Source organism: Xiphophorus maculatus, chromosome 23 (assembly GCF_002775205.1).
Source record: "Xiphophorus maculatus strain JP 163 A chromosome 23, X_maculatus-5.0-male, whole genome shotgun sequence".
NCBI lineage: Eukaryota > Metazoa > Chordata > Actinopteri > Cyprinodontiformes > Poeciliidae > Xiphophorus > Xiphophorus maculatus.
Genome location: NC_036465.1, coordinates 7999521 through 8121416, shown reverse-complemented (window position 1 = coordinate 8121416; position 121896 = coordinate 7999521). Strand labels below are relative to the sequence as shown.

At 36.1% G+C, this 121896-nt stretch overlaps 6 protein-coding genes across 10 annotated transcripts; 3 read left to right on the top strand and 3 right to left on the bottom strand.

The window, feature by feature from the left end:
* Nucleotides 1-1422: 1422 nt before the first annotated feature.
* taf7l (TATA-box binding protein associated factor 7 like) lies at nucleotides 1423-15672 on the bottom strand. Its single transcript, XM_005799511.3, has 12 exons — nucleotides 15475-15672; nucleotides 14969-15045; nucleotides 14805-14883; nucleotides 12964-13097; nucleotides 12529-12649; nucleotides 12362-12420; nucleotides 11833-11905; nucleotides 8074-8187; nucleotides 6940-7134; nucleotides 3144-3256; nucleotides 1964-2023; nucleotides 1423-1736 (listed from the first exon to the last, which is right to left on the bottom strand). Exons 1-12 carry the CDS (start codon nucleotides 15491-15493, stop codon nucleotides 1692-1694), a joined length of 1089 nt encoding a protein of 362 aa, XP_005799568.1. The 5' UTR covers nucleotides 15494-15672; the 3' UTR covers nucleotides 1423-1691.
* A 388-nt stretch (nucleotides 15673-16060) lies between these two features.
* On the top strand, nucleotides 16061-32263 carry LOC102225613 (sodium/hydrogen exchanger 6). 2 transcript variants are annotated; one of them, XM_005799566.3, is made up of 16 exons: nucleotides 16061-16723; nucleotides 17706-17902; nucleotides 18803-18880; nucleotides 18978-19054; nucleotides 19170-19282; nucleotides 20389-20494; nucleotides 22741-22882; nucleotides 23701-23806; nucleotides 23918-24006; nucleotides 24715-24828; nucleotides 24986-25097; nucleotides 25194-25347; nucleotides 26282-26312; nucleotides 26397-26482; nucleotides 27355-27460; nucleotides 28347-32263. In XM_005799566.3, exons 1-16 carry the CDS (start codon nucleotides 16444-16446, stop codon nucleotides 28590-28592), a joined length of 2037 nt encoding a protein of 678 aa, XP_005799623.1. In that variant the 5' UTR covers nucleotides 16061-16443; the 3' UTR covers nucleotides 28593-32263. The 2 variants fall into 2 exon arrangements, with proteins under 2 accessions (XP_005799623.1, XP_023184304.1); XM_023328536.1 differs by having other exon boundaries at nucleotides 16652-16736.
* A 3000-nt stretch (nucleotides 32264-35263) lies between these two features.
* Nucleotides 35264-52265, top strand: fhl1 (four and a half LIM domains 1). 2 transcript variants are annotated; one of them, XM_014468936.2, is made up of 6 exons: nucleotides 35264-35368; nucleotides 47074-47255; nucleotides 48380-48557; nucleotides 49844-50013; nucleotides 50099-50285; nucleotides 50659-52265. In XM_014468936.2, exons 2-6 carry the CDS (start codon nucleotides 47100-47102, stop codon nucleotides 50811-50813), a joined length of 846 nt encoding a protein of 281 aa, XP_014324422.1. In that variant the 5' UTR covers nucleotides 35264-35368; nucleotides 47074-47099; the 3' UTR covers nucleotides 50814-52265. The 2 variants fall into 2 exon arrangements, with proteins under 2 accessions (XP_014324422.1, XP_023184863.1); XM_023329095.1 differs by lacking the exon at nucleotides 35264-35368 and adding an exon at nucleotides 43205-43334.
* A 46-nt stretch (nucleotides 52266-52311) lies between these two features.
* LOC102225351 (ensconsin) lies at nucleotides 52312-87910 on the bottom strand. The gene is given in 21 exon segments (XM_014468949.2): nucleotides 52312-54426; nucleotides 54514-54806; nucleotides 56138-56282; nucleotides 56377-56446; nucleotides 56541-56594; nucleotides 57698-57983; nucleotides 58101-58227; nucleotides 61092-61312; nucleotides 61387-61517; nucleotides 63760-63899; nucleotides 66497-66622; nucleotides 68540-68638; nucleotides 69049-69150; nucleotides 69786-69893; nucleotides 72049-72132; nucleotides 73366-73477; nucleotides 74272-74435; nucleotides 74647-74727; nucleotides 75026-75127; nucleotides 87762-87843; nucleotides 87845-87910. Coding segments are annotated over 21 exon segments (2601 nt in total). The 3' UTR covers nucleotides 52312-54418.
* A 1552-nt stretch (nucleotides 87911-89462) lies between these two features.
* LOC111607132 (tumor necrosis factor receptor superfamily member EDAR-like) lies at nucleotides 89463-93141 on the bottom strand. Its single transcript, XM_023329045.1, has 9 exons — nucleotides 93115-93141; nucleotides 92830-93008; nucleotides 92624-92739; nucleotides 92473-92523; nucleotides 91367-91477; nucleotides 91143-91284; nucleotides 90914-91052; nucleotides 89837-89876; nucleotides 89463-89731 (listed from the first exon to the last, which is right to left on the bottom strand). Exons 1-9 carry the CDS (start codon nucleotides 93139-93141, stop codon nucleotides 89463-89465), a joined length of 1074 nt encoding a protein of 357 aa, XP_023184813.1.
* Nucleotides 93142-95274: 2133 nt separating this feature from the next.
* On the top strand, nucleotides 95275-111887 carry LOC102225088 (adhesion G-protein coupled receptor G4). 3 transcript variants are annotated; one of them, XM_023328300.1, is made up of 29 exons: nucleotides 95275-95380; nucleotides 95495-95627; nucleotides 96118-96741; nucleotides 97645-97742; nucleotides 98793-98851; nucleotides 99148-99175; nucleotides 99299-99336; nucleotides 99457-99605; nucleotides 101259-101345; nucleotides 101424-101507; nucleotides 102134-102219; nucleotides 102294-102364; nucleotides 102457-102484; nucleotides 102595-102617; nucleotides 102727-102869; nucleotides 103114-103243; nucleotides 103858-103964; nucleotides 104052-104268; nucleotides 104355-104517; nucleotides 105801-105953; nucleotides 106822-106959; nucleotides 107047-107080; nucleotides 107259-107362; nucleotides 108270-108391; nucleotides 109151-109419; nucleotides 110357-110462; nucleotides 110568-110848; nucleotides 110933-111034; nucleotides 111121-111887. In XM_023328300.1, exons 2-29 carry the CDS (start codon nucleotides 95552-95554, stop codon nucleotides 111267-111269), a joined length of 3669 nt encoding a protein of 1222 aa, XP_023184068.1. In that variant the 5' UTR covers nucleotides 95275-95380; nucleotides 95495-95551; the 3' UTR covers nucleotides 111270-111887. The 3 variants fall into 3 exon arrangements, with proteins under 3 accessions (XP_023184068.1, XP_023184066.1, XP_023184067.1); XM_023328298.1 differs by having other exon boundaries at nucleotides 96115-96741; XM_023328299.1 differs by having other exon boundaries at nucleotides 95278-95366; nucleotides 96115-96741.
* The last annotated feature ends 10009 nt before the right edge of the window (nucleotides 111888-121896 follow it).

The window sequence follows — 121896 nt, the reverse complement described above, 5'->3', positions numbered from 1 at the left end:
CCAATTAATGTTTTTATAAATGTATTCCATTCAAATGTGCATTTTAATTGATGCTTTCCTTTTTAATTGTTTTTAAAAGTATTGCCAGTCATTTATATAATATAGTTTTAGTTTATTTCTGTTGTTGTGCTTATTTATTTTGTTTTTGCTTTGTTGCTTTATTATGCACTGTACTTCTGATTTTAAGGTGTTATATATATAATTTGGAGTAGATTAGTGAGACGAGACATGATACAATGACATATTTTCTGTTGGGAGACAATAATCAATTAGTAAGTGATCAGAATTGGCCAGATTTTCTTTGAACAGCGACGAACAGGTCAAAAACAACTTTTTTCTCCTTTTCATTAAAAGTAAAGCTCTGAAAATGACCTCCATTTGGGTCTACTAAAGCATGAATCAACTCTTACTCTTTGATGCTCTTCATTTTAAATGAAGTGAAGTTCAGATAAGGACAAGAGAATAGACACATAAAAGAAAAATAACACCCTTACACATATTCAGCCTTTTTAAAATATATCTCTGTAAAAGAAGATGGGTCAGAAAAAAACCAACCAATTCTAAATGTCAAATATTCACACTATTATTTAATTCAACTAAGCAATTTCACAGAAGCAATTTCTTGAGTTTCTCACCTAACACCTAAACTATTATTCTTTAATCTGTTTCTATCAAAAATGAGGATGGATTTGTTTTGAGGTTATCTGGCCACAGATGAGGATCACTTCCTGTAACAGAACCATCCGCGCTGCCTGGAGGATTCTTACAGCTTCAGCCTTGAACATTTCTGTTTTATTTTTCTTTTAACATTTAGTATGAGGCGCACAAAAACAGAGACCAGTAAAATAAGGAGAATTATTTAGGACACCTGAGAGACTTGCTGATGGCAACCTTTTGGTTTTGTTCAATTTCCATCGTTTCCCATTTGTTTCATGAGCAAAAATAAAGATCTTTTACATGTTTGGCTGCTAAGCAAAGACAGTGGGTATGAATAATGGAAGAACTTCACTTACCCTCTGTGTGAAACAACTAAATAAAGTGTGAGTGTATCAACACTACCTTAAACAGTCACTTAATCTGACCCACTTGTTTTAAATTTAGTTCATCCTTAAAATTAATATTATTTTTTATTAACTGGAAATCCCCCCACTTCTTCTGGCACAATTGTTTAAACCATTGCTTAATGAAAAAAAACTCACTTTCTGCCATTTTCATCGTGACTGTTATTAATTTTGAAGTTAAAAAAGGCAGAAACATATAATTTTTTTTAAAGCAATGGTTTAAAAAAATGTGCAATTAATAATAATAAAGAAAAAAGTTTATTTATTTGCACTAAATGGATGAAGCAAATGCTTAAAAAACATGAATATGTTGGTACATGTCTTTCTCATTCTTACACAGAAAAGACAGAAGCAAAACTTGTCCGAGACTCATATTTTATTTTAGAATGACAAAATACTTCCTCCTAAAGCCCAAAATGCACATGCATAATGTGGCAACTTGAAAAAAAAACCTTCTAGACTATTCACAAATCAAAATGCTGCAGATGTGATACATAAAAACGACCAAATTGGAATGACGAGGCAAGTTTCGTTGATAAAAGACGCCTCCTTCCTGAATGAGGACACAGTCCTCCTCCCTTTCTCCTGATGATGAGAGGCTGAAGACGATAAGAGACTGCCCCCTGCTGGTCACTTCTCTATCAGGGAGTCCAGCTGCTCCTGAAGCGAGGCCAGCTGTTGGGGGGGGGGACAAAATATATATGATTGAGGCTCAGTAAATACCAAATTAAACTGCAGAGAAAGAAGATGATAATTAACTCTTCACATCACAATAAATTTCACAGTAGGGAGTGTCAGAAGAAATTAAACTTTACCTTCTAACTTTTCTGTAAAGGCTGGTATTTAGAGCCGAGAGCTTTAAAAAGCTCACAGCGTGAAGTTATTACCAAACAATTACTCACCTGCTCCATCTCCTGCTCCTCCTGCTGAACGATCTCATCCAGCAAGGCTTGGAAGCGATTCTGCGAGGAGAGAGAGAGACACAAACAGGATTAGTAGGAGTCGACATGCTGAGCCTCATTAAAGTGTGATGGCTTTAAATGTGTGTCTGCTCATGTCAGTATCTTCTCTGTGACAGAAAGGCCACTTGGAATGCCAGTCAGAGACGGCTGACCTTTTCCACGCGACTGTGATAATAACGACTGGTGATGAGCCTGAGACGGTCCCAAAACACCAGGAAATGAGAGCTCTAAATGGCAACATGAAAAAAGCCCCATGTCTGCTCATGCTCCACTCATTGTAAAGTTTTCAATAAAGAGCGCAGGGTTGAAGAGGGAGATTTTTTTGTTTTTCTATGCTAAATAGCAATCCATAGAAATGCTCCTTAAACACATAGAACATTTTTTACAACCAAAATATAAAACGTGTGGCATAAATTTTTATCCATCCCCTTTAAATTTGATTTAAAAAACAGGGTTTCTGCAGGATTCACCAACTCAATCATGAATGAAATTAAATACCTGCTCAGTGAAGACATATTTCTGCATAAACTAACCCTGCACTGCAAAAACACTAATTATTACAAGTATTTTTGGTCTGGTTTTAATGCAAATATCTTAGTAAACTTGAAATAAAACAAAACTCACAAATGACTTTTCAGCAAAATATAGGAGTTTGTTACATCAAAAAAATTCTTAATATTGATTAAAAAGTACTATATTATTTCACTTATAACAAGACATTTATCCAATGTTATTCGGAACTAATGATTTTTCTTCAATATTTAGGAGTTATTTACTGAAACAAAGCACCAGTATCTTGTTGATAAGTTAATTAGTTTTGTCTTATTTCAAGTAAAATATTTGCACTAGAAATTAGGGGTGCACTGACTGCATCTGCAGTCGATTGCCCGGTCGATCAGTCAAACCTCTCCAACGGGAGAACAAAAGAGGACAGCGGTTGATTTTTAGACGTTTGCCAAGGTAGATAAGATTGGGTTCAAAAATCAGCTCATCACCCATCTCCCAAAATGAAGAAAATCGGCTGGCTAAATCGGTGCACCCCTACTAGAAACTAGACCAAAACTACTTGGTGATATTTTGTGTTTCTGTGGTGTAATCCTAAATTGGATTCGCTGTTCACCTTCAGGGCCTGGTTTTCCACTTTCATGATGAGCTCCTCCTGCTGTTTCTTTCTGGCACGCGTGTCCTGAAGCTTGGCCTTTATGTTGTTAATCTGCACCTGATAGTCCATAACTGCAGAAAACAGCAGGTGGTTCGTATGTTAGAAATATAAAAAACATAAAGAAAACATCAAAGTGTTTGCTTTCCTGTGCAGCAAAGCTGAAAAATTACAGGAGCATCTTCACAAGCAGCACTCCAGGGACAAGACATACACCTTTAGCACAAGAAGAGGAGTCTAATAAATTGGATCTAAAGGAAACAATTGTTCAATTTAAGGAATTGAGAGAACTAAATCAGACCACTGTAGGCTTAACTTCCATATTAAATTGAATCGGACTGTGTCACGCTAAGCTTTTGCCTCATCAGCATCCTAATTAATCAAATTAATTGTACCCACTCTCTGCTTGTAACGACTGGTGCTTAATATTCTGGTGCAGCTGCTGTGTTTTGTTAAATTACTGAAGAAGCAGCCACTGCGGCGTCGCTGATCACAACCATGAACTGCTGCAGGAAGTATTGTGAGCCAGCTTGAAACACACTGGGAATAAAGTGTGTTTGGAGCTGACCAGTGGTGCTGACTGACAGCTTCATGTATGCAGATAAGGAGGCAGAGCGCTGCCAGAGCGGGCAGCTGCCTGAGCTGCATGCTGAGATATAACACCTGTCAGGCTGGTTAGCTGAGAGCTGTCAGTGTGTGAGGGGCACAGCGTGTGTGTTTAAGTGAAAGAGGGGCTATTTATTTAACTCTGAGCGTGTGATGTCTGACCTAAAAAACTCAGCTCTTATTAAAAGTTCAGATTATTTATTTATTTTTTCACATCTGTTTTGACAAGTACCTGAGGGTGATCTGATTTAATTTAACGTCAAACTTTCGTCCAAAGTCCAACCTTGTCGCTGTGACAACTAGGACTGAAAAATTAACATCTGCGTTGGCTAAGAGGCGGAACATTTACCCTGAGGTGGGACTTGCAAGCCCAGCGTGAAACATTGCATGATCTAAGGCGCCTATTGCTTCATACAGCCTAGGTAAGGAGGTTATTTGAATGTGAATACGTTTAAATTAAAGAGTCTGCACTTGGCACTCATGTCCATATTTTACATTTAACAAATACGAGCCTTGATCTGGGATCATCCTTTGGCCTTTGTACATGAATATTTTAACTATGGTAATAAACTTCATAGAGAAAACTGCACTCTCCAAAAGGGGGTTATAGACTAATATAATAACTAAATAGCTTAACTTGAATCAGTTTTAAACTAATTTATACAAATTCTTTAGTTATTGGCACCTTTGGTAAAGATGCTTAAAACTCTGTAGAAGAAATTCCCCTTTTCTTACAGCAACAACAAAATGTGATTCAAAAAATCCAACATTTAATTTCAGTTAATAAGGTAGTGTTAAGGAAATATGATTATTTTTAATGCTTAATACAGTTAATCTTAAAAGGTATATGGAACACTCTTATTTTGAACAGGTTTGTGTTGAGCATTTAAAATTAAACCAGATGGGTAAGCATTCAGAGACACAGGAACCAAATGTTGATTAAGGGAGATCTCTCAATGGGACCCCCACTGTGAGGCCAGGCCACAGGCGAAGCCATAAAATTTGCATTTTCCTTGGGAGACAGAGACTTTAGATTTCTCAGGTATCTGTGAGGTCTTATCTCAGGTCGTTCTGTACTCAGAATGACCGAGGGAGCCACGGGGGGTCAGGGCCAGCTATCCGCTCTTTTGTTTCGGTAGAAGGCAGATGGTCCTTTTGATCTTTGCGTAGATTGAGGGGAGTTCCAAGTTTCTCTGGGAGCTTCCAGTTGGTCAACAAGGGGAACGCCTAGAATGCATAAATTAAATAGAGAAACACCTCTTTACTATATGATTTCGTGTTAGGAGAGAAAATCCAGAGAGTTGCCACTTTTTTGCTTTTTGCATTGGCTCTCTCTCCAAAGACGTCTTTGCTTGTTGTTTGTCTTTGTTTTGTGTCTGTCTGTCTTCCTCCTTGTGTGTCTTTATTTTTATGAGAAAAATGCATATCTCTGTTCCTCTGCAGCTTTGTTGTTGATTGCTTTGTATGAGATTAAACTCTGTGATCTGTGACGTCAACACGCTTTGTTGTTGTTTCGTTTTAGCAGTACGCGGTCGCTGCACGTCGCCCACGGAGAACGTCACTCGCCGATCCCGGGCAAAATTAAAAGAGGAAGAAGGAGCCAAACGTTTTGTCCAAAGCTAGCACTAAATTACCTCTTTTTTTACAGTAGTTAAAGAAAGTTTCAGAAGCATAAATTCAGTTTGAGTTTGTTGAGATCTTCAGGATAAATTAAGTTAATTCTTATGATGATTTATGTTTATTTGGATAAAAGTGACTATTTACAGGTTCAAATATGGACAGGACGATATTTTACGGGTTAGAACCTCTCATGCATAAGGATTTGTAATATAAGAAACTAAACTAGCAAATATAATTGCTTATTAGACAGTTAAAGAGGTTTGTGTGTGTGTGTGTGTGTGTGTGTGTGTGTGCGTGTGTGTGTGTGCGTGTGTGTGTGTGTGTGTGCGTGTGTGTGTGTGTGCGTGTGTGTGTGTATGCAGCTGGACCGGAACCACACAGGTTTTTGATCTCATTCTTATTATTCTTTAATTTTTTATCATTTTTGAGGATAATTTTCATCTGTATTGTTTTTATTTTTGAAGTAAACAGTTGAACCCTGCCCAGAGGATCCAGTCAGGGTCTTTTTGTCATCAAGTGGATTGTAGGGAAAATAAGAAGAGCACATGGCTTCATTAATTATGAGAATTTAATATAAAAAAAGCTATAACAGCTTTTTTTAAAGTTGTAACATATGGGGTTTCATTTCTTTTAGCTGTTCTTTAAAATAGGAAAGACAAGAGAACATACCATTTATACAAAAGAGGATTAATGCAACTGAAAAAAGTCAAAATTCTGACTCTAGTCTCAGATTTCTGGCTTTTTATTCTGAGAAAAAACTCAAGATGTTTACTTTTTTGGGGGGGAAATAGTCAGAATCTGAGACAAAAAAGTCACAATTTTGAGAGAAAAGTCAAAATTCAGAAAGAAAACTTAATTCTCAGAAAAAATGTCAGAATTTGTATCACACTAAGCTTTAGCCTTATCAGCAAAAGCTAAGAGTGAGGGGAAAAAAGTCAGAAAGAAAGAAAAAAGGTTGTAAATCTAAAAACAAAAATATATATTTTATCTAAAATTGTTTGGGGAAAAAGATAGAACTTTGAGAAAAAGTAAACATTCGGAAATAAATCTGAATTTTGAGAAAAAAAGTGATATTTTGAGAAAAAAGTAAAAATGTATAAACACATTCTGAATGTTTTGAGGAAAAAATAGTCTGAGTTTTGAGGGAAAAAAGGGTAAGAAACTTAGATTATGACTTTTTGGAAAAAGTCAGAACTTTGACAAAAAGTAAAAATTTTGGAAAAAAAACTGAATTCTGGGAAAAAAGTGAGAATTTTGAGAAAAAGTAAAAATTCTGAAAAACATTCTGAATTCTGAGAAAAAAATCAGTCAGGGTTGTTCTTACTCTTTCTTTAGTGGGGCTAATCCTTTATGATGACCTCTAAGTATTTGGATCTAAGTCCTGTGTGCAAGAGAAAACAGCATGCTAGATAATAAACAGAGAATGTGTAAAGAGTAATGGGGTCAAAGTTCACTTTCTATTCACCTGGCAGTCCTCACTGAAATGAATTCAACCAGCAGAGAGCTCATGATGCTAACGTTTGTTCCTCACCTATCTGGTTGTTTCTGTCGCTTTCATTCTGAGCCGAGTCCGACTCGTTCAGCTTGTCTTGCAGCTGCCGCACCAGATCGTCCTCAGTGTCCATGATGTTCAGGTCTTCGTCGTCGTGCCGGTCCCCTTCATCCTCCTCATCCTCACTAGAGCTGCTGATGTCGTTGAAGATCTCCCTCAGTTCGTCGTGTGGGACTTTAGAGAATGAGACAAATCAGAAAAATGCTGAAACCTAAAATTGATCACCTAAAGGAAAAATGGTTCACATTACATACAGCTTAGTTCCTATTAAGCTAAAATGAAAATAAGAATTAATGGTGATCACAAACAAACAATGTTTGGCAGGAAATGTGAGATTTCACCTTTTCACCAACCATAGCTATATTTTATTCCTACTTACCTTTTGTTTTCTTGGAAAGACCAGTTCATTTCAATGGACCTTTTTCAAATGACTTTCAATTTATTTCTCTTTGTAATAATTAATTATGAATATGACATATCTCATTTATAATTTGTTTAGGTTGTTTGACTTCTTCAAACTACAATCCCACAACAGGACCCAAAACCACATTTTTGTAGCCAAGACATCAGAGCACAACATTTCCAAAATTGCAAAAGTACAATATAACCTGGAAAAACGAAACAAAACAAAATGTCTGGCACCAAACAACCAAAACTGTTAAACCACAAGAAGGTAACATAGGAATATGGCTGGGAGCCATCTTGCTTTTAATATGAATACCTAAAAATATTTTGACATTTATGATGAGAAAATTAAAATATAATGATTGTGATTGAAAGTGATTTATCATCTTAACCCGCAAAGCAATTATTTCATCAACAGCTGAACATCCACAATTTTTTTTGTTAGTGTGTTGGTAAAATCAAATTGATTCATTTTCCTTTCATTGTATAACTAACACACAGCAAACAGAAACACTGGTTTATTTTTATTTTTAACAAATTAAAGTGAGAAACTCAAAGCAAACTAAATCTTTCACAATGTATCCACGGCGACCCAAAGGATGGGAATTATTTTTTGCCTGAAACTCTTCATTATTAAGCAGACCTACAAAATCAGCAAATCATTTTTTCTCCACACTTCATACAATGAATAAGTTGCGGTGTTTTTACCTGAGGCTCCATGACCCATCTTGTGCCCCGAGGTGCCGGGAGAAGAGTCCAGATTGGCCAGAGAGCCGTGCTGGTCGGCTTCTTTGGACTCATCCTCTGCTATGATCTCCCACCCTGGACATCTGGAGTTAAGGTCAAACAACTTCCAGAAACTTCACTTATCCACAGTGTTGCAAAGAAATCAACACCAAATGAACAGCACGTCTGGTAAAAACGGGGTTAAAAACCTTGAAGATAAATTAATATTCTATTGTAATAGGATGTTTATTTAATAGGAAAAACATCCATGTTAAGATAGTATTATGATAACTTGCTAATAATTACAAAGTTGTATTTAATTTATCCTATATATACAGTGAGCAGGACAGCAAGGGAAAAATTTTAAGGAGTGGCTTCTTAGGGTCTGCCAGTATCCATAGCAACCATTTGACGATGTCGTCATGCCAACCAGTTCCTTGTGAGGTTTGCCAGAGAAGAACCTTTCCTGTCGTAAATAAAAAATGCAAATATGTGGAGTTTTTTAAATAATTTTCTGTAAGAAAGAAAGTAAATAAATAAAATTATTAGATTAAAGTCAGAATATAAGAATAAAGTTACCAGAATAAAGTTCTAATATTTATTTATTCAGGAAAATAATCTAAAATACGTGTCAAACTTGAGGCCAAAAAAAAAAAAAAAAAAAAAAAAGAGTACAAAAACTAAAATCAAGCAAATAAAGTAGTAAAACAAATTTATTACGGTAGTAGAAAGGGAGGTTATTCATTGTAGATCCTAAATATAAAAATGATTCTGTAGGTGTGCTATATTTAAAGAAAGGCATCTTGTTTTCAAATTATTTTGGGCACAGTATAACAAATTTATTCTCAGCTACAAGAACATAATTTAGGTCACTTTCTGTTAAAATACTTGCTATAATTAGCCAAGTTCAGTAGATTAAATAAAAGTTGATTTTGGTTCAGCAAAGTCAGTAAAAATCTCTGAATAAATGTTTTTATACTAATAATATAAGCTTGGCTATAAAAAGACTTTGTGTTGTACCTAACTTTTTCCATTATGAGAAAATAATGTTGGTAATAACTTCATCCTGATTTAAAAATAAAAAGTCCTAATTTCTATCATTCTCAAAAGCTTTTGAGGGTCACACACACTCAGTCCAAGGGCCACAAATGGTCCCCAGGCCGCACTTTGGACACCCCTGCCATAGAGGGCCATAAAAATCAATCAGTTTCTTGCATAGTGTCAAATTACAATGTGAAAATAGGTTATTTTTATGACATACTCATCATATGTTGAGAAAGATATAACTAACAATTTGTTAATCGGTAGTTTTATCAACACATTTCACCCTTTGAGGATGTTTAAGATCTTAAAGTGGCCCAAAAATGAGTTTGACACCCCTCATCTAACACATGTGGCCAAATCAACTCAGAAATGCTCCAAAATCAGACTTCTTCCATGGTTTTTGTGGGGCGATCTTAAGAGAAAAAAGCAAAAGGAAAGGTTGTGCAAAGAGGAATGCTGAAGGATTCTCCTCTCTGTAAGCACCAAACTTGAGAAATGCTCTAAGACAAGTCTTGTTCTATTGTCAAAAAAGGTTATGCAGAGTATGCAGAGGAGGAGCTTTAATAATGTTCCTACTGTTGGTTGTATTAAAAACTATTTTAATTTTTCCCCACTGTAGAAACAGATCTTTTTCCAGCTTTGTCCACATCTCTACCTGCATATGTTGTGTGTATGTCTAAAGCTGCATGCAAACAATGGATCTATAAATAATCTAGGTTTACAGTGCTCAACTAAGCAGTGATAATGAACAGTCCGTCTCAATTAACTCACAGCGAGTAGCCTCACAAAGCAGCCTTCCTGTGCTCTTATTCTGTCAGGCAGGCTCAGAGCTTCATCAGAGACCTTAAAAGCTTCTTTTCACACCGCATCTTCACCCACAAACGCTTTACACAGAGGCAAGTAAGGTGAGCTGGGAAGGAGGCTGAGTGTTGGATAAATCCAGCTGGGAAAATAAAAGTCAGGGGAGCAAATATGGCTGTCACACCAGAGAGAAGAAAGACGCTCCACCTAAACATCTAATCGTATAAAAACTGTGGGCATTTCCACTGTCTGACCAATCACAGCCCAGCAAAAATTAATTATAATAAAAACATTAGAAAGACAATGTGTGGAGGTTAAATGAAATTGACACAATAAAATAGATTATTATCGAAACCTGATTCCATCTACATTAGTAACTCAGCTGAGATATGTCATAATGTATAATGCACTGCAAAAAGACCAAATTTAAACAAGTTTCAAATATCGTTGTACCCTGGAAATAAGATAAAACTAACACTTCAGTTATAACATGGGGAAAATGTCTCATTAGTTAACTAATATGACAGTGGACCTAGTACCATCAACACTAAGGAATTATTTACTTAAAACAAACTCCTACATATTTCTGTAAAGTTACTTGTAACAAAACTTGTTGTTTTTTTCAAATATTTATTTCTGCTAATCTTTTTGGATATGTCTTAATGTTAAAGAAAACAGCGTAAGGTCCTGTTTCTCAGAAGAGCAAAATTTTAAATAAACCCATCCTATTTTTGTTTTTCATGCAGAAATGTTATAATACAGTCTTGTTCTGGATTGCATAATAATGGAGAAGCTACTGGCTAAGTTGTCTAGCAGTCACTGACAATCACCCACAAAGAAAGTAAGACATAAATAGATCAATGGAAAGTTGAGTGGAAGGAAAAAGTGTGGTAGAAAATTTTGCGAATGCAGCAAAGATAATGGCAGCCATGAGATTGGAAAGCAAAATCAAGAGTTTTAGGGAGATAGTTGATTTACTAACAGCACCTGACCTAAACCAATAAGTTTTAGATCAAGAAGAAGAGAAACGATTCAAGACCAACAATACAGACGAGCTCAAAGTCACGATTAAAGTAACCAGGGCTTCCTAATCACTTCAGCAGAGCCCAAGGCTGATCACTTCCATGGCAGATTTAATGCAAAAAGAGAATAAATTGTACAAAATCAGAAGAAATAAACACCGGCACTATGTAGAAAATTTATATGAGAATCTCTTTTTGAATAAAATTGGGATTTTTATGTCCCTTAAAACTTCAAATTACATAAATTAGTCCCTCCAGTTTTTCACAAATCTGCAAAATCCACACAAATATCAACAGATACCCAATTTTTTTCTGATTTTTACTGCAAATTTTTCTTAAAATTGGCCAAAAATGTTGGGTTTAAGTGATTGCTGCCTCAACCTTACCTGATATCAAGTTATAGTGCATGATCGATACAGCGATTGATAAAAAGTCACACTTAAGATCAGACATTAACGCAAATATAATAAAAATTCCTTACAAATATTTCTAAATTAGAACCACAAACTGTGACAATCACAAAATCCTGGATGGACTGACCAGTGTAAAAAGATGTTCAATATTATTTAATTTTAAGAAACAATTATTGAATACTGAAACAAGCAGCTATTTATTGGTATTTTAACAGTTTAGTGGGTTTTATTAATACATTCTGAAATAAAATGCCCTTTAAGAGCATCGAGACTTTTGATACAGCCCAAAATAAAAGTGAGTCTGACAGCCCTGCTCTAATATACTGAGATGAACCTGAATGTGTGATCTTCTACTTTCTTCAACATGTAGGAGATTTATTTTGCTTGGTAAAGCACAACAACACGCGCAGTTTTCCAGTGGACGCACTGAATATTTTTACCGCAGGTGTCTAAAAGGATACGAACACTGACAGCCTCTGCGTCTGTGCTCAGCAGCCTCTTCACTTCCTTTTCCACATCAGGAGATTCAATGTACTGCAGCGGGGGGAAAAGCAGAGAAAGATCAGGATACTTGTAAACCAACATGCACATACACACAAACACAAACACGTGAAGGTAGCAGCTGGCTGCCGGCCAGGAAGGGCATTAGCGACTGAAACAGAGGAGGCCTAATCAATATGGCTTTGCTCCACACCTTTAGGAAAATCCATTCACAAGACAAAGTAGAAGTGTAGAGCTTCGGCTCGCTCACGTTCACTTTGATCAAAGCTATTGTGAAATGGTTTTTTTTTTGTATGCCTTTGGGGAAAACTAAGACAAAATGCTTTATTTATATGTAAATCTTAGTTTTCACTTTCACCACTGTTTCATGAAATGTAAATGTCTTGTTGGAGGAGAGCTCAGAAAAGAGACAGGTCATCAAACAGTATGCTAAGCAGACGGGTGAGGAATGCTGGAGGGGAATAAAAAATAAAAAAACTATGTTGAAACCTTCTTTTTCGCCGTCTTCCGAAATCTTCGCTTGCGCGTGTTTTTCAGAGGGCAGGTGACTGTGGACGTGAAACGACAGAGTTAGCAAGAAGACAATCTGCTAATATAAGACATTTTTAGCTAAAATTTTAAAAAATAAAGACCTGTGAGGATATTTATCAACTTACTGCCATGATTCCAGATGAATTTCTTGTCCTTGTCTTTGTCTTTCTTTTTAGTCTTTGGGTCAGTGCCGGTTGGCTCCTCCAAAGGAGGGTAGAGGTCTCCATCTAGTGTACACACCAGCATCTAACCACAGATACAGAAAACATTGAATTATTAAACAATTTTTAATACTTTGTCATATTAAAAATTGCGAAATTGAATAATTTCTTTGGGCATGAGGTAGTACATAATTGTGAAATGGAAGGAAAATTGTGGATGGTTTTCAAAATTTTCTGATCCTGATTTGTACAAATAAATTGGAAAACATTTATTGTTTAACTTCCCCTTCACAATGATCAACTGGATTATCCCACATAAATAAAAATAAGAAATGTAATCAAATTTAAGGTTGCTCTAAAAAAACAGAAGAAAAAGTTTAAGTTGAGATTAAGGTTTACCTGACAGACATCAGCTGTCTTGTAAAATGTTTTCTTGTCTACTGTTTTCAGGGACTCAATCATGCATGGCAGCTCCACCAGTTTGCAGGCCAGAGGAACACGATCGACTCTCACGATCCCATGACGACCGTCCGCTGTAAACCGGAGCAAAATGAGAAATAAAAGCATTTTGGTTTTTACTGCGTTCTGATCAGATGGAAAAAAGAACTACCTTTTAACATTCTTAACTAAAAAACTAAACACATAGGACTTCCAGATGTATCCCAACATTTTTCAGGGCTTTTATGGATTCATATCCAAATTCTGTGTCCATACAATTCAGGAAAGTTAAAATATATTTGTTATTATTTTTACTACATTTTTTTTTTTATCGCAATAATGATCAGAAGAAGTAAAATTGTTGAATCCACCAAATTTAATTTAACCATAAGCAAGTATATAATTGATTTGCTAATCAGCAGTGCTTTCACTGAAAACTAACCTTGCAGTATTTAAAATGTTACAAAAATCTAATACATATGAAACCAACAGAACGTAAAAATAAAACTCATTCAAGACAGAAGTTCACATGAAGTAATTTTATGCTTTTGAGAGATGTATTTGTACTACTTTTTTCTTGGTGAAAACATGAATCAACTTTGATTAATATTAAGCACATAATAAATATAATCAGAATCTTCTTCTATACGCTCAAAGTCAAAAACATCAATACAAACTTAAATATGTAACAGAATTTTATTTTCAACATAATTACACATTGTCAAAATTGGTTTATTTAGACTTCAAATTTGTTTTTTTAGTCAAAAAGTTACATTTGAGTAGTTGGTGGTTACCATAGCAACCAGTAACAGACAGCTTATCTCCTTTTTCTGTTGCCGTCTGTAACTGTGGTATGTATTATCATCAGCTCTATGTTTTCTTTATCAGTTTTATATTTTAACACAGATTTTTGACCAATTTAATTATATAAAAGGTTTCATGAGTAATTTTTCCAGGTTTTGTAAATGTTTTTGACTGTTATCATAGTTAATGTTGTGCATTTCACTCAATAAGCCTGATTGTATCTGTTGTGACGTCAACCTACTGGACTTAAGATGAACAAAGAAGGGCTACAAATGCAACCCCGCTAATATTTAGCTAAATATTCTTCTGTTTTCAAAGTCATGATTGAAGTTTAGGCATAATTCTGAATTTACTGTCGATCATTCTTCTTATCAGCATTGATAGAATTAACTTAAACTGGTTGATTTCCTGCCATCAACTTAGTGTTAAAGTATAGTTCAGATATGTTCAGTGGGAATGATGTAAGGGATTATTTTAGATGTGTAATGATGCTCGGATTTGTTCATTTTTTCAGTTTTGATGTGTGTTTGAATCATTTTCCTGTTGAAATACCTTGTTGAATCTTGATGACCCCAACTTCAACCCAACTAAAAATTTACAGGCTTTGCTTAAAAACTGTGCCAGTGCCAGAAAAGTAGCAACTTTTTATTAACTTTAGGAAGAGTTGCCAAACATCCAGTCAGAATTATACCAGGAGTTTATGGGAGCAGATATTCATATTTGAGTCCTTATGCATTATTTAGGCTCTGTATGCATTAGAGGAAATTCTCAATAAATTCAAACTCCTGCACACAGTTTCAGTTTTAAAGACCAATATAAAACAATGGTTGAAATCAAAATTATATTCCTTTACATAATAAGTGCATGATAACCTCCCATCAGCAATGCAGATGTTGTGAGATTAATTTCAAGATCAAATGAAGTGAAATTAGTAGTTTAACAAACAGGTCAAGCGTATGGCACAGAACAGTGGCAGCAATACTGATAAAGTAACTTACGGTGCAGCTCGATTGTAAGTCTGTCTTTCATGTTCATACTGCTGGACTGTGCTATCCTTCTGACTGTTGAGGCATACTCCTGAAAAAGATAGAAAGTGAATTCACATCACTTTAAACACACAGTGTACCATGCTGACTTTTATTAAAGGAGTAAACTTCCTCACCGAAGGAAGCCTCAAGACAAACTGGCTCTCCAGCTCATAAGGAGCATCTTCTTTGTTCTTGGAGCCGACCTTTCCCACTAGAATCAAAACATAAACAGGGATCTGGTATAATTTTTGAGTTTACTAAGAGCTTGTGGCTTATTTTATCATGAATATGGTATTTTAAAAAATTAAACCTTCTAGTTAAACACGGAGTTGGATAGGAAGACAATCAAATTAAACAAAATGAACTTATTTACCAAAAGCTTACTGCAGTTGTCACGCTTTATTTATAATGCAAAACAGAACAGGTAAACATAGTTACTTAAGACGTTTACCATAGACTGTAACGTTTACATTGCTATTGTTATCATTCATATAATGCAGTAAACTTAACTTATCACACTGTATTACACTTGTTTGCGTTCATTCCTCCAATGCAGATGTGGTTAATGCAACATAAATAATAAAAAACCAAGGTAAGTAAATGCTAATGTTAGCAAAGAAAGCTAAATGATAGCGCTGACCTTTAATTTTAGACGTCATTTCCAGCTTCGTGATTTACGAAGCCTGCAGTAGAAATGAAATGCAGATCCGCAAAGAATAATACTAACAAAAAAAACCTCGAAATGAACGACTTAGATGTAATCAAGGTATCGTCTGACCACAGAGATTAGCCATATGCTAAACTAACTGTAGAGTGATGTGCTGTGCTGCGTTCATGTCCTCCTCGGATTTGTTGAATGTTTACGCCTTCTCGTCTGTATACTTCCGCTGACGCCTATCAACAAAAGAATTGTGAAATTAAAAATGTGCATGATCATCCGAAAAGTACAAGACTCATCTCTGCATCCAAGAGTTGTTTGAGTTATTTAAGTTACGGGTGAGTTATTTAAATCTGAACTAATTAAAACGAAAGCGTCTATATGAAATACGGTGCGTTTTCAATTTGATTTATCTAAGTTTACAAATACCGATATATGCAAACGTTGCATTTGGGTTGTATCGCGAGACTTGCCGCTTGGAGTAGCAAAAGAGTCACAAATATATTCAGAAAGTTTTAATTGATTTTATCGCAAAAGTTATATTTCGCAGCGTCAATTCAAAATGAATTAAATGCCTGTTTGGATTCACTTCCTGTTGAAATGACATAAAATGCAGATTTCAAAATAAAAAAGTACAGGTCAGAGTGAAATGGGTAATTTCCGTTAAAAGCTCAAAATCTCCAATAAGCTTGAGATTTCGGTATTAAAATTATTGTTGTAAACAAATATGTTTTTTTCAAGCATTGGCTAATTTAAAACAACCCCGGAGAAGGCTTTTAGCGTGAAATGCATTTATACGCTTTCTGGAGAAAAATAATTTTAACTTCCGGGTTGACTCTTGCTGCCGACTTGGCTGTCTTCTCTTCTCTCAGTCCGTGACTCATTCTCTTCTCTCTCTCTCTCTCTTTCTTTTAACTCCGACGACATTGACCCTATCAGAAAATAGCCATAATGTTGACAAAAACGAGCGTGGACGTCTCGCTGCGGGCTTTGAGGACGCTGCGGCTGCTGGTTCTGGTGAGCCTGTGTGTGTTCATCAGCGTCTCAGCAGCATCATCTCCAGCCCAGGAAGGGGATGATACGGAGAAGAAGGCTGAGGAGAGCCACAGGCAGGACAGCGCAGACCTGCTCATCTTCATCCTGCTCCTCACCCTCACCATCCTAACCATCTGGCTCTTCAAGCACCGGCGCTTCAGGTTTCTGCACGAAACCGGGCTGGCCATGATTTATGGTGAGAGTGACAGGTGGGAGACGCCATCAGACCCGCAGATATCGACCAGATGTGAACGCAGATATCGATCAGATGTGAAATGTCAACATCGTGATTTTTAGTTTAAGCTGTAGTTTATTTTTGAAAATGGGCAGCTAGCTCCTCTTCTGTTCCCTTTTTAACATCAAAAACATTTCACTTCCCCTCCAAGCAGGTTAAACTGGTAACATTGAATTGAGACAAGACAGTAATTGATCTGCTTATGCTGTGCTCCACTGACTACTTCCTCCTATTTAACCTGACATGTTGGTTTTTTATATCACCCAAAAACTCATCCACATCAGTTTTAATTCTGTAAATATTAATCTGCAGACTTAAAAGGAAATCAATGAATTTCTGCACTTTGTTTATAAAATCCACTAGACCAGGGGAGTCCAAAGTGTGGCTCTGGGGCCATTTGTGGCCCTTGAAATTAATTTGATCAGCCTCCCCAACACAAGTCAGGGGGGCCAAAAAAACAAAACAAAAAACAGAAATCATCTGGCCCTAGAAGTTTTGAAATTGTTGGTTTTTCTTTTAATAAGGCAACATGATTTATCAGGTAAAAAGAAAAATTAAAATAAACTAATTTTTGTGTTATTAATTTAATGAATTTTGTGACCTGCCAGTAGTTTAAATTTAACAGTTTTGGCCTGTGAGGCAAAAAGTTTACACACAACTGCAAGTTAAGATTTACTAGCAAAACAGAAAATGACTAACCAGCAGCTTGTTGATGGCATGAAAAAGTGTGTGATCAAGATGAGACTAGAGCTACATTTATCAGGGGTGAATGAATTTATTTTATTTCTGCCTGTGGATGAGAAAGTAGCAAACCCAAGCACCAGATTCTTATTTTTAAATGTGTTTGAGAGAAAATTTAAAATGCAATAAAAATAAATGGAGCTTTGTTGTCTTAAATTCTAACCTCCTCTGTTCTATTTTTGCTCTCTGCCTCTTTTCTCAGGCCTTATTGTCGGGGTGATCTTGCGCTACGTCGTTCAGGTCCCTCGGTCCAACGTTGCCCCGATGGACTGCTTTGTCAACGCCAGCCCCGCCACCCTGCTGGTAAATGTCAGTGGCAAACTTTACGAATACACCTTGAAGGGGGAGATCAGTTCCAACGAGGTGAATGACTTGAAAGACAACGAGATGCTGCGCAAGGTACTGGCTGTCTACTCACGTTTGTGGTAGTTACTGCTGATGACTGAGTGAGCTTTTTGGTGTTTTACTTTACTTTTCAGCTTTGAAGTTGGAGCCATGATTCTGGTTATTTTAAATAAATAAATGCACAGTTACCAAGAAAGAAATTGCAGTTGAAACAACACAAATCACTTGAGTTATTTCTGGTTAAATAGAGAAGTGTGTCATGCTTTGGCATCTGATTGCAAAAATGTTAATACCATTTGAACTTTTTCTTCTTACATTTTGTCAAATTTCAACTGCAAAGTTCTAAATTCTTTAGGGAAACAAGTAATTTACCTCCTCTGAGATAATACTTTGTAAAATGACCTATCACTGAGTTGTTTTCCCATTGTTCTTTAAAAGATACTTTAACCTGTCAGCTTTACTCATGTTAGTTATTTATAGTTGTAAAAAAGAAAATCTTGCATTACTTTCCAGTTCGCAGCTGTGCTATTTTCTGTTGCATTGTCGCATAAAAATCCTTAATTAATTGAGGAATTACTTTTCCAAGGACTTTATTTCTCTGGAATCCCAAATTCAACACAAACAATAAGTGAAAAAATCCACTTTAATTCAGTGTACTGTAGTGCTGTAAGAGGCTGTTCCCTGTGTGATCCAGTGTAAAACAAAAACGTCCTAACGTCTCTCTACTCTGACAAATTTGGCACTGATCTGGATTCAGACCTAAAATAAGAATAATCTCAGCCTTAATTGATGCTTGATTCAGTCGCTGCCCTCTTTTAACATGTTATTTTACTCAATGTCCCAGTTGTGTCATTCTTGATTAAATAAATAATTAAACATAACATTAATTAGCATCAAAACATTTGATTATTTTGCTGTTTTATTGATACATATCTTTGTTTTTGTGGCCTTCAGGTTACCTTTGACCCTGAGGTTTTCTTCAATATTCTTCTCCCACCCATCATCTTTCATGCAGGCTACAGCTTGAAAAGGGTACAACATCCTCAGATCTTTAAATAAATTGTTTTAATTTATGATTAAATACTGTAACTTCAGTAAAGTTAGCTGCATGTTTGCTTTTATTTTTCAGAGACATTTTTTCCGGAACATGGGATCCATCCTGGCTTATGCCTTTGTGGGGACAGTGATTTCCTGTTTTATTATTGGGTAAGATGATTGTGCTCTGAAACAGCACTGAGAAAAACACAGCTCTAACTACTGCGATGAATTTTAAAGTGTCGATAATCCATTTAGTAAGATAATTAAAGAAGTCCTCCAACAGGTTGTTGATGTACGGCTGTGTCACGCTGATGAAGCACCTGGGCCAACTGGGTGGAGACTTCTTCTTCACCGACTGTCTATTCTTTGGAGCCATTGTCTCAGCAACAGACCCGGGTATATATTCAAATGAACTTCTGATTATGTTTTCTATTCAAGGATTATATTTTAACCCTCTGAACTGGAACTTTCGCTATATAGCAGTTATTTTCACAATTTACTGTCTATTAAAAAAGTGTCTCATCAAATTAAACCGAAGAAAAACATGCTCCATGTTCTGGCAGGAGTGAAATTACCTTAATAACCCGATGTTGGCTGGAAAGCGCAACGTTCCTCTTTCAGAAACCGTTGGAATTTTTCAGATAGCGCAAATGTTTATGGTACTGCAAATCTGGCTGTGTTGTCCCCGACACGTTCGGTCTAAAAGGGTTAAATTAATCAAATAAATGACATTATTATGCACATTTATAGTAACACAAAACACACTGTGAATGTGGATACAGATATAATTTATTTTATGCATTTTCTTAAGCAACTTGTAATTATTCATATAAATTTACATTTGAACCTGCATGAGGTGATCAAACTCCAGGAAAGTCATTAATATACAATCTAATAAATGGGACTCAATATACAACCCTGAGGTACTCCAGCATTATTATCAGTCTTTTCAAAAGTAGGTGTTATGACTCATATTTTATATACTTGATTGCAGTTGCTGCAAACTAAATTTTGATCATTTGAAAAATTATTTAGTCATAAAACGTTTTTAGAAATGTTTATCTAAAACCCAACATTAGTTTCTGCTAGCAGTAGTGAGAAGTACTGATAATGTTTTAATTGCTGACATCGTCTGCACCACATTTTTGTTTTCCATGCACTCAGAAATTGTTGCTCTTTTATTTCTGAGACTGCCTAAACTCAGTAAAGATGCACAGGTTTGCACTGAGTTTAAGTTGAAATACATTGACTCTAATAAAGTGAAGACCTAAACCCTAAATAGATCAATTAATCATTTCTGTAAAAGCTTCCAAGATAATCCTCAGGATGCAAAAATTAGAGGCAAAGTTGAATGAGATTTCTGAAAGTGTTAGAGGGTAAAAGTAACCACTTTTGAGATTTTCTTTTTTGTACTCTTTTAAATGGTAGCATTTTTCTGAGGAAACTGCATAAATGTCTTTCCAGTATATGTCAGTTTTTATGTGTTTCTGTTGGTCTCACAGTGACGGTCCTGGCTATCTTCCATGAGCTGCAGGTTGACGTGGATTTGTATGCATTACTGTTTGGAGAGAGCGTCCTCAATGATGCCGTAGCGGTCGTTTTGTCCTCGTAAGTTTTTAAAATCAAATTATGTCTAATCGTGATGCCTGAATGTTTGAGACATGAACAAACATATATGAAACTGTGTTTTTCATGTTTGATCAGTGAACCAACCAGGTGTGAGATTCACATTTGACCAAGCTGGAATCGGTTCCCCTGGTGTTTCTTCCTTTTTCCTCCTTCCCTTCATCGTTCTGTTGTAATTTCCACTGAATAATGCATTAAAATAGCATGCAGCTAGGAGGAAGCGGGCCATGCAGAGAGACCCTCACCAACTCATTGACTGTGCGTTAAGTAGAGCATGTCGTTGTGTGCCTTTGCAGTGGCTGGGGACTAGCATGACGAATCAGAAGCTTTTGTTGTTTTTACCCTGACTTATCCAGCCAGAGTTTTAGAATATTGCGATATTTGCTTTTTTTGTCTTTTTAGTAAATTATGTTTGATGAAAAAAATTTCCACACCCTTTAGTTATCTTTGAGGAGGAGACGAGAAGCTTAACGACAAAATGCCTTGTGATTTATGTGTCATGTTGAACAAATCTAATTATAGAAACAACTTTGGTTGGAAAAACAGATAAAAGTTCCTGTTTGGTGTTTTTCAGTACATTTTATTCTAAAACTACGTACATTGGTAAAGAGTAATTGAGACTGTAGGAAAATATACAGACTAGGGTTTTTCATATGTATTGGTTTTTACATATTAATATTGAGTAAAAATAACAACAACCTGCAAATAAATTAATATTTTATTACAGTAGCATAGTAGAGCATCATAAAGAAATATTTAATAATGTCTGAGCTTTTCAGCACTAAACTCCTCTGGTGTGTTTTTTGTGAAACATTGTTACCTAGGGAGCAATAAGTAAGCAATATATTTTTTAAAAATTAAAAAAAAAATCCTGTTTGCCAGACTTTTTTTTTCATCTCAGACTTTAAATTATTTTTCAGTACATATTTGATTAAAGTTTGATAACATTGTTTTATCCTTTTGACTATATCTGTCCTTCAACATGAATTTAAAAATAATTTTCCATATTCTCAGGTCTTTTTTCTGTTTTTAGTTGGTCGTCTTCCCGGCAATGGATAATTTTTGAAGTATTTCCATGTTCCTGCTGCAGGACTGTTTTCAGTAGAGAAAAACATTCAGCCCGAGTTCTTTCTGGTTCTGATTAAACACTGGAATGTGAAGTCATGCCCTGAAATATCTGCCTGATAAGGATACCGTTTAAAGACATGCTATTTGGTCAAATTGAGTAAGAGAACATTTCTGAAAATAAAATATCTACTCTTTGGTTTGCAGTTTGGCTATTTTTTACATGCACAACTAAAAGCATAAAGAGACACAAACCTTATTTTCTCTTACTGCCTGACATTAAATCGGACTAAAGTTCTCTAAATTACCATCTGCTAAAAGACAAAAAATGAACCATTTCCTCGATAAAAAAGATCTTTATGGGTTAATATTCATTTTTGCTTTACTTTATTTGAAAGAAACTGTGTTATTTGGTTAAAACACAATATATTGATCACGTTCTTTGGCTTTGCTTTTTTATAATTGAAAGAATTTGTGTTTTGGGTATAGTGTTGTACTTTTATTGGGTTTTCAAACAAATGGTTACATTTCTAGAAAAAAGTGGGAAGCTTATAAACCTGAGAATACTTTTAGTTTCAATCCTAACAGACCTAAAACAGGATAAGTTCAGTCTGAGTTAGTAAGAAAACTAAGGTTTTGTCTCTTTAATACAGTGCATGTGTAACAGGGTTTTGTTTTGGCGATACTGTGGATGTGAAGTTTGTCAAAATTTGTTTCTTTATTCCTTGAATTTATTTAATTTAAAGGTAAGGTAATTTTATTTATATAGCACATTTTCAGCAACAAGGCAATACAAAGTGCTTTGTCAACTTCTTGACAAATGTAGTCAAGCAGTTGCTTCTCCGGACATTTATTGGCGTTTTAAATTCTGTTGCGCTGCTCTTGGCAGTTGGTGGTTACCATAGCAACCAGTAACTGACAGCTCCTCCCGCCCCCCTTTTTTTTCTGTTGCCGTCGGTAACTGAGACAGAAAGTACTGGACTGATGTTAACTACCAACTTGATTTCCTCCTTTGTTAGAATAAATACAGAGAACCTGAATGTGTCTGTCGTGAAGTCAACCTACTGGACATGAGACAAACATAGAAGGGTTTCATGTGCAAATATCTGGTGTCCATTGTGTATACTTGCCTTTAAGTGTTTTTCTTTGTGTTTTATTATCAGGTCTATTGTTGCATATCAGCCACAAGGAGACAACAGCCACACGTTTGAGGCCATGGCCTTGCTGAAGTCTTTAGGGATGTTCCTTGGCGTTTTCAGCGGCTCCTTCTCTCTGGGCGTTGCCACGGGAATCGTTACAGCTCTCATATCTTTTCTGGTTTTGTCGTCTATCCAGTCTGCTGCGTAAGCTATGAATAAACAAGGTTATGCCTTAGGTTACTAATAATATCCTGCTGTCAGTGATTGGCAGATAGGTGTATGTAAAGTACTGAAAACAACACGAGCATACCGATTGTTCTTTGTAACGTGGCACAGATAGGCAGGTTTTTTGACACCTGGTAGTTCAGTATAGTTGGTTTGATTGGGGATCAAAATTGCAACATTTGTTAAATTTTCAGCTGGTGAGGTTCACTTTCACATCACATTGTGTCAAAGGAACCAAACCCTTTGGAAAATCAGTTTCCCTCCTCGCCTGTGGTGGTGCTGCAGCAAGAAGCACTGAAGTAAACAACACAAAAACCTCTAAAGAAGGCAATGAGCGCAACTTCCTTCCTCATGAAATGTAAACTAAAATGGAGTAGCGTCAGATTTTAGTGGTTGTAGGATTTCTCCTTTGTCTTTGATAAGAGACCAGAAGCAATTTGTTTTGTTTGTATTTACCCAGAATCCCATGTGCTACAGTTCGCTTCCTGCTTTTGTAGCGGCCTCTGGCCCTCTTCGCATTTTCATATGAATCAAACCGTACCAGAGTTCACGTCAACTGAACAGAGAATGAGGTTTTTAGGCGGATTTTTAGTTTTTGGTCCTTGCAGAGTTTGATTGTGCGTTCACATCTCCCCAAACGAACCGGACCTTCTAGACAAACAAACTACAGTTTGATTAAAGTGGACTAAACGGGGTTGGTGTGAATGCACCCTTAAAATCAGTTAAATTAATTTCAATAAAATCCTTGACTGGGACTACGTGACGAAGTTCACCAAACTGAGGGACTTTCAGCTGCTGGAGACGGCTCTGTTCTTCCTCATGTCCTGGAGCACCTTCCTGCTGGCTGAAGCTTGTGGCTTCACAGGTAGCAAACACACAAATTTAAAGTGAATCTGTAGTACATGTAATTTCATACATTCCAGCCTCGTTGAAAAGATTTAAATGTGGTTTGCTTGTCTTTCGTTGTGTTCTGCAGGTGTTGTGGCTGTGCTCTTCTGTGGCATCACTCAGGCCCACTACACCTTCAACAATCTGTCTCCAGAGTCTCAGGACCGGACAAAGCAGGTCAGAACCAGACTAATGCTACAAAACTGTTTAGTATTTACTAAAGTATTAGAGTGTCCTTGTAAAAATAATACACCAGGATTCACTGTTGTAATAAATAATAACCTACCTTAAATCATATGTGTGAATAGGCCTGTTGCAATAAGCAGTAAAACAATTACTTGAATGATAAATAACAATTTCTACTTGCATGATTGTTTTTTTCTTTTCTCTCTTTCTACCAAAAACTGGATTACAAAAGTCTTCAGTCTGGTGCTTTCCTTTTTTGTAGGTTCATTTTGTTTACAGAGACTTTATTTTATTTGTTGTTTCTATTGTTTATTTATTTGGGATATTTAAAATGTCTTCCTGTTCCAGTGTTAAATATTCATATAAAGATTTAAATTCATCACAACTTCTATCAGTGTTTCTATCTGAAACTCATACCAAAGGTTTTGCTAATAATCTGGAGTTTTGAATACTTGACCTGACTTTAAAAAAGGAAAGGTTTGGGAAAGTGAAGTGTGATTTAAAAGGAAAAGTCTTCTAGGTCCATCAGTTTCTCCACAATCACATGAAGCAATTTAAACTCATCAGAAAGTACGATAAATATTGGATGTACTTTTACGATATGGTGAATAAAAGCCGTTAATTTCACGAACAAACCATTAATGAGACTCAAATACAAAATGTTAACATTTTTTAATGTTTCTTTTCTTTCTATTTCAGCTGTTTGAGCTGTTAAATTTCCTGGCAGAGAACTTCATCTTCTCCTACATGGGTCTGACCCTGTTCACCTTCCAGAACCACGTCTTTAATCCCATGTTCATCGTTGGAGCTTTTGTATCTTTTCAACCTGGAAAACAGAAACATTTCATGAGTGTTTACATTCATAAAAGGATATTTGTTTATTAATTCAGGATTGATTTAGTGAGGAGTTTTGTGGGTGATGTGTGAGGACGTTCCTCTGGTTTTCCTCCTTGACGTTCCTCCCATCCAGCTGGCGGTGTTTGTGGGTAGAGCTGCTAACATCTACCCTCTGTCACTCCTCCTTAATCTGGGTCGATTTAACAAGATTAGATCCAACTTCCAGCACATGATGATGTTTGCAGGCCAGTAGAGCAGACTGCAGGATTGTTAAAAGCAGACAGTTTGCCTTATGATCACATGTTTGTGACCTTGTTTTCCTGTTTTTGTTTGGTTTTCAGGGCTGCGCGGTGCGATGACCTTCGCCCTGTCCATCAGGGACACGGCCACGTACGCCCGCCAGATGATGTTCTCCACCAATCTTCTTGTGGTTTTCTTCACTGTTTGGGTTTGTGGTGGCGGCACCACTCAGATGCTGTCCTGTCAGCGGATACGGTAAGCAGTTTTAGACATAAACTTAGACAGATTTCCCACTGTTTTCTTTATTCCTTAAAAACAAACGCCAAACTTGATACGCACAGTTCTGGGAAACTTCTAGTAATTTAAATCATGCTGTATCAAACTGCTCATAATGTCTGAGGAAAATAACATGTTCTTCCCTAACTAGTCCTAATGCTACAATGACATAGTAGGGCCATTGAAGAAAAAAAAAAAAAGAGTACCTTTTCGCAAAAAAAATCTCAGAAATTTTGTAGACAAAAACTTGTACATTTCTGACATACAACTGTCAAAAATTTGCCAAAAATAAATTAGATGTTTTGAGTTTATTCTTAGAAATTTATGAGTTTCAAAAGTTGAAAAAGTTTCAAAAAAAAAAAATCGGAAATTTCTGAGATCTTTTGTGGAAAACTTCTAAGATTAATCTCAAAATTTTGAGATTTTTGACTTTTCAATCTCAAAAATATCCTTTTTTTTCTATAAAATTTCTGAAATTAATCTCAAAATGTAAGTTTTTTAAATTTACTCTCCCTTTTTTCTATTTACAATGGCCCAATAGCACCATTGTACGGTGCAGAATCTAAGAATATTATAATGGAAAAACTTTAATGTATATGCCTGATTATTTTCGTTTGAAACGAAAAGGCTCAAATTTAGACTATTTAACTTTTTTTATTTGGCTTGTCAACCCGAGTAGAGAGAAATTACAGTTTTCAAAAAAATTATTTTATCTATTAAAGGAGAAAGGCTATCCAAACCTACCTGTGAAAAGTAATTGCTGGTTGCTCTTTAACCCCAGTTTGTGACAGTGACTATGATCAAACATTTCCAGTAACTGGCAGAGTCTTCTACATCTGGGCATTGTAGGCATTTAGAGAAATTTCTCTAAAAATGTCCAACTGCGACTGATTTACTGTTTTTCTTCTAACAGAGTCGGAGTTGACTCTGATCAGGAAAACTCTGTAAGTTAGCAACGTAAAGGTAAAACTTAGAGCTAATGTTTTTTGAACTGGTTTTACAGAATAATGCCCTTTTTGTTGGTTCAGATGAGTTTTGCTGACGGATCAGAGAGGAGGAGCACCAAACAAGAAAGTGCCTGGCTTTTCAGAATTTGGTACAACTTTGACCACAAGTATCCTTTTATAGAAACGACTCGTCGTGTTTTCGTGATTCCTCTGGTTCTGTTTCAGTTCCATGGGTGAGTGGTGAAGTTCATATTTTCAGCCAACAGGGGGAGCACAGGTTATAGATTTAGAAACAAATGATCTCAAGAACTACAATTGAAACCAGATCTTTACATACTCTACAAATAAATGTAACGTTTTTTTTAACTGTCTGACTTTAAATGAGAAAAAATATTTATTTTTTTAGGTCAGTCAGGGTTACCAAAATGATGTGTATTTGATGAATGCCATAATAATAACTATCCTTTATTTTGACATTCAGCAAACTTTAGTTAATTTTTTTAATCCTCCCTGACCTAAAACGATCAAGATTTCATGTAATTTAATGTAGCCTAGTAAGAAAATACAATGTATGTAACATTACAATAAAATATTGATTATTTAATTTTTTTCCAACATTTTTTAAGTTCAATTATTTTATTGTCCCTGCTCATTTTGCAACAGGAGAGGGTCAATAGTGCAAAGTGGCATTGTGCCTATGTATTCCAGCTTTATGAGCTGCATTTTCTGTCAAAGATTTTAGGTTTGCTCTTTTTTTTTTTGAAAAAAAATCCACCAAAGGACAAATTTTCTGTGAATAATTTGGAGAAAAGACAGAAAAACTTGCAAATACTGAACCATGAATAGGCAGAGGTTTATTCACTGTGTGCAAAAAATATGAAAAGACAGTCAACTGGAATAAAATCACTTATGTATAAAAACAATGGTGTTTTTGTTCCTGATGCTGATGCCAGGCATTAATCACGTAATCGGCTGTTTCCTGTTGCTCTCCCTCGGAGTTCATTGTGTAAGTTTTTCCTTGACTCCAGCCTCTCTCCAGCTACCTGAAGCCCATCCTGACACACAGCGGCCCTCCTCTCACTACCACGCTTCCTCCCTGCTGCGGCCCCCTCGCCCGCTTCCTCACCAGCCCCCAGGCCTATGAGGTCAGACTGCAGGTCACACGGGACAAGCAAGTTATCGATTAATGAGTTAATCTAAAGTTGATTCCTCGACTAATAATTAGTTAAGCGGCCATTTTCTTACAAACTTGAGTTTTCATTTGTATCAAGAGGGCAGATTGTCTTTCCTTAGCATGAAGGGATACATTGTTCATGTGGTGAATATAAAAAAGTATCACATCATTATATTTTAACTTTTATGCATGTCAGATGTGTTAAATACTGACTGAATAAACCACAATGGCATATTGGGGTCATTGTAGAAAAAAAGGAGTAAATCTTCACCAAAAGAATATCTCAGAAAGTTTCTATAAAAACAAGAAAATTTCTGTGCTTGAAAGGTCAAAGATTTTCTAGAAAAAATCTTTTGAAACATTTTTAGATTGACTTAAGAAATCTGTTTCAAAAGCCAAAACAATTTGACTATTCAAACTCAGAGATTTAATCTCAAAGTTTTTTCAAGCAAATGTTTGATGTTTCAAGCTCAGAATTTTCCTTGTCTTTCCAGAAAATTTCAGAATTTTTGTTTTATTTTTTTTATTCTCCCACGGCCCTAATACGCCATCTTACCAAACAGAACCGCATAAAATGGATCTTTCATTTCCCACCGTACTCTATTTGGACCATTTCTCTTTCCTGTTCTGGTATGTTTCCGCCATCCTTGCTTTTGTATTTATTGGCCCCACACTGCCCTCTGCTGGATGGCAGCCAAATTACAACACTAAAGAAAGGTCTAAGTGGAAGTTACTATTTAATCGATTTGAGCTCATTTTAATCAAGTTAACTGTTAATCAATAACATCCCTATGCGGACCCGTTTTAGTTTAGATGAGTGTAATAAACCCGACTTGTTCCTTGTTTTCCTCTCCCAGAATGAGTGTCAGCTGAAGGACGACGACTCCGACCTCATCCTGACGGACGGTGACATCAGCCTGACTTATGGCGACATCACGGTCAGCACTGACGCCACAGGCGCCCGCACCAGCGGCGGCCTGGCCACGGACGACCTGGACCGGGAGCTGGCGTACGGCGATCATGAGCTGGTGATGAGGGGCACGCGCCTTGTTCTGCCCATGGACGACTCGGAGCCGCCGTTCACGGATCACCTGCGGATGTGAAAACCAGGTTTCAGCGCAAACGTCCAGTACAAACTGAAATGAGCCACTGAGCAAAAGACGAGTACCTGACTCTCCTCTTTTCACACTCCCATTTTTATTTTATTTTTCTGCACTTTGCCTTTTTTCCTTTTTGCTCTCTTCCTCTTTAGGAAAACGCTGTCTCTACCTCATTCTCTTTCTGCTCATTTCATACCTCTTACTTCAATCATTCCTGGTTTTCTTCACATTTTTTCTCTTGTCATTCAGCTTATTGTAGCATCGCAGCATGAGTTGGTGAGTAAATGCAAACGCCAACCTTTACCTAATTTGTCAGTGTACAGTATATCTCAAGAGAAACTATAACGTTGTTATGCATGTGGAGGTTGCTTGTGTTTTCTTTGTATTTTAGGATATAGAGCTTTTTTTTTTTCGGTCGGCGTTTTGGGTCTGACTTTGAATGTTGCTGCCTTTTTTCTGAGCATCTCCCAGCAAGCTGACCCAGTGGAAAAACGTTACTGTACATTTGGTTACAATCAAGTGCCTGGGAATTGTAGTTTTTAAGCATGGCAACTCTATACTAGATTATCTCTGAGAGGGAAAGTGACTTTGGGATGGTACAGGAGAAAATATAGAAATATTTATTAAACCCAAGAGAAGCCTCCGTCCCTAAAGGTAGCAATATACCGCACAGGTTTGTCGGGAGGGTTTGTGCGGTTTGCTTGTAAATATTGTGTGAAGCAGTAGGAGCCAGTTACGGATCTCTGTGGGTGACCTTAGACTGTGACATTAGAGAGAGGCTTAACGCCTTCCTCTGGACTCTGAGCGCGGTCACAGCAGATTGAAGGTTTGCTGCTGTGAAAATGAGACCTAAGTGAGGTGAAGTGAGTCAGCTTTGTGCCATTCCCGTCACGCATTTTGACGCTTTGTGTAAACCGAATCTATTCGACCTTAAAGTGTTTTCTACGCTTTTTGCAGAGGAACATTTGCCATACACATCCAGCTTTGTTCACATATTTCTATTCAGATATTTTTTCAGGAAGGTAATAAAAAATAAAACCTTTTTGGTACCTAAACGTGACGCTAAAACATCTGTTGTATTTTTAATATAATTAGAAATTAGAGAGATTATCTACTTGCAGAAGGGTGAAGTACGTTTAGTTTCTTCATTAATCTAGTTTCATATTGCTGAACAATGAATGTATTGGCTGACTTAAACTAGGCATCTTTCAGTGCTTTGCTAGTTTTATCTCTGAAATCTATTTTCTGTTACACAACTTTACTACCACAGTTATTTATGCAGCTAAATCTCAGTAGGTGTGAATATCATCACATTAATTTATTTCAGTATTTCAGTTCATAAATTGTATTACTGTGGATTTATTAGACACAGAGTGAAAAATTCAGGTTATTTCTGTTGATTCTGATTACCAGCTAATGAAAACCCAAATTTCAGTTTCTCGGTAAGTGAGAATATTACATCAGACCAAGAACAAATGATCCTCTAGCAACTTGGATTGTGTGCCTTTCCACTCATCTTCCTCACCTTTCAACCTTGAAAACTAAATGAGGAACTAACTTTACCTTATATTTAAAAAGAGAACAATAAACCCCAACAATGGTGTCCTTTTTCTCTTTAGCTTCTTCACGTATGCTACTAGCTGTTTTCCTTCCACTCAACTTTCGAGTAAGCTCTCTTCTTTAGCTCTGAGCTCTTGCAGCCTACCTCTTCATGTGGATGTCATTGACTGTATTCTGGATAACTATACAGTCAACAGTCATACACATGATTGTGTACCATAACGTAACAATGTTAAATAATAAATTACATATATTAATCTTATACGATGTTCTGATTTTACTTTTATGAGAAATTGAAATTTGAGTTTTCATAATCAGATGAATTTGCAGCAAATATCTCAATCTGTGTGCAATTAATCTCAATAATATGCAACTTTCCCTTTTTTTATTTAAATTACTGAAATAAAATAAGTTTTTAATGATGTTCTCATGTAGTGAGAGATAAATACATGTTTTCTCCGTTTGACTACTCAGTTCAATATTGCAGTGCTGGATTTTATACATTGCCATGTTTTTGTCTCTCCTTATAATTCATAATATTAGGGCTGTGCAGTATTTGGAAAATATGGCATTACATTACCGCTTTCTGGGACAATTAAAGACCATCCAATTAATCAGTTATCTTATTAAGTTGCATCATTTTAAAAGATGCCTCCTAAAATGTTACAGCCTACTAAATATTTCATCTTGACAGATTAATATTTCATATTTCATATACCCTGGGAGGAGTAGATATTTGCACTGGGACTGTTCCAGGTCTTTATTTGGAAAGCTGCCGGTGTTGGGCTAGTTTACTTGCTGGATTTGTTGCCCCTATTTCGTACTGAACTGTTTACTCACGAATCATTTGAAGGTAAAACAGAAGTTTACTTGCACATTTGCTTTATTTTTGTTCATGTTAAAGAAGAACGGAAAGCTTTCTGAACTCGTTTAGGGCTGCAGAGTTTCACATCTGCTGATGCTGACTGAACAGGAAGCCATGGTCGGGTTGTCGCCGTGGCGACGCTGTGTTTATTTGAACCGGAGCCAGAATACATTTGGTGACTAAGCTGAACACAACCATCTTTTTTTGTGTTTTGGCCTTGGTGTGAGCCAAAGAACAATAAGTGAGTTCATGCAGAATAAATGCAGGACGATGGGAATTAAAAAAATAGAGAAAGAAAGAATAAAGGAGTGAAGAGGAGAGAAGTAGAGCAGGCTTGTACATATCGCTCTTCCTTCCTTGGTTATCTTCTGCTGTGCAGGAACCTCTAATTTAGCTTTTTATCTCTTGTTTGCTTGTTTATTTGCTTTAATCAGGCATTCTTCATGACTCCACATGATCTATTATTACGTTGAATTATCATTTCACTTGTTTGTATGATGAATTTTTTAAAGAGAGGAAATAAAGTGAAAGAAGCCTGTAATTCACACTTTATTTGTTTTCAGTAATGTTTTTGTTTTATCCGACAGCTGGTTTTATATTATTTACCGTTTTATTTTGAGTGATGTTTAAAGAAACATTTCTGTAAAGAACCATTTCAGTGACTTGCATGGAAAATATGATTTCATGCATATTTTCCATCTTATCTGGCACTTTTGTATCTTGTATGTTTCCAACAAGATGCTCTTTCAATGATGTCTTCAGAGCATAAATTATCTTTCGCTGATTGTGCATCTTTGAAAAAAAAAGAAAAGAAAAAAGAAATTAAATAAATCTGAGCAGAACTGTGTGCCATTATTATCTACATGCCACAATGTGAACTCTTCAAAAGGTGATCTTGGTGTTTCTCTGCTCTGCTTCTGCTTTCTGATCGGTAACTTGAGCTTTGATCAGTGGAAATCTTGTCTGAAGTAGCTGACCAAAGAGGCCTGCTGTGCTCCGTGTTTTCAGACACTCTGCTCTCTTTCTCTCTCTCTTCATTCTGCATTTTCTCTCTGTGTGAATGTGTCCAAATGCCTGAAAGTGTTAATGGATGTGTGTCTGGCCAAAAAAAAAACAAAAAAAAACATGATACTGTGTCCTCTCTTTTTTTTTGGTTGCCGATACTGACTGTTTACATCTGTGTAAATATACTCACCTGTTCTGTGTGCGTGCAACGGTCAATAAACTAGAGCCTTTGCATTTGATTAAAGCTCTCTGTCTGATGGCCTCATTATTTACCTATTTCAGTATTGGTTTACAGATGTCTGACTACTGATCCTCTCATTCATACCTGATTCGTCTGATATGTCACTTGAAAGTATTGGTGTGTGAAAATGATCAGTTTCATCCAGTTTTACAGGCTGTAACATACTAGCCATTAAAAATGTCCATGAAATTTTGTCAATATTCCACTGATGTATTAAAAACACAATTTTGCAATTGTGGTGTTTCCAAAAATAATAAACGCGATTAAAACCACACATAAATAAGTTTGTTCACGCAATAAGTCATTAAAAAACATGCCGCACCGACATCCTCATGCTACTTCCTGCCGTCTTTAACATCCGGGCGTTGACCACATGACTCGTGTACAGCTGAAAAACATTTTAGCAAAAAACATGATTTTTTTTTTTTATTGGTTTCTATAAAACAAATAAAGTTTTGTAATTCCAATTTGACTAATTTTATAGTCAATAGAAACTAATGTTTCAAAAATTAGATCTATGGTGAGTAGTTTGATCCGTAACTCTCTTTTGTTGCCATTTTAAAAGAGCAAACAAATTATTGGTCTTGCTGCAAAAACACAAAGTCTTATCAAATGTTTCTAGTCTAGAAACCAGTTTCTAGTTTCTGCCATAAGAACTAGTACTTTCTCATCAATACTAAGGAATTATTTACTTAAAACAAGTATGTCTATCTTGCTTGAAAGTTGCTATTAAGTTTGTCTTATTCCAAATGTACTTAGATATTTGCACTAGGAAAAAGACCAAAATACTTTGCAAGACTTTGTGTTTTTGCAGATTCCATCAAAGTAATGAAGCAAAATTTAGGATTATATTCATTCACTGTATATAAGCTGATGAAAGATGCAACTTTTACAAGACGTTCACCTCGTCTCTGTTTAAATAAAGGACTCATGTTATAATTTCACATTTGAGTCTCAAGTGCTTCTAAAAGCAGTTAATGTTTTCATCTGGTGTCTGAAAAATGAGCTGCCCCAAAACCCTAACAATTTCTAAGTCACGTTCAACGGGCACTGCACCGTTTCCTAGCAACCCCAGCCGAGCTGAACCCCGTTACCTAGCAACCTAAGTGGAGCTCCAACACGATTGGTTTGCTGGTTTTACCGCAGAAAGCGCTACAGACTAGCTGAAATAAACAGAGCTTAATTGTTAGGATTCTCTGCCAGTTTTATCATGGTAATTAAAAATAGCCACACTTGGCAGACTTGAAGGCAGATCTGCTAAGTCTGTGTCAGAGTAATTTATTGAAAAACTCAAAACAAAGTAATGTATCAGTGTTTAAAAAAGACATGTTGTCCTGCTATGAGAGACAGCATTTAATTCTTCTTTCCCAACATATCAGGTAATGCTCCTAATATGGACACCGAGTCCATGGCGTTTGCTCAAGAATGTCTGTTTAGAGAAGGAAGTAGTGAGCACTTAGCTCAAGTTTCCCCAAGCATTTTGTGATTATTCAATCAAGGGATTTATTGTGCAGACTTAAAACGCACTTTAAATGAAGAATGAGACTTAATAGTTTTTTGTTTTTTTGTTTCCTCCTCTGACTGGACCTAAATACCAACTTAAAAACATTTGGATATTTTTGTCTATTTAAGGAAAATAGCACTTGATAAAAAACAGAACTTGCCTTGTCGGTGATGTTTTCATACTTTTATAATCTTACTAATAAGTTTGTGGTAAAGGCAATAAATGTAGAATACATTGTTTTACAAAAGTGTTTACACCTTTTGAGCTTTTTCAATGTTTTATCATGTTACAACCTAAAATTTAAATGTGTTTAATCTGGATTTTGTTAACTTAAAAGTGTGAAAAATTTAAAATAAAAACAAAGAGATACACGTTTCCTTTTCTAAATAAAAATTTGAAGAGATTTGTATTCAGACCCAAAGAGTTAATACTTTGCACACTGCAAAAACACAAAATCTTACCAAGTATTTTTGGTCAAGTTTCTAGTGCAAATATCTTAATAGTTGAAATGAGACTAAACTAACTTAACTTTTCAGCTAGATATAAGAGCTTGTTTTAAGTTAATAATTTATTAATATTGATTAAAAAGTATTAGCTCCATTGGCAGATTATTTCACTCATTACATGGAAAATTGCTTTGGTATAAGTGAAATAATTTTTCATTAATTTTAAGAAATTACTTAAAACAAGCTCATATATTTTGCTGACAAGTTACTTGTAAGTTAGTTTTGTTTTATTTCAAGTGTTAAGATATTTGCTGTAGAAACTAGACAAAAATACTTGGTAAGATTTTATGTTTTTGCAGTGTAGGACTACATTTCACTGTTACAATGTGACAAAAGTTAAAAATTTCAAGGGGTAGGAGTGTTGTTGCAGGGCACAGAAAAGTTTATAAAGCCTTTTTATCGTTTAACTTGATCTGAGGTAACTCTGGCAGCTTTTACGACAACAGACGTAACCTCCTGATCTCTGAAATTTCACCCTGAAGCATCACAAACTGTCTCGTAAAGCTTGTTGTTTGTGTTAAGGGAGGATACAAACATCTGTTAAAGCCCTTTGGGAGCTTTAAATCATATTTCTAAAGCGCAATATTCAGAATTGTGGGTTACTGCAGGGTGCATGTGTTTGCTTTGGGTCAGGACTGAGTCATCTTGGTTTCTTTACCAAAGAAGGAGATGAGTGAGGCTGGAAGTGTCAAGTTAACAAATCCCCTACATTTTTTAAATAGCTGTAAACAGCTAAAGTGCTGCCAAGATCAATTATGTAATAGCTGAATATTTCTGCAGAGCAGAGCTGTAACTATGTTGAGTCTCTGCTCCCATCGACGCAGAAAAATTATGACTACTTTCCACCGATTTCCGTTTCTGCAGAGCCAATGAGTACTAAAGTAAGTGCTTGTAGATTCCTGGTTGAGGTCATTGTTTATTGGGATTTGTAGGGGTTTGGCTCGCCTATTTTTTTTTTCTTTTCCTCGCCTTTTTTTTTTTTTTTTTAGCTGCGCGCTTTAAAGCTGCGCAGTCTGCGCTCATTTGAACCCTTTCCGTCGAACCCAACGGACCGGACGCATCGCAGCTGGCGCAAAGTGACAGACGCTTTCTGCAGAGGTGAGTAAAAACTGCTGCCGTGCTTTTATCCCAGATCACCAATTAGACCCTCAGTCCGGTTTTAATGATATTCAAGTTTATTAACATGGATGAATTTCATCATGATGACATTGTTTGGTTTACTTAGGGACACGTTTTCTTACTAGAGGGACATTTCCAACATGATTTCCTCGAGAGAGAATCAGCTTGGTCTTAGCAAAGTTGTGTAGTTACTAGTTGCATTTACTCATTTACATTTACTTGAGTAACTTTTTTTTGTTGAAAAAATTTACTTTTAGGAGTATTTTTGTATTTGACTCAATTTATTATGAAGTGTTGCTACTTTTACTTCAGTAAAATGTCGGATTCTCTTCCCACTGCCAGTAACTAAAAATTCACCAGACACACCTGCAGTTTTTATTAAAGTTTCATATTTTTTTATTGAAAGAAACTGATTTGGAGACCATTTTTTTGTCTGATTTTGTTATATTTTGATGCTTATATGAATTACTGTCATTTTGGTAATTAAAATACTAAAATTTCCGCTTAACTTTATATTTTGGTCCATCTGATTATGTTATTTTAAATATTAAACAACTGATAATTTGATCAATAATCAGTACTTGAGTAGACTTTTTTCCAAATACTTCTTATTGAGTAATTTCTTGGATGGATATTTTTTACTTTTACCTGAGAAAAAATATGTTGAAGTACTGCTGCTCTTACTGGAGTACAAGTTTCGAGTACTCTGTCTACCTCTGGTAAGCTATAGTGGTTAATTTCTTTAAATATAATTATTTATGGGGGATTAGCGTTACAAGCAACAAGTGATGCACCAAACAACATATCTGCTTATTTAAAGTTGAATTTTAGCATTATGTGAAGCAGTTTAATTCAACAATCCATCAGGTGCCACTTCCTCTCAGGACACATTTTACTAAATATTATGATTTAAGCATATTCAGTATAAAGCCTCCAGAACGTTTTTCAGTGATGACCAGAAGATAATCTGGGGTTGGCACACCACAAAAATGCAGAATTTTTTTTTTCTTTATTTTTATTTGTTTATTTTTTGATATGTTGGATATGGCTACATTTAAGCTGTAGAAAGAAATATCTGCTATTGGATTACTTTAACCAATCTAAATTCTTGCCTGCTTATCTTTTTTAAAAAGATGCACAAAACAAGAACGCGTATTATAGTCAAATAAATAAACTCATTCTGCAACTCATTAAAGTTTGTCCTATTATCCCTTAAGTTCTTGATTTCAATTCAATTCAATAAAGAAATACTTTAATAATTGTTGTTCTTTGTAGTGTTTAACCACTCCACGCCACTAGGTGGAGCCGCTGACAAGAAGTACATAAAAAACGGTAGGAGGAGTAAGAATAATAGACCCTTTTCACAGTGACGTCAGACAATGGCCGCCATAACTCAAAACTGGGTATCTTTACTTCCGGTGTGATTTTGCCTTGGGAACCAAGCTGAAAACTTCCCGCATTCTCATAATCTTAAGGATATAATAAAAGGTAAGTTTAATAATAACAGCATTTAAGTGTTAGATAGCTGTTACTAATCATTGTAAATTCACCATTCTCTATCTGTGTATAAAATAAACAGCCTCCGATCGGAGAGTAAACCACCTAGCAGCAGCTTTAGCCACATTTAGGAAAAATATACTCTCTGTCAGCGCTGTAACGTTTAGAGGTTCACTCTCTGTATTTTATAAAACGGTGTTTACGTGTTAGATAACCGTTATCAGTCATTGTCAATTTACCATTCTCCAACTGTATTCAAAGGAACCAGCTTCCGATCATGAGTAAACCAGCTAGCAGCAGCTTTAGCCACAGTTAGGAAACATATACACCGCCGCCTGTCAGTGATGTAACGTTTAGAGGTTCATTTTCTGTATTAATGGAAAATAAAGGGCAGCTTCCAACAACGTTGTTTAGAATAGTATTTTAAATATTGACTTAAAAGATTTACATGCATCATTCACATATTCTGATGTGATTCATAATTTCTCTTTTTGTTTTTGGCCGGAAAATAAATACACAAGAAAATATTAATGTGCAATGATTTGGATAAATAACTTTAATCTGATTACTGGATTTGAAATACGAACTCGTTAGATTATTCGTTACCGAAAAAGTGGTCCGATTAAAGGCATTACAAAGCAGCGGCGGCACCGGACATCTCTGCTTATAACAAACAAATCCCTATTTTATGGGATGAGTGGCAACTCCAGTCTATAATTTAATAATCTGATCAAGATTAGAGCCTAAAACGTTATAGTTCAAAAACAGTAAAAAGTTCTGGTTAAGGAACAGTTATGTCACGTAGTTAGCTAGCTAACAAAATTCACTAATGCTAAGCTAACGGTTACGCAAAACAAAAATACCTACCTTCATAGTCAAACAGGTATTGTTCGGTGAAGAATTTGTAGCCTTTGTCTAATTTAGATTTTTTTGTCAGAGAGAACTGGTTTGCAAATCGTGATATATCTTCAAATCTTATTTTAGGCAAATGTTTTAGAGACTGTGTAAACTCCATGCTCCGGTGATCTGTCTGATCAACATATGCTGTCAGATTTATACATCTCTCTCTCTCTCTCTCTTTCTCTCTCTCTCTCTCTCTCTATATATATATATATATATATATATGACATATATATATATATGAAATAGACAACTTTATCATTACTTACTATGTACACCGGAACTAAGGATACACAGCTTCGAGCCAAAACGGAAGTTGTGTGACGTCATGTGAAAAGGGTCTATTACGGTGACCGTCCTGCGGTTCTTCGTTTAGCTAGTCTCTGATGTACTATGTTAAATATATGCACTGAATTAGTCAAAACGTGTCTTATTTTTCCACACCTTCACAATAATCCCAGAGAAAAATTGAATAAAATATTTTATATATAGTTCAAAATATGTGAACTGGTAACAAGCAATCAAATCAAGTTTATCTAAGTTAATTTATTACGTTTATTAAGTTATCAAGATAAACAAACATATATAAAGAAGTTTGATAAACTTAGTTAAATTACTTGTGACCAACTAGCCCATTTTTTGGGTTGGAGTTGCATTCTCCTTTGTAATGCACGATAAATATGTTGACAGCGTCTCTTATCTTTCTGACTGAGAACAAAATAAATAAAAAACACAATAAAGTTTATTGTTGGCAGTTTCCTTTACTTTCAAAGTCCATTTTTTGCTTATAGGTGAAGTATTGCTCTGTGTAACTGTAAGGAAAATGATAAAAATGTGAATTTGTGTTGCGATGTTATCACAGTGGTATGAGTTTAGATTCAGTGTAAACAGCTGCCTGGGTTGTAGTAATGAAATGTCCGCTATCTGGTGTTCTGAGCACCTCTTCCTCACAAACACCATATCTTAATGGAGCTTAATGTACTCAGGATCAAACAGGAAACAATAGCTGCAGGCTTGTTGTGTAACATCACATGAGTGGTGGAAAATTCTTGAGTCATCCCTCATTTTGTTACATTTTGCTTCCAAACACTTTCTCATTTAATGTGGCCTTGGTCAGTAAGTCCTCAGGCTTTCTAAATTTGATTTCCTTTTAACTTCTCCTGATTTTTTACTCATTTTCAAGCCTTAAAATATTAGTCTTTAGACTAATATTTTATACTAGTGTTTATAAAGTTGCATAGCAATTATTTAGGCAGGAAAAAGGTTCTAAACTCAGAAGAACCAAGAAATATAAGGCAGTATTTTAGCACCAAAAAGGAAGTTTCCGGAGTCATACATGGCATATAAAGATAGTAAAGATGATGCATCCAACAGGAACGCATTAAAACAAGAAACATTAAAACCTGCTACAATTTAAAACTGGACAAAATGGCTTAAAAACTTATCACTATATAAACGATTCATATCAGTTAATATTGATAATTGTCAATTTTGCTAATTATTGATTAGTTTTTGGTTTTAAGTTTGTGCCAAACTGGTGGCTTGACCTTTTCTGTTTTATCCACAGTTTTCACTCCCTGAGAACTGTTGCTGCTTATTTATTTTTAAGCAGTTATGAGGTGCAGTGGTTAAACCTTAAACTGCTCCTGTGTCAGTTACTCAACAAGTTGTTGCTAGGTAACCAAAGAATGAATGAGTTGCTAGGTAACGAAAAAGTGAGAGAGTTAGTTGATTCCATGAACCTTGCTTGAGTGGCTAATGTCTTTCCTCTGCCTACATCTCCCATAATTCTGTGCTGTTCAGTGAGTATTCAATATATTGAATATTCTATCAAATATCAATATGTCAAATATTGATATTTGATATTGATATTTGAGCCTTCTTCCTGCAAGCCAACAGTGCTAATTCCTGCACCACTTTAATATTTAATATTTAATATATATTTAATATACACTTTAATATTTTTCAAACAAATTCTGCATAATATGCTGCTGCATGCTTCTTTTTTTTTGGAGGTGTGCAAAAGGTCAACATTTGAAAAATTGAACAAAGACAAGACAAACTCAAATGTTTCCAAAGCAAAAGTGGACAAAGACCTGGAATAAAGTTCTTTGGACAGATTACTTTAAAACAACAGAGGACACATTTAACATAAACTAAAAAATCCATGATGAAATCTGCTGTATCAGAGGGTGTTTGAGGAAAATGTGAGATCATTTGTGGAAAAAGGAAGGCTGAAGATGAACTTTATTCTGCAACATGACTGTAGCTCAGAAGATTCACCATATTATGAGATGGAAAGTCTTGTGAAGAGCCAAAGTCCAGATCTTTATCACTTGAAACATGATAGAAATTTTTAAAACATCTCACTACTGCAGTCAAAGAGTGTGGTAAATGTTCCTCAGACACATTTCAGAGCCTGGTAGAGTTGTGTCACTGTAATTATTTCAACAGAAGGGGTAACACTGCGTAGCATATCCAAACATTTTCCTCAGCTAGAAAATGCCTTTCTGTAAAAATCAATTTTTAATAAGTGAAACAAGGTGAATTGTTGTTGTTTAAACACATTAATCACATTATTTTCCAGAGATTAGACTCAGATATGTGAACATTTCTTGCTAAAATTCACTGGTGTGTCCTAATGTTTGCCCAGACTGTATGCGCCCTGATCTTAATACCCTTTAAGTGTGTTTATGTGTGTAACCTGCTGAGCCCAAAGGTACTACTTGTGGCTTTAAGCCGTTAAAACATACGTCCCCTCCCTGTTTTTACATGGGATGCTGCCAAACCAACTACATGATGTCATTTAGGCGAGTGGGAGATTACAGCTCTTTCTCCAGTATGACCTCACCAGCCTTTAAAAACCAAAACGTCTTTGTAGTGACTGAGTAAAGAATTAACCAAACTTTAATGGCAGAGAAGAAGTCCTTAGCTGTCGTCATTTCATAAACCACTTAAAGCAAATGAAACCTTGGAGATGCAGCAGACTGAGGCAGCGCTGTGCCAGCTGTTACTCAGGCAGACAGACACTTTTGTTGAGGAGACAGTCCCATCACTCTTTCTTTTATTGCAAATGGAGCGGAGAGGAAGAAAGAGGGAGTGGCTCGGTGACGTCCACATTGATAAATGGAGAGCAGCAGCGGCCCGGCGCTGCCTAAAATAGGCAACGCTGCTTATTTCTGTGAATGCTGAGCAAACTGAGTGCAAGATAAACTGCTGTTCCCTTCACAAGCAGAAACTTAAACTCAATTTGAATGTTTGGTGAATTATAGAGCAACAGGAGAGCAGAAACAGCAGCTAGAATAAAATGGTTGGAATAATATTTCTGTCAATAGTTTTGAAGTAATACTGAAACAGTGAAGGCGGCATGAGTCGGATTTGTTAGAAGCAGCAAGTGGCTTTTAATACTTAGAAATGAGGCGTTACCAGATTATATTATTATATACAGCTCTGAAAAACATTAAGAGCCCACTGCACTGAAACCCACTGAAAACTTCCTGGTTATTCCACTAAATACTGATTTCTGAGTTAAAACATTAGTATTGTTGTTTCTAAATGAATATAAGCTTTTTTGTTGCATTATTTGAGGTCTGAAAGCACTGCATCTTTTTCCTTATTTTGACCATTTCTCATTTTCTGGTAAGTAAATACTAAATTTTTGCTTAGAATTTCAGAGACATGTTGTCAGTAGTTCATAGAACAAAAGAACAATGTTCATTTTAATCAAACATTACCTATAAAGAATAAAATCACAAAAAGTTAAAGTGTTCTCTTTTTTTCCAGAGCTGTAGCTCATATAGCTTCATTTGTTGAATATTAAAGAGCAGCTATTATGCACATTGCATTTGTTTGGGTTTCTACTGCTTCTAAAAAGAAGAATTTCAAAGAAACAATAGTGCCTGGAAAATAAGGCATTTCAAAAATCTCCAGAATTTAATTAGAAGCAACTGTGCCGTTACCTAGCAACCCCAGTAAAGCCCAGCCTGTTACCTAGCAACTCAAGTAGAACATTAGGGCGTTTTCTGATAAGAAATCATAAAGTTCAGTCAGTCAAACTTACATCTGTAAGATGTAATTAAAAATGAAGTTTTAGGTCAGGGATCAATAAGGATATATCCACACAATTCCAGTTTAAATGGCTAAAATTACGCACACATTAGATTATCATTCCCAGCCTTTTAAAGATCTGTTCGCTGTCTTCATATGTGGAATAGAGAGAGGAAAAAGGTGAATATTTTCTTTTTTTTTTCATTTACCTAAAGAAAAAACTTCCAATGTGTCATTAATCAACAAGAACCATTTATTTTACATGAAGCTAAAAGGTGTACCTCCCATATCAGCAGAAGGAACTGCCTCTTTCCTGTTTTGACTCCTGTGAGCCCAGTTGGAACCACTGAAAAGTCCAACCTGCACTAATCTTATCTGAATTTGTCTGAGTGTCTCTGAGCGCCAGCCCCTTTGGTTTGGGAGTATTTGTGTGTTGATAGAGCTCCCCTCATGGCCTTTTGTCCACACATATTTTAGATCTCGGCATGTCTGGCTCTGCTAGCCAAACCCTGACCTTATGTCTGCACGCTAACACGGCTCTGTGTGCGAGGAAGCATGCGGTGAGTCACTGCTCCTCCTGACGGACACAATTTGGCTCAGGTCATCTGCCTGCTAACCAGATTTGGAAGGTGATAGAGGCTCATAAAAGTCCAGGGCAAAAGGTCACATGTGGAAACAGGCCTGCCGCCATGTAAACAGGACTTTTGTTGCTGCGGGTTACAGCCTGATGAGGCTAAGCTTCATTAGATCCAATCTAAGTTAACTCAGGAAGTACAAGCAAGATGTGCTGTTTCTCATCTTTAAAGCCAACAATGGAAACATTTTTATGCATTTGTTCTGCTGTCTCACATTTACAAAATAACAAATATGTCAGATTCAATCCCAACTCCTTTACTTCAGATACGATAACTGTTCTGTTAGTTTTTACGAAAAATTTTGAATTATTTATGTTCATTTGAAGACAGCAGATTAACTAAATATCATCTCAGTAGTCATAAATTAAACTAAACTAACTAAAAATCAACTTTTTTTTGCAGATAAACTGAAAATAAATCAGTCCTTAAGGGTGCTGTGGTCATGTTTGTGGGTAAATGTTCCCCATCCAACCTGACTCTTCCTATGATTCATCTTTTAAGAAAGCAGTCGATTCATCATGTCATTTGTTCGTGATCTAAACACTCCAGCTAACCATCTCATGTTGGGGCAGCGGGAGTATCTTTATTTAACTCCTGATGTCACTGTTCTGGAATCCAAAATATATCCCCTAATCTGTCCTCTGTCCATATTCTCTGATCCATATCCTAAAAAGGCCTGGAGAGGTGAAGGTTGGATTTGGATGAGGGGTCAGCGGTGGTCTGGGTTGCAGAGGGGTATAAACAGGCCTCCATAACACACTGATGCTCAGGGTTGCTGGGTTTGATGCTCTGTGGATCATAAAACTTAAAATTTTCCTCCCTTCGTACCTGATTGGAACCAAACATGACTTTCTACAGGCATTCAGGTAAAAAGTTTTTAAACAAAAAAATGGGAACTTTATATGTTTTGGTATGTTCTTTTTTTATGTGTGTTTCCCTACAAGAGGAGCATATTTAGCTAAACCCCAATCAACATAATTTATTTACTTTTCTGGAACATCCCAGTTGTTTCTGTGTGTTTCTACTTTATTTTTAGATTTGAAATGTTCGTATGTATTATTTTATTCTGTTATTTGCCTTGCCTTCCACAGTTGCTATTTTTCAAATTTTATCCCGCTTTCTTTTGTGCAAAAAATGAATTCTGATACTGATATTTAAAAAAAATCAGACAAAAAATCAGAAAGAATGTGTTTTCTATGTTTATTCTCATTCAGATCAACATTATTATGCGTAATTAAAGTTTTCTTTCCAGCATAGCTTCATTTTTAGATTAGATTTTTTTCCCCAGCTACTTATAAGAGCTCATCGTTGAATTTACCCTCGGAAACTTTTACATAAAAACCTCTGGGTCTGATTCTAATGAAAACGTGAGAAAAAAAAGTTTTACATTTACATAAACAAAATAATCTGAATTTAAAGATAATCTTAGTTTGGTTGATGTTTAGAAAACATATAAATGTCACAGAAATTACATGTGGCAAAACTTTAAAGTCAAAATATAACTGTTTCTCTTTACTGGAGGGAAATTGTTTTATTTTTCACACTACTGCAGGATTTTGCATGTTGAATCTGTTGTTTACTTATTTTTATGATGTGGTTTAAACTATTTCTGCCACACAAGCGTCACTGATACATACAATTATACAAAACCATTTTCTAGTCAGCAGGTTAATGCAGTTGACCATAAAACTGGAACATCATTCTTATTAAATGACTGACATCAATTTATTCCTGACAGGAACAAAGTTTTTAATACCTGGAGTTTAGATTAATTTGAATATATTTAAAATACTCTAATGCAGTAAATAGTTAGTCGCAAATATATTACTCTGAAAATATTTGAATTTAAGGAAGTAAAGCCTTTCAGGTTGTGGCCCTGAGATACTGATCTGGAAAAATTATCTTTTGCCTGATTTTGTTATTTTTTTTGTTGCTTGTAAGAATTATCGTCATTTTAGTTCTAAAAATACCAAAATTTGACTTTATGTTTTGGTCTATCTGATGATGTAATTTTTAAATATTAAATGATTGATAATTTGATCAGTTATTCAGTACTTGAGTAAACTTTTTACCAAATACCTTTTACTCTTACTTGAGTAATTTCTTGAACGGCCCTTTCAACTTTTACTTGAGTAAAAATATGTTGAAGTAGTGCTGCTCTTATTTTAATACAAGTTCTGGATACTCTCTGGTTATAAGGGATGAATCTGCCAGAACTGGAACAATATTGAGGAATTAATGACTTACAGGAAGCTCTTATATATTCTGAAAGGTTACTTGTAAATCAAGTGTATCAAGATATTTGGACTAGAAACTGAACCAAAAATACTTGGTAAGATTTGGTGATTTGCAGTGTACGTGCAAAAATCAACAACAAAAACACCCACGTAATAAATCAAGATGCGGCTTTGGTTGGTGGTCGGTCTGGCTCCGGTCTCTGGTCCCTCTGTGACCTTTTCCACTGCAGAGGTCGTCTGTCCACAGGGACACAGTTTTGATAATCCTCTCCCTCTACAGCTGAGGGTGAGTGCATACCATCTCACCCGTTTGTTTGACAGACGGCAGCTGCCACTCTGTTTGCAACAAAGATTAAAGCTGCGCCAACAATAGCTGCTTATCCCCCTGTGGGCCTTTCAACATTCTCCCCACTTTGGGAGGTTCTTTAAATAGATCCGCTGAGCGGCTCGCCTCGCCAGAAGCTTGAGTCGGTTGGACAGGTTGGGTTATTTCTGGGTTCCCTCTCCACTTGTTATCCCGGCAGCACAGCTGCACATTGCTACACCAAAACTTCTCCCATCCATCCATCCATTCATCCATCCATCCACACACAACAGGGGGGCATACCATGCTCCAGGAGGGGGCTATTTACCACATCCCATTAAAATAGGCAAATATTTCTCTCGTTCCTATGGTTACTAGGACAAAATGTCATTCCACCCATTGTTTCCTGCTTGGTTCCTGTTATCGCTATCAGATCGAAACATCTGCGGCTGTAGGTAGCGATCAGCTGTTGGAGAAAATGATGCAGCTGCTGGAAATCAGAATGAAGAATAAGCCGAGTTGTTTACAGAGTTCAGAGGAGGTCCGGGGAGAACGAGCCAACAGATAAAGCTCTGCAGGGGAAGTCAGATTAACGCAGAACAAGAAGCCGTCTGTGTGAGCTGGTTTACCTCATTCGCACCTCTGTCATCAGTTTGGTATGCCTCCGTAACAGAACACACGGTCCTCGTTTAGCCTCAACTCCTGGTTTCACTTCAGGAAATTATTCTGAGAACTTAGAGACTTGGTCAGAGTTCAGTAGTAACTAGTTACATCTACTCAATTACATTTACTTGAGTAACTTTTTAGGAATATCTTTACTACGTCGTAGTTTTTACTTTTACTTAATTGAGTAACATTTCTGTATCCTCTACCCACTGAATGAAAAACAAACATGTTTTAACCAGAAATTCACCAGACACAGACCTGCAGTTTTTGTTAAAGTTGAAACAATTTTGTATTAGAAGAAACTGATTTGGAAAATAATATTTTGCCAGATTTTACTTATATGAATTATTAGTCCTTAAAATACAAAAATTTCCACTTAGCTTTATATTTTGGTCTATTTGATTATGTAATTTTTACTAAATACTTTTCTACTCTTACTTGAGTAATTTTATTATGAAGTAATTAAGTAAAATTTCTGGATTTTCTACCCACTGAATGAAAAACAATTATGTTTTAACCAAAAACCCACCAGACACACACCTGCAGTTTTTGTTAAAGTTTCACTGCAGGTGAAATAAACTAATTTCAATAAAAATTAGTTTATTTTTTATTGAAATAAACTAATTTGTAAACATTTTATTTTGCTTTATTTTGTTACTTATATGAATTATTGTCATTTTCATCCTAAAAATACCAAAATTTCCATTTAACTTCATATTTTGGTCCATCTGGTGATGTAATTTTTAGATATTAAATGATTAATGTTTTGATCAGCTACTTTTTAACACTTAAGTAATTTATTGGACGGCTACATTTTACTTTTACTTGAGTGAAAATATGTTGAAGAGATGTAACTCTTACTTGAATAAGGTTTTTGGGTCTTGGTAAAGTATTAATACCCTTTAAATGCTGCAGCTACAAACCTTAATGTATTTAATTAGGATTATATCAGACAGACCAACACAAATAAATACATAATTATGAAACAGAATGAAAGAAATGGAAGAATGGCTTCTATTGTGACTTTTTTACACTTATTTGGTAAGTATAATTTGCATGATAAGTGACTTATTTACAATTGTATGTTGAGCATAATGTACATGATGATGATTATTAACTGAATTACAAAAGATGAAGTGAAACATATCTAACTAGCGCGAGGCATTTGGATAGTGGAAGTATTTTATTTTGAAGGACCCGGTTCTGTCTTTTGGCACTGTCTTGCTTCCGTTGGTTTTGGTTGCTAGGTAACGAACAGCCGTTGCCGTTATCAGCTGTCGCCGTTTTCTCCTCAATAAAAACTGAACAGAAATGTTCATTAAAAGACATCCGAGCTTCTTTTTGGACATAATTTCACCCCCTCCATTTTGATTTAACCCTTCACTGTCTCTGTTTCAGGTCCCAGGAGTTACCTCACCTCCACCATGACTGATCGCTTCGACTGCTACTACTGTCGCGACAACCTGCACGGTAAGAAGTACGTGAAGAAGGACGAGAAGCACGTTTGCACCAAGTGCTTCGACAAACTCTGCGCCAACACCTGTGCAGAGTGCCGACGTCCAATCGGAGCCGACTCAAAGGTAAAAAAAACAAAAGAAAACGAAGGTGGACAAACAGGAGCAATAAACCTGTTTTTGGTTGAGATATATTAAATAGAACAGACTGATATGAATACAGTTTATTTTAAGAGATTTTTCATGATGTGTTAAAATAAAATAGAGCAAAAAAAAAAAAAAAAAAACTTATTGAGAACTGTGGAGTATTTTTGTTCGCTCTGATTAAACAAACTAAAACTCAAAGTGGATGAAACTAAATACTAGGAAATTCTGGTGGCTGACGTTAATTTTCCAGCAAGACCCTAAACATACCACCATGAAATAAATCAGTTCAATCAACTGAGATTAGAATGACCCAGTCAAAGTACAGGCTTAAGAAGACTGGTTGTCCTGGATTTTATTCACACGAATTACCTCTTGAAAACCATAAAATTATCGTCTATTTCACAAATATTCTCTATCACGTACACTGCAAAAACACAAAGTATTTCCAGTGCAAATACTATAGCACACTGGAATTAAAACTAGTTTACAAGTAACTTTTCAGCAACTTTAAGTCAATAGTTCCTTAATATTTATGCAAAAGTGCACATACTACTGGCAGATTATTTCATTTATAGGAAGATTTTTTTCCCCATGTATGCTCCTTTATGTTGCTAAAAGTTATTTGTTATCTCAGCTCACTTAAAATAAGACAAAATTAACTTTCAAGTAACTTTTTAGCAGGATATAGTAGCTTATTTTGAATAAAAAAAATCCTGATTTTGATGTTGACACACGACAAAATGTAATGTTTGACATTAGTTTCTCATTTGGTGACTGTATGTTGTTTTTAATGACTTTTTATTTGTGTGTTTTAATGACACAAAGCACTTTGAACTGCCTTGTTGCTGAAATGTGCTATATAAATAAACTTTTTGATAATGTTGATGGAAAAGTACTAGATCCACTGGCAGATTATTTCACTTATGGGAAAAATGTTCATTTTTTCATCAGTATTGGGGAATTATTAACTTAAAACAAATGTACTGAGCCCTATGGGAACGAGACCAAAAATACTTCATAAGATGTTGTGTTTACAGTGTAAAAGTTTGATGATAATCTGCAGGATGCTTTCTAAACTTACACACCTCTGTTTGTTTGTTTAGGAGCTCCACCATAAGAACCGCTACTGGCATGAGGATTGTTTCCGATGCGCTAAATGCTACAAGCCTCTGGCTAACGAGCCGTTTAGCGCCCGAGACGATGGCAAGATCATGTGTGGGAAATGCGGCTCCAGGGAGGACGGCAACCGCTGCCAGGGCTGCTACAAGGTGGTGATGCCAGGTGGGTCAGATTGTAGTTTTCTTCACTTCTATAATGTTAATGTTATAGTTATAAATGAGGACGTAACAACATTGATTGGGTCTTCCTTGAAAAGACTCCCTGAACTAATTAAGGTTAAATTAATTAATAAAGTAAACATTTTGTTAGTGTTTGAAAGTTTTCCTTTGGATTTTGGCTGCTTTTCATTCATTTTCAGTTCAGTAACTCATTCTTACAGGTATTTTTTTTAATTATTTTTTGCTTAAAAGGCTAAATGGATAACCAGAGTTGGGTCGACAAAAACTTCACTAAATAACCAGTTTAAACCAGGTCTTTGGGCAAAGTGTCACAAAGAAAGTTAATCCCAATGTCTATTCTTGAATCTGTAAAAAATATACATTAAAAAAAGTAGTTGGTGTATGAATATTTCTAAACGCAACACTGTCATTTAAAAGAAGCTGAAATCTTGTCTTGAATCAGTTGAAGGAGGATAATGGGGTATTAGGGCCATTGTAGATATAAGAAAACAAAACGGAGGAAAAAATTCTAAAACTTTGAAATTAATCTCAGAAATTTTGTAGAAAAATTTTAGAAAATTTCTGAGATTGAAAAGTTGAATATCTGCTAGAAAAAAATTCTTAAATATTTAAGACTAGTCTCAGAAACTTTATAGAATTTTTTAAAAAAATATTTAAGTTTGTAAAGTGGAATATTTGCTAGAAAAAATCTCAGAAATTTTGTAACTTTTTTTTTTTTAAATTTATTTCAGAGTTTGAAAAGTTGAAAATCTGCTCGGAGAAAATTCTGAAAATTTGAGATTAATCTCATAACTTTTGTAGAAAAAGAGGAAAGTCGAACATTTGCTACAAAATTAATCTTAAAAATTTTCCCAGTCAAAATTCTTTTAGCAAATTTTGGATTTAAGCTCAGAAATTTCCAAGATTTTCAGTAGAAAACTTCTCAGACTAATCTAAAAATTTCAGAGTTTTTTGGTGAAAATTTGCTCCTTTTTTTTTTTACTCTATCGACAATGACCCTGGTATGTAGCCCTGGGGTCTTTGCTGAATTTGACATTTAGATACAGATCATCTTTATCCTAGCCTCACATTTCATCTTTTGTCTCCTAATTATTTTAGTTTTAATTTTTATGTAAAGCTGTCCATGTTCAAATACATGAAGTGAACAGAATGAGTCCAAAATCAGAAGACAGCGTTGAGACATCATCCAAAAACACATTGTCAGGTTATAAAGGTAATTCTCTTCAATTTTTCAAGTGCACTTCATAAAGTCGCTGTTTTGTGCTTTAGGGTCACAGAACGTGGAGTATAAGAACAAGGTGTGGCATGACGAATGCTTCACCTGCTTCGAGTGCAAGCAGCCAATCCGCACGCAGAGCTTCCTGGCCAGAGGTGATGACATCTACTGCGCTCCGTGCCACGAGAAGAAGTTTTCCAAGAAATGCTTCAAGTGCAAGCAGGTATGAAGCCAGGTTGTTGTTGTTGTTGTTGTTGTTGTTCAGGCTTTCTGAGCTTAGCGTCGTGACCAGCATGCTGCTCTTAAAGCCCATCACCTCTGGAGGGATCAGCTACCAGGACCAGCCCTGGCACTCGGAGTGCTTTGTGTGCGAGACGTGCCGTAAACCTCTGGCAGGAACGCGCTTCACCTCCCATGAGGATCACGTTTACTGTGTGGACTGCTACAAGACCGACGTGGCCAAGAAGTGCAACGGCTGCAAGAACCCAATCACAGGTCGGACCGGAGTTTAATGTTTGCTTTTTATTTAAAAAAAAAAGAAATAGACTCACTGGGTTTGAACTGAATCTAACCCTGATTTTAATTGAGAAAGTTTGCCAGCAGAAATAGCAGAAAGATTAATAATAATTGACTACATCTTTTCACAGTATTCCAGTTTGATGGTTTAAGAAAATAAATCACATTTGGGTATTTTGGGCAACTTGAACTGCTTTTTAAATACTAAAAACCAGAAATCATGTTGTTTTGTAGGCTGTTTCAGTCCAGAGATCCCAACCCAAATGTGTTCATTTCTGGGTATAAAGCGACAACATTAGTATTTATTTTTTCTGTTAATTGAAGTTGATGCAAACCCACGTCTGCTCTCCAGGGTTCGGCCATGGCACCAACGTGGTGAACTACGAGGGACTCTCCTGGCACGAGTATTGCTTCACCTGCAAGAAATGCTCCCTGTCCCTCGCCAACAAGCGCTTCGTTATCAACGCAGAGCAAATTTACTGCCCCGACTGCGCCAAGAAGCTGTAAACAGAAGACTTTTGATTCATGAGGAAACCGATTTGTATGGAAGACAATTAGGGCCACTGAAAAAAAATTCTTTTTTCTCATAATTCTGGGTCAAACTCTAAATATTCAAACATTGAATATGTTTGAATAAATCTGATAAGAATAAAAATATTCTTATCAGATTTATAAATCTACACTTTATCCACACTGAAAGCCTTTTTCAAATTTATTTGATAGATTTTAATTTTAAGACTAGAATTGCAAAGACAATTTGAAAATCTCAAACTAATTTTAAACTTTTAGAGTGCAAGAAATGTCCCAGTTTTTTTTCTAAAACATTTCTGAGATTCTGAAAGTCAGAATTTCTGAGGGAATTTTTCTAAAAGTCAGAATATTTTTTTTTTTGTGGCTCTAATCTTCTTCTGCAGCTTTGAGTTTAGTTTGTGACTCACACTGAATTATTTCAGAATTAGGATGCATGCAGTTTTTTTTTTGGTTCTTTGGTGAATCAAGTTGAGAATCAAGGTTTTTGGAATCTGCTTTTGCACTAAAGTTTCCAATCTTCAGCAATGCAACATGTCTCTGTTTCTGCAGTTTGTCTCCAATATGGCAGCAGAATTTACAAAGTGGGATTATAATCTGATGTTTTTAGGGATTCTCTGTTGCCTTGTGTTTCTAACGTAACTTTAGTGCCTTAGTGCTTTAATCCATTTTCTGGATTAAATGCTTTTATTCTGCCAGTTGCTGCTCAAGCATAACAGCTTTGATTAATAATTGTGTTACATGTTAGACATATAAAATATGCCATGGCTTTGTAATCCATGCTGAATAATCTGACGAGGTATTAGGGCCATTGTGGATAAAAAAAAGGTGCATTTCTACCAAAACTTAGAAATTTTCAGATAATCTCAAAATTGAGATTTCTAAAACGTATGAATTTTCTAGAAAAAAAAGACTTTAGAAACTGAAATTTTCCAAAAGTCAAAAAATGTTTGCCTTTTGAAACTTGGACATTTCCAAGTGTTTTCCTAGAAAATGTCAGTCTCAAAATTTGACTCTTTTCTAGCAATTTTTCAAGCAAAGAAATTTCCAAGTTTTTTTGTAGAAAATTTCTGAAATTAATTTCTAAATTTCAGTTTTTTTGTAGAAAATTTTCAACATTTGGTGTTCAGAATTTTCCAAGTTTCTTTTCTAGAAAATTTCTGATTAATCTAAATATTGCTGAGTTTTTTTTCTTGAACTTGAAAGGTGGAAAGGTTCTTGAAAGGTTTTGACTTTTGGAGCTCAAGAAATTTCTGGGGTTTTTTCTAGAAAATGTCTGAGATTAATAAAAAAATATTTGAAGGTTTTTGGCAAAAATTTACTCTTTTTTTCCCCATTTATAAAAGCCCTAAAACGCCATTGTAGCATAATAAACCTGTTGCGTAGTAAAAACTTGAAGCTTAAAGGAAACAAATAAAATGATGTATAGAGCTTGTTTGTCTCTTCTTTGGCACAAAAAACAGAATCACAACAGAAATATTTTCATTTAGACTTTATTGTTTTAATAGTCTGTATCACATCTGTTCTCTTTATATTTACAGTACAGATTTTATTTGCAAACCAGGGCTTGATAGCAAATCCTCCAGAGAAATATTTATATTCAGAGTCGCCCTGAATGGGTGGACTGATTGTCGAGGCCGAGGTAAAGACACCGTCAACTGTGAGATAAAAACAGTACATCTCAAACTAAGGCACCTTTCTATTCTATCAAACATTATAGTGAAGACCGAGAGCTTTAAGTTTAGTATTTAGAAATGCAGCAGAACCTGAAAAAACAAACACCTGCCACTATAAACAGGGTCTATATTTGATGGGGAAGTGGGTGGAGTAAAACATGAAGAAATATCAAAACATCGCAGCGTCCCAGTAACAAGTCATCTGATAGGGTGGAGCGTTTTCCCAAAGACGTCATGAAATGAAAGTTGGAAGCGAGCGGCTCTTAGAGATTTGGTGAGTAAGTAATGCAGGACGGTTCTGTAACATTCACTGAGCTTATTAATCAAAGCTCAAATAATTTAAACCTAGAATGAAATTATTCAAGCAAAGGGAATATTAACATTTTTATGCATTTCATGAAAAACGGAAGGAAAACACAGAAAAATCAAGTCTGACTCACATTATTTAGTTTGGTGAAAATGCTCCTCTGTAGTATAGTGAGAGCAGAAACCTGAGCTGATGTGCCACATCTGTATATAAAACAACTCAGGTCAGAGGTCAAACAAGTTGCCAAAATGGCCCAAAGATGTTTTAGACGGACCTGAAACCGAGACCAACATTAAAACTGCACATCAGATTTAAGGAAATCATAAAGTTGCTTTTGTTGGAGGATTTTCTAACATAAACGAGCCAAACTGAGCTAAACCAATCACAGCGCACCACTCAAGCTGTAACAGTAACCAATAAGAAGACCCCAATAAACCACAACCTGAGCCGCCTCCTTCCTAAACATGGCTTTACTCGCCTAATACTGATTATATACAAAACATAATAACACTTAAATATAAACAATCCACCATTTTCTAAACTACCAAAGGAGCTGAAATGCGTTTTACCAGATATAGCAGCTGGTGTGAGACGGTGAAACTGAGGAACAGAAACTGAAGAAGAGATACCTTGGATTTTTTATGCTTAGTTTTTATCAGTCCACATAAAAAAAGATTACAGATGCAGTCACATAACGTCAAAAAAAATCCAAACTATCCCTTTAACAAGTTTTGTTGTAGCTGGATGCAAAGATAAAGATATGAGACTAAAATCAGGTCCATTACAGTGATGTTAGTAAACATTGGTTCTACGCACATAAGCAGACTCAAAATATTTCACCTTTGTGGTTGTGACGCCCCCTAGTGGCTAGAAAAGAGAAAACAAGACAGTGTGAGAAAAAGGACAAAACAAAACCAGATCTATCCTGTGTTTGTGAAGGAGTCCCGTCGCTGAACTGTGTGTGCATGAGCTTCATAATAATTATGCATTTTAGCACTTAGAGAGAAAAGAATCCAAAGTTGGGAAATAAAAATAAAAGGTAAGGCCATACACGTAGCTGGGTGCTGCAAAAAGCAGCCGGTCAAGTAAATTTAGACGAACCACATGCAGAACGAAGCTTTCCACCCGAACCCAGACAGGAATAACAATGATTATTAACATTTCTTTAGATATTTATCATATAATTCACATGGCCTGACTTTCACGTGTCATGGAATATTCTCATACAAGAGAGAAAACAAGACTGAACATAATAATTACAATAATAAAGCAATAACAATTTAATAAATTATAAGAACGCACCCCTAACAAAAAGAAAATACAAAAGTTTTTGACACAAAATTGAATTGATACTAAACGGAAGAGGAAAGACGAGGAACATGAAACATTTCCCTGAAAGCGTGGCGTTTTATAATATTTTAATTTAATTCAATCCGTTTCCTCTTTGCGTGGGGAGCAACTGCAGCACTTGGGGTGGTCTTTCCGTTTCGTCTTGTGCGCCTCCCGCAGGAAGAGGTGGGAACTGTTTGGAACGACTAGAAGATTCTTTCAGGGAAGTTTGGAGTGCAACACAAAGTGGCTTCTCTGCGACGACTGCAGCATCAAATTTCTGCAGGGATGAAACGAGAGAAGAGTTTCAGCCTGCGGGGAGATTGCGCCGACTCAGCGTTTGTAAAGCAGAGACGTGAAGCCTCACCTGACATGGCTTCTATGGGCTGATTGGAGGAGTGCAGGGTGCTGATGGGAGTTCCCTTCTCCTCAAAGGCCACCCTGGTTCCATCTGAGCTCCCGTCACAGTGGATTAAAACCTGGTTGCAGTCCTCGGACTCGATGAGAGGCCGAGTCTTGGAGTGGATGCTGGTGTCGATGAGCTCCTCGAAGCTCCACTGGTTGGACTTCCCGTTGAGGCTGGACACCATGCCGTCTTTGGTGGAGTCCTCCTCGTTCAGGAACTCTGAGCCCTCGACGAGGCGGCTCGTAGGAACCGGACTGGAGTCGGAGAAAGCCATTAATGGCAGCCGAGACTCCTGCAAACCTTTCCAAACTATCCAGCTCTAAGTTCACTTCTGACTCGTATTTAACACGGTTTTCCCCAGAAAACCTGCTAAACCCGGTGCTAGGTCAGCCGTCCAGCAGCCCAGCATGTTTTTGAGTTAAAACTTTTTTAAAGTTATCAAGAAATCTGAAAATATAAGCAGGTACATATTTTAACTAGACCAAGTATTCTTGGTCTAGTTTCTAAAGAAAATATCCTAGTAGACTTGAAATAAGATAAATCTCATTTACAAGTAACTCCTCAGCAAGATGTAGGAGCTTATTTTAAGTCAGTAATTCCGTAATATTTATTATATCACTTATAACAACATTTTTATGTTTTTTCCCATTTTACAAGTGAAATAATCTGCCAGTGGAACAAGAACGTTTTCATCAATATAACAGAATTATTGACTTAAAACAAGCTCTTGTTACTTGTAAATTAGTTTTGTCTTATTTCAACTGTCCTAAAATATGTGTACTAGAAACTAGACCAAAATTATTTGGTGTTCAGTGTAATTATGAGTTATTCTAAGACATTAATACCTAAACACCAGATGTAAAGGCTTATAAAAAGCAAACATAAAAAAAAAGCATGCAACTAAAATTTTCTGCCTTGTCACCTTGTGTAGACCATTAAAAACAGGAAGTGGTAACAGATTCCTGGTGAATTAAAAAAAGACACCTGGCCTCTGTTTCACCTTGTGTTCACATACTGAATGTGCTGTGTTGCCATTTGCTCTTCCAACAGTTTCACCAAAAAGACTTTTTAACCTGTCTTTGTTATCACTGTTAATAATAAAAAGCAATGCTGAGCCTGGTGGAAGGGCAAGTAAAGCCTGGTGGCCCGCCAGGCTGATAACACATAAACTTGATACATAAACTTGTTGAAATTTCTGCGGATGTCTGGAAAACCCACAAGAACAGATTCACAGACTGATGGACTGTGAATCTATCAATCATATGGATGAAACTTAAAACAAATTCTAGGATTTTTATAAATTTTCATCAGCAAGAATTGGGCTGAGAGAATCGGATGAAATGTGATGAATCGATTATTAAAAGAATTGTCAACTAATTTAGTAATCAATTAATCGCTTATTGGAGAATATAGATTTTTAAAAAGTTGAAAGCCATAACTGTATAAAATACGTATTAATTTATATGCCGTTACAAACCACGGCTGAATTTGATGTCGAGGGGTCAGAGGATCAAAGTGAATATTTCCTGTTTTATGCATTAATCTGTAAAAACTAAAACGAGGAGAAATCATTTCATCTTCCCACCTTCCTGCCTGCGTGTCGTCAGCGGTCGTGCCGTTGGTGTTCTCCTTGTCTTCGGTCTCTGGATTTCCGTTCAGGCCGCCATCTTGTTTAACCCCAACATCTCCAGCGGACAAAACGTCCTGGTCATCGTCCACAGAAATGTCGTCTGTTTGAGGAATGAATGGTTCCATACACAACTCACTTTCACTCATATTTAAATATAAAAATATTTTGAGTTGTGAAAATTGAGGCACACTTGCCTTTGGTTTCACCTTTCATCTCATCCATGCCTTCATCTCCATTCTCCTGTGAATATTTATCATCATCTCTCTGAATCAGAAATAATCAAGACATCATTCAACACTGATCAGCAGCTGATCAAACATGTTAAGAAAGTCAGAGTGTTAACTGATTGAAAGTTCACCTTTAAGTCGGTTTGGTCCCCTTTTCTAGTTCTCTTCATTATTTCTTCAATTCTCTGAAAATAAAAGAAAATGACTAAAAAAAACATTTTTTCTCCACCAATGTTTTCAATAGACAAAGGTGGAAAATTTCTGACTTTTCCAGAGTACTCAGTATTTATTCTTTTTTTAAAATATATTTTGAAATATAAAACACTAAAGTACTGAAGATGATTAAATGAGAGGATGGATGGAGAAAAAGACAGAAAGGAATAAAAAAGTACAAGAAAAATAAATGAAGCAAAGAGAGGAAGACCTAAAGAAGGAGCAATGTGAGGAAATAGAGAAATGAGAGAAAAAAAGAAAGAGACGAAGGACGAGGAAAGACAGGAACAAGATGAAAAAGAAGGACAAAAAGAAATAAAAGACAAATAAGGACGAATGTAAGGACAGAAAGAAAGAAAGAAAGAAAGAAAGAACAGATGAAACAAAAACGGAAGATTTAGAGATAGAAAGAAAGGAAGAAGAAAAAACAAGCAAGGAAAAAAGAAAGGAAAGAGTGAAAACAAAGCAAGAAAAGAATAGAAGGAAAGATAGATGAAAAGAGAGAAAAGAAACAGACGAACAAAAAGAAACGAAACCAAAAAAATGAAGAAAGGACCAGAAAGAAAAACAGGAATGAGAAAGAAAGAGACTAGTACAAACAAACAAAAAACTAGGACAAAAAAAAGATTAAGACAAACATACAAAATAAGGCAAGAAAGAAAGAAAAAGAAACAGAGAAAGAGGGACTGAAAGAAAAATGGAATGAAAAAAAGAAAGAGACTAGTAGATAAACAAAAACCTAGGATGAAAAAATAAAGACTAGGATGAACAAACACAAGAAACAAGCAAAAGAAAAACAGAAAGAAATAAAGAAAGAGGATCAGAAAGAAAACTAGAAGGAGAAAGAAAGAAAAAGAAACAAAGAAGGGCTGAAAGAGAAAAGAAAGAGGCTAATACAAATGAATGAAAAACTAGGATGAACATACAGAATAAATAAAAAGTAGGACAAACAAATGAAAGAAAAGTCTAGAAACACAATCATTTTCCACTCTTTCAAATTCTGCAATTTTCCAGACCAACAACAGATTCAGGTAAAAAAACAAAGTAATCTGCTTCCATTCTTCCTCCATCCTACCTTCTTCCTCTCCATTCGCTCCTGCTGGTTCTGCTGCATGATCCGGTCTCGTTCCTGGCGGACTCTCTCGGCCTCCTCCAGGGCTTTGGCCTCGGCCTCCTCTCGTTCCTTCTGGAGCTCGGCCTGCCTCAGCGCTTCTTCTTCTTCCAGTCTTTTTCTGTCTTCCTCTGCTAGACGGGCTTCTTCTTCTTCTTTCACTTTCCTCTCTTCGGCCAACCTCTTCTCCTCCTCCAGGCGTTTCAGTCGAGCCTCTTCGGCTAAACGTTCCTCTTCCTCTTTTCTCAGCCTAGAGGAGCAAACAGAAGTTTTTAGTTGAGAACTAAAAACAGATTACAGATTAATCTGTTTAGATTAATCTGTAGTGATGTATAACTTCTGCGCCTCAGTGCAGCAGTAATCTCACCTCTCCTCTTCCTCCATCTGTATCCTCAGCTGCTCCTCTCGCTCCTTCTGCTCCCTCATCAGCCTTCGGTTTTCTGCCAGGATCTTAGCCGCCTCAGCAGCCGAATTTGTGCCGGTCGTCTTTGAGTCTGACGAGAAGAAATGTCAGCAAGTTTATAATCACTTACAACAACAAGAAAAGTTGTTTCTTTTACAACTTTTTTACAAAAGAAATATCAGTTTTTTACTGGACACAGAGAAGAGTCTCACTGATAGCTAAAGATGGCCTGATACTGTATTAGACCTTTTTTTTTTTCTGTTTTTTAAAATGATAGACAAATCCGAAGATCATTTAGACAGATTATAATTCACAACCCTGACTACTTGGTGCAGAGATTTCCAGCTTTACGCAGCGTACATCATGGAGGAAACTCAGTCAATCAATAAAAAACTCTCTCCTGTTTATCATCTGTGACACTGAACTAAAAGCATGTTGCTGATCAGAAGTCAGATAAGACTTAAATGGACCTTTTTAACTGAATGCTAAAATTCAATGTTGGCAGCATTGTGCTGTAGGGATTGTTTTCATCAGCTCAGCTTCACTGGAGATGGAACTAAATGCAGAACAACCCTTGAAATAAATGCTACAAGGTGCAGCAGACCTGCCTACTATGGTTTAGATTACACACATTCAGCTTAGAATGGCCTAGTCAAAGATCAGACCAAATCCAGTTCAAAATTTCGCGCAGGACTTTAAAACTTATGTTCACAGATGCGGAGCGCATCCACTCTTACTGAGATTGGATGGAGGCTTTCTAGAAAGGAAAACAAATGCACTGCTCTCAATTTTAATTTGTAGAAAATGCGTTTATGGTTTTCCTTTCCACTTAAATATTCAAAACTTTTCGCTGATCAGAGCTAAAATCTCAGTACAATAATTGCAACTTGCAGTTTTAATGTTGACCTGTCAGGGGGTATGAATACTTTTGCAAGGCAGATAATTTCTTAGCAATTATAATATAGAGTGGCTAAGTTGACTGACGATTGATTTAAAGTGGCACTATTCACACATATATAAAGTGATTTTTCCTTTTATAAACTGCCGCATACAAAAATATAATTTTTTACACATAAAAAACTGTGTGTTCAAGTACTAGCACCAAATTATTTTAATCTGCTAGTTCATCCTGCAGTACACCATTCTGTCCAGAGGGTGGCAGTAGCAACACCAAGCAGAACAGAAACGGGATGCAACTCCAGCTGGAACATAACGAGTCTCCTGCTCAGAAGGGATTTAATGCTGGGAAAAGCTGCTGCCACGTCAATGTGTAACAAACACAAGATTTTTAGGATTGTTTAGAAATTTAGAAAGATTTCATATTCTGTTAAAACTTTGCTCAATTTAATAAATGCAGAGAAGTACCGTGCATTTTGTTGTGCTACTGTTTACAGACCATTAATTTGGTGTAAACTGAACTGAGTAGAGAATTAGCAAGATATTTTACTTGCAAAGATTAAAGGAAATTTGGTCATTCAAAAGAAAACGATTAGAACAATCCTGCCACAGCATCAAACTAGAGAACAAAAGTCTGAAAGTAAACATAACATAACAAGGAGCTGCTGTGAAATTTCCCCTCTTAAGATGGGAAGACGACATTGTCAGCATTTCTGGATGCACCAGAGTAAAACATCCTAGCTGCTCCAGTATTAATCAGTTTGTGCAAATACAAAACCTGACTAATGAAGTCATGTTGCATTATAACTTACACTGTTTTGGCCTAAATATTATTATAATTAACAATAATAGCAATCTGCTGGGCTTACTTGGAAAACTGTTTATTAGCTGCTTTTGAAAGTGTTACAATTTGAGTTATAATTGAATCTTGATTGGACTTTGTGGTGGGATTGTACTAAAATAATCTGAACTGGTTGGAGTTGAATATATTGGATTATATACCAGGTATGAACTGGACCCTTGAGATTACATTTATTGTGAACTTCAGAAATGACTAATCCTGATGAATTGATTATTGAAATAATCAACTAATTGATTAATAGTTAACTGACTAAAATATGCCACTTGTTGAAACAACAACATATTCAGAGCAACGATTAAACCATAACTGTACAAAATTATATACATTTTCCATGTGAGATTAAAAAAAACCTTCTTTATCTGTAAATATGTTCCGACCAGAACTCCTCAAAGCTTTTGTTTCACCTGGTTAAAGTTTTGCTAAATTAAATCTCCTGTTAAACACCTTCTTGCTATCCAATAACTAATCAGTTAATCCAAAACATAATCACCACATCAGCCCTACACTGTACTGATGTTGAGTGAAACGGAAAGGCCTGAACTTTTGACATGTTGATGTTAGAAGTACAGCTCTGGAAAAAATTAAGAGATCACTTAAAATGATCCGTCTTTCTGATTTTACTCTTTATAGGTAAATGTTTGAGTAAAATGAACATTGTTCTTTTATTCTATGAAATACTGGCAACATGTCTCAGAGATTCAAAGCAAAGAATTTAGTATTTATTTGCAGAAAATGAGAAAAGGTCAAAATAAAAAAAGATGCAGTGCTTTCACACCTCAAATAATGCAAATAAAATGAGTTTATATTCATTTAGAAACAACTTATTTCAACTCAGGAAGAGTTCAGGAATCAATATTTGGTGGAAACCCAGGAATTCAGTGCAGTGGTCTGTTCATTTTGACCAGAACTGTGTTTTTAGCTGCAGATGGATCCTTTGCTACAAATAATAAAGAACAGACTAAAGGAATGCTATGTTACAGCATTTTAGGCAATAAAATGTTTTTAAAAGGGAATTTAATTGTTTATTTACATCTTTTAATGTTTTTGTGATATTGTATTAAGCGGTTAAACAAAAAAATCTTAGAATATGGTGATTTTTTTTATTTGGCAGAATAATGGAATACTAAAATAATCTTTAGTTGCAGTCCTAATCTGGTGCTACATAAATAGAGCAAACTGCATGTTTCGCAGCTCACCGTCTTTGTCTTTGGTCTTGCTGGCCTCAGTGGCCTGTGGAGCCACAGGCTGAACAGGACCCAGGTCCTTGGACTTGGAGTCTCTCTTTCGCAGTGTTGGCGGCCCAGTTGGAGTGAGAGACGGTTTCTGGATGGGCGGGGGTTTGGCTGATGGGGGCTGAGGAGACGGGGGGCGCTGCTTCATCGCAGACGGTGACGGTGGGCGCGTCTTGGGACTTTGCCTGTAAGAGAAAAAGGTAAAATTTTTATTTAAAATCAAATCAAAAGAAGTGAGTGGGCGTGTGTAAAGTCTTACTTGGACGCTGATGGGGACGGGGTTCTCTTTGGAGTTGGGCTAGGCGCTGGAGACGGTGAGCGATGGCGTCCCATGGAGGTTGACGGTGAGGCGGGACGTTGCCTACTGGGTGATGCTAATTGTTTGTCTTTCTGTAGGAAAAAAGGACAAATCTAAATAAGTTAAAAGGAAATATCTGCAGAAACCTTCATTTAAAACAACTAAACAACAAATGCCTTGTCTTATCTGAAATTTCAAAAAGTCTGTGTTGATCTGAATATGAATTCTAGAGACTGCAGTAGTTTGGTTTCATGTGAAGAGCTAAAGCAGGTTCTCATAAGAACATGGATGCGGTTAATCATTTGGAGCCAATGGCTTGAAGTGTACAGTGTCTTTGTCTCCTCTGGAGTCACATGGATGCCCTTGCTGCCAGTCTGTTATCATGTTTACAGCTCTAAATAAAGCACTTGGACATTAAAAGTTAATGAAACGACATCCTAGAAGCCTGTGTGGTTTCTAACCCAGGGAATCGGTTCCTTTTGAGCCCTTAGATTTGAAACAAATTAAAGCAGATTTTCTCCTAAAGCCCTCACCACTGGGTTAGTGTTTTTGGTATTTAGGTGCACATGCAACAAGTTCATTTTAAAGTCAATTGTTCTGATAATTGATGGGATAATTTTTTTTTTTTACATTTAAGCCATTTTATACAATATTATTAGAGATACAACACAAAAATAAAACAATTCAATTCCCTTTTTACAATGCAATAACATAGCATTCCTTTAGTGATCGTATGCAAGCAAAAAATACTAACATGTGAAAAGCTCAGCTCTGTCTGCTCTGATATAAAAATAAAAAAAGCCGTCACCTGAAATGAAAGATTTTTGCAGAATCGGTTTTTTTTTATCTTAAATGCAAAGTGTATATTTTTCAGCAAAATTTCCTAATTTTGAGTCTGTACAAATAAACAAAGAAACAAATAAAATGAAAGACTTTTGTCATTCAGCTTTAGGTACAAAGAGAGAAAAACAAAAAAATTAAGCTGATAGAAATTACTGAGTTTGTTTTAATTTATTATGTGATTAATTGATCTATTGTTTATTGTGTCAGTCCAAATTGTAGGCAGCAATTTTTCAAAGACCTGACTATCCTTTCAAATCACACAAAGAAGAGGTTCAGTGCTGTCATACTTTAATTTAGCTCTGATCTTATTGATAAGAGTGGAGCAGGAGGACAGAAAACAATGAAGCAAGAAAAAAAAAAGTCAACTGCTTCCTAAATTGGTCTCTGTGACCAGGGTGGGGTTAGTCTACTTTGCATGGCTTGACCCGGGCATAATCGGCCACTGTGGATCCTTTTGTTTCATACAACAACAATGAAGTCCTTCACAACCGCAGATTACGCTGCAGAGCCAGGCACCAAGTTAGAGCAGAGAGGTAGACTTTGTGTGCAGGAGTAGGAAACTATTCCTCTGGAGGATAAACAAATGCAACAAACAGGTGACCAGGCATGTTCAAAGCACAGGAGGAGCAACATTTTCCTACGGTTAGCATAATACTTTGACAGGCAAATGTAAATATGTGCATATAAATCAGACCATGTCATGCCATTTTTCAACCAGTTTAAAGCCATTTTACTGTTACTGCTTGAATTTTGTATTGTTATTTTAAAATGTAAAATAATAAAACTATCAAATTTGTTAACTAGTAAAAATTGTTTAAAATGTTAACTCCACCAGAAGATGTAAAAGCCTGCCACAATAAATTATCCCAGAAGTTATTGTGATAAACAATAATAATGTTTACATTTTGAAGTAATTCTTCAAAATGGTAACACTTTCTTAAAGATGAATAAACTTTAACTTCTAATGAACATTTAGTATAGGAACTGGAGAACATTTTAAATATCCAAAATAAATAAACAAAACAAAATAATTAATTATGAAGCCTCTGTAAACAAAACTGTCCTTAAAAGAAAAGGTGTGTTGAGACAAAAGCACCAAACTGAAGACTTTTGCCATTCAGTTTTAGTAGAAAGTGGAAAAATGAGAAATCATGCAAATAAAAATTATTGAGTTCCTTCTAATCTAACATGCAATTAATTAATTTATTGTGCCAGGCCTAGCTGTTGCTGGTAAATAAATAAAATAAATAAAGATGTAAAGATATTAACATTTTGCTAACATTTCCAATAGCATTCAGTCTCTAAATAAATTCTGATGGTTATTCAGACGTCCTCCTCAATGAGTCACTCAGTAATTTGACACATATACAGTTCAGATTAGACCCGACAACCAAGTAATCCTAACTAACCTACTGACACAGATGCAGCTTAATTCAATAAATAAGATGTAATAAGCTGCAGTTTTTACTGCAGAATGAAGAGATGTCTCACCAGGGATGTATCGAGGGCTTCGCTGGCTGATTTTGACGCAGTCATGCCGCTCTTCTGTCGGTCGATGCTGCGGCTGCGCAAGGGGCCGCGCGCCGGGTTCATGGGGCTGGGGGAGGCTGAACGAGGACACAGGTGACACTCTGGTAAAGGACACAGTCATCGCAGGGCCAGGGGAGCACAACCAATGGGAGGAGTGAGAAGCGACCGAGTTGGGCAGCAAAGCAGCAAAAAAACAAAAAAAAAAAGGGGGCAGAGTGAAGAGAGTTGATGGGAGATGAGAGGGAGATTTGGGGAGAGGCAGATGATGGTTGGAGAGAAATGTGGGAAGAGTGGTTTGTGAGGGGACAAAAGCACACAAAGAGCAATTTGTTAGATGTAGCACTTAAGCAGGCTCTAGGTTGATTTCTACATTTTGGGAGATACGATGAGCGAGGAGGAACAATCTGAGAAAAGTCCCAAACACACACTGCGTCCACCAAAGCTTCGGCACACAACGCAAATATCTAAACAGGAAGCACATCATAACACAAAGAACACAAAACCTAACAACAACAGACAACACTGAAAACACACTGTCTGTAAAAAACACTAGACAAACACGTCTAAGTTTGTACTTTGTCTTGTAATCACAATAGTTCGCCCTAAAAGGCCAGAATGACTGATTTGCCTTTATTTTATCTGAGAATTAAAAATATATCTAAAATTGGGATTTTGACCATTTTCCCAAGTTAAACCACAAACTTAGGAAAAGGCATGAGCCCGCACATGATTTTCACATGTTAACAATGAATGTTAATACCACTGTTTAAATCATAGTATTTACATAGATATTTTAAAAGAAAACATTATTATAAGTATGGATGCAACAATGAGGCTTTTTCTGGGAGATATTAACCAATTTTTTATTACTATTTTAAGCACATTTTCTTATAACGGAAAAAGGCTTGCTTGTGGCATCTTTGAGTCCTACAGAAAATTAAATAGTTACAAAGTACATGCTGTTGGTTGAACTGTTTATATACAGAAGACTCTGGAAAGTCTTAGCTTTGATGCATTTAATGAATTTGGGAAAAAAAAAGTTTTTTCAATGTTTGAAAAATCTGATTTAAGCCATTCAGGGAAAAATTGGCCAATTGAGATGTCTGACAACTGACTGGTGCATCTCACTCCAAAGGTTTTCAATTACTCCTAGTGCTGCTCAAGTACCACCTACCTTTTAAAGTTTTGTCTCCTATATCCATATGTTGGATTTTAAGAAATACATTAATAAAATATAGAATAAATGTCCACTAATATTAACTATATTAAGTATCTAAATAGATGGGCTCTTTGCTAGGGTAGCAAACCTGCTGTTAGCCGTTTTACAGACATGTTGCTAATAAAGGTACTTGCGCATACAGCTGTAAAACCAGCTGACCAAATGTGCTGGAACTCAGCTTGGATTGCTAGGTAACGGGCAGTGCCTGCTGATTTGTGGTGTTACATTTGGAAGGTTTTGGAAACGGCTCATTTTCTAGACACCAAAATACATTAACTTATTGCCAAAAGCATGGCTGGGAGTTAGTTTTTTTCTAAACGCTTCTGCTGCTTTTAGAAGTAGTTGAGACCCAAGTGGAAGTTTAAAACATACTAAATGTGAATTTTACATAATTGGGCCCTTTAAACTGTAGGAAGGTTATTATGGAAAACACTTGTGGTTCTGAAACAAACTTTTAGAAACCTCTAAACTAGTAATTAGTTCATGCCTACTTGTGAATGGAAGTGGCTGTCAGGAACTATAGTAATCATGCCTACAGCTGGGAGGAGAAAATAGCTTTCTCCACCAGCTTGCTGTGTCAGATTGGGGGGATTAGCCGTCATAATCCCTGGAGAGACCTAGAGAACTCTTCCTGTCACAATATCGTTCCAAACGTGCTCAGTAATTCATTGTGACTGTGCACTGAGCAGCAGTGGTGACTGTGTAACACACCCTGTCACGAGCTCTCCCTCCTGCCGAGGACGACGGCTCTACTGGGCTCCAGAGGATCTATAGCTGTTAATGGCCTGGTAATGGCCAGTCAATAAACACAACATAAAAGGTCCACGCAACTTTAAAGTGAGTGCTTGTTTCAGAATTTATAAAGCGTAGAGAGAGATATCCGTATTATATTCCCATCAGCCACAGTGACACAATACACTGGATATAACTTTAGAACAGCATAATTTGTCCAAATATCAATGAAATCACCTGAAGTGTCGCCTCACTACCGTAACACGTGCATAAAAACACGGCAGACCTTTTCAGACGTAACAAGAACCAATAGGTAATCAGCTTAGGGTAAATCTCATGGAGCATGAGGCTCGTCAGATGGAAAGAAATGTTTGTGGCCAAGGCTGCTGCTCAACAAACACCCAATTGTGTCAGAACCGAACAGGCATGTGAGCTGGAACACTGTTCATGTCAATATTTACATCATACTTTCGCTCACTGAGTGTAATGTACTGAAAATAATTGGTGTGTAAACATTGCAAATTGCTAAAAGAGATTTTATCGATGTGTTTTCTTTTCTCAAATTCTACCACCAATGTCAAAGCCAAAGGGTATTAAAAGCATTTAAGAGTTCAGAAGGATCCTATAGAAGTACTACTAAGAGACACTACATGTACTTTTTAAACACTAAGCTTCTCTAATAGGCAGGAGAGGGGTGCTGATCTAGCCATCCTTCTTCTGAGTCAGGGTCTCCTAAGCGGAGGTTACCTGTAGCATCTGATCCTTCAGCGGACAGGACGGCGGCGCTCTTGCTCCTAGCTAGTGAGGCCTGGGTGGGAGTGAGCAGGCGACTAAGGACCCCTTCATCCACTGTACTGGCCGGTGGCTTGCGGGCTACACGGCCGAAAAATCACCGAAAAACAGCAGAGGAAGGAATGGGTGGATGAGAGTTGGGGAGGATGAAGGCAAAAAGAAAAGTCACCAGGTGATTTAACAGGAGAGAATCACACTGAACCAAAGGTTATGTCTCTGTAATCATACATGGACTGTCGCTCAGGTGTCACTGTCCAAACCATGAATGAGCACAGAGAAAAATGATCTGAAACTGAACGTGAGTAAAAACAGAAGGTCAATTAGACAGTAAGGCTGAATCAATGGTTCCTTGAAGAAGAAGGAGGAATGCTGATGAAAAAAAATAACCATTAATTGATCCTAAAGAACGAAGAAGAATACGGTTGTGTGAGAAGAGAAACAGTCCAAAGACAAAGTGATAGAGTGAATGAATGTGATCATGCAAGAGTTATTTAACTTCTGCTGCACATCTCCACCGCAGATAATGAAGATGTGGCAAATATAAAACACCCAAATGAAGAAAATGGTGCAAAGTAGGGGGGCTAAATGAAACATAAAATTGAGGTTTGCCTGTTGTGAGGTAAAAAAAAAAAGCTCATGTGGAAGGAAAGTGTTTTAAAAACTAGCTTCTTAACAGGAAACCCTTTCTGACAGGACATCTGCTGATGACCGATCAATAAATGATGGTCGGTAATTCAGGTTCAAATCTCATTTTTTAGTTTGTTCCTAGACATGGGTAAGGTCATACCAAAGAAAATAAGAAAGTCTGTGTTTAAGAGGATTTATGGTTGTAGATGTAACGCTCATCAATAGCTAAGTTAACCACACAGAAAACACATTTGTACAAGACAATAACATCATTCGAGTTTCACTGGCACAAACGGGACAATGTGGCTGAAGCACAAACAAAAAAAGCACTTGTGGTTAACAGCAACACGGAGCCTGCAACAAACTGCTGTTGTTACTTCTGCGCTCTCGTGCTTCTGTGGAAGGATGGCACTGAGAGACACCGCACTGAGGCAACGGCAAGTTAAATCCAGCAATGACACCATCTTGAAGGGAGAAGACAACCATCACTTTGATACAACAGGACAAAAAAACCGTGTTAGAGCAGACAGCACACAACAGAATGGTTCCTGTACGGATGCTTAGTAATGAAAAAGGTTAAAAGATTTACCAAAGTGACAAACACTGAATAGGGTTCGGGAAGCAGAAATGTTAAGTATTTTTAGGGCTGGACAATAAATTGATTATGTATAATCGCAATAGACATGATAAAATGTTCAATAGTCAATATGTAGAATATTCACTGAACTTTGATCCAGAACCGCACAGCATTCTGGGAGATGTAGGAAGAGGAAAGGCTTTATCTGCTCAAAGCCAACTAAGAAAGTTTTGTGGAATCAGCTAACTCTCTCACTCTGAGGTTACCTAGCAACTCGCTCAATCATTCTTTGGTTACCTAGCAACAACTTTCTGAGTATCTTGCACAGCAACAGTTTAAGGTTTAGTCACTGTGCCTCATAACTGCTTAAAAATAAATAAAACAGCATGGACTGAAAACTGTGGATAAAACAGGAAAGGTCACACCACCAGTTTGTCAGTATTTCAACTAAAAAACGAATCAACAATTATCGATACTCACAATTATCAACAACTGATATGAAATGCTTATATCGTGATACATTTTTCAGCCATATCATCCAGCCCTAAGTATTTTATTACAAACGTCAACAGTATAGAGAAGAATAGCATCTGCTTTAAGAGAAATTGACCATTCAGTGCAAAAGATGTGGTTAAAGAGCAGAAGACAAGCCAAAACCAACCATGACATCCACAACACTCAACTGATGTAAACATTTCTCTCAGAAGTCCTTAGTTTAGGAAAATGAAGCTGAATGCTTGTTGTTAAAAAGGAGGCGATCCGAGCAATGCATGCTGCTTTTCCATGCTAGCCACCTTGATCATCCGTTGTCCCCTTTTCAGGCTTGGCAGGGGTCTGTGCTCTGCTCACACTTACTCGTGTGAGGGAGGAACTTCTCTTCTTCACAGAGCGTCCTACAGACATGAGAGTGGAGTTACAGCCAACCACACACTGCGGAGGGAGTCAACAAGTAAAAAAGCCCAGGAAAGAGTTTGCGAGTCATGTGCGCATCGTTTAGCCTTATGCAAGTCACCAGGGTCAGTGCTGGCAGCAGCTGACGCCCTAGTTTAAGAGATAATGGGTAAACACACAGACAAGCTTTACCACTGTTTGAGCAAACTTTTTTCTTAAAAAACACACTTTAGAAGAAATAAGCCCAACAGCTGAAAGGCTTTGATACAAGCAAGACTTAGAAAGCTCACTCAGTTTAGAGTCGGAAGCAGTTTCAGAGCTGAAAATGTGTCACCACTCTGATGAGTGATGTGATGTGACCCGGTTTTGGTTCTAAAAGCATAATAAGGATAGAAGAGGGGATCGTCTGCACCTGTCTCTTCCACCTGAAGCTGTTTGCCATCTCCCTTACCGGCCTGAGCAGCCATGCCATTGCTTGGCAACCGGTTGCAAGACGAACTCCTCGGCCTAACACCTGAGAGACAATAATCAAACACCCACAGATAAAATTAGAGGGAAAAAAGATCTAGTAGTTATTAGAAAACTCTCTTAGACTTTCTTTATTGTACTGCTTTATGCTCAAGGCAAAGTACAATTTTTTTTCAATTCAACTTTCAAGAGTATAACTTTCTGATCAATACAATTTGGAATATTTTGGGAGATGTAAGCCATAATCATTCAAAATAATAGAAATAAACACTGTTGTACTGACAGGTAGTTTTGAAATTAAAACATGTTTCCACATGGAAAATAATGGCAATTAAAATGACTAATTACAACCAAAAAGAAAAGGAGTAAAAAGGCCCCAACTTTACCATTTGGTGACTAAAACTCAGAATTTGTCAGAAAATTAAATTCAGTACATAAAAATACACAATTAGTAACTACAGGCAGTAGTTTTATGGATCCACATGGTGTGAAATAATTGTACTAGATTCTAAACACTCAGTTTATTAGACAATTAGTACAGACACAGGGAGAGGCTTGAAGAAACCTTGTTAATCACACAGTTTGTGCATATTTATTCTAAAAAACATTAAGAGGATTTCACTGTATGGGGTCAGAGCATTGGAAAGCAATCTGAGGAGAGGAGGGAGAGGAAGGACTTACTTTTGTCAGGTGATTTACCAAGGGTGGCAGAGGAGGAGGATAAACGTTTGCTGATGCCAGCCTCGGGCGGCTGTTTCAGGTTAGTTGTGGATGTGGAGCGCTTGTCAGCTAAAAGCAGGGAGGAAGAACAGACAAGGGAGGAGGGATTTACCGGAGGACAGCCAATAGGGAAGGGACTTCAGGTGCAGACAAGGGACTATGAGGCTCTACTACTATCTAACTCCTTTAAGAGAAAATAATCAGGTTTACTTCCAGTAATATGAGCTATTTATGCAACATTCAGTTAATGCAATATAAATCCAGAACATGAACAAGCCAGTTTGTAGTCAGCAGACAACAGATGTTGGGTTTAGCCAACCATAACCAGACAGCATTAACAACAGACAATAGCGGTACTTTGATGATTTTCAATTGAAAGGTTTCAATGCCGAGTAGCCTGTGTCACCTGGATGTGCACAGCTGAAGGGCCGGGCAAAATTACCTAAAGCAATCGCTGGAATCAATAGTCCCATTTGGATCTATTGTACTGGACAAAGAAAATAAACAGCCTGTTTCAGTGTTTGGGTTTCTGAAGAAATGCATAACATACTTGGTAGCAGTCTAGACATTATTGTACTTTTTTAATAAACCGTCCAGCAACTGCAAAATGTGTGGATCAATTTGACCCTTCCCCATTCTAATAAACAAATCACTTTGTACCAAGGTGCATAAATCATTTTAAATCTATTTTTATTCTTCTGATAGTTTGATATTTTTGCTTAATTAAAGAGTATACAACAGATTATCATCTTTTCTTTCAACCAGAATCTATTTACACTCACTCTGGTTGTAATCCTCACTTATTTTATTAAAGCTATTAAATAAAACCGACTATGTCTGCTGTTTGAGGCAACATAGGATCAGAAAACATGGGATGATATTGGTGAATACTGTTCTGCCAGATACCTGATAAACAGATATCCAACTAAACTCTTAATCCTTCTGATTTGGGTTAACTGGAAATGTAGACCAAAGATGAGTATTTTATCCAGCTGCTTGAAACAACTTACTAAATTATTTTCTTTTAAGCAACATGAACTGGCTACACCTCCCGTTTTAGCAAAAAACAACTTAAAAGTAGTTACTTAACGGCTTTACCAGAACATCTTGAAGCCGTTTTGAAACATTTTCTGGTGGGTGTATCAATATATACAGGTATGTCTAAAAAACAAACAAAAAACTGAATATTATTAAGTCAACATTTTTTGTCACCCATTTCAGAAAATCAAACTCAGATTTTTCGTCTTGTAATTTTGATGATTATAGCTTACAGATAATGAAACCCCCCAAATTCGGTCTTTGAATATTACATAATATTAACAAAGAACAAATGTGATGCTTCAGAAATGTATATTAATTTCTAAGGCCTCAATGCTTTGTTGGGCCTTCTGTGGTTCTGCTAAGGTTTCTGGAAGCCAGGTTGATTTGAAAGCAGCATTTAGGTCATCTGCACTGTTTCTCTGACAAACCTCTCAAGGTTGCACTTATTCCTGTTGTCAATTTTATTTTCCTTCCACTTCACTTTCTATGAACATGCTGGACAACCATTAGCTGATACAATGGGATTCCAATATTCATATTTTTTACAATATTGCAGTTTTCTGAGACATTGAATTGTGATCAGTAAGCCATAATCATCAAAATTATAAGCAATAAAGGCTTGAAATAATTCAATCCATGTGTGCCAGACCCATATATTGTACAAGTTTCACTTACTGAAGTGAGTGACAAAAATATTGAACTTTTTCTAGTTTTTTCAGATATACATGATTAGCATTAACACCCTGATTTGATGGTAGTTGTGCAATTAAGTTAGTATTTAAAGCAGTCCAAGCATTTCTTTGCAAAGCTTACAGCGTAAAATGACTTTGTGATAATAAATGTGCAATATATGGTAGAGCACTACTGCTTGTCCATATATCTACCTGCTGTTAATTTTCTTGGAAATAGCAGAAATAGGAATAAATCCAATATTTTGACCAAACCTGCTCAATAGTGAGAGTGAGAAAGCCACACGTGAAGCTAAAAACCAAACCTAATAAACTTTCTGGATGAATGCCTCAGAAAAAAAAAAAAAAAAACCTGTTAGTGAAAAGTGCCAGTTAGTGCCAGGCAAGGAGTAGATGGGACAACATGTGACAGTAGAGAGGACAGATGGTAAACAAGCCATTTGTGGTGCCAGCGACAGTCCATGCTGCACAAAGGTAAACAAATTAAACAAAACCTTGTCCACTCCTTGGTGGCTTTTCTGGCGAGGGAGAGGAGACAACTATAGCTACTGGAGAAGAGATGCTGGCGTCAGAATCTCCTGTGGGAAAACACAGCGCTCTGAGTGGAGCAAAAACACGAGGACGGGACACATCCTTCACACGAAGAACAGAACAATATTCATAACACATAGTACATGACACCTAAAAGTTATACAGATGAATTTTGTTGATGTGGTTAATTCTCCCAGTTAAAAAAAATGACAAAGTTTAGCCAATAATCCAAATAACAAGTGTCTTAGAGTGGGATTTAAAACTAATCATACTAGTTGAATATTTGCACATTTTGTCAAACTTTAATGCATGTTACTGGAAACTTTAGTGACACACAAACAAAAAGTAGCACAAAACTCTGATGTGGAAGAAAAATAATCCATGAGTCCTGGAGCTGCTTGAAGGTGAATGTCCACTGCACGTTTCACATGAATGTAAAGTTAAATTTTAATCTCATCTAGTCAGAGTACCTTATTCCACATGCTTGAAGTTTTCTATATACATGGTTTTTGACAAACTGGACTTGAGGCTTTTTTTCAAGCCAATGTTGCATAAAGACCATATTTGTGGGGCGCATCTTCTACTTCAACTCCAAAGTCGCCAGTTGGACAAAACTCTCCCCCATTTTCAGATGATGGATTAAAAAGTGTACTGTCAGCTTTAAAACTTGGGGTGTTGTTTTATAACTTAAAAATTGTTTAAAATTGTTTCTCTGACTTGTTTGCCATATTCCTTGATCTTCATGAAGCCATTCGCTCAATAATTTTCTCTAACAAACCTCTGAGGCCTGAGATCAGCTGTTTTCATAATGCGATTAAATTACACTGGACTTATAAAGGCAATGTGGATTCACTGTATTTCATTTAGAGGTATCAGAGTAAAGGGGACAGACTAAAAACGTACACCAAACTTTAAAGATTTGTATTTATTTTGAGAACCACATATTTACCCCCCACTTTCCAGTTATGTGCTACTTTAATTTGGTCTATTATATAAAATCGGAGTAAAATACTTTAAAGTTTGTAGCTGTAAATAAAGAACATGGAAAAATTCAACAAAGTATGAAGAGTTTTGCAAGGCACAAAGAACATGGTGCAATTTTTCAGTAAAACATTTTTAATCCATATTAAGCAAGCGTAACTTGTTGTGTCTGCTGATATGAACCAACTTGAAAACGTTGAAGTCTTGTTTTGAAAAGTTTACTATGCCTCAAACAAACAAAAAAAACAAAACAAAACCCTAAAGCTTAATCAGCATATGCAAACACAAAGTTCCTGTACCTGCTCGTCCATCTTGGTCTCCGGACAATCCTCCCCAAGACCACCTCTTCTGTCTCTGCTCGACTCGCTGACTGCGTTCTAGTGTTCGCCTCATAACTGCCTCGTAGTGCTCCTGAACAACGACAAGGACAGAGCAAAAGAAAACACAAGTCGTTGTTTTCAGCCACGGCTGGCCTCTAAGGGTGGAATATATCCATGTCCTTCACTGCACAAGAGCTAGAACAAATATACCATGATCTAATTGTTTTAAAATGAGCTTTTAAGAAAATCTAAGATGATCAATTTAAGATGTCAAACTCAGTTTCATTTTGGGCCCCATCAAAAATCTGACTGTTCTTAAAGGGCCGGTTGTGCCAGAATGTATTGATAAAACCCATTATTATTTAACCCATTAAAATATTTAATTTTAAGAAACACTTATTGAATGCTGAAACAAACATTTATTTATTAATAATACTGAACATTTTTCATACTGATCAGTCCCTCCAGAATTCTGTGAATGTTTTTGTTTTTTGCAATCAGAATCACAGATTGTGGTGCTAATTTAGAAATATTTGGAAGGAATTTTTGCAAAATTTGCACTAATGTATGATGTTAAATGTGACTTTTTATTATTCGCTGCATTAATCATGAACTATAACGTGACACCAAGTAAGGCTCAGGCAGCAGTTACTTTAGCCCAATGTTTGTGATCAATTTTGAAAGAAAAAATTGCAGTAAAATCAGAAACAATGTAGGGATCTGTTGATTTTGTGTGAATTTTGCAAATTTTGAAAAAAACAAAGGTATTTACTGATGTAATTTGGAGTCTAGAGAGCCACATAAAGAGCAATGGTGGGTCAGATTTGGTTCTTGGGTCTTGAGTTTGGCACATGTGACATAAGAAAACAATTTAGAGCTTTTTACCTTTTCCTCTTCCTGCTTCTGCTTCCTCTTCTCCTCCACAGCCAATCGTTTCTGTTCCTCCTTCTTCCGCTGTTCCTCGAGCTTTTTCTGACGTTCCTCCAGCTGGCGTTCCACTTGCAGCTTAGCTTTGCGCTCCCGCTCCATGATCTGGGACTCCCTTAAAGCTGACAACGTTTAAGGATTGTTAAAGAGTGCCACTGAAAACCAGACACTTAATCTGCAGTCCTTCATGTATGGGTGTGGCATAATCTCTATAATGAAAAGCCATTTGGTATTGAAGCTATAACTAGCAGTGACACACATTCTTGATTAATCTATTGCATGCTATGCTTTTATTAAGCAGTTGAAAGAAAGTAAGCCATATTCTTCTCTTACCCTGTTGTTTCTCTGCCTCCTCTCGCCTCTCTTTTGCCACTCGCAGCCGGTCGTCTACTCTAAGTGCGGCGCCGTCAATAACTGAAGACATGAAGGTATAAAGTAGGTTAAAAACTAAAAACCATGTACAGCAACCCAGACAACTTGCAAGGGAATTACACAGAAGCAGAGCGCTACGAAGGCTTGGTATGGTGCAAGCAGATGTGTGCATGTGACTGTCATTAATGAGCTTTGGCAACTGTTACAGTAATAAGATGATGACTAACCTCCTTTAAGCCACCCTAGGAGGATGGCGGAGGTGGATCGTGTTAACGTTATGGAAGATAAAAGCTGTGAGAAAGCTCTGATTGTATCTGTGTCAGTGTGTGGTGTCATGTACCTGGCTTACAGCCCTGAGGTTTGGAAGGGGAGACGGCTGAAGGTCCTGGACTGTTCCCTGCTAAGCTACGCCGCTCCTCGGCTTGTGCCTGTGCAGCTGCAGCTGTAAAGGGAAACAAAGACATCCAGGACTTACAGGTCAAACTACACACACATTATGAATGGATATAATTGCATAATCCTCATACTACTCTATATACCTAGAGTAGTATGAGGTAGAGGTGGGCATTTATCATGAAAAATTAAGACTTTTGATTCAACATTGTCCTGATAAATTTCCCTTATTGATGTTGAATAAAAAAAACAAAACTGACAGTATGATTGGAAATGTTATTTTGCTATTTTCTCCATTGATTTTTTTCTACAAGAAAATCAATAAATATCAGTAAATTTGGAAATATGATTAAATGCAGTTACTGTGTGCAGTTTAGTGATATAAATCACTTTTTTAAAAGTAAATGATATACTGAAGAAGTCTATATTTCAAATGAGAATATTTTTCAAGAATAATTGAAAGATGCATCATGCATCTTTCAATGCATGTGTTGAAAGATGCATGTGTTTTTTAAGTATAACTTAAAAAACACAATAGTAGCACAAAATATTGTGATATTATTTAGTCTGGGGTATTTTAGCATGCAAGAATGACATGCTTTTCTCTGCTGCAAAAGATTTATTGAGCGATTTGGAATAATCACCCATATCTTCCCTCTCATTGCCAACTCTATATTTGAAAATGTCTTAAATCAATTGTTTAAAAGTTGTGCTTAGTCTTGTACTTACTGAGCACAACTTTCTACTACTACCATCATTGTTTTCTGCTGCACTGAAAACCCAAAGGTCACAAGGGGAGGAAATGGTGAGGACGTGATTATTTTTTTATGAGCCCTGGAATCAATCAGGAGCTTCTTTTCCTCTGGTTGCCATGCATTCAGCACTACAGAACTGCTGACTAAGAGTAAAACGACCAGCAATCTTGTGATACTCGCAGTATTGACTGACACTTTCAAATCTGTCCTGGAAGGCTCTCGCCTACTCTCAAACCAAATCTGAAATTCCTGACATTTTTCAAAAGCAGTGACCTTAGTTGAACATATAGTAATGATATATAGAACCAATACTTTAGCAAACAAGTATTTCTACTTATTTCTATTTATTTATAGCACCAAAGTGTATTTTATGTGATGTAATTTTCACACCCACAACTTTGTATAAAGTAAAAGAAATGTTAGAAAACTTGGTCTTTGAACTTTGAGTCGCATTTTATTATAATTTTATGAGTTAGAGCAACATAAAGTGGCAAATATTTCTGAAATAAAAGGAAAAAGGATTGTGTAGTTTGAAGTTTGGCACAAATCAAGTACAGGACAGATCAAAGATGTGGAAGATGGGGTTCTGTTACTTAGTAAGTTGTTTTTCCAATCAAACTGTGTGCAAATTAATACCACAAAGGACTCGTTGGATTGCACCAACTGTTGGCTAAGTTGTTCAAAACGTCTTGAACTCACATTTGCATTTCAATTTAACATCCAGACTGTTGGAATCACGAGCCAGAAAGAGTGAGAAACGTGCATTTATCGCAATTCCAAGATTTACCAATAATATCCACTAAACATACAGCCAGAGGCACAATGGTTCATGGTGAGTTAATGGTTCAATGAAAACCATGCATCCCTTTCTATTTCACAAATATGCACCACTTTCTGTTGGTCTATTACGTCAAATACATTAAAATTATTGGCAGTAATGTGGCAAAATTAGAAAAATCTCCTTTAGTTATGTTTAACAGTTGAACACAGCAAAGAGAGAAAACCCCTGCATGCTTACTGAGTGAATAAAAAACTAGCACCTTTCAAAAAATATATCATATATAAAACTGCAAAAGCCATAAAAAGTCAACTCAAAACTAAATATTGTCGACAAAGAATACTATAAGATCAAAATTATTAGTTTTCTGTTAATTAAGTGTAAAAACTTAATTTATGACTTACATTGACTTAAATTTCATCTATGCTCTAAATCTGGATATTATTTGCATCATATGGTTGTGTGTAGTCTGCTCACAAAACTTTGCTAAGCTAAAATCATAATTTCCATCCTGGCAAAGAGGGAAAAATTGACCAAAAATATGCTTCCTAAACATTAAGAAAGCATGGTTGGAGCTAAAATACAGAAACTGAGTCTTCAGCAAAATATTTTATTCATTGTCACAACAAAATATTTAAAGTTTTTAAAAGGGCTAAAAAAAATTTTTTTTTAAAGAAAAACAAAAATAATTTGCAGAACCAGTAAAATTAACCACAAGTGAATAAAAGGAATAAGTTACGCAATGCTACATGTTCTGCTTTTATGACGTTTACTTTGGTGTTGTGTGGTAACCAAATCATCTTGAACACATACAAGCACTAATCATGGTTTCTCACACCAAAGAGTAACATGATACATCCGCCCGTCTGCATGGAAATCAACTCCCTTCCAGATGACGGAGCAGAACTGAGAGGAAATCCAAACCCTAAAACAAGCGCAGTGCAGACATGAGCAGATAAACTTCAGGAAATATCACAGCAGATCTGATTCCCTAAAAGACACCCAGACAGTACAGTACGTATCTGTGCAGAACATTTGTTTAGGTGCAAGTAATAAACCTCCAATGTTGGGTATTAAAGGTTACTCATGCTGCTTCAGGACAAAACTAGAACCAGTTAAATAAAATATTCCAGCCACAATAACATCCATCTGAGCATTTGCTAGTAGGTCAGGACATTAATACTCAAAAACTGGCAGATGAAAGGTCACATTACGTTTGACTTCCTAAGGTCACATCTTTTATCAATAATATTGACAGAAAGTATAAACATAGCAAATATCTGCCTGTGGCCCCGCATGTCATGGTCTACATTTAATCTCTGTGTCCTCGAACTTTAAAGTGAACATTTTTGAAAACAAAATTATAATATAGGGCTGTTGTAAACGAATATTTTAGTAATTGAGTAATCTATCGATTATTCTTACGATTAATCGGATAAAAAAGGATTCAATAAAATATTGGTAAATCTGGCATAACACCAGTGTTACTATCAGATATTAATATCAGTCCAATTTTTCATTTTTGAGCTTCCCTACCAGTTACTTTTCTGTAGTTTAGAAAACTAACCTGTAACAATAATAGCTCACTTTCTAAGTTAACCTGAAGAAAAGTTATACAAAAATCTGAAATTATATTCAATTTAATAATAAAGAGGAAGGCTCACAAATATGCTTATAAAAAAGGTCTATACTCCAGATTTTAGTTTATGTATTCATCTCCAGTGAGTTTAATAGATGAATTCTCACCTTGCCCCATACCTGTCGAGCTTTGGGTTTGAGAACACTGGAAATATCGCCTGGAGTTGGGGACTTGGAGTGCGGGGGGCAGGCGAACGAACAAACGTAAGATGGGGGTGGAGGGGAGTAAATAGACCAGGGGGCAGATGAACTTAAGTGGGGGGGCGGGGGGTTAGACGTCCGGTAGACCAGGGTAGGAAAGTAAGAACAGGGAGAGCAATATGAGATATTTACGCCACCTTCGTTCGTCACAGTCAGAAACTCATCTTCCAGCCATGTACCACAACGATGATTTCCGCCACACGTTTGTTCATAACGGGAAGATATGAAATTTACTGTGCGGTTCATCTGTAAAGCTACACTTACACTGTAACCATCAACTACTCAGCTGCCCGCGTGTTCAGTCTATCCGCTTACCTGTACTAATACTCCCACTGCGCTCTTCCCGCCGTTCGCTTTCAATCAGCAGGTCCCGGACGAGAAAGGCTGCCGTACTCCAGGCATAGCGCCAGTCATTTTAAGGATGCTTATTGGTCCCCCAAAAACTATGAAAACCCAGGCATTAGCTTTAATCAATAAAATCCCCACGGGCCGAACTTGAAAATTGGACGTTATGCCGCTAACTCTTAGCTTTCGTCAACAACTCAGAGGCGGAAGTGAGAGCTACGCACATCGCAAACAATGTCCCGGCCGGAACACGGAGCGCTAAATAATAAAACATAAATTAACGAAGCTTCGAGGCAGGCAAATTTTCCTAGAGGAATTTTAATAATTGAGGTACTCCAATCATTCGAGGAATCGTTTCAGCCCTATTATAATATATGACATCAATTGTCAAAATTTTTGGCAAACTGAATTTCTGGAGAAAGTAGGAAGACAGAAATGCTATGTGTTTTTAAGACTGCATTTTAATTATACAGCAACATGTCTCCTTCCCCATGAAAAAGAAATATATATATAAAAAAAAACATCACCCGAACTGTTTTCCTTCAGTAAGATTTCATGAAAAGTGACATTTTGCAAACTTTTGATCAGTTTGTGTCACAACTTTTTTTGTTGTAAATGATGAAGTACAGCTTTATTGGAAAAATATTTAAACATTTATTGCTTACCCAAGGATGTAAAATTGTGCTGTTTTAAAGCTGAACATCTCAAATAAAACTTGTTAGGGATTTCAAACATTGCATCTATGCATTTATGTTGCTTTTAGAGAACTTCTTTTTCATAAATTACTGCATTTATGGAGCATGGCATGGAGGCAATCAGCCTGTGGTTCTGCTGAAGTGTAATGGAAGCTCAGATTGTTTTATAGCGGTCATTGGACCAGGTTTTGGTACTTTTGGCAGTGTGGGTCGGTACCAAGTCCAGCTGAAAAATGGAATCAGCATCTCCATAAAACTTTTCAGCAGTAAGAAGCATTAGGTGTTCAGCTGTCTTCCCAATGATTGTGTAGCTTTCTGAGTCAGACTGAGACAGTCTGGAGGATCAGGAAACCTTTACAGGTGTTTTGAGTAAATTGAGTTATTAGGGCGTAAAAATATTTAACTTTCTGACGATATTCTAATTTTCTAAAATTAGAAATTTGGAGAAATAAAGACAGAAATCTAAATAATGTAAGAGTTTCACTTTCGGAAATGAGTGGCAAAAACAGAAATCTTTCATAATATTCCAAATTTTTTTATGTATGGATGGATGGATGAAAATGTAATCGACACCTCTGGGTTCAAGTCTCTTTTACAGACATAATCTTCCTCTTCTGTTCCAGTTGTGAGTGAACCAACAGTCGGTATCTGATTACAAATTTGGGTTGTACTGCATGAATGCAAAATCAACATTTTATTGATACTCAAGTTGCCCTAATTACACTAAAACAGAAAAAACACAAATAACTCTACAATTAATGGGACATATTTGCATTTGCAAAAAGCTACAGGTACGCTTGGTCAGACTTTCAAACTTTCGAGTTCAGTAAACTGCCTCATAGAGGGAAGTAAAAGCTGACAGGAAGGAAGGACTTTAGGTAGCAGCTGTTAACTTTGACAGTGCAGACTATTTAAGCATAACAACAGCATATGTAAATATGTAGAACTTTATAAGACGAACATTAATCTTTTCATGATTTGATTTAAATCCTAAGTATCAACAATATCAACATGTAGGATGGTTGCAAATATGACAAACATCTTAGAATAAGATGCACACAGCTCTCCAGAGACACATCTTTCATTCTTGAATAAAAAAAGCTTTAAGGAGACGGAGGAGAGCGTTTCCTAACCGAACTGAAGAGAGCCAGGTGTGCTCATAGAAATGAAGAGAGTCAATGAGAGGAGCTCCCTCTTAGCACGCCATCACTATGGAGATCTGCACACATTAACATATATCTACTGATGATAAGACAAACTGCTAACTCTTTAAAACATCTCAAGCACTTTCTGGAAGCTCACCTCTCTGGAGGCTGGTTTCCATGCCGACCAATGGCAGTAACTAGGCAGAATATTCTCTCTGCTGAGCAAAAATGATTTCAGCCCTTTGATTCAAATTTAGTTTATGCTTCTTAACTGACCATCGTTTAAAACTGAACAATGTAATTGATCTCAGCTCCGTCTGCCTTAGGAATAAGGAATTGTAAAGGTTCTGTCTATTAATGTTTGCATTTTTAGCAAATTTGGGTCATAAAAGATGGTGGAAAAGCATCAGGAGCAGACCGGACACTGATTGATTAAAGTCAGATCTGCTCTGAGCCACAGGGCTTCATAAAGCAGGAAATAAAGACCACCAGGGGGCAAATGATGACCCAGCTGCTCAACTCTGCAGCTTGGACATAAAAAAACAGAAAACATACAAAACAGGAAACAAGCCAGTTTGTATTACAATAGTATGAACCAACTGCAACAACATCAACAGTAATATTTTAATAGACTCAGTCAAAAACTGAGTGAATCCATGTATGAAAAATTCAAAAGTTAGATGAGCTGGTTTGTTTTTTGTTTTTTTTCCAGCTGTGCTCCATATTGTGCCCTACAGCAAGTTGCAGCTAAATTGCTTGTTGCTCAGGAAGTATCTGAACTGCTAAATATAAGAGTGGACCTTGTGGTATTTAGAACTTGAAGTGGACACACTTTTGTTCAACTATGCGTCGTCACAGGATGAATATGCAGACCAAAATACCTGCAGGCGACGTTTAAAAATATATATATGTATATTTTTCCTGCATGATAGACCATATATTTAGCATTTAAAAGCCACTGTCAACAGAGGAAGCTTAACAACAATCCAATTCCTTTTTTGCTCAGTAGGGTTGACAGTATCTCAAATAGTGAGCTGTTATATTTGAAGGAAATAACTATTTTACTGTTCCAGCTTGGACTAGAAGAAATCCACCTTTTAAAGCAGTTTACTCTTAAATTTAATGTTATTTATTGTATCTCCAAACTATAGACATTTACTTTTCAAACATTTTATTTGCCCTAAACAGGAAATCATATTCTCTAGTTGTATATTCTTGTAACAAATAAGCAGATATTTTGTTTTCAACAGAGCTAGGAGCCCAACTAGTTCATCAAACTGGCTAGTATTTGTTTGGATAATGGAAAATTAGGGAATTTGTCACTAGAAATGTAGAAATATGCTTGAGTATAAAATCTAAACTGTGCACGGCTCACAGAATACTCACAGTACAACTGAGAAGTTTGAGGTTTTGCCCCATAACTGCTTAAAAAGTAAAAATGAAAAAAATGAAAACAACATCTTAAGAGGAAACTGTGGCTAAAAGAAGAAAGTTGACATCATTAGTTTCGCAGTATTTTGGATGTGAAAAACAAAAAAAAACTAATCAATAATTATTGATACAAGCTGATATAAAATGCTTACATGGTGATATGTTTTCCAGCCCTGCCTTTCTTAAAAACCCTTTTAAAAAAGGGTTTTTCTTAAAAGGGTTTCCTTTTAAGAAAAACCCTTTTTTATTTCTCTTTGAAGCAAATTAACATGGGCCTCCACAACAATAGTTTCACATTATTCCATTCAAGCAAAACTTCTTAAAATTGGCCTTTAAAGTTAAACAGCACCAAGAAATGGAGCCAAGAAGAACAGCTGATGAACGAATCACAATCTGGCCCAGAATGCTGTGGTATTTTGAAACCATGGGCCAGCATTGAAAATGTACCTAAAATATTGATCTTCATCAATTATTTAGGACCAAACAGCAAATGAGGAACATTTTTAAGTATTTTATTTCACCGTTTCCTGAGTTTGCTCTGAGAGTGATGATGAGTTGCTAAGTTGAATATTTTACATCCTTTTCAGGTTTTGGGGTAATTTGCATGCACACAGCCATCTCAAGGTCAGGTGACCCACACAGAGAGGAGGGGAGGAGAGGAGTCAAGTTTCTACCCAGGTCAGATGGCAACCTGATTTTTTATTTTAACAGAATGGGAGTGGAGTTAACATATATCCTCAATTATATCTAAAATAACTAAAATATTCTTCTGCAGCACCAGAAATAAAATCTCAAACAACCAGCCATCTAATGTTGTCACCTTCAGGATCTCAGGTCAGATTACGCTGCAGATAAAAGCTAATTCACACACACAGAAACACACACACACATTAAATCTACTATAGGATTACCAAGGCCTGTTTATGCAACTGTAAGCCTCGGCTATTTGCAGTAAGAAGGAAGTGATGACACATCACAGTTTGATAGAGTTCTCTCCTCCGGGTACACCTCTTTTTCTTACAGATGCATTTATCATTTTTATTTATACAGTACAGACCAAACGTTTGGACACACCTTTTAATTCAATGAGTTTCCTTTGTTTTCATGACTATTGACATTGTAGATTCACACTGAAGGCATCAAAACTATGAATAACACATGTGGAAATATGCACTAAACAAAAAAGTGTAAAACAACTGAAAATACCCCTTATATTCTAGTTTCTTCAAAGTAGCAACCTTTTGCTGTGATCACTGCTTTGCACACACTCTGCATTTTCTTGATGAGCTTCAAGAGGTCGTCACCTGAAATGGTTTTCACTACATAGGTCAACCTGCCCTGTCAGGTTAATAAGTGGGATTTCTTGCCTTATAAATAGTCATGAAAATAAAGAAAACCCATTGAATTAGAAGGTGTGTCCAAACTTTTGGTCTGTACTGTATATCCTAATAATGCTTAATCAACACAATTTCTTACTTTTCTTTCCATGTATTTCTTTGTAAAAAAGCAGAATCCATTTAATGTTTTTCAAAGGAGCCAGCATAAATGTTATCAACCTGAAATTACTTTATTTGTAAACCCTGCAGAAAAACTAAACTACCGGTAAATGACTTATCAGGACTTGCTATAATATGGCTGCGTACTCCAACTTTTCCATCTGTCTGAGATTTATGTCCAAGATCTATCTCCTAAATGCACAAAGGAGCAAAACTGCAGACCTTCGCTACCAGCAGCTGTTGGAACTGTACAACCAGCACTATTCCCAACAAACAGATTATCTGTTTACATTCCTGCTGTTCTTTGCACAGATCTCCATTTTCCTTCATATATCCTGTTTTATTAACAAATATAAAAAAACACTCAATCTGTGCAGTGCAATTAAATTAAATGCACCTTTCCATTTAGGACCTATTTTTACTATTTATTAATGCATAGTTTTTTCAGTTTTATTTTTGGTAGCTCCTAAGATTTTCTTTTTTTAACTTGTATTGAAATTGAATTAAATGTTTTTACTTTGTGTTTCTGTCGATTTATTTCTCATCCACTGAAATTTTTCCAATGTGGAACAAATAATGGAGGATTTATTTTTTTTACATAAATAATATCTTTAGGTAAATATTTCTTTAGGTAAGGTGAAATATTGTCCAGTGGATCAGCAGCAAAGTCCATGAACTCTTGTAATAAATATTCATAAAAGGACAAAATAATAAAACAATGTTTAGGTGTATACAGCATGGGGGATTTATCAGGATATTAAATCAGTTAACAAACTTAAGTGAGTCACATATTAATGGTCTGTGCATCCAGGTTTGTTACATAAAAACTAAACAAATTAAAGAGAAATAGCAGTCCCAGACAGTTAAAGAGATATTTAAGGACAAAGTAAATGTAAAATCATCATTGCCACATAAGCTTATATTACTTTAGTGATGATATATAAACTAACTGACTTAGTTTGCAATTCAAATTCTTGTGCGTGTTCATATAGATGGATGCACTGACCTAACCTAGCCTATAAACTTAAATTACAATCAAAACCATAAGAAAATAAAAAAAAATACTCAAACATCAATTAAAAAATACAACTAAAAGTAGAAACTGAGATTTTCTGCTTTTGGGGTATTCATTTATTGTCTGTATAAGCTTGCATTTTCACATGCAGCTGTGTGATTTCCTTCAAACTGCAGGGTAAACCATCTCCTTCCTCACATTCTTGTGGAAGACACAATGCCCACGAGTCAAATTCCTTACATTATTTTATCACTGTCAGTCCTCTAGTCTGACTCAAGGTCAATCAAACGATTCGTTTTTAATTCCTCGCAAAGCTAGAATTCCGACGCGTAACTCTAAACTCGGTGGACATTTTCATAAAACCACAGAACTGGGTGGACGCAAATTCCAGATAGAAAATACTCTCTGGAAAAGTGAAGGGGGAAACAGGAAGATCAGCTCTAAATGCAGCCCACTTATAGCCAGGAGTAAAAAAAACGTTACTACACCCAAATTGGGTATGCAGAGAACTCCCTCATACCCTAAAAATCGCTCAAACACACGAGCCCGACTGCTGCTGCAGCCATAACAAGCCGAGCATTCATGCCCACAGATGCAAACGCAGTAAACATCCGAGAGCTCAGTAAAGCAGCGATGAAAAGCACTGATAGAGACTCCTGTTTCAGTCTACCCACATGAATCTGCATCCAAAAAAATGCAGGGATTCTTTTGCTTAACAAAGCAGGTTTCTGACCATGAGACCGAACCCAAAGTAAGCTCAACGACACAGTCACATTAGGAAAAAATAAATAAAGAGAAACAGAGATGCAACAGTCAGTCAGTCAGGGACTGAACTGGACAACTCTTTCTTAAGTGGCAATTCATGTATTGAAAAACCTGATTCTTTTAATTATTAATGATTAAATGCATACAAAATTTGAACTCTCACCATTTTCAGGCAATAAATGCATCAAACAGCACATGCTTTGGTGCATTTTCTGAGGTTAATAAAATAAATAAAAAGATTAGGTAAGTATGATTTGATGCAATCATTGGGATTATCTTTGTTTTATGTTTCTCTACAATTTATAACCTCTTTCAAACAATCTTAAACACATTTTATTATAGATTCGGAGTGCATCAATTACAGTTTTCTGGCCAATCGCCAATTACGATCTTTAAAAAGCCTGACCTGCCGATTCCGATTTTGATTTATACCATTTTTTTTGTCTGAAATGCAAACGTAAGACATGACCTGGTGGTCCGGTCTGTCAGTCAAGCCTTCCTCACAGCAGAGCAGAAGAGGACAGTGGCTGATTTTTAGAGCTTTGTTGAGGTAGATAAGATCGGCTTCACATGCAACTATCTGCCAATCAAGGAGCTCCCTAAATTAGTTAAATCGGCTGGCCGATAAATCGGATTGAAGATGCAGGATGTAATGACACTAACGTCAGTATCGGTCGATATTAGTGAACATCTTGATGCTGTTTGTTTCTGGAGGGGAAGTGGAGGAGGTTGGACAAGTAGTGTTTGTTCATTACGTGACAAAGATGGTGATGCAGCAAAAGATTATGGGAAGTTTAACTGAAGCAACGGTGTGGTTGTATTTTTTGAGGTGTCTAAAAGTTTGTGAAATATATATGATATTAGTAAATATTGGTTATCGGCCACAACAGCAATATTAAAATCATATATCACCCCAAATTTTCATTTCGGTGCATCATCAGTAGATCAGAGCTCAAAGAAAAGCATGATCTCAAATAAATAGCAACACACCAATTGATCAGACAAAGACTATAATCGACTATTTTCTTCTTGTTTGGCTCCGATTAGTGATCTGAGGCCCAACACTGAAAAATATTAACCTTTTGTTGCATTTATAACATGCACCAAATCTATGAAATCCAGACAATTTTGGACCCCGAATGCATCAACCAACACTATGTACTGGGATGCACTTTTGTCTTTAGGGGGAAAAAGACCAAAAGAAAAATAAAATGAACTGTTAGTCGGCTCTAAAGCTCCTGTTCATCAAAACTAGAATCATCAGGAATAATTTTGCTGTTCCACCAATCATGCACGGATGCATTTCTTGGATTTAAATAAAGTGTCAACCAAACTATTCCCAAATTGCAAGCACACATTTTTAATAAATAAATAAACACCTCAAAGCCAGAACCGATATCAGTTCCTGTCAGGAAAAGTCAAATAAACTACCATCTATCAAATAACCTACTAGTTATTAGGGGAAAAACAACCCAGAATCAGCAGGTCAAACTTCATTAAAACAGATTTGAACTGATTATTAATGCAGAGCAGTTCTTTTAAAAATAATAATAATAAAAAAAACAGCTCTACATTTAAACTCTCCAATCAGAGACTGACTCTCCAGCTTTTCTACTGAAATTCAGGTCAGCCATTGTTGATGTTATCCACCCTTAAGAGTGGAGGGGGTTATGCCATATGCCAACAAAACAGACACAACTGACCAGCAACATAGGAGCATGAAGGAGGGGGAATCATGCAGCATAAAGTACTCTGAAGCAGGAAGCTGCAAAACTGCTGATTTACCATGTGCCTTCTGGTTTACAGCAATAGGACATGGCACTGAACCACTCAGCTTGTCAAAACTTAAAAAATGAGCTGAAATGATCAATTATTTACTATTGACAGAATTTATAAAGGAAGAAATAGATAAAGCTAGTTTGGTATTTACCAGCAGTTAGCTAGCTTCGTCTGTAATTCTTATGTGTCAGTAAATCCGTGGCACGTTGTTATCTAAAAATAAATAGCGCAACAACTAAATAATTTATAAAAAAAAATTAGCCAATACTGCAATCCAGTCGTTATTTGTCTTCCGGCTTCAAACTACAAACATTAAGTTGTATCGGTGGCTAACATTAATTACAGGAACTTTTCCAAAGTTGCATTAGCTAGTCTAGCTTTTATAAAGTTAATAACTTCAACCAGAAGGGTGTTTTTGTCAAACCAAAGTTTAGCTTTAGGTAGAGAGGTTGCAGATTCGTCTGCGTCCATTGTAAGCAGGTGACCGAACTGAGAGCTAACGTTTACTAGCCAGGAAAGCTTGCCGCTCAAACAGCCCGGTAAACGGCCGCGGCTGTCCGGAAACATCATAAACTCATTACCACGACGAACGGCACAAACAGGTCTAACGACAACAAGCTAATGTTTTATTTTCGCTTACCCATCTGGGCTCTCAAGCCTTTGAGCGTCGTAGCACTCTCCGCCATTTCTATGAAGTTTTCCTTGTCTGTTTTTTTTTTTCTTTTCTACACCAGGGGCGCGCAACACTTCGCAGCCGGTTGGACTCGGACACCGCGGGGACGTGGACATCAAAGACGGTTGAAGGAGAGGCCTCACTCTGACCAATTTACGGAAAACCCATTAAACAAAACATGGGCCGAACTTTTCCTGATGTGGTTCCATGTGAATTTATTTCATGGACAGTAGTCATTGACCAAAACGGATATAATATGCTAAATAATATGCAATTTTGATTTAAATAAATAAGCAAAGATTTAAAATAAAGGATTGGATAACATTTAAAGCATAGCATTTTAGCTCACTTTACCTTTTTATAATTGCTGAAAATATACATATATATCATCATAATGTGAATTATGAAAAAGGTCTTGGGAATTAAAGTGATGACTAATTTTCAGAAAAATATTACTATATTGTATATTATTTTTTGGTACTATTATATTTTTCTATTTTGTAATATTATAGTATTTGTATTATTATCATTTTTATTATCATGTACTACTATTACGTGCTACTAGTACTTTTTGATTTTATAGCGAGTCTATGGTTCTTCTCCTAAGCATTTCATTCCATTGTTGACTTTGTGTTAATCTGCATATAATAAAGAAACCAATCTGATCTGATTATTATTATTACAATAATTATTGTTATTTAAAACGTGCTCTTTTCACTGTTTTGTCATTAACTGTGAGCGTCTAATACACCTGCTATACTGCATCTGTTTAATAAACGATCCCGCACAGAGGAAGGAAAGACGAGAACCAACGGTGGCTATTTCTAATTAAGAGGGAAGCGCCCTCTAGCGTTCACAGAGGTACTTGTTATAGGCTTCAAAAAGTTTTTTTTTATTGTAATAAATAAAACTAATAGTATTTTTTATTGCCACAAAATATTATTGCTAAGATAAATTCTTTCCGTGGTTATTGTATCATTTATAATACATATATATTTTTTAATAATTTCAGACAGAAAGAATAAATGTAGTACATTTCACTAGAATTGCCCATAAAGTATGTTTGATATAATTTTAAAAAGAATGGGAAAGCTTAAAACCTTACCAGATTTGATGTGTTGGAGAATCTCTTAGACCCAGAGATGATCAATTCACAAACATCTCCCAGTAAGTGGATCAGAAAATTTTCTCAGAGCTCAAGTTCCTTTCTTTTACCATGAACACTGTATCCTCTGTCCGGCTTTGTCTCACATGCTTTTGCCAGAGGGCTGCTCACCCATTTCACATTGCACACACGAAGCAACATTGCCTTGATCTGCAGCTGGACTTACTTGGCTATGGCATAAATTTATTTTGAAAACACACAAAGTATGAAATCTGATTTATTTTATCTGAAATTATTAGTTTATCATCATAACACATGCATTATTTTCTGCTTAGCACGGGTTACACAAAATAAATTAGTGAAGTCAGCTCTGCTATGAATAATCAGCTTACAGTGGTGTCACATTTCACTCCAAATCTATTTCCCACAGAAGAAACAACGTCTTTCTCATCTTGCAGTAAGTAAATTCAGCCTGATCTGGTGACTGTGTCATCATGTAAAGCAGGTTATGAGTAACACACAACAGTTCAAGTCATGGGAACGCATCCTCAGGGTGTAAGTAATCACTTGTTCACCAGGGCTTTGTGTATCCTCGAAACAACTTCAAAATTAGGCAGGAGCGCAGCGGCCTGGGCCAGTTGGGGAAGCTGCGTGTAGGTGGAGGTGCGGAGGTACTGGAAAAGGTCCTGGAAGCTGTGGAAATGAGCAGTGAGGTGAGGCGGCACACCCAAAGACAACCCCAGCTTCCTTAGAACGTAGATGTGGTTGGGAGAGTCGAGCAGCAGGGACAAATCCTGGATGGTGTCATAGCCCAGCATCTCGATACTCTGACCTGAACAGATTCAGGACAACAGCAAGAACTTGCAAAATAAGAGCTCAAAAAACACCCAACTGGAGAATATTTAGATCTTTTCATAGCGTAAGGTAAAGCACGTACCTTGAGCAATCTCCCATATTGTCTGCAGTTTTTGCTCCACCTAATGTTGATATAGTAGATGAAGCAGGATTACTCATTCATTTATTAACTAATAAATATATTTGATCACTGATGCTAACAGTAATTCAACAGATATACTATGATTTAGAATAAGTTAATTGATTATCACATACTTATCTGACTTATTGCTCATAAAAGCACTGAGAACAAATTATTTAGATTCACATATAAAATATGATCACCATCCCAAAAAGTATTTTTTTGCTAAAAGATTATTTGGGGGGAGAAAAAAAAACGTTTAGCAATTATTTTATGAAGGTGACAATATGGAAAATTTCCACCAGATTTAATTAAAAACCAGGGCACTATAAATGACCCTTTATGTCACAGTATACAACTTTTATAAAAATATGTTTAGTTCACAATTTTTGAAATAATTGTCATCTAATCTACTAATCAATAATTGTTAACTGGAATATACAGACCAGAAAATACCCTTTTGATGACAAACCATTACAGTCATAGCAGTAATTAAACCAAAAGTGTACAAAAAATTACACAGACTTTACAATCAGACTCAAATAAAAATATAGATATACATAAAATAAAAAAATGGGGTTAAAAAAAATCCTTTGTCTGTAAATATGGTCTACCCAAAACTTGATCATTTGTTGCATTTTTTGGTACAAATAATGAAGTGTTCACAAAAGGACTGCTTTGTTGCATTTTAGGCATTTCTTATTTAAAAAATGAAATAACTTATTTGTTCATTTGCATTTTTAATGTATTTCTAATATTGTTTAAAATAAGCTTAAGTGGTTAAATGAAAAATCTACAAATAGTGCCAAGTTGTTTTTATCCAATTAATTGATTAGTTGGCAGAATAATCGATTACTAAAATAATTGTTATTTGCAGCCCTCCTATGCACTTCAATACGTGAAGAAAAGTTCTTTAAAATGAACTTTAAAACTGAAGTTTGAACAAATGCTCAAATCTTAAGACACAGAGCGCTCAGCAAAGGTCTCAGTGTTGCTGCTGTGAGATTCTCAGAAAACTAGGAAAAGAAAACAAAGTACCTCCTCTGTGGTGAAGCCTTTTTGTCCTTCCTGCATGATATTATCTTGTTTCTGACTGCAGGGCTTGATGTTGGTGGTGACATTAATCACGATAGAAGTGGGATGCAGCTCATTCTCATGGCTCAGTGAGTTTGGGCCTCTGGGTAGTTTATCGTTTAAAAAAATAGGACATAGATTAAATAAATGCTTATAAAGCTGTTCTTTGTTCCAGATTTCACAGAAAACATACCTTGGTGTGTCTTCGGGTGAAACGGGCTCTGAAGGACGGTCTTGTTGTGTTGCTCTCTCTGGTTGACCGGAGGCACATTCGTACTGAAGGTCTGCTGCAGTCAGTAAACCTTCAGGCTTTAGACGGCGCTCAGGAATCTGCTCTGAACAAAGAAACATGTTTAGAATCTCAGTTTTGTCCAATAAAACAGTAAATATGGATAAAATGCTAATAATCTAACTTACTGAATCTTTTCGCAGTCAGGAGGAGAATCCAAAGTAATAGAGAAATAAGAAAAAACAAGGATGCTATTGCAGCGCCGATAAAGACCACAGAAAGACTTTCCTCTTTTATTCCTGAAAGAAGTACAAGAAAACATGCAAAAATATTTAAAATCATGTTAAGAGTTCAGGTGGAAATTTACATGCATTCATCAGGGATATGAATATCCTGGTATTTTGGAGATTTATGGATAGATTTGAACTGTTATTTTTGTACTGAACAATGAGGTTATACAATTAACAACATTGTTGAATTTTAAAAACAATGAAATAAGGAAAATGGAGGACTACTCAGTCAACATGTGGATTTTTGTCAGGCAGAATGAGTATTTACTGGGCTTGGAGTCACACTAGGCTTCTTGTCGGGTCCATTTACAACTCATATTGGCAGTGTATTTTCTGAGTCTCAAAAAGGTTCAAATCATACAACAAGTAAACTTTTTACCCCGAGTTGTCCTGCATCAAACATACAGTATATAGATGCTGTTAACATCGGAGCTGAAAACAATCTCTGAAGACGGTTAATTTTTTATTTATTGACCCAAATGTAAATGTTGGTTGGGTACCTTCAGATTATTCAACTGCATCTCACTTCAGCAGCTAGCCCGTTGAAATCCCAACAGGATTAAAGAAAGTTCACAAAAATTCCAACTTGTGCACCAAAATCTTGTTTTCAGTCATTTAATTCATTTATGTTTGTTGTATGATTATTAAAGCCTTACATTTTGATGAAAGCCATGGCCATTAAGCTTGCATGTAAATTTCTCTCTGGATCTTTATAAAGATAAAGGTAATTTTATTTAGATAGCACATTTTCAGCAACAAGGCAAAACAAAGTGCTTTACAGGAATTAAAAGGAAATACAAACAAAATAACAAACCAAAGGAAAGAGCAAAAGAAGAAAAAGCTAATAATGTTGATCCAAAGTAAATAAAATAGATATTCATATTCAGGGTTGGTAGATAAGTGTAAGTAAGTGTCCTCTGGTCTAATTCCTTTTCTGGTTTGGAAGAATAGAAGTCTAAAAAGTAGTTGGTAATATCTCTGGATATATATAAATATTGAATTACCATTTGCTGTTGATTCTTCTGACTTTCTGACTGGTAACACGATGGCACTCTCTGTCAAACAAAATATCAGTTTCACAAAATCACCAATAGATACAAAAACTTTTGCATAAAGTTTTGTGTGTGGTGTCACTGGTTTATCTTTGGGTCTTACGTGTTTTTGAGCCTCGAGAAGTAAAGCGCAAACACTCTTTGTGGACTTTGTCATGACTGTCACAAGGAATACACAGCAGCTCCACCTCCCCTGTCAGGCTCTTCAGCTCATAATATCTGCACACAATAACACATACAGCGTATATCAGCTGAAACTAGTAACGAAATGCGACTGGTGTTTTCTCTGGTGCTGTGAATGGAACTAACCCTGGAAGACAGTGCCCACACACAGTGTCACTGGTGGGTGAACAGGCAGTCAACGCCAGGCGGTTCAGCAGGTTGCACTGGGTGCATCTCCTGCAGGGATCCACACCGGTATCTGTGCTGAAGGTCCCCGCATCACAAGGAATACACACCCCATCCCCTCCATAACCAAAGCCACAATCCTGAAAGTGATATATGGTGTAGATTTAGTGTCAGCGGGTTTTAAAGGAGGAAATGATGCTGTGAAATAGCTTTGCATTACCCCTGACAGCTGTTCTCCGGGTTTACAAACAGGGCATGCAACACAGGTGCCATTATGGTGTAAGTACTCCGTCTGATCACATCTAGGCTCAGATTGCACCTATGCACACAAAGGAGGGGGATTAATTATAGGAGTTTAGAAACAAGTACGCAAGACTACAAGCCAAATCAATCCTTTCTATCGTTTCACCATCACTAAAGACATTTATAGAGCTTTGCAAAAGATTTGTTTCCTAAAGTTTCTTGCATGTTGTCAACTACAGCCACAAACACAAATAAATGCATCTTTCCCATGTAGAAGGATAATAAAGAATGGTTTTAATTTTTTTCTAAATGTTATTTTATTTTTTTTACAAAATGTGTTGCATGCTATTCACATTTTATTATTCAGTTCCTTCCTTGGAATACATACATCCCTAACCACTTTGCATAACAAAAACTAGGATGCTTTTGGCCATTCTTCCTTTCAAAATTGGATGGAGATTATACATTTTGAAGTCTGTTACATCAGTGTACGTTTTTTAGGGCCAGTGTCCTGCTTTAATGTGTTATAATCTGCTTTAAAACGCCTTAATCCAACTCTTTGATCCCCCCGAATATAAAAGTTTTGCCAGGTAATGAAATGTTCATGTCATTAAGTTGTGCTTAATATGTTCTCTATCTCAGTATTTCTCAATCCTGGTCCAAAGAGACAGCTGTGTTTCATGTTTTAGGTGTGTTTTCCTGTTCAAGATGTTGTTCTGCAGAAAATTCACAAAATACTAACAATATTTAGGAAAATTATGCACTGTGCTATCATATTTAAGTGACAGTGAAAAAGGAAAGTAATAAAAAGACAGACATACCATCAATATGAAAGAAGCTCCAGTCAGAAAAGTAAACATGCCTCTTCTTTATTGTGTATGTTCCAACTTGAGAAAACACAACCTTAAAAATGATGTCACATGCTAAACTAAAACAGAAACAACACATTCTGAGATAGAAAGTTGAATGGATTAAAACCTTCAAACACTTACGAATTTTTTGATGTCTGCTCAATATCTCCACACCTTCTGTGTTCGTCCTGAACCTCAAAGTTTCTTAGGGGAGGAATTCAACAGTGGGAAAGATCTTTGGGAAATCCCACCGCTCTACATCACCTGTGACGCAGGAGGAGTTCCCAAGCCGGGTAACCTTAGACCAATGAATACAAGTCCCCCAGATGGGGCACTTCACGTCACAAACCGGTCGTCTCCATTTTCTCTCTGGGGAACCCTCTCTTATTTTACTCCGGACCACCGAGATGAAAAGGGAAGTGGATAAAAATAGATGAATGAGGTCCTTGTTAGCGGTTCTTAGTGCAACAAAGAGACTGTGTTTGTGTCAGAGTGTCTGCATTTCTGGGGTCAAACCTTTGATTCTGGTGCAAGCAACACCTTGGTAAAGTCTAGGCTCATGGTGTGGATGACAGAAAAGTTCATAAACTCTTTCAATACAAAAGGTTGCAATCCAAGGTTTGGCCACTTGATGGGAGTATAGAGCAAGAAAAAATGGAGAAGGAGAAGGAAAAATTACTGTTACCATTTGCTTAAAAATGTACCTTTCTGGTTAGAAAACATGAGTGTAAAAATTCTGTTAATACACACTGATTGTTAAATTTTTTCAGTGTTGTAATGGTCTGGCCCTGCCTTCAGTTCTTCACAGCTGAAAGCCATTGGACGTGTCACGGAAAAGCCAATTAGGTTTGTTTGGACAGTTATCACCTAAAGATAAAACTCAACCCATGAGAATATTAAGCTGAACTCATGACTTGGTAAAACCTAAACACATCACACACACATGAGCACAAAGTAACATCCACATGATGTGGCCGTCACTAATGACACAAATGAAACGACAAACCATGTTTTCTGCTGCTTTAAGTTATGTATTTGCAGAAGCGGCTGAAATATTTATAGGTTTATTGTGCAACGAGATGCAGAGATACATTGTTGTCTTCCAAATTGCAAATTTCCAGCTTTGACTTTTATTCAAAGGCGCTATGCAACATCAAAACTATGAATTTCTTTTGTTTGTTTCATGAAGCTTTTTGTTAACCAATAGGATGCTTGTTGGTTAATTTTATTGCTTGTGACTAATGAGTAACTCCAGAAACCAAAGGGAGTGGGTGTGGAGATGTGCTCATAGAGTAATAAAGGAACGTTTGCCAGCTGTCATGGTGCACACAGATTCTTGATAAGTGAAGTGAGAGCTGACTTTCTGACAAAACACTTAATAACATAAAACTGGATCCTTAGAAAGTGAGTACATAATGGTAAGTCTCATTTTGTTTCACTCAGTTTAGTTATGCTAAATTCTTAGCATGCTATTCTTTCTTGATGAGAAGGCAAATGAATAAAACATGACAGATTTTCTTTCTCTTTTACAGCAGATGAACACCTGAGTGCTGAAGAAGTCCTGAAGTTTTGTTTCAATTCTTGCTGTCATGATGTCAATGAGAAGCTTCACTTTTCTGATCATCTGTTTGCCTATACTGATGTCACTGTGTCCTCTAAATTCAGGTAAGATTAAATAAATTGCCCAAAGTAGCGCCTTTGAAGTATGAAGTCATATATATATATATGTATATTTTTATAAATTAAAACATGTGAAGTGAGTGCTTAGAAAAAGTAGGTGTCCTCAAATGTATATATTACTCTGCAGACAAGCTTTGTTTTAAATGACAACTTGAAGGTATTTCATATTAAGAAGAATTAAGAAGAAGTATGAAATACTTATTCTACTTTACCACACAAAATGTACAGGTTTATTTGTTGTCATTTGTTTTTATGTGTTGTTTACCTGAGTTAGTACCAACATCTGGCACTATTTTCATGCCAGTAGAAATGCATTTAGAAAAATCACACATTTTATTAATGTTTGCTGTATTTACAGATGTGTAAGTTCTTATACAATTGTTTTGTTAATTTTCTATAGTGACAGATGTATTCTGAGCCCAATAATGATTTTTTTTGAGTCTTCATTAATCTTTTCTGTACGTCCTTTCAGCAGCCAACTCTGCCAGCACCAGCCTGTGGGGAAAGAAGTTGGCGTTTAATGGGCCTCCATGTTTGTGGCAGCTCCACCCGGAAGTGAGGGTTCCAGCTCTGATGGATTTGAGCGTCTGCATTTGTTTAAAACGCACCAGTTCAGCACAATGGACAGGCTTTCTTTATAGATCTACAGAACGGAAAGAGCTGGGACTTGAAGGCAATAATTCACATTTAAAAATTTGGCTTTTTGGAAAACAATACCAAATAGATCAGGACCTCTCATTAAAGACATGGCATTCCATCTGTCTCACATGGTCTGGTAAAAACCAGAAGCTGATGGTGTACTTAAATGGATCTAGTGTAAAAAATAAACTTTTTTATTCAGATGATGCACACCAACAGCTGGCACCAAATGGCACTCTCACTCTGGGCGTTTCTCATAGTGTTCTCCCTAATGGTGCACTGAAGCCGGAGAGCGGTAACAACTTGCTAGGTGAGATAGGTTTGTTCAGGATGTGGGGGAAGGAGTGGAGCGCTGAGGAGGTGAGCAGCCTGGGTTGTGCAGACGGAGATGTGGTGAGCTGGGATCTGCGGCAGTGGAAGAATGACTGTCCTCCTGTCCCCGACAACAATCTAACCTGTGGTAGATATGGGATTTTATTTTTACTGATATAACTGTTGATATAAGTCTGTCTGAAACACTGTTTCTCATTTTCTTCACTAGAAGCTAAACTGTAATCAACTGGGACTATAAGGGGGCAGTATTATGTAAAATCAAACATTTTTGAGCTTTACTTCATGTTATAATGTTATTCCCCCATCAAAAACATACCTGGAGTCTTGTTTTAATTATTGGATGCATGTTTGAGAAATCCTTTAAGCTCCATGGAAACCATTCAGCTCCTTCAGACTAGCCAGCAGAAATTAGCAAACACCTAGTGGCACTGCACATCTGCTGAGCTCATTATACAAGCTATTTTTCAGTGAAACGCTGGTAAAACGTTGCTAAAGGGTTAACAGAGGAGCCATGTTGTGATAACTTCCTTAAGGTGGAGTTTCAGAGAGCAGGAGTTTTTAAAGTGACAGATGCCCAATTTCCAGGTGTTAAATTACAAAGTAAAGTCATATTTGATATATATATATAGCATTTTTCTAACAACTCAAGTTAGGAAAGTTACTTGATTGTGCTATAAAATGACACTATGTGCTTGGAAAACACAATGCTGCTCTTATACGTGATAAACCAACACAAATTAGATTAGAATGGTGAAATGAAGGAAAAGTTATAGTTTCAAAATGGTTTTTAATGTAAAAAATAACTTGCAGTCAGCCAGAAAAAATACTTTGAAGTTTGTAGATGTAACGTGACAAAGTGCAGAAAGGTTTAAGAAGCATGATTACTTTAACAAGCCTGCAAACCTACTTTTTGAAATCACTCTATTTCGCTGACTTTGGAGTCAAAGAAGAAATATTCTGACTTCTCTAATTTCGAGGTTCACAACCCTATTAATGGATCTAACATGGTCCTTTTCTTTCTATTTTTAAGGTTGGTCGAATTACAAAATCAAAATGTGGGTGACAGTAACCAACCTCAAAAGTCCTGAAAACTGCTCACTGGCTCTGGAAGGAATCACAAGAAACTGGGTACAAACATCTGCTGTCTCACTGTTTCCTGTCACGCATGTTGATATGGGAATCTAAATGTAAAGACATTGAGCACATTTTCAACCTATTTTCAAGTCTTATGCTTTGTTTTTAAAGTGCATGTATAGTGGGAAGAAGGGTGTAAAACTGATGGAGTTTATGATGTAACTAATAGAATAGAATAAAAACAAAAAAGGTGTTCCTCAATGGGGAAATGCACAGTAGCAAAGTGACCAGTAAATGATTGGCCAACTATCTGGAGGTGAAATTTGGATGATCTATCAACACCCTATGATAGCCTTAAATTATTCAGATAATTTTTATATGAATTACTGTGAAAAACATGACCAAAGTCTCTCCTTTGAGTCAATTTAGGCCTACAGTTCTTTAGATAGTGTTTTATCTAGAATCTAGTTTCTTCTGTAATGTCCTGGATTAGTTATTTATGCACTATTTGAGTAATTTTGGCAGACCAGTCACTCCTGGGAAAATACACCAATGATTCATGTTTTCTCAATTTGTTAATAATGACTCTTATTATTGTTCACTAGAGTCCCAAGGACTTATTTTTGTAAACCTTTTCATATTGATAAATTAGAAAATTTGTTTCCTTAAGTCAGGGCATGACTTTTACGTTACTTTTTAAAATCCTTTGTCCTGCTCCATGTTATTAGATGGGTATTAATTAGATGATTTTTCGATTCTGCAGGTTTGAGAGTGATTAAGTCAAGCAAAAAAAAGGCTTTCAAAAATTGTAGTTAATAAAAAGTCATGACTTGGTAAGAGATTGACTAGTTTTCACATAGGTTTTGGATAGCTTTTGCCTTAAATTAATAAACTTCAAAAACCTTTTCTTGTTCTTACTCTGGTTATCTTTGTCTAATAATAAAGCTGTTTAAACATTTGAAACATTTAAGAAATCTGTAATATATTAATTTAAGCCAAATATATTTGAACGCCATTGAAAAGCAAGGCAGATATGTAATAGTGTGATGGGTCAGAACTAAAACAGTATATTTGTTGAGTATCTTATCATTTTCTGTTTTTCAGCTTGTGAACATTTTCCCCAACAACATTTCTGTCCAAGACATTTACGTTTCATCTCAAAGGTAACATATTTTCTCTTTTCAAACTGCAGTCATGGAACAACTACTGTAGTAAAAGTACACAGAATAAGGTTTTATAGATTTTTATGGTTTGGTTTACCTGACATTTGCAGGAGGTTTAATGATGGTTTCATTTTGTAGTAGGCATATAAATCTATGGTCTAGATTTAGCTAAATACATAATCCAAAAAAATGTTTAGTAGTAAAACCTCTTTAAAATTATGTGTACAAAATGTGCTAAGGAACAAACAAATAAAAAGCTGACAGACTTAAATTTGACCCATCTGTGTTCTCTACAGCCCAAGATGCGAAGTGCACCTAGACGAGGTATGCCCTTAAATAATACATGTTAATGAAAACATAAATAGCTAAATAATCTTCTTTTTCTTAAACAAATTGCAAACATATGTCACTTTTAAGTAAAGATTTCCAACTGTTTCTGCTTTGTAGGATTTGCCAAAACAGTCTAACCGAGTCTGTAAGAAATGGTGAGATTGGCAGAAAATATAAAAATAAAGTGCTGCTTGGTATAAGTATGTATTTATATATATATAGTCCAAACTAGTTTGCATAATTTGTTTACATGCTCTCATATTTCCCCTCTTTAGTTTCGGCTGTGAGGTGTATGTGAGCGTGGATCCTGCTGCAAACGTCAAAACAGTTCAGACGGACATTTCTGCCTTGCTGAGTACGAACTTCTCTTTCAACTTCCTCACCATAGAAGCTGGTCATGACAGCATCGCCGTTCTTCCTGCTGGTGAGCCCATGTCTTCCAATACGCTGCAGATCACTAATCACACCCAGCAATCACATGGGGGATTATTAATATTAAAGGGAATGTTGATTTAAGCACATGCAGTAACTGCTTCACTTTTTTCAGTTCTGGTGTTTTATCAGCATCATGTAATGTTGTAATGTGGCTGAAATGTCAACTCTGGATATTGACCCTTTTCACGTGACGTCACGCTCTTCAGAAATTTGCCCGCTCCTCCTTTAAAGCCAGTCTAAAAACAGACATCTGGTAGCCTACAATCGCTTTTATTTAGCTGATTTCACTGTAAAGATAGTCATTGGGTGCTGCGCAATCGGCTGCATAAACAGAGAAGGATAGAAACCAAACTTGTGTGTTGGAGCTATTTATTCTTTAGTTCATTATCCATTTGAATTTTGTTAGTTAATTCTTAAATGTATATTTTTTGTATTATTTACAGAATTTATTTGCAGGTTAATAATTGTTGATTCTATTTATCTTTTGTTTTTGTTATTTTTTCTTATTTATTTATTTTTTTAAGTAAGACAGGAAGAAATGTGGGTCAGTCCACTTTCTATAAGTGTAGATTAAGGACCAGCAGGCATTTGGGTTTGGGCCTATGGTTTTTACCAGAGCAAGAGAGGTAGCATGAGAACAAAGGAAAGTTTGAACTCTTAAATTGTTTGCTGAAATAGGAAAATAAATCATCCAGAACAATCAACAAGTTTGGACATTGAACCTTCTTTTGCCTGCATACAGAAACTTGACCCCAGTGCCTAAGTAATGGCTTGATGGAACTTTTATTGGATGTTTGTTTTAGCAAACAATCGCCACTACATTGTCATTTTATTGCATATCTTTTCATGATGAAAGATGGCGGCGATGGGTAGGAACGGTCAATCATAATGACTGCCATCCCACGGATTTGTAGCGAACTCTTTTTACAAGGTGAGAAGATTAAAGTTCATATAAGTTATAAGTAAGTGTGATTAAAAAGATATTAAATATTGCATAATGCGTCTAATCACTAACGTGAAGACAATGCCACACTGTCATACCCTAACTTGTATGGAAAACCTGGTTAGCATCTCGTCTTTTGTAGGTTTTTAAGGCTACTCCAGTTTAAGGGGAAACGCTGTTTATGACAGTGATATAAATCATGTGGTGTGAATTCAGGCAAAGTCGGTATTTAGAACCACACATCAGAAGGGAGGAGGTATGAACTAGCTATTTCCAACTTTTGCTAATATCACCGTCTATGAACCCAATCCAGGTGTGTTACCTTCACAGACAAATTAGTTCGACTCGAACAAGTAGAAGCCATGAATAAACTGCCTAAAACAACTTTGGAAAACAATTTCATTTGCTCTGTTCAATACTCCCGTCCCTCACTTCCAACGTCCATCATGGTGCCTTGAATGATTAAGTGACGTAGTTGTAAAGGGTCAATACATTAGACTTCTGTTTTCATGTTCCTTTGTTGGGTTGCTTTCTGGGTGAATTCCCAGACTTTAAAAAGCTGCATAAATGATGCAATTTATGCAGCTTGATCTCCAATCAATATTTTTTAAAATATTCTTACATAATGTGCTACAAGAGGATTTGGATAACTTTTCTTTTTCAGATATCTATTTTGATGAATCATTTTCTGTCTTTTAGTGATTTCCCCTCATGTGACAAGACCACCACCAACTATTACGCCTTCATTAACCACCTCACCATGGACACAAAAATTCACAACCTCAGGTGAGGTTGTGAATTTTTTTTTTTCCTGAACTTTAATAGATGTTAACTTTTAATAATTGTGTTTAATTTTGTTTACAGAAAAAGGTTTAACGGAGACCACACCGAATAGGCCTGCCAAGTTTTCAACGACGGGAAAACCTGTAGATCGCACTGTAACAGTTGGTTAGTTCTCCATAAAAAAACATTTACAGTTGAAAAAATAGAGTGTAGAAATAGATCTCAGATATCTTCTTAGTGGCTAACATTAAACATTTCAATATGATTAGGATCTTTAGTCTTTCATTTGTCTTTAGTCAGAAGCTTCTTCAAATTAGCTGCAGTACAAACCGCTACAGGAGGTCGTTCCAACCATCACCATCTGCAATAACTAGATTAGATTTTGAATTTTTTAATATCAATTAAAACAACATTTAATTTCCCTTTGGGATCAATGAAGTATTTTTGAACTTGAATTTGGTGAATGCAGAAAATGTTTTCTTATATTTTCCAAATCTAAAGTTTTCATGTTCTTAGTACTAGGTAATGATTTGGTAGAATTACTTTTGCAACTGTACATGGTAGGAATTTTCCCAAAAGCTTCTCATAGCCTAGTTTTCTGGGTTTTTGTCCCACTTCTCCTGACCGATATGCGGTAACACATATAGAATAAACAGCAATTTTTCCATATGTGATTTTTTTTTTCTTACTGAAGAAATGTAGTCAACTTAAAACTGTGATGTATTTAAAAATATTTAAAATATAAGCATAGAGCGTATAATGTAATCTCTTACATTTTTCTCCTTTTGCAGTCATGCCAGATCAGTTTTTTCGAGTTAATTTGACCTTAGTCATAACAGGAATCCAGTCAAAGCCTACAGACATCATTGAAGAATGGGTAAGAACATTAATATAATCACTGAGAAAAATCATAATCGCAAAAAGATTTTCATTATCCCTTTTTTCTTAAAGCTGCAACAAAAGCTTGAGACCAATAACAGTTTGAGTGTGGTGAATCTTGTCATAAAAGGCGGTTATGACAGGTGGGTTTTCCTTCAGTCTTTGTGTACGATTAGCATTCTGGTTTTTAATATTTTAAATTTGGCTCCCTCTTTAACTGATACATATTTTACAGGAGCATGGGAGAGTACACTGGCTTACTGGTAAGTATGCATCCCAGTAAAGAAACAAGACAAATCACATCTTCAGATGGAAATTTTTATCAATCTGTTTCATCTAAATGAAGCAAAATCTCTGCTTTCTTGTTTTCCAGACTCCCATCATCAAACAGAATCAGTATGTGAATAAAAGACAATCTGCTGTTTTTAGCTTATTCTCATCCTTTAGATTTATTGTTTAGTTTTATGTATGTGGCCTTCATGCTAATCTTTTATATTATCGATAGATACAACTGCACCTTCCATGTTCAAGAGTATCAGAAGAAAAATGTGGCTGAAGTTGAGCAATTAATTTATTCTGCCTTGACATCAGAATATGGAAACATCTCTTTTGCAATTCAGACAACAAATATATCAATCAAACACATAGGTAAGCTGTGTTTCTAAAATAAACAGTATTTTGCAATAGTATCATACCATTTCAAGTTTATTTTTATGGCATTATAGTAACAAACTTGAATGGATTTTATTTCTATTTTATGTAACAGATACATAAAAGAATGTAGTTTCAGACTGTAACTTTATAAAATGTTTTTTTTTTATGTAAAAATAATCTAATTGAAAGTGACATGCTGGCCTCATGCAGTCTAATCCTGTTATTTCTTCTCTTTTAGAGCCAAAAAGCTGTTTAGAAGAAAAAACCTCATCATTTTATGGGCAATATATTTGGCCAGAAACATTTCCACAAGTCACTGCAGAGATGCGATGCAGGAAACCAGCATCGAATCGAGCCTACAGACTTTGGTAAGAAGTGGCCAGACTTGGTTTGCAGGGGAAAATCATTGTTTAATCTGATTTGTACCAGTATTTTGATGCAAATGAAACATAATAAGATGTTGACATGCTCTGCAAAAAGCTTTTTTCCTAGAATGGAAAGCATGTGTTTTATAATTTTATACAATATATTATTGACTAAGCTGTGATGAGGGTTTCAGTCATTACAAATGTTTATTTTGCACTCGTGTACAAAAGCTGATAATATTTTGCACTTGCTATCTTTAAACTGAGACCCTACAGCAAATACCATAACAGTCTGCTAATTAAAGAGCAGAATGATCCAAACTATCCCCTCAGCCATTACAGCTCCATCTCTGCCATCCTGCAGCTTGAACAGGAAATCATTTTATAGAACATGAATCATTACTGTAATTAAAGGCTTCAGTATCATGCACTATTTAACGATATTACTGTGCAATGATGATTTTTATGGTCTGTCAATAAATGTTGGGTAGATGCCTACTGAGTTCATAATCAGCAGAGGACAGTTTTATTATTATTAATGCTACTGTACTTTACAACCTTCAGTCAAAACGTGTAAAAATGCAAAACAAATTGCAAGTTTTCTTCTTTTTTTTTAGTAAACTACACATTGAAACTGATACGACCAGCTGGGATAATCCTAATATGACAAACTGCAACAAGTTTCAGACAATTTCAGACATCAGCAACATTACAGTCACACCTGGTAAGAGAATCAGCCACACACACTTTCATTTATTCCTATAGCTAAAACAACATGGTCATAAATAACACACATACAAATGATTTTTAGATAATGCAGCAGAGGTTGTGGACATAATTCAGGACCTCGTAGATGTTCAGCTCAGTAATAACTCCCAGCTGTCTTCCTCTGAGCTGGGATTGGTGATGGACAAGCTAAGTGAAGTGGTAGATGTAAGCATCATCGAACCTAAAGTTGGCGTTGACATTGTTAACATCGTGGCCAACATCCTGCTTTCTGAAACTGACGTCACACCAGTCACTGACATGTAAGGAGAAAGTGTAATATGCTCAATTTTCTATATTACTTTTCTGTGACTTTTTAATTTTTTCCCTCTTTCATTCTTTGGGAAAGTGTCCTTGATCTTACAGACCAGATGGGGAACAGTATAGAATTTCAAGGGGAATGTACAAATATCACATCTCCTGCGCTTGCCCTTTCCATGATTAATGTCGATCCAGATCAGTTCAGTGGCCTCACCTTTGGTGTGTCTCTGTCATCCTCAACGAACCCTGAGGTAAGCTGGTATGATTGTAATAAGACTGTCACTCAATACACTTCAATTATCTACAGCTCTGGAAAAATTAAGTGCACTGAACCCCATTGAAAACCTCCTGGTTATTCACCAAATATTGATTTCTGAACTCTTGTTGAGTTAAAACATTAGTATTGTTGTTTCTAAATGAATATGAACTTGTTTTCTTTGCATTATTTCAGGTCTGAAAGCACTGCAACTTTTTCCTTATTTTGACCATTTCTCATTTTCTGCAAATAGATAAAAAAATTTCAGAGACATGTTGTCAGTAGTTCATAGAATAAAAGAACAATGTTTATTTTACTCAAACATATACCTATATAAAGGAAAATTTGAGAAACTGATTATTTTAAGTGGTCTCTTAATTTTTTCCAGAGCTGTTTGTGCCTGCATGCCAAGAATTTGATCTACTCATAGAAATGTAAAAATAACACTGTTTGATCTCATGATGCGTCACACAGACATTCTGTCTGCACCAATGAAAATTAACTCACATCAGCATGATGAATGCTTGACGTGGCTCAAACAGGAAGGAAGATCAACTCAATTTTAGATTAATGCAGCTAATATTTTTGTGAGCGTGTGCGCGCACATTTAACCTTCATCCATAGAAGGTCAGGTAGTCATTAAATGTAGAAAAATAACATAAATGAAGAATTGTTACAGCCCCCTTAACAACAACATAATCTGGCAGGTGTGACGTAGCAGTAAAAACTAATACAGTACATCAAATAGGTAGAGGATAGCTCTCCCTACAAATAAACAAAAGCTCCCTTTCTAACCACAAAACAGGAGTGAAGGAGACTTTAACCACAACTCCAGATAACTGATATTGGCTTCCAACGTGAACCAACACACTTCTCACTTTTAAATGTACATATTCGTTTAAGGAATTACACCAAGCTGTATAAGTTTATGACAGCTACGGGCAAGTTCACTGCAGTACAAGCCCAGGGGAAGAAGAGGCGTGACACTTTGTGATGACGCTCTTTATGGAATGGCAGACAAGCTACAACACATCTCAGCTGTGGCAGCAAGGCAGCTCTGAAACAAACGAAGAGAAGAAGAAATCCCTAGAGGTCAAAGATGATAAAAGGCATAACAACAAAAAAGTTACCTACTCTTTCCTGATTCAGTAGTGCAACATTTTACACTCTTTATACAAGCACTGGTGCAAAACAAAAGAGGTTTTCTAAGCTGTCGGTGGAGATAAGAAAATTTCAGCTAAAATGGTTTTAATGGTCTTTCTTACTTTTATTTTCTAGATATTTGTTAACCAGAGCTTTGTCAGCAAACCACTTGCAGAAACAAGTGCGACTATTTCCTTGCCCGCTGAGATCAACAACTTTTTCCCACCTGGAGTCAGAAACACAACACGAGTGCAATTTCATTTTTATGGAACGCCCAACCTCTTTCAGGTGATTTATTACCTATTTTGATTCTCTTATTAAAAATAAGTTATGAATCAGCAAACCATATATACAGCCCTGGGAAAAATGAAGAGCCCACTGCACTGAACCGCATTGAAGTCCTTGTGGTTATTCCACCTAACATTGGTTTCTGAACTCTTCCTGAGTTTAAACATTAGTATTGTTGTGTCTAAATGAATATGAACTTGTTTTCTTTGCATTATTTCAGGTCTGAAAGCTCTGCAACTTTTTCCTTGTTTTGACCATTTCTCATTTTCTGCAAATAAATACTAAATTCTTGCTCGGAATTTCAGGGACATGTTGTCAGTAGGTCATAGAATAAAAGAACAATGTTCATTTTACTCAAACATATACTTATAAAAAGTAAAATTAGAGAAACTGATTATTTTAAGTGGTCTCTTAATTTTTTTTCAGAGGTGTATATATATATATTTAAAAATCACATTAAAGTGAAAACATTTTGTAGACATTTAAGCTCTTTCTGATGGCTTTTACTTAAGGTCTAAGGTGCTATTTTTTAGTGAAGTGTATTGACTTTCTGAAGTTGCTGAGCAACCTTTTCGTTTTACGTCTCTGGCTTACAGATCTAATAAACAAGTGACGCGGCTTTTGCTATCTTTGGACAGAGACGGAAATGTCTTCTTATTTCAGGCTGTGCTAGCCACACAAACATGATAATAGTCTCACTATCGTTAAGAAGACAAAAGACAAATTATGTATCAAACATAAAAAACATTTAGATTTACGTACAATTTTTATCTTACTATATTAAATTTACGTATCGCAAAAAAATATATTGGTGAAGGATATTTTCTACTGATTACTATAGTGACCAGTGCTGTGTTTTTATTAACAGGACCCCTACTTAATCAATGAAAGTGATGGGAATTGGACCTTAAACTCCTTTGTGGTTTCTGCCAGCGTTAATAACAGCCAAGTTATCAACCTGCAGGAACGAGTGGTGGTGACCTTCAAGCACGAAGAAACCAGACGGGTATAAACATTACTTTTTCGTTTGTCAGCTATATCAAAGATTTTCTCTGTTTGCTTTGACATGACTAACATTTGCCTCTGTTTACAGTCAAAGTGTGTGTTCTGGGATTTCCAAAAGTACAGTGAGTTGATCTTTGCTTATTATCTTCTGTGTGTACAGTTGGATTTACTGTAATCGAGTCTTGTTAGGGAACAACTGGGATTCATAAAGGTTTTTTACTGAGTTGATAAGAAGGTTTGATAAAAAGGATGTTTGTGTGTGTTCATGCTGGCGCGTGTGTGTGTGTTGTGTACTTTCAGGCAGCCTTGGTGGTTGGAGCAGCAGCGGCTGTGAAACCCGTAACATTTCCCCTCATCAGACCAGCTGTCTCTGTGATCACCTCACACATTTTGGTGTCCTGCTGGTGAGACATTACTGAGCATTTATAAATGAACCCAACAAAAACAACCTCCTGCACCCAAACTATGAAAACAATAGAGAATACAGATGATATTCATCTCTATTTTTCTTCTTTATGTTTGAAAGTTTGCATAGACTAAGACAAAGATCGCTATTCCTTTAAGCAATGTGAAGGCCCAACACTGTAAAACATTTTAAATTGAAAGTCCACCTGCTGCCTTGAAAATGCAATTTAAGTCAACAAGAAAATAGTTTTTGTTTTAACTCAGAAATTAAAGTTCACAAAGTTGACTTAACAAGAAACAAGAGTGTAAACATTATGTTTTAAGTGAATTAATCTTGAATTGCGAGTTTTAACTTAATGCTGCAGTTTAAACCAGATAATTATTTCACAATATGCCAGAGAAAAATCTACTCATCTATTTAAAGAGCCACATTTCTCTATTATTTTACTCACAATATCAAGTGAAAATAACTACTTATTTTACTTTGGAATAATTTAAATTCTTGTTTCAAATTGCATGAACATAATTTCTGATCTGATAATGAATTTTGTTAAACATCACAATGAATTCTGCTCAAAAACATTTATTGTGATCAGGACATTATCCTCAAGCATTAAATCAACATTTGCCTTAATAACACAGGAGTCAGATCAATGTAGCGCAACATTTCAAACTCATAGCTTTCCTGTGTAATATCATGGAAAAATCTAAAGAAATCAATGGAAATAAAGAAATAACTTTAAGAATGTTTAATATTTGTAATGTAATATGGGCTGAAGAAATCAAAATGAAAGTGTTTGGCAACAACGGCTATCACTACGTTTAGAAATACAAATGATTTTGTTAAAGAGTGATTTAATGTGTGGTGAGTGAAATAAAATGTTTGGCTCTGTTTGTTTCTTTGAGGATGTAAGCCAAGGCCCAATGGACCCCGAAGATATCCGGATTCTCACAATAATCTCTTACCTTGGTTGTGGTCTTTCCTCCATCTTTCTAGGAATCACTTTGCTCACCTACCTTATTTTTGAGTAAGTAACAACCAACACATTTTGTGACATTAACTTTTACTTTTGCGTGAGGCCAGCAGCAGTTTATTTGGATTTAAAGTGACAAGATGCTTTAAAAAAACTCAATCTGAAAGGAGCTACAATTAGATAGAACTCATCAGACTAAAATCACATTTTCTAAGAAAGATTGTGCAAAAAATGTAATGAATATGTTTATATTTTCTAAACTATTAAAGAAAGCCTAATATTTCACCTTTAAAATTCTACCACAGCTTAGCAGACTTGACATTTTTGTACTTTTCTCTCAGTCCTCCTAAATAACAGTTAACTTGTACAGTTTTTAATGATTGTTCTAGAAAAATGGTTACCATAAAACACAACTAGTTGTTATAGGTCTACAACTGAGCTTTTGAGATGTTTACCTTTCCTGTTTGCTAGTAGCTAGAAGAAATTAATTTTGTGTCACGTCCTATTTATTCCCCCTGGAAACAGAAAGGCATGGTTCATTTTTCTTCTCATCAGATTAAAGTGGAATAAATAAATACATAAAAGCTTTTTCTTGTTAATAATGGTGCTATTGATAGGTTTGCTAAAACTTTTATTTCCTCATAAGTTTCCTCACTTTATTACTTAAATTATAGGTTGTTTTTTTATCTTTCAGTGTGATTTCATTATGATAAAAACAAAAACAAAAGAAAACTTTTTGCATATTGTTCACATTGGTTAACATATTTACCCATATCTGAATTTTAGAGAAAACTTTTTTTTTTTCCCCTGCAGAAAGTTGCGTCAGGACTATCCATCTAAAATACTCATCAACTTGTCCGCTGCACTGCTGGGTTTGACCATGTTCTTTCTTATCGACTCGTGGCTCGCATCCTTCTCCAGCTATGCATTGTGCATCACGACAGCTGCTTTCCTCCACTATTTCCTCTTGGCTTCCTGCACCTGGATGGGCTTGGAGGCCTTTCACATGTACTTCGCACTGGTGAAGGTTTTCAACACCTACGTGCCCGCCTATTTACTGAAATTCTGCGCTGTTGGATGGGGTAAGAAAAAACTTAATTTAAACTTTCAATAACATTTTGTAGAGTGGAATTTGCTGAACAGCCATGTCAGGAATCTAGTTTACTCTCTTTCAGTTTTCTAGCAAATAAACTTTGAGTGAGAGATTTGATCTGGTGTTTGGGTTTATTCTTGGACTGTTTCAAATTTAGTTATGTTTCAGTCCTATTTCTTAAAGTACCAAAATCAATCAGAAATTGAAATTGTAGTAAGAAATCCTGCAATTCAAGTCTGCAGGTTTGTGTGAGAGGAGTAAAAACACATTTTAAAGGGGGGAATATTACTTAAAAGTGACTTTTTTTTAGATTTACATTGTATTATAATGTTATTCCCTCATCAGAAACATACCAGGAGTGTTGCTTTGATTCTTTCATGCATGTTTGAGAAATCTTTTAAACTCCAGTGGCAGCGATTCAGGGGTGCCTAAAACCCAAATCAAGCGTCAGCCTCAACACAGCACCCCTCTAGACTAGCGGCAGCAGTGTGTCTGTTGAGCTCATCAAATTAACTACTTCTCGGTGCAAAGCTCCTAAAGAACGGTTTGAAATGTAGCAGTGTTGTTATGATGGGCTGAAGCAGGATTGTCCAAAGGAGTAGATGATTCTTATGGTGCGTTCACACCAAACGCGTTTTGTGCATCTAGAGCAAAATGTCAAAGTGCACACGAGTCTAACTTGAAGCTTCGGATGCGTTTGTGACGCGTGAAACGCGCGCTGTGTGAACGCACCATTTAAGAGACAGAGGCCAATTTCAAGGCATCAAATTGTGACGCCAAATTTCTTCTAATTTGTGTTAGAAAACTGAAGGTAACATGAATGAAAGATACATAACCAGCCTTTAAAATATTCTTATTTCTTTTTTTGTCTCATTTTAAGACAGCTTGCAAGAGTATCATAATTTGACTCTCTTCTGCTTCTACAGGTATTCCTTTGGTGATAGTCAGCCTTGTGCTCGCCATAGATAAAGACACTTATGGAAGCTTTGTTCCTGAACAAACAGGAGTGGCGCTTGAGTCCACTGAACAATTGTAAGTCCAGCAGCAAGGAGATAACACAGACATTGCATGGTGTCTATTTCTTTAACTACAGAAAACTCCAAATTACTTTTTCTCTCTCCATCTCCACTCCCACAGCTGTTGGATTCAGAATAACATTTTCTACTACATCACAGTGGTGGGATTTATTCTCTTCATCTTCTTGGGCAACCTGGGCGTGTTCGTCGTGGTTCTGATCCAGATCAAACAAATGAGGGCCAACAAACCGCTAGTCAAGAGCCGCAGCACGCTGCAGGACTTCAGAGCAGTTGTCGGCCTCACTGTCCTGCTGGGCCTCACCTGGTCGTTGGGCTTCTTTTCATTCGAACCAGCACGAGTGGTCATGATGTACCTATTTGCAATCTGCAACTCTTTTCAAGGTAAATATAAGTTTGTTGGATTTTACTGCACAGTTATTTTTATCAGTATGTGTAATAATAAGGTATCTTGTTGTTTTTGTCCAGGATTTTTTGTTTTTGTGTTCCACTGTTTGATGAAGGAAAATGTGAGGAAACAGTGGAAAATTTATTTGTGCTGTGGACGTTTCAGGGCTAATGAAACCTCAGGTATTTTCTTCTGTTCTGCATTTGATTCCCACAACAATCGTGTGTTTTCAGTGTGAATAATTATTCTCTGTTGTTCCTGCATTCAGACTGGAGCCGCTCTGTAACAATGGACGTTCGTAACAAAAAGGGCAATCTTGTCAAATCCGACTCAGTTCACTCTGACAACACCTCCTCCACCAAGTCACTGACTCCTCCACGTAATCTCCAAAACACTCACACCGCTAGGTGGCAGTAGTGAGCTTCTGAAGCAGGAAGACAAGATCAATCAGTCACAAATTTGGGTACAAATAATTTTTTATAATGAGCAGGGAGAAATCACAAAAAGCACATTTCTGAAATGGTACTCAGGATTTTTTTTTTACTATTATGAACATTTCACCTTAAAGTATTGTCACATGTGACAAGTATACACTGAAATGAACTAGGTCTAATTAATTAATTTCATAGAAAGGTTAGGTTGGCAATAGTAGAGGTATAAAATCTGCAGGGCACTTTCAAGGATTTCAAAACAAGACAGAGAAACATTTTTATATATTGTTACATCTTGTTATATATTTTACAGAAACTGCTGCTCATTTGTTCTTTATCTCTGTATGTTTCCACTAAAGACAATTTTGTAAACTGTGCTTGATTTTAATTTTTAAATAAACTATTTATTTTAATTTGATTTTATTTACTGAGAACTAATAAGCTCGTGAGAATCAGATATCTTTTTTATCTGTATTTTTAATTTTTGGTAGCAAGATAAATTTGGGTAATTTAATGTGAATGCATATCAAAATTTAACTGCAGCAAGATTATTTTTGTAAGACGTATCCTGTGTCATTTTTATTGCTAAAATAAAAATGTGATCATGATCATCTTCTGCTTGACTTGGAGTTCTTCATGTTTAAAATAAATAGATAAAATTTATGGCAAAGGTACAACTTTGAAATGCTAAAACTGACTAAGAAGGAATCTATATTTGTTTTAATTTTTTAGAATCTAAACCTTAAATTGGATGTTTTTCAGTTTTCAGATTTATTTATATTTTATTCTGAACAGAAACGTACTTTTACTTATTGTTCTTTTTTCGGTTTCAGATTAGTTTTTACCTCTTTAGAAAGATGGGGAAAAACTTCAGCCATCATAAACTTGAATGGCATTGCAGAAGTATTTGTGAAATTGTTAAATTTTTATAATTTCAAAATAAAAATGTTAAATATCTGCTTGTATTTATGTTTACGTCCTCTACTCATGTATCCCTAAATAAAACAATAAAGCCTAATGCAGCTAATTTCTCCCAATTATACTAATTTAGTTAGATCAGTTGACTAAAGTAGGTTTTACAGTTTTTGTAGGTTTCTCAGCTCCTGTATTTTTCCTGTAAAGCATTTTAAATTACGTATGATAAGTGCTGCCTTATTTAGTGCCTGTATAATATACATCTGGAGCTACCGGAGAGCAGTTTAGCTTAGCATGGGTGTCAAACTCCAGTCCTCGAGGGTCGCTGTCCTGCAGTTTTTAGATGTGTCACAGGTACAAAACACTGGAATGAAATGGCTTAATTACCTCCCCTATTGTGTAGATCAGTTCTCCAGAACTTTGCTAATGACCTAATTATTCTGTTCAGGTGTGGTGCAGCAGAGGCACATCTAAAAGTTGCAGGACTGCGGCCCTCGAGGACTGGAGTTTGAGATCCCTGATTAGAGCAAATTTGTGTTTTTGAATGGCTGCAGTTCAAACTAAAAACCAGCTAAGCATTCATGGTGTGAAAATTGATCATTAGGGATGATATCAATACGATCTGATCAAGTTTGAGGAAGGTTATCTGGGCGACTTATTTTTGTTTCTGAAATCTTTTCACTTTATAGATGTGCTTTGCTTTGTGATCAACCCAGAGCCACATAAAATCCCGATAAATTACATGAAACTTTGTTGTGAGAGAATTCAAGGGATGTGAAGTTTGTTGCAATGTTCTGTTTTCAATCCAGTTGGAAAGGAACACCTGGTCCACACCAGAACATTCAATCCTCTTTGGTTCTTCAAACAAAGAGACAGAAAATAAATGAAACTTCAGAATTTGTTTAAAGCAGTTTCCGTGAATCTGACGTTCTAATTCAGCTGAAATCTAAGCAGAGCGGTTGTTAAACTGTGCAAACCTTTCTGCCAGTTTGAACCAGGAATGTTTTGACTGAGTTGCGGTTCGGGCTCCTGAGGAACCTGCTGGATAGCATTCTGATCATAGCTGTAACCCTCCCCAGCTAAATCATCCAGTAAGTCTGCAGGCTCTGTGAGTAAAACGCTTTCTTTGCGAAGAAGACGTTGAAAACGATAGCAGCTAGTTGAATCTATGCTCTGATTTTGCAGTTTTCTTGTTGGTTCTGCTGTTTTTTGGTTTTTTTTGGAAGGGGGGATCAACCAGTCAATGCAAGCTTGTGCTCCCTCTTCAACGTTGGTCAGTCATCAAGACGGGTAAAACAAGTACGTTTCTTAAAGCTAACAGATGATGGGGTTGATTCGGTCCACAAGAGTTCAGTTAAAATTAAGTTTGCAGCATGTTGGGAGTTATTGAGTCTGGAGAAGAAACAGATTAGCTGGATTTCTAACAAACAAAACAAAATTATATGTTCTTGCACAACTTGATTTCAATTGTGGTGAGCTCAGACTTGGTTTAAAATTGTCCTGAAATATAAAATTTAAAAATCTTTTAAGTCTCAGAAATATAAAAGAGTAACATTGTGACCTACAAGCCTTCAAAAGAAACAGTTACAGATTTTACCTGATGTATATAAATCTACAGTTTAATTGCTGCACTGCTAAAATTCCTGATACTTTTGTTTTTGGTCAAATATAAATAAAACAGAGATGATACTGCTTATACAGTGTCTAATTATCTTTTGATTGATGCTTGTTTCATTTCCTTACAGAAAATAATTTCTCAATCAAAATTATTTTGCTACTTGCTAGCAGGATTGTTCAACATGACTAAATGCAAAACATAAAGATAGAATAGAGACAGAAACATCCATTATTGTCAGAAAATTCAGGTGTAACATCAACATAAATGTATGTAGCTTCACACAAAGATAAAAAAAAACATTTAAAAAATAAATTGAGATTAACATATATACATTAAGGAAAGTGTGCATGTGTTAAACTGCAATCGTTCAAAATGTCTTCCATGTTTTAGTGCAAACAGTTGTTCAGTTTTGCATTCCAGAGAAACTAGTTCAAAGCAGATATGACATAAACATGTTTTCTTACAGCAAAAGACATTATTGTTTTATTGTGATTTTTCATAGTTAAATATAGTTTGAGCTCTTGTTTCAAACATTATTAAATGCGAAAAGCTATTTCTGATTGTCCACTTTTGAATTGTCAGTAGCAGGTGACCTATGGAGGAGCGAGCAGACAGTCCGGTACTTGTGAAGGTGGAGGAGAACCCTGACAGCGTCGTCCTGATGTACTTCAAGGGAGACATTAACAGCATGGTGGACGAACACTTCTCCAGAGCTCTAGGCAAAGCCAACAAGGCCTACGAGTCGGGGCTAAGGTCAAAGAAAATCCGCAAAACTGTAAAACTAGGTGAGCATGTAAAAGAGTCACTGCATTACTAAAGGAGGCAGTACTTCATAAAAGTGACTTTCTCTCATCTGGAGTGCTTCTCTGATTCTTTCATGCACGTTTAAGAAATCCTTTAATCTCCCATGGCAACCATTTGGGTTTTTAAAACGCTTGGGGGGACATAGCTCCTCCTCCACATTTCTGAGCTTCCAAATTACAGAGCACCACTCCCCCACTCAGCTCCTGCAGACTAGCCAGCAGCTATTAGCAAACACGTGGTGGAGCTGCTCATCAGCTGAGCTCATTATAGGAGGTACATCTCTGCGCATCGCTGGTAAAAAAGTTTGTTAATAGAGGAGCCATGTTGTGATGACTTCCCGAAGGCGGAGCTTCAGAAAGATCGGGAGTTTCTTAAAGAGACAGAATTTGAAGGCATTAAATTGCAAAGTCGCCTGGTCGGTACCGGATCTGTCCCTGGTGAAGCTTGCATCATGACATCAGATGTAGGATACGAACGCGGCATTGAACTTAACCGTTTCAAGTAAAGTCAAAGTAAAAACTTGATTTGGTTAAAATGTGTAACTTTTACTTTAATTCAACACAAAACAGAAAGTTGTCATGACTAAACCAAACGAATTAAGTGAGGTTAATGTAAATAAGTCCATAAAATGAACTACAGCCCAAATACATTTTTTAGAGTGTAAGTTATATTTGATATATACACAACTGAAGGATTTTATGTGGCTGGAAAGCACAAAATATTGCCCCTTTAAAGTCAAACATGATTCTCAGAGTATAATTTTTTTCCCACAGAGAGCACAGACAACTGTCAGGGGAGCGTCTCCGCCCCTTACTACGAGTCCCAGGTGAACCCGTTAACGGGACACATCCTGACCCTCAGCTCGGCGGAGGAGACGCCAGGATCCTGGAACACGTTCAGGTCAAGAGAAGGTCCGGCGCTGTCCACCATCATGTGCTCCCTGTCCTCAGACGGGCTGAGTCTTACTGGACAGCAGTACCCCACATCCCTGCTCAACCTGCTGCACGGCGACCGGAGCGAGATGGGACCCAGCATCGCCTCCAGCTCCAAGCCGGACCCACTTCCAGGCTGGGCAGTGCCTCCGGGGTACAGGGAGTCTGTGGACCCTCCAACAGGCTTCGAACCTGGTAAGTCTTAATTTAATATTGACTTTTATAATTTAAAAAGAAGTGTTTGGAAGTGTTTTCTGGCCTGAATATGCTATTTTCTACTTATATTGTATATTTGTGTTAAGTTTTTTCCTTTTTTTAATCTTTGAAATATCAGAATTCACATAGAAGTTTATATCTTTTGCTGTGTGATTATATTGTTTCTCAATATTAAGTCAGATGATACTCTGTTGTTGAGTAGCCTTTTTTTTTTTTTTTTTTACCAAATACTCTTTTACTTTTACACATAGTAACTTTTTGGATGTTTACTTTTTACTTTTACTTGAGAAAAAATATGTTGCAGTACTTTTACTTGAGTACAGTTTCTGGGTGCCTGCACCTTTAAGAGCTTTAACTCTTATCAGAGATGATGTCCATTTCTGAATATTAAATCAGATGATATGATCAGGTATTTTTTACTAAATACTTTTGTACTTTTACATAAAGTGTTTCTCTGGATATCTACTTTTTACTTTTACCAGAGAAAACATACCTTGAAGTACTTTTGCTTGAGTACAATTTCTGGGTGCCTGCACCTTTAAGAGCTGTACTCTTAAACAGAAATGTTGGCCATTCTGAATATTAAATCAGATGATATGATCATCCTAGACTTTTTTTTTTTACCAAATATTTTTTTTTAACTTTTACACATGTTAATTTTTGGATACTTTTTGTTTTTACTAGAGTAAAAGCATGTCGAAGTGGTGCTACTTTTACTTGAGCACAATTTCAGAGTACCTGCACCTTTAAAAGCCGTTTAACTTTGCTTGATGACCTTTTCCTCTTTTTTCCAGGTCGACATGGGGATAAAAAGGACTTGTACTGGTACTGAGGTGAAACACGGAGTGCAGAAGGAACAGAGGACAGCTTTAGCCACCGCAGCGTGTTTCTGTGCGTTTCAGCAGAGCAGCATTTTGATTTCCTGACGATGTTCTCTCTCTATTGTTTGCTGAGATGACCTCAGCGCCTGAACGCGTACTGGGACAGCCTCTACTGAAGGAAGCTCTCTGTGGCAAACCAGTTCCTCAACTTTTGGCATTCCTTTTTAAAGTATCAGAGCCGTGTGTCTGTTTTCACACGTTTTGAGGTGAAGCTGGATGAAGTGCACTTTCTTTGTGGGTTTTACTTCAGTCAACAGGCCAGTGTTAAGTCTGAAAACTGTGAGCCTCTTAGATGCGTAAAAAATAATGTAGCTACAACCTGATCTACCTTTAGTTCACCTGGTTGGGTTTGTTGGAAGATACTCAGACAGGGAGGGGAAGCTTTGCTTGGTCAATAACAATCTAGGAAAAATACTACCTTGTACTTTTAGGTTTTGTAAAAAGAATAGTTGAAAATAATCAGAGGCAGCCGTCACTGCTTACAAATAAATAATAAAAGATTGATGCCTTTTAGTTAAACAGTGTGTTTCTGACCCCTGTTGGTGGATTTGAGCCCACAGTCTTTATGAAGAAATTTACATGATACCTAATAATCAGTATCTAGACGTTTTGAAGTGTTGGATTACTAGGTTTCTTTGCAGGGTTGTTTTTTTTTAAATGTACATTTTAATTTCTCTTTATTTGGATGAAAAGATAATAACTGAACTTTGTCTGCTCCTAAAAAAGTCCTAAATCCTGTTGGATGTTTAGCTTTATAACTCTAGATGTGTGTAAATAAATTATGTGCTTCTTTGTTGATTACTTGAGGAAATTTACAGTTAAACTAGATATTTTAACACACTGTAAAAATACATAACACCTTTTTTTCTTTTTGACAGCAAATCAGAATTAACCTTTCAGTACAGAATATCCTCTAGGTGTATAAAATTATCTATGTTTCCTAAATGTACAGTACTGAGAGAGTTAACTTCAGTTTTTCTACTTTCTTCAAAGTCAGAAGTTAACATTCACACCTTAAGCTAATTTGTCACTAATTAGATCATAAGCTTTGGGTAATTGTCCAATCGAAAGACTCATTTTTGCTTCAGCTTTAATTTCCTGGTTGACAAAGAATATTGCTTTCTCATGATGTTATATATTGAAATGAACTAGTTTTTGTTCGGCTTCAAACTATTTTAGCTTCAGAAGACCAGAGGACAAATATCCAAAAGTTAAAGTTTGACTTCATCTGTAATCTGTAGTCTGGAGATTTTATGTTGCTTTAGGATTATTCCTCTCTGAGTGGCTTGTCATTGCAGATACTGATTTTCCCTTTCAACAAGTATCTTCATGTCGTTTGCTTTTTGGTTTGGTGATTATGTGCAAATTTTACAGCAAAACACACAAACCTGACACATTTATGTAATTAATTGATCATTGTCAACTGGGGTTTTCCCTAATTATTGAGAAAATCAGTAAAATCTAATTGCACGTAAACACCTGAATTGAAGAAAGTAATTAAAAATAATTCATCTTCAATTATTCTGGCATTTAATGAATATTAAAATTGTACATAATCCTAAATGACATAAAGCAGGACGAGTTAGGGCAGATTTAATGTCAGATGGTGTAAAAAAAATGTTTTTATACATTATATGTAAATATCTGGTTTTAACTATATGAAGAAACTAGTTTACTTGTTTCCTTTTTCTTCAATTTTTCCCCTAAATCAGTTTATAATTAGTTATAGTTAATAAGACAGTTAACCTACTACCTTTCATTTAACACACACAGGCATATTGTTGGTAAAACTTGTATTCTTCCATTTAACTGTTTTTGAGAGTCTGTATGGTTGAGCTCTGTCAGCTTCACTATTAAATATGTTGGGCATTAAAAGTTGTTGTTTTTTTTTCAACAAAACATTAGTTGCAAAATGTATCCTTTCTAAAAGGATACATTTAGAAAGAAAAATACATTTTGGGTATTCCCCATGCAAATGCAATGTTTTTGTTGTTTGTTTTAATATACAAAGACTATAATTAATTAAAAACCTATGAAAAAATGTGCAATATTGTTGCCTAAATTTCTTTTTGATGGTTTTATGTTTAATTAGATCAAAATTTCCTTCATTTTAGATGTTTTATAAATTACTTTTTATTTTTATTTTGGAGGGATGAGTTTAGGTTCAGCAGCTGAGATTAGGAAACAAATAAAAATTTCTTACTCATGTTATAATTTATTTACACCAAACAAAAAGACACTTTTGTTTTCTCCCTGTCTGAAGTTAAATCTGTCGACACTTCTCTTGTTTTCAGTGAGGTAGAATTAACAAAATTATTTCTTTTTGATAAAAGTCACAATAATGAGAGAAATAATATGTCAGAGATTTGTTTATCAATGACTTCAGATTCATAAGTTTACATACCGAGTGATTAATATTGCATTAAACTGTGATTTAAAGCATTTTTTTAGCATAAGTGGAGTGAAATCCATAAAATGCATCTCATACATTTTTGAATGTTGATTAGTTTCCTCCTATATCATAATTATGCTTTACTTTGTGTTGGTCTGTCGCCTAAAATCCCAGTAAAGTGATATTTCAGTGAGTCAAACTTTATCTGTACATCTACACAAACAAATAACACAAAGTGCTTTACAGAAAATCTAATTAAGTAAACCTCACATAAATACACACGGAAAAATAAAACAAAGGTACAAAACAAATAGAGAAGTTGAGGGACTGGGGAAATGGAGTCGTGTAATTTAATGGGATTAATTTTTAAATGCACAAAAACAGTAAAATTAGAAAGTATAACAATGCAAATTAAAAATACAGAAACAGAAAAGGTGATAATATGGAGATGTGCAGTGGATGGATGGGTGGATGGATGGATGGATGGATGGATGGATGGATGGATGGATGGATGGATGGATGGATGGATGGATGGATGGATAGATGGATGGATGGATGGATGGATGGATGGATGGATGGATGGATGGATCTTTCTGAAGAATGAGTGCTTTGGTTTTATGATGCTAGCATTGCTAATGCTAGTCTTTCCATCTTGCTGTATCACAGTGGTTGACCGTTCAGTTGCTACAGCCATTTTTAAAGGACAAATGCCTTCTAGCCTAAGAAAAATGATCAGTTTTCACACAAAAGTTTAACAACATTCAGAGCAGAACTGTCTGTTGACAGAAACACTTTGTCATTGAGTAATATTTTATTAGAAAACACACATTTTTGGTGCATCTAAACTGGTAAATGTAGCTAAATAAGTAATGAAATGAAAGAGTCAAAAATGTTAAACAGCTATACACCAGTAACAGAGTATCCAAAAATTGTACTCAAGTAAGAGTAATACTTCAATATATTTTTTTACTAAAGTAAAAGTAAAAAGTAGCCATTCAGGAAATGACTGAAGAAGTTTTTGGTAAAAAGTTTACTCAAGTGCTGAATAAATGACCAAACTATCAATCATTTAATATTTAAAAATTACATAATCAGACAGACCAAAATATAAAGTTAAGTGGTAATTTTGGTATTTTAAGGACAAAAACGAAAATGATTCATATAAGTAACAAAATATATCAATAACATTTTTCTTTCAACAAAAAATGAAAAACAGATGTGTGTCCGTATTTGGTGAATTTTTGGTTATAATGTTTGTCTTTCATTCAGTGGGTAGAAAATCCAGGAATTTTACTCATGTAAGAGTATAAATACTTCATAATTAAATCACTCAAGTAAAAGTAAAACGTACAGCGTAGTGAAAAATACTCCTAAAAGTACATTTTACTCCAGTAAAAGTAATTGAATAAATGTAACTAGTTGCTCCAACCATGTCTGACGTTTAATAACTTTTACCCAGATAAAAACAAATACTATACATTTCTTTGCAATAAAAGGACAATAATCAAATATAAGATAGCCATGAAGTCAATCTAGTGCGTCCAAAATGAAGAGGTTATTGTTTACATTCAACATGTGATGTCATCCAGCTTTATAACTCACCAGCCATTTTCCCCACATGCTTAGAGATGTCATTATCCACATTTCACTGTCGAAGCGCTATTCATAGTCGCAGATGGAGGAGTAGCTTTCCCCACAAGATGAGGCTGGATTAATGATGGCGCTGTGCTATTATTAGCTTCTATCCATCCGCTGCTGTGTGAACCACAGATGGGTTGCAAAATGGCCGCTCTGTGGGCATTGTTCCGAGTCTTATGGGCCCCCAGCCAGGTGTGTGTTTGAGGGTAAAGAGCGCTCTGGTTGTCTGAGATCGTGGGTCTCATCACCAACCCGAGACATTAAGCAAAGCTTTGTGTTTTAAATTGTGTGATGGCAGTGTAGGGACACGTTACAGCTGGAACAGGATGGCCACAGAGTCACATTCATATGATGTAATGGACACTTTACAGATGATCCAGAGGATCTTTCAACTTATTTTATGAGAAAATTATCTTTTTTTTTTTTATCAGGCTTCTGATTGTTGGAAAACATTCAATTAGAACAAAGAAATGTTAAATCATTGAAATGTTTTAGGAAATCACTTACACTGTAAAACATTTGAGTCTACAGTCTTCTACTTTTTAAGTCAAATAAATCTGTTGAGTCAGTGTTTACATCACGTCTCTCAGATTTCATAGTCAAGTGATTTAAACTTCCAAGCAATAGGATGTTGACTACAAAAGTTTTCACAGCTGTTAAAGCTGCTCTATTGGGTCAATAAAAAAGTGATTTAGGTCAAGAGTGCCCACTTGGGGAAGAGACACTAAAAAGAGTTACGTAAACACAACATAAACAAGAAAGAAGAGAGTTATGTGAACCTTCTATCTATCTAAAATGTATTTATGATTGTTTGGACATGGTTCAGGTTCATTTTCAAGACTAATTTCACCCAATCATCCAAGTTTTTTTTAAAACAGAAACCAGACTCCTGAAGCAACAAGTGTTTGTTTGTGGTATGAAATTCGCACTCAGGTCTCAGATTAAGAAATGTAATTCACAATAAAAAAAAAGAAGTAAAAATGAAGTAATTTCTGTGATACATAGATATTTCTTTTAATATTAATATTTTTATTTTTAATATTTAGATTTTAATTTTATTGTGTAGAATTTCAAAACACGTGCAGAAAGTAAAAGAAGGTTTAAATACTTTACCTTCAACCTTTTAAAGGTTTTATCCAGAGATCTGATTATCCAACATGGATGAAAGCAACAAGTAAACGTAACACCCACAGTTTCAGACTTTTTTCACCTTTCAT

Excerpts from the sequence above, each read along its gene's own strand:
- taf7l (XM_005799511.3), bottom strand. Across the intron at positions 3,257-6,939 it reads CGACAGAAACAACCAGATAG|TTATGGACTATCAGGTGCAG; the intron begins GTGAGGAACAAA and ends TGTTTTCTGCAG. Across the intron at positions 2,024-3,143 it reads TGGAAAACCAGGCCCTGAAG|AATCGCTTCCAAGCCTTGCT; the intron begins GTGAACAGCGAA and ends CTCTCCTCGCAG.
- LOC102225613 (XM_005799566.3), top strand. The coding sequence starts at position 16,444 with ATGTTGACAAAAACGAGCGTGGACGTCTCGCTGCGGGCTTTGAGGACG. Across the intron at positions 16,724-17,705 it reads CGGGCTGGCCATGATTTATG|GCCTTATTGTCGGGGTGATC; the intron begins GTGAGAGTGACA and ends CTCTTTTCTCAG. Across the intron at positions 25,098-25,193 it reads GCACATGATGATGTTTGCAG|GGCTGCGCGGTGCGATGACC; the intron begins GCCAGTAGAGCA and ends TTTGGTTTTCAG.
- fhl1 (XM_023329095.1), top strand. The coding sequence starts at position 43,313 with ATGACTTTCTACAGGCATTCAG. Across the intron at positions 48,558-49,843 it reads CTACAAGGTGGTGATGCCAG|GGTCACAGAACGTGGAGTAT; the intron begins GTGGGTCAGATT and ends TTTGTGCTTTAG. Across the intron at positions 50,014-50,098 it reads AATGCTTCAAGTGCAAGCAG|CCCATCACCTCTGGAGGGAT; the intron begins GTATGAAGCCAG and ends CTGCTCTTAAAG.
- LOC111607132 (XM_023329045.1), bottom strand. The coding sequence starts at position 93,141 with ATGGCACCTGTGTTGCATGCCCTGTTT. Across the intron at positions 93,009-93,114 it reads CTGTGTTGCATGCCCTGTTT|GATTGTGGCTTTGGTTATGG; the intron begins GTAAACCCGGAG and ends TATCACTTTCAG. Across the intron at positions 92,740-92,829 it reads TGTGGGCACTGTCTTCCAGG|ATATTATGAGCTGAAGAGCC; the intron begins GTTAGTTCCATT and ends TATTGTGTGCAG.
- LOC102225088 (XM_023328298.1), top strand. The coding sequence starts at position 95,552 with ATGATGTCAATGAGAAGCTTCACTTTTCTGATCATCTGTTTGCCTATA. Across the intron at positions 96,742-97,644 it reads CGACAACAATCTAACCTGTG|GTTGGTCGAATTACAAAATC; the intron begins GTAGATATGGGA and ends TCTATTTTTAAG. Across the intron at positions 97,743-98,792 it reads AAGGAATCACAAGAAACTGG|CTTGTGAACATTTTCCCCAA; the intron begins GTACAAACATCT and ends TCTGTTTTTCAG.